Source organism: Saccostrea echinata, unplaced genomic scaffold, assembly GCF_033153115.1.
Source record: "Saccostrea echinata isolate AGI-Se365-2 ecotype Australia unplaced genomic scaffold, CSIRO_AGI_Sech_v1 ptg000002l, whole genome shotgun sequence".
Taxonomy (NCBI): domain Eukaryota; kingdom Metazoa; phylum Mollusca; class Bivalvia; order Ostreida; family Ostreidae; genus Saccostrea; species Saccostrea echinata.
Window position 1 is genome coordinate 10,911,249 of NW_026889751.1, and position 144,179 is coordinate 11,055,427.

Consider the following 144,179-nt stretch of genomic DNA (forward strand, 5'->3'; position numbering starts at 1 on the left):
CGCGTCCGAAATTGTAAATTTCCGTAGACTCCAATCTGGCTAAAACTTTGGAAATGATGAAACTTTAAATGTTGAGTGGTATTTTCTTTCAAAACAAGTCAAGTTTATTTGACATCATTTAAAATGTGGTGGAAGCGCTCACGTCGGACAGACTATTTAACCAATTTTTGTCTTATGACCAATCTGGATGATCGCAAAATACGAGTTTTTTTCAGAAATGGAGACATCTACAAGATCTACATATGCCTTTAAAAGACAGTTCATGCTACAGGGAACTGATGATACCTAAAAGCTGAACACGACTCGTAAATAGGCATACGCCATATTAGTTTTCCTATCTCCGATATCAGCACTGGGGTTTACTCTTCGCATTCACCTGACACTGCTTTCTTGTCACGGGTGCCTGTGTGGAATGGACGACACGTCTTCGTGTTGGTTATCTTATATTACCTTTGTTTACAAATTATTGCAGTTTACGTGTATTTGTGTTTGTTTGTACTGCACTGACATGTGCAACTGATGTAAGTTTTTTTGATAACTTTCTCTTCTGCCGTGGAAGAAGCACACAGTTACTTTTGTCGCTAGCGAGAGTTTTACAACAGCTATGTAGAATACATCCGTTCTTGTATCCGGACACCGTTGAAAACCGAGACCAAGTGAACGGCTTAACTGGGAGCCATACAGCTAACTGAAAATGCAGAGTAATATGGCGGATAAACATAGATCTCTGCCTTTTACGAATCGTGTTCAGCTTTAAGTCAACATTGAAAATAAAAGGATCACAAGAGTTATCTTTCTTGTACTAACTCCATTCATTTTGATGACTTACCTCATGAAAAATAATAATAATGGCATGTGAAGTTACTTGATAATGTGAGAAATCAGATAAATTTTGGTTCTGTGAAAATTTTGCTTATAGAAGGCAAGCTTGATATACAATTAAAAAGAATTTAAAACGAAGTATTTACAGTATAGCATAAACATTTGCCTGTGTAATATTCAAGTCCAAAAAATAACATTTTAAAAAAGGTAAAATACACGTCTATACGTACGTTTATAGGATTTCCATAATCAGAAAATTCTGCCACAGAGGAGCAACATAACAAATCTACATATTTTACGCTTACTTTATTTTCCCTTTTTAAAAAGACCGAACATTTTGACACAGTCTTCGAAATTCAAAAAGATTAATATGTATTCTTTTACGCTGTAAATAAAAGTCACGTGACGCTGACATGGACGATAACAACAATGGGGTAGATAGAAGATATTCAATGTTTTGTAGATGAATATGGAATTTATTTCACGAGTGGGACAGGATTTTTTTGATATTCTCACGAGTGCGAAGCACGAGTGAAAATATCAAAAAATCCTGCCTCACGAGTGAAATAAATTCCATATTCATCTACAAAACATTGAATTTTCTGTTTATTACATTTTCTTTGATTTTCCCTTTGCCTCTGTCTTTTCTTAACACAGTGTCATAGGCTTGACGTCATAGTTGAGCGGTTGAGACATCATAGCTTAGAAGTTGTGTGTCAGACTGAAAACATTACATAGCATGGATTTTAGCAACATATTTAGGAAGAAATTTGCAGTTTTAGCTCTATCAAGATACTTAGTTACTATCTCTATCTTATGACAGGCCAGAAATTATTTTCTACTTACTTCGATATCCTTTCACACTGTGAGCGAATATCATTTTTGGTATTCTTTCACACTGTGAGAGAATATCACTTTTATTCAATAAATAAATCACAGTATTTCACTGTAGAAAATGTAATAAATACCTATATTTTGCCCTTTTTTCTTGCTTTACAAGTGCAGATGAGCTTGTCAAAACTTTGCTATATACTCATTTTTTTTAAATACATGTATATCGATTTATGATGCAAATCTGATAATAAAAGAAATGTAAGATTTTGACTCATTCAGACGCATAGTATCATTTTTGAATTGGGGGGGGGGGGGGGAGCAGCTACAGAAAAAAATTGACAAGTTACCTGATAGAAGTTTTTACAACAAAAAAACCAAAACAAAAAAACAAAACAAAGGAAAATTGTTCATATAATACCACATTACCCCGATTTGATTATACTGCAACAAAAAAGGGGGGCAACCAGCCTTTCCGTTAACATTTTTAACGGAATAAGGTTATGTTTGGAAAAATAAGGGGGAAAGCCCTCGCCCCCTCCGATACTACTTGCCTCTCATTGTGTCCCTTTAAAAGACCTTTTCAATAATATAATATTCATGCAAAGACTTAATGAAGACCAATTAAATGTCTAAATTAGAATTGCCTGCACCTTATGATAATAGGTGTTAAAATTTCAAAGGTTTAATCATATAAATTGAATGTTTAGAAAAATCACCACCCCAAGTTTTAATTCTTTTCTAAATTGAATTTTGTTTGATTACACCATGTTTTACTAAGACATAAAACTGACTGGGTAGCTTAGATAAATCTGGATAAACGTAGCAGAATCCTGCAGTTGATGAGATTATCACCACAGCTCTTGCTGATCAAAACAATGTTTCACTCTATAATTCGATGGATCACACTAACTCTAAAATTTGCCGTTATAATTGATTCCCTGGGACCAGAATTATATCTGCAGTGAAAAGTTTTCTTTCTTTTTGATGTAATAACAGTCTTGCATTTTTAGATTAAATCATAAACAACTTTTTTAAATGGAGAATAGTTAACAAATAGGTACCTTTTCTGTACAAAAATTTTATATACGGGTAGAAAAAAAAAATGATTTCTTATTTAAAAAAAAAAAGCTTAACTACGCACGATTATTACTCGAATTGAATCTCAGGTCCCAGTATATTATCATTAGTCCCCCCCCCCCCCCCTTGTTTATTGTCAAGTAGGGGAAAAAAGCATGACACCGTTCGACAATTAAAAATCAGCATTCTGTGTTAAAATTTAATAAAAATTAGGGGATTAACATAATGTCTGGCCACACAATGAGGGTTGTAGATACATGTATTAACCAAAAAGAATTTAGGGTAAAAACTGCATCGCCCGAAAAAGAGATAATTTAGCATAGGGCCTATAAGTTTTTTAAATAAAAATCCCTAAACAATAAGTTAAATATCAATATAGAAAAGTAATGTGGTCCTGCAGATGGGGCCAGATAAGAAAAGCTTAAAAAGTGCCAAAATAACGGCACATTCCAGAAAGTGAGATTTCCTCTCTCTCCTTTTTAATTATCAAATAGGTAATAGATATGCCTATTTTTGTGTTATGGAAAAGAGACAAGTTGGTTGCCGAGATTTAAAAAGTGTGTTTGTAATTCGACTTCTTAAGAAAAAGACTCTTTTTACAATCATAATGTTGAATCTTAATATCTTTTTTTAAAAACATTCAATTGTGAAACATTATTGACCTTTTAAACATTACAAAGACAAATCAATATAATATTAATCATATTATCATCATGATAAGAAATGAATATCAAAATTGTTGAAATTGTGGTCTCTTCCCTGGTTTATTTTCATTTGATATGTCGGACACCAATGTGACTCAAGCGTATTCGTCCATTGACCTGTGGTAATTTTTTTTTCAAAGATGCTATTCCCCTGATAAATATATTTTTCTTTATTCACAATATAACTCAGTATCCATGTACTTGTAGTTCATTGTATATGTCTTAAATTTTGCCAAAGACATAAATAAAACGTTATTTATGTCTCTGGTTTCGCGAAGATTTTCTTATGTATTTTTTGTTTGTTTATTAATAGCATTCAGTTTTCTTACGAATTCTATACTAAAATGGTTGAATATGAGGAATTATTGCCTTGTTAGCGTCCTGTACGGGGCTAAGTGAATCTCAGGCGGCTATTACTCTCAAGGACCTTGTAATGACAGCCATAAACAACCAAATCTCCTCTTTATATTGAGTGATATTCGTTGTGCTTTGGTGACATCTAATGTTTTGGGACAAGTCTGTGTACAGTAATTTTATTAAATGGTCCACCTTCTTGGGGAGATAAAGTAAGTTTAAGTTGATTATTTACAATGTACGATTATATTTGTATCATTTTTTATAATAATTATACCGCTGAAAAAAAATTGTGCGTGTGGAATTTAACTTTTTTTTTATCGGTAAATAATTACTATTTTTCTTAATTATTAATTAGAAAAAATTCTCAAATAAAACAATCAAAGAAAAAAACTGAAAAGAGCTACATTTAATCAAAACAAATAGGAAAAAATAATATTCAGAATCAATATGTAAATTAATTGTATCTACGATATTTTCTTTAATGCACTTGTACTTACCAATTTCAGCAATTTAATGCATCAGTCTATCATTTTGAGGACAGAAGAAAACCAAATCTCCGTGTCAGAGTGGGAAGGGAGGTGAACATGTATGTTGTAAGTTCAGAAGTTGTGTTTTTGAGAAAAATCGACCTTTTGGTAAATATAAATGGCTGCAAAGGGGAAAAGTTACATGTTTTTATTTGTGAAAAATTAATATTTACTCAAATGTTTTACTTAGATTCTATGCGTATAATTTTTCCTTTTATTGTCTTATCTGAGGTATATATTGTGAATAAATTTAATGCAACAATAAATGAAGATAAGACAAACAACAATAAGTTCTTTGATATTGCGAGTGAATCACTTCTGTGAAACATAAAGAAAATATATACAACAGAATCAACAGAGACAATGTAGTGTATAGGTAAGATTTAAAAGAATAATAAAAAAACCCTAAGAAAACCAACCATTTAATAATGAATTTCAAGTAATTGTGTTTCACCAAATAAAGAAATCTTTATTTAATATTTAATGTATTGAAAGGCAGAGTAGGGACATGAGGAAATGTATTTTTTAAAAATCTTGCTTCTAACTGAAACAAAGTCGAAGCTTTGTTGGGAAAATATCGAAATACTTTTGAAAGTTTCCTACATTGGAAAAAAAAATCGTCATTGAATTATGAAATTTATTTATACAAACCTATATGTTTGGTTTAAAAAAATCAAATGTAATCTGATGTTGAATCAGATAAAAAAAATTTGTACCCTAACTGTGGTTCCAATCAGAATATCATATATTTTTTTTCCTCTTTTAGATCTTTTTCTGAAGCCTTTGGTTTTGTGAGTTAAAAGGTAAGAAATGTAACAGTTGTCTTCGATCGAGTCATACCTGAACTGAAAGTCTTCTGCATCTTCCGTCACGTGACTTTTGATTTAAAATTTATTAGTTCCACAACTTCCGATCCATTATACAACAGTTTTACATCTTATGGATAAATGTTCAACATAACTAATTCTACTTTTTTAGTACTAGTTTCATTAATGAATGCAAACTATACCACTTATGATTCACCTTTTTTATTCCATTATGTTGAGCGTACAGATATTTTTCTGTATCATTAATGGTTGGTTATGTTTTCCATTAATGATGTAATTTTATCAATAGTGGACATTGTTTCACTCATGGTTAACAATTTGTATCTTTTACGTGATTTTGTCATAAGTGGATGAAGATTCATCCACGCATGCAACATTATCAATAGTGGATTTTATATCATAATAATTTTACGGCTTACATGTACTATAATTTAAACCATGATAGAAACATCGAACAGCTTTGTGGTTGGACAACTCCTTGTTCTTCATGTTTACTCCTGTGGAAAAACAATTACAAAAAGCATATTATACAGGAACAATTAATTAAAAATCTATCATATCTGAACATTTTAAATCGACATATCTGTTTTCAACATCTTTCTGTTTTTTTTTTTTTTTTTTTTTGGACGAAACTACCGATGAAACCAAAATTTTACAATATTTCAAAAACATATTTGATAAAGCTCATTTCTTTCATGAAATTCTCAAAAGTTGAACATTTCTATCTACGTTGTAAGTGAACATGGAATGATCGCGAATCACAGCCAGTCAGCTAGAGTGACAGAGTCCCGGCTGGAATTACCAAGAAGTTATTTATTTTTGGCCCCCCCCTTTTAATTTGCAAGCGAACGGACCAGAAAAGAGTTTTTATCGTATTTAAAAGTATAATATGGTAAGAAAACATGCACTTATGCATCCCCAAAAGGATATTTTTCCTAAATCGACAAGCATATTTGTGCCCATTATGTACTAGTACCTCTCTTTTATACTACCGGTAAACGAAGGAAACATCATTTTTGTTTAATGGCTTTAGTGGAAACCACTGATCGCAGTTGTGCTGTGACTATAGAGCAGTTATTATCCAAGTAGCACAGAATGTTTAATTTACAACCTTTGCAGTGCGCTATTAAACGAAAGAAAAAATGTATAGACATTATGCAGGAAGAGTTTCATCATAGATTTTCAGGGAGGGGAAGGGGACTATGTAATAGTTAACAAAAGTTGTAAGTGTGGGGTATTTTATTAACATGTAGTGTAATTTTTTTTTTATGAAATCCACTGGAAATCTACAATAATCACTCCCTATAAACACACACAAAACCTTCCAATAGGAACTACATACTCTTTCAATACACTAGGAACAGCAAAATGTATATTGTTTAGGATCAATTTAATTAAAAACAATTAACCTATTAAAATTAATGTAAAAATATATAAACAATTGTACGTTTTTAAATTAATTTGAGGGAAATTTCTTGAAATTTACGTCTAGGCTGCTTTTCTTACTCTGAAATAATGCAAAATAATGGCATGCTCTGATCTGTGATGTAATATGGGCTACTGCTATGACGGAGTGGCAAAAAATACATGAAAATCGGATGATTTCATAACAGCTTTTTAAATGTCTTTTTTCTTTTTCTTGTTTTTTTTTTTTTTTTTTTTTTTTTTTTTTTTTTTTAATGATAAATATTACGGATAAATAACAAGTATGAGTATCTAATTATACCCTTGAAAATAAAAGCAATTTTGACATTTTTTCACTTTTATTTTTGACCCCCCCCCCTTTTTGTCAAGTTTTTGTTGTGAAATTTTTCATTGTTCAACATGAAAAAAAAACCCTTACGATTGTTATACAATGGATTTTAATGAAAAAAAAAGATTTTCTCCGGCTGGAATAATTGATCTGCATAGAAAAATCGTAAAATCATATGATCATGCATATAGTTTGATGGAAAATGAATAATTTCGAAATTAAAATCATCGCCTTTACTTTCATAGATAATTTGACGATTTACTGTTATTAATTGATTCTACGTGTTTTAATTCGATTCTATTCAAAATACTAAAGTTGCTGATAACTTTATTTCTAATAATTCATGGACATTTTTGGCGCGTGTGTAAGTTGTCGCGCATTATGATATATCAGAGTAACTTCTGACAACACTATAGTTAAGATTCCACAATATAATATATTTACTTGATCCCTAAAATTCCCTTTAAGTAACCTAAAAAGAACCTGTGCAATAGGCCGATCAACGACTTTCTGGAAGGAGCTAGCCCTTCAAATGCTAGCCAGCAGACGACAGTCAGTCGGTGACATTTTGAGTGGAGTCTTGACCCAGAGTAACTTTTATCGGTGTCGTATCATTTCACGAGTAAGCAAGACTCTGGTTTCCTTGATCAGATTATTTAATTCAGAAAAACTCGATCTGTTCTTGAGGAATTAGAATCCTGCATAATATAACTCCCCTCAATAAAAACTAATTGTTACCCTTAATATAGACAAAATTCAAACAATGGAAGAACATGTGCGCATTAAAAAGTCTTGAAATAATGATAGACATTTTCTTGAAATTATGATAGTGCCTTTTAAATTTATAATTTTTCAAAATTAAATTCTATAATATATTTACTCTTTTTTTAATTTCATGTGAATTGTGGACAGAAACTGGGGATGTACTGTTTGCTTTAACTGACTTTGTTCGGAAAATGTGTTGATTTTTGAATTCATCGAACTGGTGTAATTGTAACATTTAAAGAATAAATTAAAAATCTAAACCATATGCTCATTATATGTCATGTTTTATTCTCACTTATTAGTTTACATAGCCCCTTTGTTCCACACAGGGTATATAAATACCTTCCTGAGTATACGTAGACAGTCGAAAATTGTCCAGAGGAAATATTGATATGTACAAGAGATAGGCATTGTCCACATGGAGAAAATATGTGCTTGAAGCTATGGTAATGATTCAGACTCATTTCATATTACGACAGTCCCTTAACCAAAGATAAAATTAACACACTTTCAATGTGTTAAATGATGCAATTTCCTGTATGTGAATAAATTTAAAAAAAATACTCATTTTAAATAAGGTTTTATTCTTAAAACTGTATTATAAATAAATTATGTCTATTTCAAACTTTTGGAAAAGTAATTGGAGCTTGTTATTGATTTTTTTTCTCGATCTTAATTTTTTGCATTCGACAAATAAGGTTTTTTTTCGACCAATTGATAACCTAAGGCGTGTCTTGCGAGTTCAACAAAATTATATCAGGCCTTCAGACATTTTAAATGGGGGGGGGGGGGCTTAGAATTTAATATCCAGTCCTTGTAGAGGTTGTCAATGTCTTGAACACTCTTCTAAATTTAAAATATTTATTTCGACCCCCCCCCCCCAAAAAAAAAAAACCACGTTATAGTATATGTGTCCATAAGACTTTGAGAGGATCTTATTTAAAACTAAACAAAATTAATATATGTCAAAATATAAGGACTATATTACAAAATATATTAATATTAATGTGTAATTTTTCCCATAAATATTGTTCAACTTTCTTCAATGCAGTTTTTAAACCTTTATCTAACTTCAAAGAAATATTCAAGTTAATTGTTATTTATATCCTGGGGCATTAGCTCTGTTTATCTGTACATCAACACATTTGACCGCTCATTCTGTCCGACTGCCATACATTTGTGCCTCATAAAAGATAAAAATCGTCCCGTGTCAACAAGGAAAAATGGTAAGTCAATTTTTTCTTGTTTCTTTGCAGAAAAAAACCCCTCAAAATATATGAATTTTACTGGAATTGGTAGAAGGTCAGCTTTAAAACATGGATTTTAAAGAAGAGTTTACAACACCTATGTTTCCCGGAGATTTTATTCAGAGGTCTCCTAATTTTGTTATTTTATTCAAATACACTATATCAACACGTTATTAATTTAGTCTATAATTAAACTGACTTCGACATTTTTTCTCTTAGGTATCGTGACATATTTTTCCTACCCGAGCAGAAAGTTGGTGCGACTTTCGAAAATGTTTCACGTATTTTGCGTGAGGCTGGTTTGACCGGTCACTTTTTCGGGAAAAATCAGGTTAGTTATATTCTAATGATTTATTACAATGGAAAACTGAATATAAGTATGCCTGGAACATAATATTACATATGTATGTATATTCTGAATCTATCGATGAAAGGTAAATACTATTTACATCCATCCAGATAATTCAGAATTTACAAGGCGATATATGTACATAAGAAAGAAACTTTCGAAGAAAAAAGTTGTTGATCCTCTGGGTTTTTTTTTTTCATTTAAAAATTTAAACATTTTGTCATAGGTAAAATAAACACTGCAAAGAAATGGCAAAATTTTAGCAAGCAGCCCCCTCCATATATAGGCGTAAAAGTCAAAAATAATATCATCATTTGGGGGGGGGGGGGGGTAGGGAAAATTAAACAGTTTTTTTTTAACGCAATGGCTCTGTCCTGTGAAACATATGAATGACCTTCATTCATGATCATAACATATTAACTGAACAGATGCAGGATATTATTTCAGAAAAAAATTTGTACATTTGTGACTTAAAGGTATTGTCCTGCTTAAACTCAAGTCCAATTTCTTAACTGACGTTTGAAATATGGACTTGAATCAAGATTAAGATTCAAAACTTAAGCAATTACAACCTATAGAAGAGGAAAATTGATTTTTGGCTAAAGCATATATAAATTACAAAAACAACCAAAGAAGTTACGAACAGAAGAAGGAAAATTGATACTATATAAATGTTTTTCTACCTTTCGAGGTTAGAGTTTTCAAAAATACTACGGTCCTTAAGTTTACTTCCGTAGTACCACTGAACAAACGTACATTATATGGACCATTATATTTGTTCCAGTTCCTCCCCTTTAACGTAATTATGGGTTATTTACACTATTTTTTTAAAAAATGTGAGTACTATTTCGATCGGTCCTATTTATTAATATATCGTACATGAAATATATTCATACAGATATACATTCCTTACTGGCACAAAGCAGTGCTACAGGAACTGGTGTCTGAAAAAAGAAAAATGATGGACGTCGAACACCAAACGGTGCTATCGGACTCTGAAACAGATCTCGACACCACATACGACGTCCTCGTGGAATCATTGCCCAATGACGTCTCTGTTGGTACGACAACAAAAGCCCCATGTCTCTCAGAAAAACAGATGGTGGAAACAACTGTAGACAGCGAGAATATACAAAACTTAAAGACTGGATCACAGCAGAAAGTGACAGAGTGGATACAGCAAAATAATGAAAATACTACCAAGGTTTGTGAAGATAAATAATAATTCCCAATTTTTAATCTGTTAAGCACAGTGTATTTCACATTCAAATTTAAAGTACCAGCTTGAAAATGTATACTTTCTAATTTCTTACATATGAATTAAATATATATAACATGAATGTTTTTTTTTAGCTGCCGACAGTTAAAGTCAATATTCCAGACGTCTCGGAGGAACATTCATTAGATAAGTGAGTACTAAAGAAGTACTATGTTAAAAACTTCAAAGGGTAACCTAGCCTTATTATTACTCTAAAAGAGAATTGCAGAGGAATGGGGGTGTGATATTTAATATTCTTAATGATCTTGAGGCCATGGTTTCCGCAACACTTCCTGGCCCCCAGCGACTACCCCGGTATCTGTAAAAAAAAAAACACTGAAGTGGAGCATGGTTATCCCAAACTCCATCGGAAAAAGTAATAAAGATGTGTTTCTGATACACAAAACCCTCAGGCGGGGTTCAGTCGTGATGTGAATTAGAGCTATACATGTTCATTTACTGGGTTAAAACCTCGAACCTATTGTGGCGCACACTCAAAACAAAGCATGCGTGTTTGAATTGAATTACCATAAAACTTGTCTGCTGTAATTTACATGTATGACGTCTTTAGAGATGTATATCATCATAATACGTTCATTTTTTCAAGGACAGATGATACAAACAAAAAATGGATGCCTGGATTGGTATATATTTTTGGACCTCTTTTGGTTGTAAATGATGCAAATAATAAATTTCTAAAATCTAAAGAAATTGTAAATTTTGTATTATGTTCAAAATTCTACCTTTCTGCGACCATCCTTATTAATCTATTCAATTTTTGTCACTTTAAATCCCATTATTGTGAAACTTGGAATTAAAAATAAAAAACTAAGTGGTTAAACTTATTTATTTTACTTATATAAACATGACTTAAGTCAAGTGATAAAAAATTGTTTGTATCATCTGTCCTTAAATATGACAATAAATATACTACATGTACATGTATGTATATTTCACGTTTTTGAATAAATGGAACTTTTAATAATTGTATGGAATATTCCGAAAATTACCTCCTATTGCTGTTAATAAAACACATTTGTATCGTTTGTATTCATTTTCTATTTATTTTCTATAATATTCGATTTGTATTCTGTATTTTGATATATTATTTCGAATAATTTTCATTTGTATCGTATAATACATCATCTTTATTCTATAATGGTTCAATTTCTATTGTATGTGAAAAAAAATTGTATATAGATAAAAGAAATTATCTAAAATAGAATTTTGAGAAATATTTATTTTCTTATCGGATAAATCTGATAATTATAGAATACAACAATCGAATACAAATAATTATAGAATTCACATACAATACACACATTAAAAAATTGTAGAATACAAATGGGTATTATACAGCAAAAATTAAAACAAATGAACTATTAAGGAATATAGTAGAAAATCATAGTATACAAGAATTATAGAATACTATTAAAAAATATACAATACAAATGGTAAAATATACGCTACAAATCGAAAATTATAGAAAACGGAAAAGATTTACCGGGGGTACTTTCGGACTAAAAGCTTGTAATTTTGAGAAGTCTCTGGACTGTCTACCTCTAAAGTAATGAGCTATTGCAAGGTTTTAGTTGCATGCCAATATTGTTTCATGAAAAAGAACAAAGAAATGACCAATGTAAGAACTTAAGCGATAATTAACACCTTTTTTTCTATGATTTCAGACGTCTTTGGGATCGTTTTCAAATGATACCCCGCGAGAGAGTTTCTACCAGTGATACATTAAAACCATTTCTGAGAGCATTCAAGGCGATTTGTTATGTACTGCTGTTTTGCATTGTCCTTGGTTCGGCAGTTGCAGCCAAAACATCAGTTCTTATCATGACTTCTAGCATTGTAAAGGTATGTATAAATCCACCAATTAAGGTCGCAAGACACTTGACAAACCTTTTAAGATTAGTGTTGGTAAACGGTCAGGCTGGTTTGTTCATGAGTGCAAAGGATTGTACTATAAATTATGAGCACAGGTAAATTAATTGACTACAATATTTACAAGGAAATGATATGGATAATCGTTTGCAAAAGAATATTTTGTCACACAAACATTGTTAATTCTTATTCACATGTAAATGGATCATCTAACACATCTCCTGTAATGTAATAATGTACTATGAGTCCTCCACCAAATTTTTAAGTTCATAGTTTTAGTCCCAAGTTTGGCTGGGTTGCTTTTAGCCTGAGAAACTCACAATACTGAAGATTTGAACGTCCAAAAAAAATTATAATAAAAAATAAAGGATAAGTTAATAAAGATCTATGAAATCATTTTTGTTTTTCGTGATTTTGAGAGACATCTGTACTTCTTTATTTATTTGGCTTTCTCTAAGAAATGGTTCAGATGTAGATAAATACCTTTCAATAAGCCTATTTTTTAAGGATGAAAATGCCAGGGATGTTAACAGCTCACCAACCAATACGATGTTGATTATCTGCATATGTTTTCCGTATGCTTTGTGGATACTAACGTATACAGCCAGATCTTTATTTGGAAGCAGTGCCTGGCCTTCTTTTAAAACTACAACCGTGGTAAGTTATGCTTTGTTTGTTTTTCCCCTGAAAAAGAAAGCATTGGGCACGATAATATTGTTTTATACAATAAATATAGGCTTTATTTTAAAATCAAAATGAGAACTGCATTCTTTTCTCTTACTTTTGTAGAAACCAAGACGTTTATTTAGTTTTCACTATGATTGACAGGTTTTGTTTATTGAATGTTAAGCAAAATGAAATTGTTCTTTCTGTATTTATACTTTAAGTTCGAACACTGACTGTAGATTACATTCATTGCAATAAAGGAAAAATCCGACTGAAGGAATATTTTGTGTTGCCATCTATGAAAAAGAGTAATATTGAATTATTATTTGATAACCTAAACAGAGACACAATCGTCATACTTCTGTCCAACAATTCTGCCAGTATTTTTTTTTTAAAAATCAAGTACAGTCATAAAGCGCTAGGGAAATATTTTTGTTTGAAAGTTGCAAAGACGATAAATTTCTTTGAAACTCTTTCATGATTTCATTTTTCAGACATTGTTCATTGAACTCCTACACAGCTTTGGATTGTGCTTACTAGTGTTTCACATTCTTCCTAAAATGGACATGGCCAGAAGTCTAATACCCTTAAGTGGAATATTTGTGATTCCAGCACTTCTCAAAACACTATTCGTTATCTCTGACAAATCTCTACCAGGAATAAAGCGACTGACGCTTACAACTGTGCATGGAATAGCCTTCCTTATTCAGTTTTGCAATTTAGGTGCTACATCAATGTTTACTATTCCGCTTACAGATAATGAGAAACAAGACATGGTTAACTCTGTGATTGATAATGATGACGTCATCAATGTCATTGAAAGACCAAAACCTATTCTTACAAATAGAATAATGTGGGAACTTCCGGTTTCTTTGGTATTTATTTCTTTGTCTTATTGGGAAAACTATGCAGACGGAGATATCTACATTTGTTCTTTTAAGATACCCCTTCTTGAATGGAAGAAGAATTTGCTTGTGGTGAAACAAAGATTATACATATTAACTGGTTTATGGAAAATTGGTTGGACCATGATCTTTGCCATCTTGCTGATTCCTGGGTTTAACTTTAGCATCTCGTTTTCTGATTCGGATTCCAGTAATTCGTCCATGAAAGGCATTTCTAACGGCAATGATTTCAAAGTACCCTTTGAAACTACCACGAAATCTTTGTCTTCGATAGGAAATGACGTTACTACTATTGCACCAAATGTCCGAGGAAAGAGATCTCTACTTCAAGTGGAGACTGAAAATCAGAACATTCAAATTTTGGAGAGACCTGGAACAGGCAATAACGATGCACAGATCAATCTGACCAGGGTCATAAAAGACCGTGGAATTGAATCTGTTTTGCACTTAAATGAAAACATGCTTACTCGCAACGTAGTCATCCCTAAAAGAGATATGGATCAAGACACGGGCGTAAAACAAAACTCAACTTTCAATTCTTACATTCCCGAGGTTATACAGTTAAACCTACAAAAATATGGAGTTTTATATTTGCATTTAATTTCAACTACTCTTATGTCGTATTTTGGAGGTCTTGCGTGCAAATTATGCATGCAACTATTTGGGTTCACCTTGCCCATCATCCTGGCAACCCCTATAACATTTGGACTTGTACTTGTGCAACAGTTCACTGAGTACTTACCCTCCTATGTCTATGTTTTGGTTTGCCCTGAATCGGATGGAGATCTACGGAAATTTCATCTTCTTTGGCTTGGAGTTCTTTGGATTTCACAGCTAATCACAACGGCGCATATCTGGTCGCCTCGAAACGGAAGAATGGCTAAAATTGAAAGGTAGGAACAATAGATATCCCTTTTTTTGGTGGATTTGATTTATCCATTTTTATAAATGAATGAATACTTTAAATCTTAACAAAAGATAAAAGTTGTTTTTATGTATTTTTTTTAAATATTGACAAGAATGTACGTTCAGTACATAAGAAATACTCGGTATGTTAAAAAAATTCGAAGAAAAATATTTTTATTTCAAACTCTAAATCATTAGTTCATCAGAGTTATTCAGTGATCAATTGCTATCAGCTCCCTTGTTGTCTTCATGCCTTTTCTCGGAATTTCTGAAATGACTGTACCAGCTTCAACCAATGTTGGAAAATTGCCTGTATTCATGAGAAGGGAAGTGAAAAATTGGAATTTAATGTTCTTCGCACTCATAGAACCTAAAAGGGAAAAGACAATAAAACTTATATAACGAGAAACAGAAAAAGTTTCTGTACTATTGGTATTTGAAGGGTTACCATGAAGGGCACACACTCATTTTTGCAACTGTACCTCACTGCAACTTTGTTAAATTTAGATACTAGTATAGCTTCTTTTTTAAAATTCTTTACGCTGGCTACAATAATCTTCAAATACATGTAGAAATTCAAGTGTTTAACAAAATAGGGTATTTTGTGTAAGACTTCCTTTTTATTCGCAGACTCTTTGTAACACCATTGAGATGTGGAATATTAACGGACACTTCCCTTGCTCTTCGTCGACGACTTAACGACAGAGACACCTCTTTGTTCAATGCTGATGAAGACTGGTCTTTTATTTATGACGACGATGAGATCCACAAAGCAGATGATGTTGTTCCACAGATTTATGCTTGTGCGACAATGTGGCATGAGACTAGGAACGAAATGATTCAACTTCTGAAGTCTCTGTTCCGGTATGTGTAAACTTATCAATTTATTTTTATTATACTTCATCAGATTCAAATCCTGGATAAAATAAATTTGGGATCATTTCCATTTGAAATTACTAGTATATTCGAATAGTTTGTTTCTTTGACAAAAAAAAAATCATTATTTTATAGATGGCTCGTTACTTGTTACTTTTCAGTTATATTTCTTTTAGGTTTATTCAAACATAATATTTTCTATAATAGTTTTATTTTGATAGTGTAAGTGATAAATCCTGGGACTAGTGCAGTCCTTACTCACTTTTCATGAGGAAAGTCTAAATTCACAAAGGTGGATGTTCTCTTTGTCCGAACTCAATTTTGTCCATTCAAAATTCACTTCTTCTCACTTGGAGGCTTAGAATTTTGTAGATTCTTATTAATTATACATTTTTTTGATTAGAGGTGTATAATGATAAACAACAAAATTGATGTAGGTTAGAGATTTTGCTATCAAATCGCGCTGAAGATACATTCTTACACTGACACTTTGAGAAACTTTTATTTCAGAAACGGTTGAAATCCAACCAGATTTTTCTAGTCTCCTTGGCAATAAAATGACAAATTTAACTGTTGATCTTTTTTTCTTAAAATATGGTTCAAAGAATTGCTTAATATAAATTTCAAATAACATTGGAGACAAATTTTATTTTATATTAGAAGTATAAAAAAAATAGAGCCATGCTGGACAAATACCACTCCCGGAGACCGACTTCACCATTATATATTTTAGAAACCTTATGTTTTTGAGATATGCCATGTCAAACTGCTATAATATTTTAATTCAGACCAGTCATCCTCAGTCTCTAATTTTAAAGTTTGAAGACTTGAAAATTTAGGACAAAGGTTATAGAAGACGGTGCTTTTTTTTATATTCAATTATAAAGTATGTTAAACTTCTATATTCTGTACTATTGCAGTATAGATGTTGATCACAGTGGTAGATACCTAGCTCAGAAATTCTATGGCATAAGAGATCCAGACTATTACGAATTCGAAGGTAGGAACAGACACTTTGTTAACGCACTTATTTTAGCGATTGTGCTTCAACGGAGACTGATGGACATGGCAACATAGTAATTTTATTTCTTACAGGGAAAAACTTGTTTTATACCATTTTAAAATAAACTATTTGAAGGAAAGTTTAACAAGAAACGAAAATTTAACAAATGGGAGAATAGAAATAATTCAGGTGTCACATAATGTAGAGTCATTTTTATACGTACACTAGATGTAATGGTGTATTCCGAAAGCATTGAAGACCAAAATCAATTTACATATAAGAACCAGCTTACCCTCTTTGATTTTATGCCATGAGGATCGTGATGAACATGAGGTTTTATCCACATAATTATATATTTTTTTCAGCCCACATTTTCTTTGATGATGCAATGGATTTATCTGAGGGTGACACTTCGATACCAAATGCTTTCGTTGTCGAATTCATGGATTGTATTGACGATGCATTGAGGTACTTTTCTACTTTCTGTAGCTTTATTGAGGAGAAAAAGAAGAAGAAAATAAATCATAATTTTTAGTCATTGCTTCACAAAACGTGAATATATATATATTTTTCTTTTTTATAAGTTTTACACCAATAACTTAAAGATGGCAGAAGGCGGAAACATTTTTGTCCTGCTGGATACATTGCAAAATTGTAGGGCCATATAACACATGATGTAAAATGCGCAATATAATTTCAGTATTTATAATTGTTAGAAGTTGTTAAATACAATTTAATGAACTCCTTATAAGCTCTGTTCATGAGAGGCAGTTACAACTTGGTCCACCCATGCGAACAGCAACGCCATACGGAGCAAGACTAACGTGGCTCTTGCCTGGTGCAACAAAACTTGTGGTTCATTTAAAGGATAGACAACGGGTTCGACACAAGAAACGGTGGTCTCAAGTAAGTTTACACTTCATTTCATGAAGTTATTTAAACTGAATGAATACTGAAATAAAACTGAATAGTTACTGTAATAAAACTGAATGGTGACTGATTGATTGTATGTTGTTTTACGTAAATATGTGCAGATAACGAACAGTATTCGAGCTCAAAAGTCAATTATACATTACAAAATAAGAGCAGAGCAAACACGGACCTCTAAGACATCAGAGGTGGGATCAGGTGCCATGGAGGAGTGAGCATCCCCTGCCGACAGGTCACACCCGCCGGGTGCTCCTTGTCATGATCGGGAAATAACGGAAAAATCCGTCGACGATTCAGTGTGTAAATAATGGCCTAACAATTAGTATGAAAAAAAGTCAGTCAGCATTTGACTTAATGATAGATTGTATTTGCTGACATGGTCATTGTATCGACCATAAAACTTTCGAAATGATGACTTTAAACGAGACTGCTGATATTCTTGTTTCATCAACTTGTTTGTCAGTATATTACCTCGTTTTAGAAATTGTTCATACGCAGAGCATGCTCTTGCGTATCGAATCAACTGAGAGATATAAACCCCGTATGGGGTCTCGTTTGAAATAATGGTGACTGAAATATATATATGTATAAAATGTTACTGAAATAAACTTACCATTGAGCACAATTGAATTCTTAAATGATGATAAACATTGCCTTTAAGTTTTAATGAAATAAATCATGAAATACGCATTTTCCTTTCTTTACACTAGTATTGGCTTTGTTAGACATTTGCTTTGTTACAAAATATACATTGGAATTGATTTTACACTGTAAAATTGTCATCAACTTTCAAACAAAGCTGTTTAAGTCATATAGAAAAAATGAAATAGAGATGCTGATAAATATGGTTATCATCTTTGTTAATTTCAGGTAATGTACATGTACTATCTTCTTGGTTATCGGATCCTTGCGCAGCCTGAAAATTTACTTCATAGAGATTTTTGCGATCGAAGTTTTGGTTCTTCATCTGAGGATGCTAATCAGAGAGTACGGCTTACAAACTCACAACTGCGACATCGAAGACAGGCTTCACATTTCACCAGAAGCGTCATCTTTAACTACACAACAGAGGAAGTTCACACACAGGTAAAAGAAGATTCAACACAACTGATATCTCAAAGTGTTTTAAAGATGGATATACTTTTGATTGAAACCATTTACTGTTTCAAGACTGACCCTGGGTTTTGAATCATGACAAGAACCGATCAACTGTCAGTAATATTTCCAATAAGTCAAACGTTTGCAAAATTTAGGATCATATCCCTGTAATTATTGTTTGACTAAATCCTTTGGTATTTGATGTCACTTTTGCAAGATCTCATAAATGACTCGTAAATGAATAAAGCTCTACATATTTTAGGCTGAGAACACTTTTATATTGACACTTGATGGTGACGTCGACTTTAAACCGGATGCAGTGCGTCTGTTGGTCGATCGCTTAAAAAAGAACAAAAAGGTTGGAGCTGCATGTGGTCGAATTCACCCAGTCGGTTCAGGTAAATTACAGAATAACCACTTAGCTAACCGAAACTTTCTGAATACGCTACCTATACAATAATAAGAATTTGCATCTAATTTTTCTGTTATTTTTCAAATTTCTTGAATTTTAAAGGCCCAATTATCTGGTATCAGGAGTTTGAATATGCCATTGGTCACTGGCTTCAAAAAGCAACAGAGCATGTCTTTGGCTGCGTTCTCTGTGCTCCAGGATGTTTCAGTCTGTTTCGAGGATCGGCACTTATGGACGACAATGTCGCTAGGTGCTATGCTATTAGAGCAAGTGAAGCAGGTCATTATGTTCAATACGACCAAGGTATGTCTTATTCTTTACAAATACTGCTTTTTGTCCTTTAATTCGACCAACTCAACCTACAACGGTTTTGGGTATACACCCACACTTCAGTTTTCGGGTATCTTTTTTAAAATTTTTAGCCTATCACTGATATAACACTGCTAAGACTGCTCTTGTTTGCCAACAACCAATCTTTTTTAAACGATTTGTGAAAAGTATTTTTTTACAAAGCAAATCATGATAATTTTTCTATATTTAAGGAGAAGACAGATGGCTTAGTACACTTCTCCTACAACAAGGATATAGAATCGATTATTGTGCCGCTGCAGATGCCCTAACACACGCACCAGAAACTTTCTCTGAGTTCTTCAATCAGCGCCGAAGATGGGGTCCCTCTACCTTGGCCAATTTAGTCGATCTTTTAGGAGACTGGAAAAACACTGTACGTCTCAATGACAACATAAGTACACCCTATATATTATACCAATTCTTCCTTCTGGTGTCCACAATTTTAGGCCCAGCCACAGTACTCCTTATGATGGCAGGAGCATTCACTGTTGTCTTTAAAACAACGATTATAGAGTCCTATGCTATAGCCCTGACGCCAGCAATTGCTCTCATCATCGTGTGCCTGTATGCAAAACCAAGTACTCAAATTATATTTGCCACGATTGCCAGTGCAAGTTATGCCATAGTGATGACCATCGTTTTAGTAGGTACAGTTGGAACAGCTATAGAGGGAGGACTAACAAGTCCAAATGTTGTTTTTCTATCAATACTTGTCATTATTTATTTTATTGCTGCTTTGCTGCATCCGGAAGAATTTGCCTGTGTAATACCAGGAGCGCTATACTTCATCTGTATTCCTACGGGTTACCTTGTTTTAACCATATATTACCTTTGCAACATGCATGTAGTGTCGTGGGGGACACGTGAAGTTGCTGAACAAAAAAGTGATACGAAGTCATCGGCAAAAAAAGAGGCAGAGGAAGGAAAGAAAAAGCAGAAGAAAGGAATTCTTGGATGGCTTGGTATAACCTCTATCATCAATGAAACAGTTGAACTTTTTCGTCAAGTTCGCACGCTGACTCTTGCCAATACAGAAAGACCTACAAAAACTGATAAACTATTAGAGGAACTGATAATAGAATTAAGGGATAAGCGTGTACCGAAGGAGCTACTGAACGAAGGGGTTATGTCGTCAACAAAGCCAGATATTATGGAATCAAGTACAAAAGCACTGACTATTTCTCATGCATCTGAAGATTATGTGAACAATAAGGGGAAAACGGAACCGAAGAATTACACAAAAATCGATCATCAAGAAAATCTGCAAAACCATATCTTAGGGGATGGTCCTATTAAGAAACTTGATGAAAGGGAGATCTTGTTTTGGAAACAATTGTTGCAAAAATATTTATATCCAATAAAGGAAGACAAGCTTCACCAGGAGAGAGTAGTAAATGCCTTAAAAAACTTGCGCAACAATGTTGTATTTGGATTCTTTATGACCTCTGCTCTGTGGATAGCTCTTACCATGCAGCTCCAACTTTTACAAGATGACTTTAAAGACACAGATCTTTTCATCAAAATTCCTCATTTCGATTCTTCACAAAAAGATCTGACATTTGAACCCCTTGGTATGATCTTTTTAGCATTATTTTCTGCAATATTGCTTTTTCAATTTCTTGGAATGCTTTCACATCGTTGGGGAACAATTCTTCATGTTCTCTCCATCACTGATATATCATGCAGTCAGAAGTTTACCGAAAAGTACAAAATACAGGAAGTCATTGCTAAGGCAATGGAACTGCAGAGAGTAAGTAATATCGAAAACGAACCTGAGCCCGATTATGATGATCCTCTTCCAGACTATGAGGAGGACGATATAGATGACGACGACGAAGCAATATCAACTTTGTACACAAGCTCTTGTTCCTCCATGTCCACAGCATGTGAGAATCTCGGATCTAACTTTCATGACGCTCGTCAGAAGAGAATGTCCCTTCGCCGAAAAAACAGCGCAGTGTTCAATCGACGTGGATTGACAACTGGTAGAACACTGAGGAGAGCATTCGAACGTCGATACAGAAATCAGCTGCGGTGTGATCGTAGTGGGGATCAACATAGTGATTCTGGGTTTAATTTTAAGGATAGTGAAAAGAATGATGGGTTTCTAAGTGTTTAAAAATGCAACAGTAAAAAAGATATCCTTACAAATTGGAATCTTGTTTGAGGTTATTTTAGAGAATATAAGTGAGTTATGTATAAAATGTAAAATTAAACTTAATTCTGTCGCCTTTTAAATGTGTACCTTTTTTTAAAAATAAGTTATTCATAAGTTTTTGGGAGTAGTTGCTAGTACAATGTATATTTTAAATAATATTTACATTTCCAAATAGTTTCCCTTAAGATTCTTTGCAAATTAGAAAAAAGTTCACGTTCTTATGTCAGAAAATAGTGCAAACTTTTTAAAATTTCTTTTTACTAAAGTTACCACAACACATGTATCGGTCGAACACGCGTTTACTCGATGTTTATGTAGATTGTCAATTTGATTGGCTATTATATTTATGAAAACCTTTTCTACAGGTATTCGAATGAACCATTTTCCTTTCAGAAGTTGTACCATAGTTAGGAATGATTTCTTTTGTTAAATGTGGATTATCTAACCATAACTCACACTTTTCTATAAACTCCGCCCATCAAGCCAGGACAAAAGAGCCTTTGAACCAAGCCACATTTTTTAAATCGAACAATCATCCGGACTAGATACACCAAATTCAAGAGCAAAAAAATATAAATCATAGAAAGCATTAGACGATCAGTATCAATTGGAAGCTTGGATTTTAGACTTTGACTTTCATTAAGAAATGAAAAACAAGTCCTGAATCGCTTGATTAATAATTTTTTTTTCGTTTTTTTCTAAAAATATTCTCATGTGAGCGAGTGAGCCATTACCTTAGTATTGGTATTGATATCGATGGTATTTCTTAAATGATTCCAATATCGTTCTATTTATAACCAACCAAGAACATTTGGTACATAAAATTTAAACTTAATTGAATAATTAAGTTTCATTGCATCCATTCTAAATATACAAATTCTTTTACATTTTTAAATGTTTTAAATCATTATAAAAAGATGACCCTATATGCCACCATGCACAAAGAACATAGGTAAAAGTTAACAGAAAAAAAATTCAGTTTTAAAAAGTTAGAATCATTTGATTTTGACATTTTAAACATAAGAGAAAAACAAATCAACATTCCTTATTGAAAACAAGCACATTTTCAATAACACGTCACTTAAAATTCGTACTACATGTAAAAGACTTAGATATGATTAATTTTACAACACTATGTTACAAGTAACTTACCCCATATAATATTGTTAATTATGTGCAGATACCCGATGGCCGTGGTAATAGTGACAACTCGGGAGCTACGCTCCCTCGTGTCCTTATGACCACGCCCATCGGGTATCTACACATAACCAACAATATTGTATGGGGTAACTACTACAAATAGGCGTTGATTATATGGCAATCAACGTTCTAAAGAAAGCTCAAAACGTTCCATTCAAATGGAGAATTTTACCACCTCAATGCGTTTCATTGTAAGTTTATAATTCACCACGTGGTTTATTACCTCAATACACTGTACTAAATAACATCACTTGACTTGTGAGGTAGTATGTTATGTGCAAACTAGGACATTGTGTTTGAACACGTTGAATTGACAGACATTTAAAAAAAATCTTCTGTACTTACATCAATACATGGACGTAACAATATTGGTAATTTCGTTTTGAAACCTTTGTAAACAGTGTACTTGTGCCATATAGAGGCAGATGGGGAAAATTTGATCACGTATTTTATTATATCATATCGTATAGCGAATTTCTTTAGCGGGTGTAAAATTTGGCGTTTTGCTTGCTCAATTATTTTGGCGGAACTTTTTTTGGCGGACACGGAGTTCAATGACGTTGCAGAGAGAGAGGAAGTCCACCTTCCAGACGAGTTTTCAGTGCATTTGTGAGTTCAAATACTGATTAATGGACATTTTCGGTTAGGTGAAAATTTACAAAATAGCGACTATGGATCTTCAGTATGGAGCGCATTTGGCACTAAAAACTAGTGTTGTCAACGAGAAACGCGTTTACTGTCGAACGATTCGAGTATCGGTTAGTAAACCTGCTACCCGGTTGTAGGATATATAGACATTTTACTGATTAAATAAGTAGAAAAGAAATGTAGTTTTGTTTTTAAATGTAAACTTAAAGATGTACAGCACAAATAACCGTACTTATCTCCAACACAGAAGTGTATACGTTGCTATTTTTTCATATTTCTTGTCATCATTTTCATTTACTGTTAGTCTCAATATATTCACAAATACGATCGGTTTGTTTTGATTAGTTTTCACAGTTTATCTAATTAATGATTTTGAATGCCAAGGGCAATAAAAGTTTTGAAGACCTAAATAAATTGTTAATTATTAATAATCTGTTTTAATAAGATGCTGTCCCATACATCGAAATATTTTCAAAGAAATGGTGATTTCAAATCCGTAAAGTGAATTGAATATTGAATATCTATCGCTAGAAAGAATGTTGAGATGTGTAACGAAAAGTCATCCGAGTAACCGGAATAAAGCTTTTTTCACCCTTATCCAAAAATGCATTTCTTTTAAGAGATAAAACAATGATATATCTTAGATTTGAAAATTTTGGAGAGAAGGCAGTGTCCCCCTTAAATCCCCCACTGACAATTATTAATTTTCCTCGAGTGCTTGAGGCATAAATATCGAGGTGACCCAACCATAACACCGTGATTATGAGAGAGCTGGGCACTTGCCTTAATTTGTATGTAGTTGGAGACCTCAAATAATATGTACTTTATTCTTAGAGACTATGTAAAGGACATTCAGTCAAAAATTCAAGCTAAGTGATTGTCATCTTTAAACAATATTGCAATCATTACAAAAATATTCTTAAGCTTCTTTAATTTATAGTATAAGCCAGGTTTTTTTTTTTATTCAAGCCTGAAAAGGGACCTTATTCTAGAAATCCTCGATTCTCGAATTATCAACCGTACAATATTTATTCTTTGCGTGAATAGTGTAATAATGTGCGTGAAAAATGTAATAATGTGGACAACCAGAACAATACACATGTCGCATTTGCCTCCACTGCAAAACAAGTTCCAAAGTTGTGAAGGTATTGGGCGTCATTTCACCAGAAAACCACTGGTACCTGGCGAATGGATAGTGCATCCACCCACTCCCCCGCCCCGCACTTCTGAGAATTTTTATTAGACATATAGCTTACCAAAAATACATGAAACGTGAATTCCTAGCCTATCATATCTTTATTCCAAAAGCTGATATCATTTTCCGTTTTTGTAAAGTTGTTAGAGGTTGCCTTTGTATCATACTGCATATTCAGAAATATACGCGAGGCGAGAAGCACCACTCTCGAAATAAATTTTCTCACTTTCATTTTATTTCGGGGGGGGGGGGGGTGCTGAAATCCATGTAATTATAAAATCTTTTGATCAACCGTCTTCACTCACGAATTATTGTTCTCATAATATGACGTCTAAGAGGCATCTTGCGATCTTGCGATATTAATAAGAACATACAACATATAAAAATACCAAAGGTAAGAAATAAACATGATACCCTGTTTCGAAGAAGATTTTTAACGTTAATCAGCATTTCAAATAGAATTTATGCACGAGGCAGATCAGGGAGATAGTTTTAGAAGCCTCTTCTGTTCACATCCGGTCAAAATGTTTTATTTGTTCTGAACTCGTGTTTATTTACCAGACTTCCTTCCAATGGCAACGAATCAGGAGGGTTATTAATCAGAAATATACTGTAGTTCATATTCAGATCATATCATATCATTTAGTAGGATGAACATGCATTATCATACGGTTTTTGCTAAAATAGGAACATGGTGATACTTTTAGGGAATACGTTTTGTATTGAGCCATTAAAAATGCAGTTCCTAATGTATAATTTTTCTGCCAGAGACCTTGAACTTTCAAAATAGGATTTAGGTCATAGTCACAAACATCTCAAAATCATACGCAATTTTTGAACCAAGAATGAACTTAAATGATTCTCCATTGCTACATGTAGGTTATACAAGAATTTTATACCTTTTCTGTCAATAACCTTGAACTGCTGGAATGACCTTAAATCAAGGTCATGACATATTCTCGGATCATAAACAATCTCTGTATCAAGTATGAACTTCCATTGAAATTCCATTATAAAGTTAAAGCCCTTGCAAAAAATAAAACCTTGAACTTGCCATAATGACATCGAGTCAAGGTCAAGACACACCCTCGGGTAAAGAGCAAATTCTATACCAAACATGAGATTTCAGTGATTCGCCAGTTAAAAAGTTATAGCCCGGATAAAATTGCACAGACAAACGGACAGACATATAAGGTCATTCTTATACACCCCCAACTTCGATTGCGGGGGTATAACAAAGCTCAGCATAAAACACAGATTGACAATACATTATACATGCCGAGCGACTTCTTCGTTAGTTATCTTCTTTTAACCAATACATAAACATTTTCAAATGAAAAATGAAAGAGCTCATCAACAACTTAATAAGACATAAAACATATTGCATAATTTAACAGAATCTCTTCGGAATTTAAAATCATGTATGAAACAAAGGTCCAAGGGCCTTAAAGGTCACCTAAGTACATGTATAATACATCCTGTAAAGTATCCAAAGAAGGTAAATTATTATGAATTAAACAAAGAATGGTAAATAATCATAAATATAACAAGAGAAAAAATTATCAGAGATCAACAAAATATTAGCATTATTAGCTAGTTTGGTATTCAACAGCACCTCAGAAACTTGCTTGTATAAGCTAGTGGTGGCTTAGCATTAAACACAATCAACCAGCGTAATCCACATACCATATTGGCCTCTTTTGGTCTTGAAAGAATATTTGTTATTTCGTCTCATTTCCATTTAATCTATTATTTAAAAGTCAACTTACTAATAAAAACTGTGAATGTACTTTTTAAATTATATATATTACAAATTCTTTTTTATTCTTTTCTTCAAATTATCTATCAATTACATTATTTACACTGATTGATTATTACAAGTGAATAACAAAGGGGAATAATATTATAATAAAAGACAAGCATATGTGACTTCATCATGTTTTGCAATCATTATATAAGATCTCTTGCTTATGTTTCTATGTCACATTGGTCAAAGACGAGCTTCAAATCTTGTCTAGAAGTTATGCAAATTTCTTTGTTTTCTATTAACAGTTCCTCCACTATACGATATGTTGATTTGGACTCTAGGTTTGCAATGAGGAGATCAAGTGCTTCCACTTTCTCATGCAGAGCATTTGTGTGCAAATTATAGCTACTCTGGCAAAGGTTTTTAATTTCCAAGACTACGCCTATTCCAGCAAAGACTCCACCGAAGATTTTAGAAGAACTCGATGTAGCACTGGTTGCAGCATTTTCAATTGCATCGGACATTCTAAACGCATGTAAAGCAACGGAACTTTTAGACATATCAGCAATTTTATATGCTATTCTACCGAGCTTGATTGTAGTGGTTATCCCAAAAAATGCCTCTTCTATGATATCTATGATCACACCCAGAATTGTTTTGAGTTTGATATATAGCTTATCAGCTTCATCACTTTTTTTTCGTATAATAACATGTGCAGCAATGCCATGGCTAACATTTGCAATTCCCGAACTTGCACCAGTTGCTACCCCTGCTATTGACAATGCAAGTGATGCTCCAAATGTAAATGGAGAAAGGGCTACGCCAGCGATTGACAATCCACCTGCAATGATCCCAGTAGCCGAGTAAACTATTTTACCAATGTTATGGCGTCGCTCTTCTTCTTGAATCTCATTTCGTAATTCCTTTAACTTGCTGATTGTCTCTTTTTTAATGGCTTGGAATTCTTTCACTCTTATTCCTATACGTAAGTAAAAATTTTTACTTAAGGAATTTAAGGAACTGGACATATTCGATGCAGTATGGAACTGATTTTACAACGGAATATAACAACTTTCACTTTAATGTCTGGAAAAACAGTTGAGGCGTACAGAGACATGTAGCTGCACGGTTTTTTTATTTGCATTTGCAGTTGAATAAATAGATACCAGAATAAGGTAACACACACAGACGGTATAAATAGAAAAGGGTGTATAAAATAGAACTTTAAATTTTTTGCTAGATATGGAATTTATTTAACGAGTGGGACAGAATTTTTTAAAAATATTCTTACGAATGCAAAGAAGTAAAATTATCGAAAAATCCTGCCTCACGAGTGAAATCAATTCCAATGTCCATTAAAAAAATCATCGAATATTCTTCTTTTTTTTACATTTACATTCGATATCTCTTTTACTTTTTAAAGAGTGTTGAAAGTTTTGGCATCTACATATGCACATAACTCGGACAGGGAGTTTAAAAGGTTAATGTAATGAATTTATTTTGAGGTAAAAAATGAAGCAAATTTCAACCGTATGTTCGCGTGTTATGAAAATTTGTCAGCACAATCCGTTTAATGACACGACGAACGTAAAAAATTTACAATTCAAAGCTTATTGCGTGGACATTGCGGTCCTCGCAGAAAAAATGTATAAGCGAGGTTAAACCAATCGGCAATCCTCGGCTGATTCCGCTTCGTTCCATTCAAACATTCATTGGTTAGTGTGCGAGGTACGAGCCACCCGAGGAGCTCCGAGTGAGATTAAAACAGATGCAATGGTGAAAACTCTGATTGCGCACGCGCTAGAATGCTAGACAGGCCGCCCCTAGGACAACTCGCTTCTAGGAAAATGCACCCCAACAAGAACACTAGGGATAACTCGCCATATTCACAAAGACAACTCACCTTAGCTATTTTACATAATCAAGCGCAAAGTTAACGTCTGAATGATAACGACAATTCTGAATCCCGTAGGTATATATTTATTAGCGTACAAGTAATAGCTTTTCAAAAAATCTTGCCTGACTAAAGCAATCAATATCTATGGAACGTATAACAATGCCATCAATCGCTCTGACTCATATCCAAATGATATGAAAAGGATTTCGTTATCGGAACTTCTGGATACTAGAGTATGCGTTAGAGGAACTTTTTGAATTCGACTCGGAGGTAAGTTGAGCTCTTTTTCTTGTATTTTGACCATTTTTTTTTTTTTTACAAAACAAAGAATGTGATTCGACCCCTTTTTTAAGATATTGCTTCACTGTGAAATGTTGGGGCTGAAATTAGTGTTGAAAAGACGCTAGAACTTTTATTCTGTGAGTTTCGTCACACAAAAAAACGATCGAGTCTAAAATCAACCGAAACAAAGTTGCCAAGCGGTTTTGATGTATTTTAATTGTGTAATTAAGACCCCAAAAGGTTATAAAACTTGTGTTCCAATATACGTTCTTCTATCTTCATTAGATCAATGGCTTGGAATGGAAAACCCCCAATGATATGAGCTATCGGAACCAGATATGTAACTGGAGCATCTAACATACTTCATGTAATGTAATAATGCACGGTGAGTCCTCCACGAAATTGTTAAGTTCATAGTTTTAATCCCTGATTTGACTGGGTTGGTTATAGCCTGAGAAACTCATGATACTTAAGATTTGAACGTCAAAAAATAAAGGAAATGTTAATAAAGATCTATGAAATTATTTTCGTTTTCCGTGAATTTGGGAGACATAGTGCAGACGTACTTCTTTACTTGGCTTTCTCGAAGATATGATTCATACAGATGTAGATAAATACCTTTCAATAAGCCTATTTTTGTAGGATGAAAATGCCAGGGATGTTAACCACTCACCGACCAATACGATGTTGATTATCTGTATATGTTTTCCGTCTGCTTTGTGGATACTTACGTATACAGCCAGATCTTTTTTTGGAAGCAGTGCCTGGCCTTCTTTTAAAACTACAACCGTGGTAAGCTATGTTTTGTTTTTCCCCTGAAAAAGAAGGCATTGGGCTCGATAATATTGTTTTAAACAATTAATAGAAGCTTTATTTTAAAATCAAAATGAAAAATTGCATTCTTTTCTCTTACTTTTGGAGAAACCAAGACGTTTATTTGGTTATATCCATTGTTTATTGAATATTAAGCAAATGAAATTGTTCTTTCTGTATTCACGCTTTAAGTTCGAACACTGACTATAAATTACATTCATTGCCAAATAAAAGAAAATCCGACTGAAGGAATATTTTTTGTTGCCATATATGAAAAAGAGGAATATTTAATCATTATTTGATAACCTAAACTTAGATACAATTGTCATACTTCTGTCAAACAATATGCACTGTATTCTGATTTTTTATCAAGTACAGTCATAAAGTGCGAAAATGTTTTGTTTTAAAGTGAAATATGTGGAGATAACGAACGGTATTCGAGCTCAAAAGTTCATTTAACATTACAAAATAAGAGAAGAGCAAACACGGACCTCTAAGACATCAGAGGTGGGATCAGGTGCCATGGAGAAGTGAGCATCTCCTGCCGACCGGTCACACCCGCCGTGTGATCCTTGTCGTGATCGGGAAATATCGAAAAAATCCGTCGACAATTCAGTGAAGTTGCAAAGATGATAAATTTCTTTGAAACTCTTTCGTGTTTTGATTTTTCAGACATTAAACTCCTACACAGCTTTGGATTGTGCTTACTAGTGTTTCACATTCTTCCTAAAATGGACATGGCCAGAAGTCTAATACCCTTAAGTGGAATATTTGTGATTCCAGCACTTCTCAAAACACTATTTGTTATCTCTGACAAATCTCTACCAGGAATAAAGCGACTGACACTTACAACTGTGCAAGGAATAGCCTTCCTTATTCAGTTTTGCAATTTAGGTGCAACATCAATGTTTAGTATTCCGCTTACAGATAATGAGAAACAAGACATGGTTAACTCTGTTATTGACAATGATGACGTCATCAATGTCATTGAAAGACCAAAACCTATTCTCACAAATAGGATAATGTGGGAACTTCCGGTTTCTTTGGTATTTATTTCTTTGTCCTACTGGGAAAACTATGCAGACGGAGATATCTACATTTGTTCATTTAAGATATCCCTTCTTGAATGGAAGAAGAATTTGCTTGTGGTGAAACAAAGATTATACATATTAACTGGATTATGGAAAATTGGTTGGACCATGATCTTTGCCATCTTGCTGATTCCTGGGTTTAACTTTAGCATCTCATTTTCTGATTCGGATTCCAGTAATTCGTCCATGCAAGGCATTCCTAACGGCAATGATTTCAATGCACCCTTTGAAATTACCACGAAATCTTTGTCTTCGATGGGAAATGACGTTACTACTATTGCACCAAATGTCCGAGGCAAGAGATCTCTACTTCAAGTGGAGACTGAAAATCAGAACATGCAAATTTTGGAGAGACCTGGAACGGGCAATAACGATGCACAGATCAATCTGACCAGGGTAATTAAAGACCGTGGAAATGAATCTGTATTGCACTTAAATGAAAATATGCTTACTCGCAACGTGGTCATCCCTAAAAGAGATATGGAGCAAGACATGAGCGTAAAACAAAACCCAACTTCCAATTCTCTCATTCCCGAGATCATACAGTTTAACCTACAAAAATATGGAGTTTTATATTTGCATTTAATTTCAACTACTCTTATGTCGTATTTTGGAGGTCTTGCGTGCAAATTATGCATGCAACTATTTGGGTTCACCTTACCCATCATCTTGGCAACCCCTATAACATTTGGACTTGTACTTGTGCAACAGTTCACTGAGTACATACCCTCCTATGTCTATGTTTGGGTTTGCCCTGAATCGGATGGAGATCTACGGAAATTTCATCTTCTTTGGCTTGGAGTTCTTTGGATTTCACAGCCGATCACAACCGCGCATATCTGGTCGCCTCGAAACGGAAGAATGGCTAAAATTGAAAGGTAGGAACAATATACTAGTATAATTATCCCTTTTTTGGGTGGATTTGATTTATCCAATTTTATAAATGAATGAATACTTTAAATCTTAACAAAAAATAAAAGTTGTTTTTATGTAATTTTTATTTAGATATTGACAAGAACGTAAGTTCAGTGCATAAGAAATACTCGGTATGTTAAAAACATTCGATGAAAAATATTTTTTATTTCAAACTCTAAATCTTTAGTTCATCAGAGTTAATCAGTGAACAATTGCTATCAGCTCCCTCTTGCCTTCATGCCTCTTCTCGGAATTTCTGAAATGACTGTACCAGCTTCAACCAATGTTGGAAAATTGCATGTATTCATGAAAAGGGAGTGAGAAATTGGAATTTAATGTCCTTTGCACTCATAGAACCCTAATGGGAAAAGACAATAAAACTTATATAACGAGAAACAGAAAAAGTTCCTGACTATTGGTATGTGAAGGGTTACCATGAAGGGCACACACTCATTTTTGCAACTACCTCACTGCAACTTTGTTAAATTTAGATACTAGTATAGCTTCTTTTTCAAAATTCTTTACGCAGGCTGCTATAATCTTCAAATACTGTACGTGTACTTAAAAAAGCGGGCTTCATATTTTAGAGGCTTTCGTACGGACAACGATGCGCTAATTCATGAATACCGCTAAGAAATCATTAAAAATACAATATACGGCGCGTTACTGTGTAGCGCTAATTCATGAATGCGCCAACAACGCAATACTCATTGATTGCGCTAAATTTTAAACACGCCAAATTATGTACACGTACAGTACAATTAGAAATGAAAGTTGTTTACCAAACATCTCGATGGTCGTTTGACTAAGAATTTTTTCTTTTCTGTTTGTAGACTCTTTGTAACACCATTGAGATGTGGAATATTAACGAACACTTCCCTTGCTCTTCGTCGACGACTTCAGATACCTCTTCGTTTAATGCTGATGAGGACTGATCTTTTATTTATGACGACGATGAGATCCACAAAGCAGATGATGTTGTTCCACAAATTTATGCTTGTGCGACAATGTGGCACGAGACTAGGAACGAAATGATTCAACTTCTAAAATCTCTGTTCCGGTACGTGCATAATTATCAAGATTATTATACTATATCAGACTCAAATAATTAATAGCCATTCTCTGTAACCACTTAAACTTTTGTGGCACGCATAGTCACGGATTTTTTTTTTTCAAATTTGGCTGGAATTTACCACCTCATAAACTACTCCAAAAAATAGTGTTAGATCATATGAATGTTAAGTAGCTACCATGGAAACGGTGTCTAAAGTTGATTTTTTCTGAAAAAGTGCAATTTTTTGGGATGTTTTTAATGAAATGCGGCTACTTCAATTCATGTTACTCACAGAAATAAGAAATATGACATCTAATTTAAAAGGCATATAAAAACATTTTTGGTATTCAGTCTATAAATATGAGAAATCTATGATTAAAATAACTGACATTCATTTAAAAATTGAATTATCTCCCTTTGATAATTGTGAGCTCTTTAGTGTGAGAGATAAAAATAATCATTGGACAAAACTGAATGGAAATTGTTTACATTGTCAACATTTTTCAAGTAAAATCAATTTTTTTCTGTTTATTTAATGTGTATATAAATTTTAACCTCTTTGTTTATTTTTCCTGCATGCAAAAGAGTAATTTTGAAGTGTGAATAATGGCGAAATGTACAAGACCACATGGTAGGCCTATACAGGAAATCAGCTCTGCAAGTACACATTCATGATATTGAAGCCAGCTATAATCCTCAAGGTCTTAGGAGTTGGGGATGGGGATGAAAGATAACTTGAGATATTAGAAATTATATTGAATAGGTTATAAGAAGAGGTAAAGTGTCTCAGTCAGAGTGATATATACATGTAATAATGTATACAGCTTTGGAAAGCCAGTGTTTTTTTAAAAACAAAACTGAATTATAATGTGAGAGAATTAAGCTATTGATTTTACCTAGATAATTAAAGTCGAGCTACATTTACATGATTAAAATTGATTGTACAAAACTGGAAGTTGAAAGTTGAATAAAAATAGGCTTGGCAACAACAAAGTACATCATACTACATGTACAGGTGTATCAAGTTTATATTGAATGATGTGATGAAAGTTGATGCCTATCATTAAAGGAACGACCACTTGATACAGGGCGGGGAGGTGACATATTTTAGAAACTAATAATCTTTTCTTGAAAATTAATGTTGAAAAAAAAATAATCTGACCTCGACTGACAGGAAAATTTAATGAATAATCTATCCTTGATTAGTGCTACAACCCCCACCCCCACCCACAATAACTTGTTTCGGTTAAATTTTTTTTTTTATCTCATAGTATAACAAGTATTTTTATCATACTATATTGGCTTTAAAAATCATTACTGAAACATGTGCGTACCCCCCCCCCCCCCACAAATAGAGTTTTGACTTCTCTCTCTCTCTTTGTTGCTCTTCAGACTTTTTTTCAGTGAAGCAGAAAATAAAAAATCTGTCCTGGATTATCTTGGAAATAAATATTCTGTCCTTCACAACTATGAAAATAGATTGTCAAATTTGTATGTACTAATGGCTCAGAAAAGTTCATAATTGATTGGATATTTAATTTTAGGCAAACAACGTTATTGTAGAAAAAAAATCACATCTAAAAACCCTGTTTTAGTGAGGAACGTAACAGAAAACTCAATCTTTTTAATTCTTCCTACTGTTTGCCTTGATCTGTATATTCACAAAAAAGGAGGAAAGTTATGTGTGCATATTTCAGATTTGGACTTTTTATTTAATGATTTTGAAAACATTACAAGGAAATTGATAATGTTGCTGATCCAGGAATTTTTTTGAGGGAAAGGTCTTTATCCCTTTAAAAAAAAAAATTATTTAGGCCAATAATAAAAATGTTTTGTTTGATTCTTGTCAAACAGTCAAAATTATACTTTCAATTTTTTTTTTTTTTTTTTTTGGGGGGGGGGGGCATAGAACTACAAATTGTCTGAATCATATTTAAAGTTAATGGTTTATCATTTCTCTAGACTAAGATACATTTAGATTGAACCTTATAGCAGTAAAATTAATATTAAATCTGTCTAGTTGTATTTTATTAATTATGAAAATATAAATTATAAATTTCTGACAAGCACACACCCTTTTTTCTACCAAAAAAAAAAATCATAAAATTAAACACAAAAAAATCTATACCTCGGGAATGTGGGCAAGGTGGGGTTAATCACTTATATTCACATTTGCTGCGTTTTTCTGCAACTGTGAAATTGATTTGAAAGTCATTTTTGTGTATACTTACGCGTAGAAATTTACACGGTGAAACTCGCGCTAAAGTGACGTCACAATGAGGCTACAGAGACGTGAATAAAAATGTAACGATATAGGGCAGCAAGAAATTCAAATAATGAGTATATTATTGGTGCTTTTAACTTGTAAAATGTAAATATAAGGAATGTTTTTAAGTTTAGTGTGAATTATTGGTGTGTAAATCACACAGACTTGCACGTAGGCATATTTTTCATGAAGCGCTAGCGCGCTTCATGAAATATGCCTACGTGACAAATCTGTGTGATTTACACACCAATAACTCACACAAAACTTAAAACATTCCTTAAATGAATGAACGGTTTTGATTCATATTTATAAATAATGCATCTTAACGTTTTACAAGGGATCCGTGTTTTTCTCATAAATGACTCTTACAAATTTATGTGAGGTAAGTGCTTTTACATGGTTTCTGGAAGGGGTGGAGTAAGCCCTGGTCATTTGTTACTTTATCATATTCATTTTTTTTAAAAAATGAAAACTGTAGGAAGAAGGCAGGGTTAGATAATTTATTAACAACAATTTCAGAGACTTAAGTTGAGAAATTATGTTTACATTACACACCATAAGGTGTACGATTCCATCAAGCTTACCAACCAACTCAAACTTAGCAATCGACACAAATTCAAGAAAGCACAAAAACAGATTTTCCGAACGGGTCCAGCAGCTTTTTAAAACAGATTATTATTGATTAAATTTTGGAAAAGCAGATATATTACGTAAATCCAGGCATATTTGGGTTGAATAATCACCAATGTCTCTAAAATTTTTTAAGAACAATATTGCAAAGTAAAATGGATTTAGGCTTTTTCTGTCAACTTCTTCGTAAAAAGTCACAGGAAAACTGGAAAAGCGCAGAGTGTTGAATAGGGTTTAAAAAATTTAGAAGAAGGACTTCATTAGTCTGCAAAAACAACACTTGCATGTAGCACAAGTAGCACAAGTCACTCAATATGATAAGTGTATAGCCTTTCAATATTTTGACTTGGATACTTTTTTATCAATAAATGACCTTAAAAAACATTCTTATAGCATTTTCACATTATGCATCAAGCACAAAATCCGAGTATAAATGCTATACTAACAAGCTACCAGTAATTCAAAGAATCTTTGCCCCCTGCTTATGAAAAAAGAAGAGCATGTATGGATCTAGAGGGATGGGGGTCAGAGGGTGGTGAAAGTGGGGGGACGGGACACTTTAAGAGGGGCGGGCGGGTCCACAGAGAGTTATGATATAAAATTTCATTGCAAAAGCTTAAAACCTTCTTGAGATGTCGCTCAAAAAGCAAACAGAATGTATAAATTTTTCACTTTGACCTTTCGACCTCGAAATCAATAGGGGTCTGCCTTAGGCCATATGGAGTTTCATTGCAAAAGCTTGAAGGTTTCGTGAGAAATCGCGCGGAAATAAAGTGTTAAAACAGACAGAATTTATGAATTCATGACCTTGACCTTTGACTTTAAAATCAATGGAGGTCTTTGTTAGGCCACAGGGAGTTGTTATGTAAAATTTCATTGGAAAGGCTTAAAGTCTTCTCGAGACATCGCACCGAAAGAAAGTGTTATAGAAAGTTATAGAAAGAAAGACTGACGGAAGGACGGATGGATGGACAGACAGATCCAAATTAATATCCCCACTTTCACTGAAAGGCAAATTTTATATACTATTGTGACCTTGAACTTTGACCTTCTGTCTGTATTTACCAATTCATGTGATGCTAGTCATTGTCCACCAGAATTGTAATTTGTTTCTTCATCAATTATGTTGTATAAAACACAAGTATTAGTTATGACAAATTTGACCTTGACCTTTGACCTTTTGTCATGAAAATTGATCTTTTTTTCTTTGTTTTTTGCTATTGCGTACCACATATCTAAATTTGGTTTTAATCCATTATAAAATACTCAGGTATTTATATGGAAACTGGTGGTAGATACCCATTGCCCTTGTCTGGAATTCTTAAAAAAAGCATAAGTTTGTAACCTTGGTAACATGAAAACAAAGTATGAATACCAAGTGTGTCTTTGCAGTTTCTATTAGAACTATATATGGACTTTCAGACCAATGTATTCATTTTTTCCCAAATACTCTTCTCCTACAACAAGGATATAGAATCGATTATTGTGCCGCTGCAGATGCCCTTACACATGCACCTGAAACTTTCTCCGAGTTTTTCAATCAGCGCCGAAGATGGGGTCCTTCTACCCTTGCCAATTTAGTTGATCTTTTGGGAGACTGGAAGAATACTGTACGTCTCAATGACAACATAAATACATCCTATATATTATACCAATTCTTCCTTCTGGTATCCACAATATTAGGCCCAGCCACAGTGCTCCTTATGTTGGCAGGAACATTTACGGTTGTCTTTAAAACAACAATTATAGAGTCCTATAGCAATTGCTCTCATCATTGTGTGCATGTATGCAAAACCAAGTACACAAATTATATTTGCCACGATTGCTAGTGCAAGTTATGCAATAGTGATGGCCATCGTTTTAGTGGGTACGGTTGGAACTGCTATAGAGGGAGGACTTACAAGTCCAAATGTTGTTTTTCTATCAATACTTGTCATTATTTATTTCATTGCTGCTTTGCTGCATCCGGAGGAATTCACCTGTGTAATACCTGGAGCACTATACTTTATCTGTATTCCTACGGGTTACCTTGTTCTAACCATATATTACCTTTGCAACATGCATGTAGTGTCGTGGGGGACACGTGAAGTTGCTGTCATCGGCTAAAAATGAAGCAGTGGAAGAGAAGAACAAGAAGAAGAAGAAAGGAATTCTTGGATGGCTTGGTATAACCTCTATCATCAATGAAACAGTGGAACTTTTTCGTCAAGTTCGCACGCTAACTCTTGCCAATACGGAAAGACCTACAAAAACTGACAAACTATTAGAGGAACTGATAATAGAATTAAGGGATAAGCGTGTACCGAAGGAGCTACCGAACGAAGGGGTTGTATCGTCAACAAAGCCAGATATCATGGAATCAAGTACAAAATCACTGACTGTCCCCCCAGGCATCTGAAGATTATGTGAACAATAAGGGGAAAACTGAACCGAAGAATTACACAAAAACAGATCATCAAGAAAGTCTACAAAACGATATCTTAGGGGATGGTCCAATTAAGAAACTTGATGAAAGGGAGATCTTGTTTTGGAAGCAATTGTTGCAAAAGTATTTACATGTATATCCAATAAAGGAAGACAAGTTTCACCAGGAAAGGGTAGTAAATGCTTTAAAAAACCTGCGCAGCAATGTTGTTTTTGGATTCTTTATGATTTCTGCTCTGTGGATAGCTCTTACCATGCAGCTCCAACTTTTACAAGAGGACTTTAAAGATACAGATCTTTTCATCAAAATTCCTCATTTCGATTCTTCACAAAAAGATCTGACATTTGAACCCCTCGGTATGATCTTTTTAGCATTATTTTCTGCAATATTGCTTTTTCAATTCCTCGGAATGCTTTCACATCGTTGGGGAACAATTCTTCATGTTCTCTCCATCACTGATATATGATGCAGTCAGAAGTTTACCGAAAAGTACAAAATACAGGAAGTCATTGCTAAAGCCATGGAACTGCAGAGAGTAAGTAATATCGAAAACGAACCTGAGCCTGATTATGATGACCCTCTGCCAGACTATGAGGAGGACGATATAGATGACGACGACGAAGCAATATCAACTTTATACACAAGCTCTTGTTCCTCCATGTCCACTGCTTGTGAGAATCTCGGATCTAACTTTCACGACGCTCGTCAGAAGAGAATGTCCCTTCGCCGAAAAAACAGCGCAGTGTTCAATCGACGTGGATTGACAACTGGTAGAACACTGAGGAGAGCATTCGAACGTCGATACAGAAATCAGCTGCGGTGTGATCGTAGTGGGGATCAGCATAGTGATTCTGGGTTTAATTTTAAAGATAGTGAAAAGAATGATGGATTTCTAAGTGTGTAAAATGCAACAGCAAAAATATGTCATACTTATACTTTTGTGTTTATTTTGTAGAACTTTGTGAGCTATCTGTAAGATGTAAATTTAACTAAATGCTGTCGCATTTTAAATTTGATTTTTAAAAATCCAGTTGTCCATAAGTTTATTTTGTGAATAGTAGCTAGTACAATGTAAATTTTCTTTAAAATGATGAATTTTGATGAAACAATTTAGACCTTGTTCCCTTTTGTAAGAAGATGGAATGGTTTTATGTTCTGCCTCCAACACCCGACTTCCCTATTTTACCTGTTATGTGTTTTAATATATCGGCTATGTTGGACCTGAGGAAAACTAAATAAAAAACTCAAAACCTTGTGCAATAGTCACAAGTTTTATGCTTATTCCTCGATACCCAACTAATATGAAGGTTTCGATGATAAACCAGATTGAATTTAAATTACCATTTTGTCGTTTACTGATTTTTTATTTTTATTTTTTTTATTTTTTTTATTTTTATTTTTTTTTTTGAAAAATAAAAGTACACGACTAAATTTAATTTTTCAAATAAAAATGTAGTAAATGACAATACATATACTGGATTCCAAAAATTAATGAAAATCCTTCCAAAGATTTATAGCGAGATTTAGTAAATGCTCCACCAAGCCCCTTTCTTTAGCCGTCACGAAAACTTTTAACAGCAGTGAATTTAGGAGAAACTTCAGTAGTACTGTGCAACAGCATATTTAAGGAATGGTGTTATTAAATGTGGATGCTAAAATAACTCCAAAGAATTTTAGAAAAATGGCTGTAAGCAAATGTCATATTTTCAACAAAATGACTGATTAGAAACAAAAAGATTTATTTAATTGTGGAATTGGCAAACGTCAATATGATCGAGCATTCATTCCTAGGGAAAATTTGTAACATAGCTTTTTTTTCCCATAGGGACAAGATTTGCTAACCTGAAGTCATATGCATCCGGTTCGTTTGAAAGGCAGTATTCCAACCTTATTACGTCGGTAAAATGTGAGCCTACTCTTTCGGAAACCAGAGAAATCATTTTTTTTGCGTGCAAAAGGAGTTGTAATTCTTTAAATGGGTCTACGTTTTTAACTGCCCATCCGACAGAATAGATATAGTTGGAAAACCCGCTCTTCAAGGACCTCATAGATATGGTCAACTACGAACTCCAGCATCTTTTAATATCAACTTCAGGGGATTTGTGAAAAAGGTGAAGATAATGGACAATGATCGATCTCATGAATCCTTAAAACAATACAAATTCTGAACAAGGTAAAAAACACGGACCCTGGAAACACCAGAGGTGAGATGTGTCGATGTAAGAAGTATCAGAATGATTTTAACCATTCAAATTTGTTGATGACCAATCACATGATATGAAAATTTCAGTTTTATTTTTGGATAAAACTTTTTTCAAGTGTTAAAAACTTAAAAAGTCATATATTTTGATTTCGATTAACAAAATTTTATGGAGCTTTTAACTAATCTAAAAATTCTTTGGAATGTTTGAGAATATTCACACCTGACTTAAACCACTTAAACACGTTGTAGTAAAATTAGGTCTTAACTTTCTCCTTCACAGCAATTAATATTTTGTGAAGAGTTAAGCTATGGTTTTGGTAGAATGCTATGGAGGAGTAACCATCCCCTGTCGACCGGCCACACCCGCAGTGTGCTCCTTGTCATGATCGAGCAAACGGGAAAAATCCGTAGACAATTCAGTGTGTAAATGAAAAACGTCAGTCAGCATTCGACTTAATGAAGACTGTTTCCTGAGGTCATTGTATCGACCATAAAACTTGCAAAATGTGACTTCAAACGAGGCTATTGATATCCTTGTCTCATCAACTTGTTTGTCAATAGCTTGTCTCGTTTTAGAAATTGTTCGTGCATAGAGCATGCTTTTGCGTATCTAATGAACTTGAAGACATGAACTCCATATGCAGGTGATCCTTTGAAAGGGAAATGCAAGTAAAAACATAGCTAACAGATGTGGCATTAAAGCCTTTTAATTTTTTTAATAATCATAATTTAGAACATTCTTGACTGCAGTAATAATGAGCCTTAAAGTTTCAAAGACTGTGTTGTTGCAAGTTATATGGATTCCGAAACTTCATAAAAATCCTTACAAACATAGCGGGTTCCAGCAAATGTTCTACCAAGCCTCTTTCTTTACTCCTCACTAAGATATTAACAGGAGTGAAGGAGAAACTTCAAGAGTACTGTGTAACAATATATTCGAGAAGTGGTGTAAATCAGATGTGGATACTAAAAAATTCCGAGGAACTTTTGGAACATTTGAAATCACAAAATTTTACCAAAATCAACAACATAAAAACTTTTGACTTTTCAACTTTATATACAACAATTCTCCCAAAGTCGGGGCTTCTTGATATCATTGACAGCTGCTTTTTCAATAAGAACGGAACTCGTAAATTCACTCAGCTTGTCATTGGTCATTTGCAAAATATTTTGTTAAAAAACATTCTGAATGTACACACAAGTACTCTGAAGTTGATATTAAAAAGATGCTTGAGTTTCTGATTGACATGTCTATGTGGTTTTTGGAGACCAGGTCTTCCAACAATCTATTTGAATTCATATGGGTACCAATTGCGCCCCGTTATTAGCAGACATATTTTTGTATTCATATGAAGCAGAATTTGTTCAAAATCTTATACGCGAAAAGAAGAAAACGCTGTGGCCTTCAACTCGACAATTAGATATATCGACGACGTATTGTCAATTAACAATGGTTATTTCCATTCTTATGTCGATATATCCCGGTGAGCTTGAAACAAAAGATACCACAGAGTCTGACACATCTGTTTTATATTTGGATATTTTACTAGAAAAGGACGTTGATGGTAATCTAACAACCAAGCTTTATGATAAATGTGATGATTTTCAACTTTTCAATCGTCAACTTCCCTTACATATGCAGCAATATACCTTCATCACCTGCATACGGGGTTTATATCTCTCAGTTAATTCGATATGCTAGAGCATGCTCTACGTATGAACAATTTCTATAACGAGGTAATATATTGACAAACAAGTTGATGAAGCAAGAATATCAGCAGTCTTGTTTAAAGTCCTTATTTTGTAAGTTCTATGGTCGATACAATTACCTTGTCAGCAAATACAATCTACCATTGAGTTCAAATGCTGACTGGCGTTTTTCATACTAATTGTTAGACCACTATTTACACACTGAATTGTTGGCGGATTTTTCCCAATCATGACAAGGAGCACACGGCGGGTGTGACCGGTCGGCAGGGGATGCTCACTCCTCCATGGCACCTGTGTTTAGAGGTCTGTGTTTGCTCTACTCCTATTTTGTAATGTTTAATGGACTTTTGAGCTCGAATACTGTTCATTATCTCCGCATATTTCATGCTCAATATCTAAGCTCTAGTTTTTTTTTTACTTTTATCAAAAAACCACCTGTATGAGAAATTTCTTACGAAGTGTCAAAGTTGGATTCATGGCTTTTCTATCATTATAATGTATGGGTCATGATTCAGTATTTTATTACTTTTTCCCTCTTTCTATGAATAGTTTTTAGACAATATATACAGTAAAAGTGTCTTTCTTTCTTTGTTTATATGGGACTGAATCATAGTAAAAAAAATCTGCAAGGTCACAACCAACAAAACAAAGAACTTAATTTTTTAAAGCATGCTTATCTTTTAGTGTAACTGATGAGCTTTTCTGATCTACAGGTATACAGCATCCTTCCGTCTGTAAACTTTCACATTTTCAACTTCTTCAGAACCATTGGGCCAATTTCAGTAAAATTTCCCACAAAGCATCCTTGTTGAAGAGGGATTTAAGATTTTTTTCGAATGAAAAGCAACACTCTTTTCCAAGAGGAGATAAATAATATTGAAAATCTGGGGTCATTTAAAAATCTACTCAAGAAACACTGGGCATCCTCAGACAGAGCAGATTTAAGTTCCTTCAAATCATGGCTCCAGGGGGTAGGAGAAGAAACTGAGCAAGTGAAAATTTAAGAATGAAAAGCAGATAGTAACAGGTCAACCACCCAAGAGACTTGGGTTAACAAATAAAAAACAAGAAAACTTTTGTTGCACCAGACGTTCATTTTTAAATAGTCAACAACATTTTCCAGTTCAGTGTCAGCATTTTCCAGTTCAATGTCTACTTGAAAATTTTGCCTTGGTTAAATTTTTTCCCATCAAAATCACCCTCCCAGGCAAAATACTCCTTCACAAGCTTCTTTGTTTTCTCATCATCAGGATTTAACTTAGTCCAGTTGTAACTTTCATAGTCTATTTGCCAGTCTGGTGAAAGCTGCAGAGAAATTGGAACAAAATCATGAATTAGAGATCATGCAACTTAGCTATTTCATACTTAAGTTTGCAAATGGGATCAGTCATGAAGAAATCAAAAAAGACATAAGGTCAAAAAAAAAATTTCTGTCAGTCTTTCAGTCCTATACAATTTTAACCCTACATGTATATGTGACAACTTTCCTTTTGCAGAAACACAGCATTAAAATGTTTTAAATACCCATTTCATAAAATTTGTCACAAGTATGCATGTATGTATGTAGATGATACTCAATTTTTAAATTGAAGAAGTCTCCAAAAAAAAAAAAAAATAAATAAATAAAAATAAATAAATAAATAAAAATAAATAAATGATAATAATCCAAGTGTGTAATGATTTTCTAAATGTGACTAACTTTACCACATCCTGGAGCCAAAACTCAGAGATGAATAAAGAAAATTTACAAAGACCTAACTAATTTTCAAGATATATCATCTTAACCTCTCCTTGGAGCCTAAAAAAGATCCAAGCAGACATGAATTTTACAATTCTAAATGTATGCATGATTTTGTTTTTAAAATTCACTCTATTTATACCGTAAAATACTGTGAAATTACTAATTTTCATGTGGGTTTCTTATTGTTTTCATGGTACGAAGAGACTCAGGACTTCATGTCCTCCACAAAATGACAAAATTTCAAACTTTTGTACAAAGTGCGTTTACTAATCATGAAAATAAAAATCCCAACAAACCAATATTTTCCCCTCAAAACTGAAAATATCTGACCCAGGAAAATAAGCCATTTAACAGTCAATAATGAAAGATTTCATTTACTATGAGCTTAACCTTACACTTGGGCCTGATTTTTATTTTAAAGGCACAGTGTATTTTTTTTTCAATATTACTGTAAACATACTTTTTTTCCACTGTTCTGCACATATATACAAAGTCAACTTAACATGGAAAACCTTAGTATCTTAGATAACCATTAGGGTTTGTTGGTAATTGAAAACAATCTATTTTTAGTTGTTTCTATTACCTCAAAGGCAAGGTCATGTCCTCTCCAAACCCATATTCCAGATATAGAATTGTTGTTATCTTCACCAAACACACACACACTTGCAAATGCATTTTTCCTTAGTTTTTCCAATCGTTGAAACATTCCTATGAAGAGAGCAATGCTTACATATGAAGACATACATGTAACTTGAACTTATAAGTCATAGATATAGAAATATTTTAGCTTCATAGCAACCTCAGAAAACGGAACGAGAAAAAGTCAAGCAGTCTGTTAAGCATTGTTAAATGCAGAATTTTAAGTACCGGTATCCTTTCCACAGCTGGAGATATTGTTATTTGCTAGTGTCTTCTAGTTATTCTCTCAAGAGAATGGGACTTTTACCATTCCACTTCTCTTAAGAGAATATCCTGAGGGCAACTCTGAGCAAAGACAGCATGGATTCTCTAATTTTCATTAAAAGAATTTTATAATTTGAACCAATAAATTAATAAATCAATTATTTATAAATCAACAAGTTTATAAACATTAATTTGGCATATGTACGAGGGTTGTTAGAAAAGTTCGCAGACAAGTTTTATTGTGAGTGCGCTATTTGCATGAAATCAGTAAAACTCTGCAGGTAAAAACTATACGCATTTTCCTATTAATATGCAAAAATTTGGTGTTTTCCAATGATCTTTAAAAAATATACAGCGAAATTATTTAGATAAGACATGCTTCACGGAGCATGTTACTTTTTCACACTTTTACATTTCAGTGACATAATTTTGAAATTAAAAATTGCACTGTTGTAGCGCATAAAGATTTATGATATTTAACCTCTCGCTTAGATATTCATGAAACATCATTTGGCGAAATTTTGAATTAAATTGGAAGATATGATTGTTTTATCACTAATTATAGATGATCAGTGCGTAAATACAAAGCCAAAAAATGGTAACGTCATTGAACGTCTTGGAGCACTGAGCTATTAAAAAATTATGTGTGCAGACAGGAAAATGCCCGAAAGAGACTAAAATGTTTTTAGATGCTGCTGGGGATGGCTTACACATATCTAGTACCAAAGTGTTCAAGTGGTAACAACTTAGTAAGAATGGAAGGATGGACATTTTCGATTATCAACTCCTGTGATGCCCCAATATCCTGCTCATCGCATGGACGCTGCACCTATGGATTTTGCATTGTTTCTCATATCTGATCACTGAACTGCGTAGACACTGTTTAAAAGATCTCACTAATATCCGATACGCCACAAAAGACATTAAACAAGAGGCCCATAGGCCACATCGCTCACCTGAGTAACTTTGGCCATGCTGTTCATTACCAGACTTCCCCCCTTGTAATACCTATTGTGGCCCTGCCCTACCCCCGGGGGCCATGATTTGAACAATTTAGAATCTATACTACCCCACGATGCTTCCACATAAGTTTCAGCTTTTCTGGCCCAGTGGTTCTTGAGAAGAAGATTTTTCCTATATATTTCAATGTAAAACTTGGATTCCCTATTGTTGCCCTGCCCTACCCCCAGGGGTCATGATTTTAACAATTTAGAATCTACACTATCCCAAGATGCTTCCACATAAGTTTCAACTTTTCTGGCCCAGTGGTTCTTGAGAAGAAGATTTTTTAATGACCCCACCCTATTTTGTCTTTTCTTGATTATCTCCCCTTGTAAGGGGACTTGGCCCTTTATTTTAACAATTTAAACTCCCCTTCAACCAAGGGTACTTTGTACCAAGTTTGGTTAAAATTGGCCCAGTGGTTCTTGAGAAGAAGTTGAAAATGTGAAAAGTTTACAGACGGACGGATGGACGGACAGACGGACGGACGACGGACAACAGGTGATCAGAAAAGCTCACTTGAGCTTTCAGCTCAGGTGAGCTAAAAATATATAACATGTCTCGATATACTTATTCAAACGTTAAGTCAGAAAAAGACATGAAAAGAAATGAAAGATATTTAGAACTGTGAAAAAGCTTCACAGGTCTGGAATCATGTTGTCGCATCACCTAACGTCATAAAATGTCAAGTGATTGCGCTGTGAATCCTATGACCGCACAGTAAAAATCAACGTATATTTCAACATTTTAATAAATGGACCTGATCTTTTACATACTTATAAACAAAAGATAAGAATTTAATTAGACTTATGTCATTCTTCAAAGTTTACAATATATTTTCCATAAATCAACATGTCTGCGAACTTTTCTAACAACCCTGGTACATGTATTTATATTTTAAGTTGAAATTGATGAACTGCAAGTATTAATTTCAAAGCACATTTGATTTGATATAAAATATATTGTTGATTTATAGTCAAGAAGACAAAACACAAAATTAATTTTATTATTATTTTTTAGCTATTACAATATCAAGATACATGTATCGTATTGTATTGTATGTATCGAGATGTTTGAGATACCTTTCGCAAGGTTTGTGTATCCTTCCACCCAAACTAAAAGAATTTTGTTTTCAGCAAAAATTAACAAGACATGTTTGTTCCATGTGCATTTATTTAGTTTTCCAAGTTATCCATGGGAGGTCCCTTTTTTCCATCACCAAATATTTAAATGTGATTGAAAATGTCAGGATACTTCTCATTTTACACATATCTCTGTAAATCTTAGACAGGCCAAGCACCAAGATTTTGAATGAAATCTTCATTAACAAATCCATATGAATTTCAAATAAGAAACTTTTCATGGCATTTTTTATCAAAATTAATTTTAAAACTGTAGCTTCCTTTTGGTAATTTGAAGCTTGTATAGATTGAAGTCACATCCAAGTAAACCTACCTCCAACAAGATTTGCTGTCATGAAGATTCTGCTCAACTCATTATTATACTTATATTCACTAAACCAAATAGAAAAGTTTTCCTTGTCAAAGTTCTTCCAGAAGTATGGCAATGCCTCTGTCAATGTATCCTTGTTAGAATACTCCCTTTTGAATTCATCCATATTAAATGTTCTGGAAATAAAAAAATAACATTTCATGAAATTATGAACATATCTATATCTATCTATCTATCTATATATATATATATATATATATCCATATATATATATATATATGTATGTATGTATATATATAGAGGGTATACATCAGTGCATCGGACACCCTTGCACTTCAACAAGTTCTAGCGATATTCCTACCGACCGAATATTATCAAAATGGAACTTATCATGTAGTATGTGGTTAAAATATAAATTTTTGACACAATTGTGCCCTATTTATTGAGAAAATATCATTAAAAAACAATTTTTTCAAAATAAGTCAGAATTCACCATGGATCGGACAATATTCACCAAGCATCGGACATACGATATTAAACCAGAAAATATCATACCTAGATCTCAGTGCTTTAAAATTAGTGATATTGAAACATTTTTATCTTTTATTTAATAATTAACCTTGTAATTAAATTTGAATGACTATTTCGATCCACAAATATGAAGAGATTTTACGCTAGTTGCATCACATCGCCTTAAAAAGGCTTTACAATGCTAGAAATATGGCAACTTGCACCTTTGTCTCGTGGGTTATCATCATCTAGTTTAAAGAAATAAATTGAGTTCACTTCTAGTCGTCATATATCGATAATTTGTATTTTCACTGAAAATTTAGAGTTTCTATTTCCGTTAAAAAACTAGAAATATGTCCATAGGACATGAATGCCCCGCCGAGGGTATATTAGTAATGCAACATTTTAACACAAATTGAGAAAAGTGAGGTCAAGGTCAAAGGAAAGGTAAAGGTCAAAAAACATTGATGCAGTTGAATAGCTCTCATCGGTATGTATCAGCATATGAAGTTTGACACTAATTTAAGAAAAGTGAGGTCAAGGTCAGAGGAAAGGTCAAGGTCAAAAAATGTTGATGCAGTTGAAAAGGTTACATCAGTATGTATCAGGATATGAAGTTTGTTAAAAATATCTTGAATGGTTTCATTAAAACTGAGCTTAACACTAATTTAAGGAAAGTAAGGTCAAGGTCAAAAGAAAGGTCAAGGTCAAAAAAATGTTGATGCAATTGAATAGCATACATCAGTATGTATCAACATATGAAGTTTGATTACATTATCTTGAATGGTATCTTTAAAACTGAGCTAAACACCAATTTAAGAAAAGTGAGGTCAAGGTCAAAAGTAAGGTCAAGGTCAAAAAACGTTGATGCAGTTGAATAGCTTACATCAGTATGTATCAACATATGAAGTTTGATTACACTTTCTTGAATGGTATCTTTAAAACTGAGCTAAACACTAATTTAAGAAAAGTGAGGTCAAGGTCAAAAGAAAGGTCAAGGTCAAAAAATGTTGATGCAGTTGAATAGCTTACGTCAGTAGGTATCAACATATGAAGTTTCATTACACTATCTTGAATGGTATCTTTAAAACTGAGCTAAACACTAATTTAAGAAAAGTGAGGTCAAGGTCAAAGGAAAGGTCAAGGTAAAAAATGTTGATGCAGTTGCATAGCCCTCATCAATATCTATCAGCATATGAAGTTTGATAAAAATATCTTGGATAGTTTCTTTGAAACTGAGCTTTGAACAGAGCTAAACGCAAAGTGTGACGGAAGGACGGAAGGACAGAAGGACGGAAGACGGACATGACAAACACTATATGCCCCGGCCATATTCATGGCGGGGCATAAAAACAGCTGTCATTTGGGTTTTACATGAAAATGGAAGTGATTATCCATGCATCGGAAAGTGTCCGATGCATGGTTAATTTCTGTCCGATGTACGGTGAAATAAACATACTAGTTAAAAAACAACTCTAAAAAATATTATACAAACACTGAAGTAAAATTTTTTGAAAATTTTCTGTAAAATTATCAATCATAGACAAATTTTACCTACGTCCGACCCGTTCCGTTGACGTCTATTTTAAAGAGCGACAACTAAAAATTGCAAAATTGTAAAATTCTGGTTACTCCCCTTTGATGATGCAAAATATGACGTAATTTCAAGGCCATTCTTGTGGTATTTTATCATAACATGAAAATAAAAATCGGCATCATTAGAAAGTTCGATTCTTCACCTTTAAGACAGAAACAAGTAAATCACGGGGAGACTCAGATTCAATGAAAGTTTATTGCTTAAAGTTGTCTGAAGCAAGGTATGTGTCCGATGCATGGTTAACTCACCCTATATATCCTTCGTTATCTTGTCAATACATGCACCATATTTAGCGAAACAGTTTTGTTCAACTTGGCACAAGCAATGTTCAAAACTTAGTCACTACCTAAAATTAGATTTGAGCAAATAGAATGTAGGTCTAGAACTAGCCCAAATTCTAGTAGGAATTTGAATGCATTTAACATTTAAATATATATTTTTATATATATTTAAATTTGACCTTGTCAAAATTGCTCTGGTGTTCAGTGTGAGGACAAACCCTGGATAAAAAAGCATTCTTTGTCAAACTAAAAATTATGGAGGTTTTTCTATTTCAAAGCATGGCTAAAACAATGTAAGAGGGTCCACAGAATCTCTGATCACAAGCTACCTTTCTATCATGAACAAGCTTCTAAAATTTCTTGGCTTTAAGTTATATTCAGACAAGATGTCTACTTTTTTCGTCACAGAAGTTATACACAATGAACACAAAGAAACTTTAAAATAGCCAGATCTTTTCTAGCATTTTGACAAATCAATTTGAAAATATGAGGTGCATGTTTCAAGGCACATATACAGTAAAAACTATCTTATCCGACACCGCTGCAATCCATTTCACTGTCAATTCCAACATAAATTTGTGACTCATAGTATTCTGAATAAACCAGTTTTCCTGTATTTGTTATTTTACAAAGTTTGAAAAAAAAATTAGGAAATAAATGTACAGGTAAATATGTGTACTTGTTTGCAGGGGTTTAGCCTTGATGTACCAAATAAAGTGTTTGAAAATGTGCATACACACCAATCACCGTCAACTTAATAAGTACTCTTAAGCCACTGATTCAAGTGCACTATAAAAATTTTAATTGTACACTTCTTTTAAATATTATCATTCTGAACATAAAAATAACTTGTCTGCAAGAAGTATTGACTACTTACCCCTTGGGATATGAGGCAAATGGATCCTTTGATTCCTTTGGTTTGGGCTCATCTTCTTCTTCTGGTTCAGGTTCTTTTTCTTTCTTCTGGAAAAATAACAGGACTGAGTGATCAGGAAAACCAACAGGACTGTGTTCTTAGGAAAACTAAAAAGACTGTGTTCTCTGAAAGATCACAGGACTGTGAGCTCAGAAGTAATTCTGGAGGTTTGTTTCCCCAGATGCGCTAACCCTGCAAGTTTGGTATAGGTAGGAGCTTATAAATTTAAAAAAAAACAAGTCTGCTCCTTAAACTTTAGTCTGGAATGCTAATGACATGGGAGAGCAAAAGCTACTGAACTTGTCAGAGTGACTGTTATTCAAAATTTCTTCTCAATTAAATTACATTCTTAAGATTTATACTAAATAAATGTATAGAAGAATGCCCAAATTACATACAGGTAAATTGTCACATTTTCAAGCATTATTTATCTTCACAAAATTCTTAAATAACATGCAAGAAGTAATTTTTGCTCCTAAATTAATGTTTGAGCAGTAAAAAAATGATAAATGTTCATAATCCCATAAAGAAACATTTGTGTCTATAAAAATTATAAAATAAAGCACAGTTAATTCACCTTTTATTTAACAGAATGCATTAGAGACAATTTAGGTTCTAAGCTCAACAATTCAATCCTAGTGAAAAAATATTCCTATTTCTAAGAGATAGGAATCTTTCTAACATGCATGGTTTCTTAAAATAAATTCTTGACAAACCCATGTCTTTTTTGTTAATTTACCATAAATCATAGATGCAGAGCAGCATTCCTAAAGTCACATGAGAATGCCAGACTTTTTACTCTCCAACAATTGTAGCCATATTCTGTGTTTGCATTGCAGGGGTCCATTTTAGAAAAGAACTTATGACTAGGACCAAAAACTTTAGTTGATTGTAAAATTTGGCAGAATTAATGTTTCTGTTTAAAACTGCCATCATAACAATATCTTTCTACATTCCTTTTTAAAAAAATTAAAACCATTTTAAATTTAATGTAAATTAGAAAGTTAAAAGCAGAATTAAATTTTGGTCTTAGTCGTAAGTGTAAAACGGGCCACAGAATCATGGGGCTTAATTCCAATTTGCTCATTTAAAAATAAATAATTTGTATAAATTCTGTTTCTTTAGTCTTGAACTTATTTAAAAAAGCTTACTGTAGCTTCATACTAAAATAAATCTATCCAAAAATAAAGAGACCAAGACTTACCTTAGGTGCCTGCTTTTCCTGTTTAGGTTGTTTTTCCTTTTTTTCTTTCTTTCCACCACCTCCCTGCTGGCCATGCAGTTCAGCATACTTTTTAGCTAATAAAAAATATACAATTGCTCATTAATCAAAGTTCACAAAGCCAATTTCTTAGCTGCTCACAAGTTGTGTCACATACTTCACAGTTTAACAAAACACTTGCAGCTCAGTTTGCTTACTAAATGTCCAAGAATGAACAAATTTTTTTAAGGCAAATTGTGTAATAAACTTCCTAAATTTAATCAACATCCACCTGAAATCTAGGGGCAAGAGTTTTACAATTTTGTTCATGGGTTAACTTCTAATTATAATCATGCAATCAGCCTGCAAGCTGTTCATGTGTAATAAGGATGTTACAAATTTTCTAAGTTTGTCTAAATATCAAAAATGTTCAATACAAAATGCTCAATTCTGATTTTTCATGGTTTTTAGCTGTAGATTCTAAATTGTTCAAATCATGACCCCTGGGGGTAGGGTGGGGCCACAATAAAGAATCAAAGTTTTACATTGAAATATACGAGAAAAATTTTCGAACATCTTCTTCTCAAGAACAACTGGGCCAGAAAAGCTGAAACTCCTGTGGAAGCATCCTAGGGTAGTGTAGATTTTAAATTGTTCAAATCATGACCCCTGGGAATAGGGTGGGGCCACAATAGGAAAAATCTTTAAAATTCTTTTTCTCAAGAACCAATGGCCAGAAAAGCTGAAACTTATGTGGAAGCTTCCTGAGGTAGTGTAGATTATAATTTGTTTAAATCATGACACCCTGGGATAGGGTGGGGCCACAGTAAGTATTACAAGGGGGGAAATCTGGTGAAGAACAGCAGGGTCTTAGTTACTCAGGTGAGCCTTATGGCCCATGAGCATCTAGTTTTTTTTTGTTTTTTTTTACCTCCTATTGTAGCCCCTTCCCAAATCTGGAGACAATAACTTCAGCCTGATGTTTTATATTAATATGACTTATTGTTTCACTGTTGTAATTGAGAAGCTTTTTTCAATGAAAAAATCCTTTTTTTCATAGTTTGGTAATTATGTCCCTTAGACAATGTCTGTGGCAATTTCACATGGAAAATCTTCAATCCTCTACACTAAACCTAATGCAGTGGTGCCTGAAAATCAAAATTTAATTTTTCTTTGGCCTTAAAGAATTCAGATTACAATTATTTATACTTACAATCAAATTCAGCCATTTTTGTACACATCTGGAAAGGTCCTATCACAGCAGAAAACTGGGGCTGGTTGATGAGAGTGGTGAACCATCTATTGGTATGGACAAAGGAGGACCGGAAAGATGGATCCAACACCTGTAAAGTTAACATGAGGCCCATGTGCTCAGTAGGTCACTGAATGTCACTATGTAAAATTTTTCATGTGCTTAGTAGGCTATCTGAGTGTTACTATGTATTAATCCCCCCCCCCCCCCCCCCGAGTTAAATTTTCTTGTAACAAGTTCTGTATCCCATACTTTTACTATACATTGCTATGTAGAACTCTGGACCTCTTTGAGGCTTCATCTCTGGTCCCGAGGGACACCACTGAAATACACTTGAATGTACATTACACGAAGAATGTCCATGAAGAAATTTGCACAAACATGATAATTTGCAGCTTTGTATTCATTGAGAAGATTTCTCCTCCAAAATTAATTTGCAAAACACTGGAACCCCTGTCCTATTGGCCATGGTTTGAACATATTAGAACCTTTAATATATATAATGATGCTTCCATCATTTACCATTTCAGACCTTTCTGATTCTTGAGAAGATTTTAAAATGACCTAATCAAATTTTTAATTATTCACTCTTTGAAATGATGTGACTCTTCATTTGAATGAATTTAAATTTCAACCACCAAATTATGCTTTTTTAATAGCAAGTTTGGTTACGTGGCACAGTGGTTCTGAAGAAGTCAAAAATGTGGAAAGTTCACACCGAGTAACTGACTTAAAAAGAAATTAGAGCAGTACACCTCAGGTTTCCTTAGTAATATAGACCCAAGGGTGACAGGGACCATGAAGATCATTAATTTGTCTCCTTCATTGAAGATACTTAGTATAAACTTTGGTTATAATTGGGTCAGTACTTTTCTTGAATAAATTAAAAACATTGGAAAGTTTACTCATGCTGAGCATCATACAATGAGAGATTTAAATAGCAACAGGTCACCCGAGTAACTCAGGTGACCCCAAAACAAACAGGAATTGTTGATGAAAAAACAGATAAACGTGTCAGAACTATTGATTGGTTTTGTTTTGCAATCTGACTTAAAGCCGATATAAATTTGACACTTCTAATTTGAAGACGATTACTTACATGCTTGTAAAGAAGAAGCAGATCACAAACAACGGCAATGTCAGCAAGTGAAATCCTCTCCCCCACTAAGAAAGTACGTTTTGATAAATATCCATTTAATAATCCAAGTGCCTTTTTAATCTGTTCTTTAGCTTTCTCTGTTTCCTTCAATATAATTGGTAATTATAAGTACACTTCTATGAAATGCATCAATGTCCAAAAACATTGTACTCTAATACATGTATAATTTGCCTGTTTTTGAAAGTGAAACTATAAGGCAATATTTTGATTATATTCAAGACATGTAAACATTTTGCCTCCTTAAAAAAAACAGTATAGTTAAAGGAATTGGGCCTGAACCCTTCATCAGATGATAATGAATTTCACAAGGGCTCCTTCCTCATTATAATCTTTCAAACATTTTGTGTGTTAGATAATTAGAAAAAAAAGAAAAAAGTTTGAATGCAGCAATTTTAGAAAAGGGGCTGAAAATGTTCAGTGGAAGTGTTTTCCCTTTATTTCAAAGTAAAGGGTTAGAGATCAATTTAACAGGCTTTGGGTTGAAGTTTATGACAAATCTCTGTGGACCTTACAACAATTAAATTTTGAATTCTTTTTAATTTCAAAGCGGCATTTTTATTAATTGAAGCGGTCAATTTGGCCGGTAGCCAGTTCTTAGGGAAAACACTGTCAAAAGCATGGCATAGGATGCACCATATTGGACAGTGAAAGCAGGCTATATAGTGACTGGCTACATAGAAAGCCTCCATCATGTTTATGGTACCTGTTTGTTGTATTGTATGATTCCAAGACATGGATAAACCCATGTGCATAATGCTGGCAGAATTTCGTTCTCGGCAAAATGAATCCACTGTTGCACAAAGGCTGCATCTCTGGCATTGGCTCCTATCAGCTGTGCATTGGATACTAAAAGAAAAATTGGAAATTATAGTGAGAAAATACTTCTGTGGTTTGACTATCAATAATCTTGGAGAAGAGGTGAACCTGGATTTCTTGAAGTTTTCCTCTGAAAAGCAACATTTTAAAACTTCTTTCCCCTTTGAATCAGATCAAAAAGGACAGTGTATTTTCTGACAAATATGGGTGCTTTGAGTTTTTGACAAGAATTACTCAAACCATACACCTGGCAAAGCTTTAAAGTTTAATAACATGTGAATCTATTCGACTCGAGAAGCAGGGCTTCAATGTTTTGCATGTCAGAGGATTCGGAACGGAAACTAAGTTACTTGTTTTAGGCAGAAAAATTTGATACAAAACCAAATGCCATCACAGAGAATTTCTGTTTTTCTTAAAAACACTTTCGATATATAGAGAGAAAAAGCATTTATGTGGCAATTACATTACCATATTGTGCAATGGCATCACTTTCAAACAGGCAATCTCCAGATGCTGATTCAAAAGCTGGAACCTGAAAGAGAGGAAAAGATCAAATATATCATGGTACTAATTCTTCTGAAGAAGAAAAAGGATTTTTTTTAACATTCTGAAGATTTTTTACATAATTGTTCCTCAGACTTAGTTTAAGAATGGAATTCATTCCATGTGTTGGCAAAGTAGCAAAGTAAACAAGGGCAGACAATTCTAATCTAAACATATATATGATGTACAATTCAGTGTTCAGAAGCTGTATTTGAAACCATTAAAAAACTTGAGAAAATGTGTTGAATTTTTCCAAAAGGTTTGTTATGATTAATTTGGTGGTTACTTTCTATGCACAGCTGATTTTAATCAGATTGCTTTCAATGCAACTTCAATTGCTTTGAATTTCTCCAAAATCATGCCAGAACAGATCTGATCCATTTTGCCATAAGTCAACTTAACGAAATAATATATACTACCTGTTTTCTGTCAACTACTAGTTAGCACTAAGGATGTAGGCATTTACAGAATTGTTTGTGATACTGATAAACTGATCTGTCAGCTGATAGATAAAATTAGTCAAAAAATACGAATTTAAAAACAAATTCAGTTACTTAAAAACAGCAGATTTAATTAAAAGTATACACAAGGGCAAAGTATGTCATACTTATTTCAGCAGGTACCTAGTCAACTCCTAACCTGACCAACTTGTAACCAATTCAACTCAACTAAACATGTCAATGTGTAACCAACAGCAAAATCAACTCACAACCAAGGTCCTGGTTATGAGTTTCATTCTTGGTTTTAAGGGGAGAAGTCAAGTTGTACCCTAGGCAATATTTGAATCGTACTCTGCTTCACATATAAAGACAGAAGATTTTCTATGTAATTTTCTATGTAATTGCAATCAAATACGTTTTTGCAGTTTTCATGCATAAAACACAGGTCATGAATGTAATGGCCATATAATGGCCAAGTGGGTGGGCACTATTTTTTTAAAAGAAATTTTTACTATTATTTCCTATAGAAATGAACCATAGTACGGAGTATTTGAAGCAGACTATTGCTGTAACTCTTCAGCATTATAGGTTTGAACGAATATGTCAGTGCTATGAAAAAAACAACAACTTGATTCTGGTTGGATTAAAACTTTTAAAAGGTAAGAAACAAAAATTTTATAGTGATAAGGAGTTAAAAGGATGTCCAAAGCAAAAGGTTGAAGTGGGCAGGGAATTCATTTCAGCCCACATTGATCGAAACAAGGGGTCGAAGTCAGGGCAAGATTTCCCTAGTCACTTTGTCTGGCACTGCTCTGAGATTCGGAAGAGACATCTGTCCAAAATTTTAATCTCGACAAATCTCGCTGAGATTAGGGACAAGTCAAGTCGTATGATATATGAAGGAGTCAATTCATAACAAGCCTTGGTTGAGTTGACTTCAGCCTTTTGGTTATGTGTTAACATATGGATTTCGAGATGATACAGCTACTACTCGGTCAGGTTACGAGTGCACAATCTGGCAACAAGTATTTCCACTTATGTAGAAAAATATATATGTCAAAATGAAACAAACTTAATTTTTTTCGTTATAATGTGGCAATAAAAGGGGGGGGGGGGGATTGTATTCTCTGACTGTAATGTTCTCGACATAGTAAAACTGTATCCAACCAGATGAAAAGGACCGAGGAAATTCGTGTTGTTCAATCATCTACTTGTCTTCGGGAGTAGAGTCTTATCCATGTCCACTTTTCGCACTTCGTGTAAAGTTTCAAAAATGATAACCCTCTATAAACGTGTACCTTTCCCAGTGGGAACTTTTCCAAAAAGCTTTTGGACTTGTTGGTTTCCCCGAATTTGAAGCCGGGTGAGACTTTCACGTCTGCTCCGCTATATTTGGCAGCAATTAGAGCCTTAAAGGCTCTGAAGTTGTCGGGATATGTAAACAGGGTCTAAAAAGAAAAACACATAGTCCGTATTTTTGACGATTTAATTCATTTTACTTATAATTTGCTAGATATTAGTTGGATTGCAATCGTCCCACGTATTCCACCTTACCCCAGACGCCATTGCACATAGGAAAAGGAAATGCAAAGTGAAAATACGCGCATGCCCAGTAGCGAAATAACAAATATTGATTGACGATTGTTGAGGAATATTGTCACCGAGTGAAAAATACTACGTAAAAATGGTAATACCTCAAATTTATTATATTTTCTTAAAGTTTAATGAAGATATTTTATCATACTGACATCTGAGTCCGTGTAATGAAGTCGGTGATTTTGATTTTCTGCTCTCTTAAACGGATTCAGCTGCTGCACTGCTGGCTACATGTGTACAAAGTGTGTTGTAACTGCATCTTTTCACAATTAGATCATATTTCTAAGTCAGAGGCTTTTATACGACATATTTACAGTAGTATTGATAATAGTGTCTGTGTGTCAGTCCTTTATACATACACATTGTATGCACTTTTCATCTGTATATTTTGCAGCAAGGCAAAGTAAATAATAATTGTATCACACGAATATTGCAATGCTTGCAACTCCCCTCCATGTTGGAATGAGGCAAACCATTGGCTGTTTTATTTTCTAAAGTGTGTCGCATGGCTTAATGTTTACATCTGTTCCTGATTAGTTTATATTGTGATCTTAGTTACTGTTTTTGTTGGTGTAGATTTTGTGAAGACTAAAACTATGCATTGATAACAAAAATTAAAAGGTTAATTAATCAGGTCTATAGTCAACAGTAGGCAAAATATTGGAGACCTCTCTCTGTTCACCTGTTGCCTGAAGGATAAATAACACACAAAAAAAATTGATGCATGGGTTTTATATACAGTTGAACTTAGGTATCTCAAACACTGATATCTTGAATACCTTGGATATGTCTAAGTGGTTTGGAGGTCCAGCATTTTTTCCCCTATATTATAACTGGTACCAATAAACGGTACCATTCCCAAAAGATCCCAACCCCTTATTCTTTAAGTATTTTATCCTGGATATCTTGAATCCTCAGATAACTCAAGTTTTTTCTCAGTCCCATTGAGTTCGAGATAACGAGGTTTGACTGTATTTTTTGACTGATTTTGATTAGAAATGACACAAAATAATAAATCCCTAAAATATAAAGAAATCATAAGAATTCTTTGGTGTAGAAATCTGTTCAAATTTTTGCACACATTTTACAAAATCTTACAAAATTTCTACATTTTATACTTTGGTATTAAACATTATTCAAATTAACCAATGAACATATCTATTAGACTTATTACTGATTTCTTAAAAAAAAAGTTTGTGTTAATTATCCTTTATTTTGAAACTCATTCATTCTCTTTGAAATTATAATATCTTACAGTTTATAAGACTTTAAAAGGTTTTATTTCTAGTATGTCTTTGATAATTTTAAAGAGATAAATATATTTTTATTTTCAGGGAAATGAAAACTCTCTTCCGATGGAGCTATGCTCAAATTGTAAGTATTATGTTGCCTTTAAGTGCATGAAAAGATTTCAATTTCAGTTTGTTGACTTAGTACCATTTTTATAACACACAACCTATAGCTGTCAAGTTTAGAGGCACAGTGAACATGGTGAAGCAAAGGTGTAACAATGTAGTGTAAAAAGTACATTGTAATGCATTGAAGTACAATGCTGCCAATCACAACTGGGAATTAAAGTTATCTAAAATTAGCATAATTTGCCATGTATGTTCCAACAATCAACATTCTCATGAAAAACAAGACACAGTCACACTCCATGGTAGGAAGAACATCGTCATTCCTGTACCAGTATTATTAAACACAGATAGTATTCACTTTCATTTGTTTTCAAAGAAAATCCAGAGTTTGCTTGTGCTTAGCATAGGGCTGAACAATTCATCGAAATATCGATACCGTTCAATACGATTGCTCGGTTCAATGTTTGATTCACTATCAAGATTTTCGGCTCGATACGTTTTTTTTAAATTGGGTTTGGTTACTCCATGAAATAGGTCGAGTTCGACCTCATATTTAGTTTGACACACAGTGATGTCTCATATGAGTGAATCTTGCAAGCGGTGTATACACTGCAAACAATAGCTGAACTATCACCAATCTTAACAATGCAATAGGCTATGCGATAATAAGGTCTCTGTCATCTGTCTGTCTGTAAACAATTTTTCAAAACGCTACTCCTACAGTTTTGGTTGGATTTCAATATTACTTTGCACACAAGTAGACTACACTAAGATACATAATTCTGTGTATCTGTTTTTGATTTCGTTAAATGGCATTGCCATGGTTAATAAAAATAGAAAATTCTGTGAAATACTTTCAAAATACTACTCCTCCTACAGTTATGGTCTGATTTTAAAATATTTTTGCACACAAGTGGACTACACTAGGATATTGGTTTTTGATTTCGATGAACGGTGCTGCTTTGGTTACTAAAAATAGAAATTTCTGTGAAATACTTTCAAAACGCTACTCCTCCTACAGTTTCGGTAATTGTCTTTATCGTTTTTTTTTTATTCTGATGCATGATGTTGCCATGGTAACTAAAATAGAAATTTCTGTAAATTTTTTTTAAAGGCCACTCCTCCTACAGTTTTAGTCTGATTGCAAACTTGCCACAAAAAGAGACTCAATTAAGTTCATTATTTTCTTTATTGCTATTGCAAAGTTTCAAGTCCAAGTGCTACTTTTCTCTTCCTTTGTTATAAGTACAAACCAGTAGGGCTACAGTCTTGACAGAGACTTCTGGTTTTGTATTATACATTAAAAATTCTCATATCATTCTTTTATTCAACTGATCAAACAAATTTATTATTAACAGTGACAAATTATTAATATAGATGAATAATCAAAGGGGAATAATTTCTCTCAGAGTAAAAAATTTCCCTGATTGATCAACAGAGCCCCGTCCTAGCACCAGATCTCCTGACCCAATAGTCATGAATTTCACAAATCTGGTACATTTAAGCTATGTTCTTGGTTTGCCAGCTAGATGCCTAAGAGCGGAAAAAAGATTTTCCAAAAATTAATGCATTTTTGCTATATGATCATTAAAACCCTGCCCTAACACTATAGAATCCCTGACTGAACTAGGGGGCATTGAATTTCACAATTTGCACCTAATTTGTCTGATAAAAGTACAGAACTCCTGACCCTGGGGCCATGAATTTCACGATTTTGGTAGAGGGCTCAATAGAGGGGCCCATAGATGCTCTATACCAAAATTGCTAAAAATGTTTTAAAGTTTATTGATGATGACAAACAAAAACAGATAGCAATAGGTCACCTGATAACTTGTGTGACCTAAAATGTAACTGAGTTGAGTAGTGTATCCTATTGACTTCGTCTATTTCAGTTGATGCAGATGAAATCAAAAGACTGGGAAAGAGATTTAAAAAGTTGGATTTGGATAACTCTGGCTCTTTAAGTGTAGATGAGTTTATGACTTTACCAGAACTTCAGCAAAATCCATTGGTGCAACGAGTCATAGATATATTTGATACTGATGGAAATGGAGAGGTGGACTTTAAAGGTAGAAATGTCAAATATAGAAAGTGTTCCTTGATTGTATTGTTACTTGCCAAGTTACTCTATTCAATGTTTCTGGATTCAAGTGTCATGTTTACTGTAAAATTGATATTAATTAATTTTAGCATGTACATGCAAAGTTTGGTGCTAATTAGAATAAACAGCTGGCTTTATTTGTTTACAGTAGTTCTCAACCCCTAAAAGAGGGATATTGCTAAAATGCAGAAAGGAAAACAGCAGTTCAAGATTGCAATAGATTTTCTTTGATATAAATAGCTAAATCTTATGTCCAAAATATGTATACATGCAAATCCCCTGTGCTGAATAGTTTTCCTTGATAAACTTTTCCAATGTGTGGTGCAAGCAACATTACAGCACCTTTTGGTCCAATAAAATATGTTGCTCCCTCGCATTGTCAATAAGTGATATGTTTTGATACCACTTGTCAGAGGTGTATTTCATTCATTTTCAGAGTTCATTGAAGGTGTGTCGCAATTTAGTGTCCGAGGAGACAAACTGTCTAAACTGCGATGTAAGTATATGAAAGGCAGTATCATTATTAAGACAAATAGGGTCTTATACCGTAATTAAACATTTTAATTTCTTTGCCTTACAGGGAATATTTCCAAGCTGATTAAAATATAGCACTTCTATAGGTTGTGTTTACTGATTAGTTCAATTAAGCCAAAGGTTCAAATGACATTTCCTGATCAAAAAGTGTTCTGTATCTGTCTGTTGCAAGTCATTTGTCATCTGTTTCTACAGAATCACTTTGCTCAAAGCATCCTTGGGTGAAAAGTGAGTTTCTTCAAATGAAGGACCATACCCCCTTTTCAAGGGGAAATAATGAAAAAGTAAATGAAAATCTTCCTTTCAAGAACCACTGGGCCAAAAAAACAAAACTAGTAGATTCAAGTTTGTTGAAATCCCGGTCCCATGGCTAGGATATATGGCCATAATAGAAAGTCTCGGTTTAACATAAGAAATGTACAGGGAAAAATCTTTAAAGTCTTTTCTTGAAGAATAGATGGGTTGCAGTGTCATAAGTATGTTTTATCATCATTAGTAATGTAGACTGAAGTTCATTCAAATCTTAGCTCCAGGGACGGGTCACCTTATGTGGAGAAAAATTTACATACATTTAGGTCTTGTAAACCAAATATTAATAACAACAGTAACAATTTGTGCTATAATTAGCAGAATTTACAAATATATAAACTTGAAATAATAGCTACCTTTTTACAGTCCATGATTGATTTGTTGATTATTTTCAGTTGCATTCAAGATCTATGATATGGACAAGGATGGCTATATATCAAATGGAGAGCTTTTCCAAGTATTAAAAATGATGGTTGGGAATAATTTGAAGGATACTCAATTACAACAGATAGTTGATAAAACCATCACACATGCTGACACAGATGGGGATGGAAAAATCTCTTTTGAGGAATTTTGTGCTGTAAGTGGATAATTGATTTTTGTAAATCATCTGAATTTTAAGGAAAAACTCAAGTTTAATTAAGTATGACTAAACTATGGAGAAACTAGAAACATGTTCATAGGACATGAATGCCCTGCCTATAGTTTACTAGTAATGCAACATGAAAATTTTTATTAGTGTGTGAAGTTTGATGAGAAAATCTTAAATAGTTTCTTTAAAACTGAGATTGAAATTTAAAAAAATAAATATAGACGATAAATTCTCACCAAATTGTGTATAAGTGCATATTAAAGCTTACATAAAAATATCTTAAATGGTTTCTTTAAACTAAGCAAAATGCAAATTTAAGAAAAGAGAGGTCAAGGTCACAGGAAAGTTCAAGATCAAAAAATGTTGATGCAGTTGAAAAACTCTCACTAAAACCTATCAGCATATTAAGTTTGATAAAAATATCATGAATGGTTTCTTTAAAACTGAGCTAAACACAAATTTTAAAAAAGTGAGATCAAGGTCAAAGGAAAAGTCAAGGTCAAAAATGTGTTGATGGAGTTGAATAACTTACATCAGTAGGTATCAGCATATGAAGTTTGTTAAAAATATCTTGAATTGTTTCTTTAAAACTGAGCTAAACACTAATTTAAGAAAGGTGAGGTCAAAGGAAAGGTCAAGGTAAAAAAAAATGTTGATGCAGTTGAATAGCTTACTTCAGTATGTATCAGCATATGAAGTTTGATTACACTATTTTGAATGATTTCTTTAAAACTGAGCTAAACACTAATTTAAGAAAGGTGAGGTCAAAGGAAAGGTCAAAGTAAAAAAAAAAACGTTGATGCAGTTGAATAGCTTACTTCAGTATGTATCAGCATATGAAGTTTGATTACACTATTTTGAATGATTTCTTTAAAACTGAGCTAAAAACTAATTTAAGAAAGGTGAGGTCAAAGGAAAGATCAAAGTAAAAAAAAAACGTTGATGCAGTTGAATAGCTTTCATCAATATGTATCAGCATATGAAGTTTGATAAAAATATCTTGAATTTTGAAACTGAGCTTTGAACTAAGCTGAACGTGAAACGCAACAGAAGGACGGAAGATGGAATGAAAAACTCTATATGCCACAGCCATATTCATGATGGGGCATAAAAAAACCAAATATAGTTACTGTAAATTTGGAAATCCAGGAAGTGAATTTTAAACAAATAATCAAAAGTGTGCTCTAAAGATGTATTTATTTACTGATCTATAAAATATGTCTTCAATCACATCTAACAAACACAGAGACTAATAGACATAGCCATTAGTAAGATATTTTAATATTACATGAACAAATCTGTGCAAATTAGAGAAGTTCTGATTTTTTAAGCACCAATTTGATTGGTCAATCACATTTGTAAATATTCATAAGGGTAAACAAAAGTATTGGCAATAAAGATTGATATTGGTTTAAAATTTTCATTTTTTTTTCAGGTTGTTGGAAACATGGATGTTCATAAAAAGATGGTCGTAGATGTTTAACATGGATTTTTATTTCAATTTTTTATTTATGAATCAATTATGTAATTTATTCCCATGACAATTGTTTCAAATTGTTGATTTAGATGACTTTGTATATTTTAAGTTTGTATATACTTAAAGCATTTATACTTATCACATTAAAAGATTCTCTTCTCAGTTTCTCTTAATTGAGAGTTTTTACTTATATACAAGTAGATTAATATCATTAGATGAATTTACAGTGTCAGTGAAAAATTATCATTTCCAGTAGTTTTTCCCCGTGTTAATTGATTTCAGAGTCATTAATTTTTATAACATACCACATGTTGTAAAATGTTGAGTGAAAATTGTTTGAAAAAATATGAAATTGAAATGTTTTGACATCAAAACTGTGAAAATATGCACTTTAAACCATTACAAATGTAAAATAAGCAAGATGATATTTTGGGCATTTCCCTTTTGAGTGATATTTGAGTTTTTTCCCCCCTCGAGTGATATGGTCTGTAATACAGATAAATACATGCAAAACTAGTCTTTAATTAAGCACTCCACATACACTTCTAGTCAACGACTGCAAATTTTTGTAGGGGGTGGGGGTATATAATTATTTTTTTACAATACATCATTAAAATATGCAAAATTACACACCATGTCACTTTACCTTGAAATAGCTTCAGAATCTCAGAATTAGACTTCAAACATGTGCATTTCCATGAAGGGTAATTGATTTCATATTTAAAAAAATCTGATCTCACAAGAATGTTGTTTTTGAGGAAAAGCGATGATACATCTCATTATGTAAACATAAAAGGTAACTTGCCTCTGCAAGGATGAATTTACCATAAATACAATTTAGATCATTTTTCTGCAAGCACTGCATTGTTTGATAACGTGTATTATGAATTTATATATCTGATACTTTATAAGTGCATGTCTTTGATAAAACCATGCAATTCTGTAAAATATGTCCAGAAGTAAAATTTTGAAATTGATGTTTTGTGATATCTTTTCAAAAGTTTGATACATGGAGAGTAGTAGATCAGAAACCCTTGGCTAGAGAAGATGTATAGAAATGAATACATTGTACAACTGGTGATGGAAATCTTATTTTCAAACAGCAAAAATTGAAATACATTGTATAATCTCACGAATTTCAAGTACACATAATTTTTTCTTAAATTGTTAACATCAGTTTTTTTCTTGTTAAAAGAGAAAAAGAATTAATGGTGAGATGAAACAAGAGACCCAAGGGTTTTAATGGTCACCTGAGTATAAAACAACAACTTGGAGGATCCTTAGAGTATAAAATAAACTGATAGATGAAGTTTCGTTGCCCAAAAGCAAGAGAAATACGAAGATCAGGATCAACAAAATAATTATTCTAGCATTCAGTAACAACTCATAAATTAAGTTCTAATCTGTCCCCCATTTATCACTATCACCATGCAGACTATTAACAATTTTTCAGGGAGAGGTGATACATGTATGGGTTGAAAATAGTACAGTCAAGTGCAATGGCCTCTCTTGGTCTTTGAAGAACAATTAATAAGTTATTTTTGTCTCATTTTTATTTATCTATTATTTACAAGTCTACCTGATCATTAACACTAATAAAGTACTTTTTGTATTATACAATAAAAATTCTTGCATAATTCATTTTTTTCAGCCTCATGTTTAACTAACCATTCTATACTTGTACTAGATTTTTATTTGAGTTAAAAGATTTTTAAATATTACATTCATTAGCTCATCTGAGCTGAAGGCTCAAGTGAGCTTTCTTGATCACTTTTTGTCCAGCGTCCGTCTTTCTATCTGTCTGTCTGTAAACTTTACACATTTTCAACTTCTTCTCAAGAACCACTGGGCCAGGAAAGATGAAACTTATGTGGAAACATCCTCAGTTAGTGTAGATTAAAGTTTGTCCAAATCATGACCCCCGGTGGTAGAGTGGGGCCACAATGGGCGATTAAAGTTTTACATAGGAATACATAGGAAAACTCTTAAAAACTCTTCTTCTCAAGAACAGCAAAGCCATGATTGGTCATATTTATATGGAAGCATCCTCAGGTAGTGTAGATTCATGTTAGTTCAAATCATGACCCCTGGGGGTAGGGTGTCGCCACAATGGGTGATCAAAGTTTTCCATATGAGTATATAGGAAAAAACTTTGAAACTCTTCTGAAGAAGAATGGCAAAACCATGATTGGTCATATTTACAAGGAAGCATCCTCAGGTAGTGTAGATTCAAGTTTGTTCAAATCATGACCCCCCAGTGTAGGGTGGAGCCACAATGAGGGATCAAAGTTTTAGATAGGAATATATAGGGAAAAATCTTTTTCTCAAGAACAGAAAAGCCATGATTGGTCATATTGATATGGAAGCATCCTCAGGTAGTGTAGATTCAAATTTGTTCAAATGAGGGCCCCGGGGGGTAGGGTGGGGCCACAATGGGGGATCACATTTTTACAAATGAATATATTGGAAAAAAAATCTTCTGCTCAAGAACAGCAAAGCCATTTGTTATATTGGTAATGGAAGCATTATCAGGTAGTTTAAAATTCAAGTCCCCCCCCCCCCCCCCATGTAAACTTTTCAATACTGAAATGATTTTTGCTTTTTTCCTAGCCAATGTGCTCAGGTGAGCAATGTGGCCCATGGGCCTCTTGTTTTAATTGTTTTGGTCACATCCTTCAGACCCTAGAGGATTGGAGGGCATACAATTTTCAAATTAAGTTCCTCTTTGTACTGATGACCTGGATGAAACTACTACATATAGTACCATTCCAGAGAAGCTGGAGATTTCCACGAGTTTTCCACCAATGTTGTATAATGACTAGACAAATTGAGTAGCTTTAGTTTTATCCTGAATACCACTCAAAGTGTAACTGAAACATTTGTTTTCAACTGTGTTGAACTACAGGCATGTAACGGATTAGTTGGATAGATTTTCACTGGCAGGTCCCAAATCATAGTCTCCACATTTAAATTAGAGGGTCCAGACCACACTGCACTCATGTCCGGCCTTTCAGGTCTTTCAAGTTCCGGAATTGGGTCACATGATGTCACAAACTCAAAATGCAGTCGCCACCTCAGACAAACTACAATTATATATTTAGATATTTGGTGAATGCCTGTAAAATATTTTCATATTCAGAAACATACAGTCATGAATGCAATTTATTTTTTTTTAAAATGATGTATTTTTATTTGAAATATATTTTACAAATAGAGATGTTGCTTTGAGTAACTCCCATGTCTAGTTATGAAACATTTTAATTCCTGCAACCTAAAGGTAATCAATATCTTTTGGAATACAGTAAAACATGGTGGTTTACACACGTAAAATGAATTCACTGGTTTTCATCCCCCATGGTTTTCAAACTCATTGTGAATAAAATGGAAATAATTAATATAACATTTATAAGAAATAACAATTGCTCATCCCTGACACTTCACTATAAGTGTGTTTTACTGTATATGCAAAAAGACATATTAATACAATGTAATTTCAAGTGAGTGCATTTCATCTACTCACAAAGAATCAGCTTTCCAATACAACAAAATGGACAATTACCTATGTCTGTCATAAATCCCGGAGTTGCGGAGAGTGGGATGGGGATATTAATGTGAGTCTTTTGAGTGTGTAGACACATATCTTGATGTTTAACATATGAGGTATAAGATGAGCCATGGCCAACTTTACGGCGACATTCTTCGGCAATCTGCTCCTCACTTTGTAATGTCACAGAAAACTGACATGCAAAATAAAAGATGGAGAAATATCAATGAATTTTCATGAGTGGCATGTTCCTGTGGATGACAAGAAGACCATTTAATAACCTTGAAATGCTTTCCTGATTTTTTTGTGGAAAAGACAAAAGAAATCAAATTATGTACATGTTTAAAGTGCATCAACATCTAGTAAACCTTAGTTTCATCCCACTTTTCAAGTGGGACATAAACAAGTACCAGGTATTAATAAAACCTAATTAAAAATCCACCACTTTTTCATATTTTGACAAATCAATCTGAAAACATCAGGGGCACATTCTTAAATGGTTTTTATTATTTCTACAAAGTTTGAAAATTAATTAGTAGTTTCATAGATTACGTCTTGACAGAAAAAAAATGCTTATTTAAACTTCATTTGTAAAGGGTACATTTAACAGAGCTGTTTGCCTTAATCATGTTGCCAATACATGTACTATATTGAGAAGTGGGTGCTTGTTTGTCACATTTCATACAATAAACTGTATTTTGAAAAGTGATGAAATAAATGTAAACATGTAGATACCTGAACACAGGGAACGGTGCCTTCTGAGAAATCAAACACACCAATTATATCCTCTCCCAGTTTATATGCTTGCTTAAACAATATGAACTTTGCCACTTTTCCTTTGGCATTTGTAATGTTGTAGAAGTCTGAAATAAATAATCATAATAAATATGCTTAAAGAAAACTGACTACCATATTTTGAGGTATAGTACATTTAGTAACAATGAGCCCAAAGGTATCTTAAAAAATTTTCTCAAAAACTTGCAGGTATGGTGCATAACTATTTCAAAACAAGATGTGTTTGTGAAACACTATGCCATTGATAATAACACAATTCTGGAGTGGGACGTAGACTACAGTGCAATAGTTATGGCCAATGTAAAAGTTTTTCAAATGTAGGTCACAGTTGAGGTCACATGATCAAAAATTTCTGTACCAATGGAAAGGTTTTGTCATAATGAACACTCATGTCAAATATTAAAGCCTTACCCTTGACGGCTCAATAGTTATGGGCTAGGTTTAAGTTGACAACAGATAGACAAACAAACAGACACACAGGACAAAACCGGGATCTTTCGATCCTGGGGCATAAAAAAGAATCAAAGTCAATCCAAAATAAAGCTAATGTACGTAAAAATAATCATCAACAGATAATCAACAGGTCATCTAAGAGACTTAAGGAAAGCAATAAGAAAAAGAGAACTTTTTTATGCCCCCGGATCGAAAGATCCCGGGGGTATATTGTTTTTGTCCTGTCTGTCTGTCTGTCTGTTGTCAGCTTTAACCCTGCCCATATAAACTTTTGGCTGGTTGGAGCACTTTCATATTTCACATGTGTATTCCTTGTGACAAGACCTTTCTTTGGGTACCATCATATTTGACCTTTTGACCTTGGAGTTTGACCCACTTCTCCAAAATTTTATGAGACTTTAACCTTGGCCATAACTTCTGAACAGTTGGTGCTTGGGGTTTCAAACTTCACATGTGTATTCTTTGTGACAAGGCCTTCCTTTGGATACCAACAACTTTGACCTTTTGACCTTGACCTTGGATTTTGACCTACTTTTGAAAAACTTTAATTTGGCCATAACTTTTGAACAGTTGGTGCTTGGGGTTTCAAACTTCACATGTGTATTCCTTGTGACTATACCTTCCTCTGGATATCAACCTCTCTGACCCTTTGACCTTGATGTAGGAGTTTGACCTACTTTTGAAAAACTTTAACCTTGACCATAACTTTTGAATGGTTGGAGCTAGGGCTTTCAGACTTCACATATGTAAGCCTTGTGACAAGACCTTCCTTTGGATACCAACCACTTTGACCTTGACGTTCTACTTACTTTTAAAAAACTTTAACCTTCGCCATAACTTTTGAACAGATGCAGCTAGGGCTTTCAAATTTCACAGGTATATTCCTCAATACAAGACCTTTCTTTGGGTATCAACATTTTTTATCTTATGGCCTGGAATTTTACTTGCATTTGAGAAACTTTAACCTATGCCATAAGCTGCCATACGGGGGCATCAGTGTTTCACAAACACATCTTGTTTGTCTTATGAAATGCTGTAAACCAACTTTTATTGGTATGCAAGAAACATCACAACTTTCTTTTACTTGCCGCAAATCATGATTTTTTAAATTGTGTATTTCTATACATGTAGAGTGTTTCTTCTGTGTTTAAAATTAATGGGAGCAGATAGATTTTGGATTAATGAATTACAAATGAAAGTTGACATGAATAATAGTTTCATGTTTATGGTATTGATTGCGTATCAATTTTCCAATGTTGCTGAACATGAGAAATAAGACTAACGAGGTGCTTTCCTGGCAGTGATGGTGGCTAGAACCTGCATGGCTATGTCTAACAGGTTGTTCTCGCTCTGCTCCTGTTTTAGAAATGGATTACTGGGCTGTACTTCCTCCCCGTCTGTGTATACACTGATGTCGTTCATTCCTGAAAACAAATTCCACATTACTTCTCAATATTGACTTGTTGTAAGTTGAGATCTTATAAACCAATGAATATAGAGAGGTTACGCACATGACCATTTTAACTTCTCCCCTTGGTTAATCTCTGAAACTTTCTAAGAGAAAATAAACATAACTATTTGAATAATTTCTGATAATGTTATGTTGATATGTGGACTAAAATAACTTACATGTCTATTTCCAAATAGAATGTACTTAACAGTAATATCAAATGAAATCGTGCCTTGTTTTAAAAAATACAACATTCCATTAATATGAAACTTTCAAATTCTTCTTACACTTACATACAACTTGTAAATCAGTAATGAAAGGTCACTATTCTATCTTATAAAGTTCAGGGATTAACAAAAGAGGGAAGTTAGACTGGTCATGTGCCTAACCTCTCTTATTTTCATTGGTTAATAAGACCTGTAAAAGATATTCAAGGAAAATGATCCTGTTCTTATACAGAAAGATACTTAAAACTTTACTTCTTAGTTGCTGGAGAACAGTCACACAAATTTTGCTCATTTGCATACATCAAAGCATCAGTAAAATGATTGTTTACCATGTAGAACAAGGACTCTGAATGGCAACCTTAGTAATTTAGTGGGATGATCTAACTTCTGAGCTCCAATGATCAGTTTATATGAATACTTTATAGCCTGTCCTTTGTATGAGGGTGGAGCATCTGCAGGAATAACGTCTTCAAATGCGACTGAAATAGAATATACAATGTAAGTTTTCACTGATTTGTTAAACTTGGAGCCTTCCTAGACTTAATTTTACTGGAAAAAATTGACACACATTTACAATACAAGTTAAAACATTCAGTGGATTGTCATCTTAAAATATATTATAAAAAATATTTATGTGTACGGATTTTGATAAAAGAAGATGTTAAGAATTTTATTATCGTAAAAAATAAAACATGGTACAGTTACAGTTCCTGAAATGTTCTACTGCGCAGTAATCTATACTGGGACCTTGAGATTTACAATTTTTGCTATATAGATAATACTGTGTACATTGGTTCAGCCAATTCTGAGAAGACTCTGAAAATGTTTGAAAGTTCACAAATGACACAAGACACACAAACCACAACTATGGACAGGAAGCCATAGGAATAGTTCAACTGATTTACCCAATAAAGGTATTATCTATAAAAAGTTACATGTAGTTGTATGAAAATAGACCTGCATGCTCAAAACACTTCAACCTGTTCAAAGCAAGTCTGGTCATGTGCATTCCTACATGTATCATCCATGCAAGTTTGGTTAAGGTAGGCCAACTTACAGTTATTTCAGAAGGAACTGCTAAAAAATCCCTATAACTGTTCACTCATCCAGAAAATATCAGATACAGCATCTGAAGCACATCTTGTAGTGCGGATTCTTTGACACCAAATTTGGTCCAGGTATTTTGGTCTGTTATTTGAGAATGAATCTGCTCAAAAACTTAGATGGTCACTCATCCTGTTCCAGAAAATATTGGTAGGATGCAACATCCAAGCAAGTTTTGTAGTTTGGATCACTTGATACATCATCTATGCAAGTTAAGTCCATGTTACAATTATAGTTACTCTAGGTAAATAGACCTGCTCCTACAAATTTAACCTTGGACACCAGCTATCTGGGTATAGCATGAGCTCATCTAGACTTTGTCAAGGTACATGTAAGCTATAAAATATAGAAAGAGAGACAACAAAATGAAAGTAACAACCAGAAAAACAAACAATAAGTGCAGTTATTTATACTGCATTTGTTGCTCACATGATTTGCTGTCTCCTGGCCTTAGCTTTAAATCACAAAACAAAATCCTGGGTTTTGTAGACAGTACAGTCATTCCTTGCTCTCCTAAAAAAATGTACATTTTCATAACTTACATTTTCTATTCATAAAAGGGAATATTTACATGCTATCCAGTCAGATGTAGTTCCATAGTACATAGTGGCTAAGATAAAACATTGAATAAAACAAGATACATATAGATTGAATAATATGCCTCTAATAATAAACTATTTCCATTCACCTGAATACAGCAAATAATATGGTGAATATAAAACATCTAATTCTAGATGTATAATTCATAAGATACATGTTAAAATGTTACATTATGCACTTCTTAAGCTAAATTGAGAAAGCAGCGGTTACTGTTCAACATGAGTGTGAATTTTGATTTTTGTTTCTGACATTGCATACGGCCTTCAGTGTTTGTTTGCGATTTCAAAATAAATCATTACTTTGATCTTTAACCTCCCTGTACAATTGTTATGGTGTTGAATGCTGAACCTTTCAACAGACTTTATAGATAGAATGTTCTAATCGTTAAAATGATAATGTCCTAGGGAATGTGGTGAGGATCTGTCCCAAGACACAGTTGGATTATTCTACAGACTTTATAATGAAAATACATTTGTAATAATGTACTATTATTCATGTACCTTTGTTGGGAACAAATGATGTGTCTGATGAGGATGGCGATATTTCATCTGATGACAGTTTCCTAGTGCAGGGTAGATTTATTCTTGTGTCACTTACTGAGCACTGACAAATTATCTGTACACTGGCCCATGCTAGGCAATCTATATTGTTCCTTAAAAAGATTATTTTAACATAATTTAATATCACATATTTCTAACAGTAAATTGGTATTGCATAAAATTGAATAAGGAATTGAATGTTCACATACTGTGTTTGTTTTGAGAGGTTTGTAATGGTTACAATGCACTTCACTGTCTCTCCTGCCAAATAGACATTTCCTCTTGGAAGAAATCCTGACACCTCTATCATTTTGAGTTGATTGTATCTATAAAATTAAGTTTCTGTAGCTGATATATACAGACCTTTTTTTGTATTCATAATGAAGCAGAATTTGTCCAAAATCTTATACGTGAAAAGAAGAAAACACTTGCTGTGGCCTTCAACTCGACATTTATATCGACAATGTATTGTCAATTAACAATGTTTATTTCCATTCTTATGTCGATACAATATATCACGGTGAACTTGAGATAAAAGATACTACAGAGTCTGACACATCTGTTTCATATTCGGATATTTTACTTGAAAAAGACATTAATGGTAATCTATCAACCAAGCTTTATGATAAACATGATGACTTTAACTTTTCAATCGTCAACTTCCCTTACTTATGCAGCAATATACCCTTATCACCTGCATACAGGGTTTTATATCTCTCAGTTGATTCATTACACAAGAGCATGCTCTACATATGAACAATTTCTAAAATGAGGTAAATTATTGACAAACAAGGTGAAGAAACAAGAATATCAGCAGTCTTGTTTAAAGTCATCATTTTGTAAGTTCTGTGGTTGATACAATGACCTTGTCAGCAAATACAATTTATCATTGAGTCAAATGCTGACTGACGTTTTTCATTCTAATTGTCAGGCCATTATCTACACACTGAATTGTCAATGGATTTTTCAGAAATTTCCCGATCATGACAAGGAGCACATGTCGGGTGTGACTGGTCGGCAGGGGATGCTCACTCCTCCATGGCACCTGATCCCACCTCTGATGTTTTGGAGGTCTGTGTTTGCTCTGCACCTATTTTGTAATGTTTAATGGACTTTTGAGCTTGAATACTGTTCGTTATCTCCATATATTTCATCTAAAGAGAATACATTCCAGTGTTTACACATGCACGACATACCATATGGGTTGTACTGCAGGTTTGCTTGGGACTGAACTTGCATGGATCTAACGTTAAATGATGTAGCAAATTTCCATCAAGTCCTACTTGTTGTAAATTTGTGTACAATAACAAAATTTGCATATAGAAGTAAATAGGCCTATGTCTTTAAAGAGACATAAATGAATGTTATCACCAAAGCCAAAGGACCAAAACTACAAAAGCATAACCGTTAGGCTAAATCATGCAAGTTCGGCCCATGCCATGCTATACTTACGTCAGATATTACTCTAAATGTAAATAGCCTATTCACCAACTTTACTTTCAATGTATAAGCCTAACGATTAAAAGGAAAAATCTAGACTAATGATTATGAATTTAACATTACCTCTCTCTCAACTCGACTTACTCGTCTCTGTTTTTATTTACATCCGAATGTCGGGAGGTGGTAAAACTAGAAAGCATTGGAAACCGAAACCCGCAAGTCCCATATTTCGCTTTCAAGAAGGAATGCTATATCAACATTTTAATTGATAGATCTTTAAGAGTAGAAATCCCTTTTAAACTAAGATTTCAGCATTGAAAGACCGATATTAGCTTTTTATTATTTTAAAATTAAGAATTTATTTATGAAAAAAAAATGCATTATTTGGTCCAAGAATATTTTTAAACCAATGGAGACAATCCTTACTTGAGAAACAAGTCACAACAAAGAATTTTTTTTAGACAATCATATTTTAAAAAGAAATTGAATTTTATGGAAATAAATTATTCTAAATTTTGGACCAATCCCGAAAGTAATTAAACCGATTCCAATTAGAAGTATCGATGACTTGTCTTGACTTATTTTACTAGATATCCTTATTATGCATATATTAACAGCATGCAGATTTTAAGCTCTATTTAGCATTTTGTTTTGCAAATAAAACATTTTTACATATAAATTATTTTATATTAAATAATTCAGAATTAATATCGGCTTCTAAATGCAGAAAAGATATTTTAACGTGGATATCTTACACATTCATTAAATAAAAACTGGTGCAGCATTCATCCTTAAAAACATTTCTCTCTATAATTATACTGTTCAACCATAATATTTCCCGATGATGACATTTTGTTTTCTTTAGATGAAATAAAATCTATAATTATTAGAATTCATTGAGTTAAATGATGTGTAAAATACCAAAGTAGAGATTTTTTTCTGTCCAAATGATGTGAATCAGTGATGTTTTAGACCTAGGTTGTTCTTCTTCTTATTTTTTTTTCAATCTACCAGAAACAAATCTGTCAATATTGAAAGACGAAAGACCAAAAGTTGTCTTTCAGTAAATTTAAAGAGCAATGGAGTTGTGGAGTTGTCGCTTGAAATCATTTCTATTGGTACATGCATAAAAATAAATTGATTCAATTTCAATATTAATTATTATACTTATTAGATATTTTAATTGCCTATATATACGAGTAGATCTACTTAATATTTGACATTGCTTTTTATTTGTTTGGTTTTTGTTTTCTTTTGTGTATGCCCGTTTCTCTTTCTCTGTATTTTTTTTATGTACCGAAAGGAGAGTGTCACCCAAGAAGAACAGTAAGGAAATGGCAAATGCTGTCTTGCTACCGAAACAACTTTTTATCATATACATGTTCATATATACTGAGTAAAAAAAGAATTAGCATCATTATAGAAATATGTAAAAATAACATTTCAGTAATGTTTGATAAACAATTTATATATTGTGGACGGTACTCAGCTGATTCAGTTTCCCAACGGTAACTATACAATCGGTAGAGAGGGTTTTTTGACATTAAATTGACTTTCAACAAAAAAATTTTCACGCCAGAATACACTATTCAAAGAGATTTTTGGCGGTCATTTTGGAGGAGACCTCTTAGAGTACCCATTTAAGGTCTGACGACACGTTCCTCAAATATCTGTTTGTTTCTCCTTGTAAAATATAAGAAATATTAATTTAAACAATATTTTATCATGTATAATCATAAAAGGATTGGACAGCAGGCACTGCCTATATAAGTTCTCTCCACAAGAATCATTTTGATTATACACACAAGTATTTCGAAGTTGATATGAAAAGATGCTGGTGTTCCTCATTGACAAAAACTCTGTACTCTGTCAACAAACTGTTGGAATTCCGATGGTCACTAACTGTGCTCCCTTAAAGCCAACCTGTTTTTATTCTATGAAGCAGAATTTATTCGAAAATTTCTACGTAAGAAGAAGAAAAGTTCTCTTGCTGTTGCTTTCAAATTGCTACAATATATCGACGATGTTATCAATTTACAAAGGTTATTTTCATTTATATATCAACTCAATATATCACAGTTAACTCTATATAAAAGACACACAGAATCTGCCACATGTGTTTCATTTTTGAATGATTTACAGACTTCAGACGTTTATGGCCAACTAACAACTAAATACGACAAACAGACAAACGGAATGACTTCATCTTTTCTAATGTCAACTTTCCCTATTAAGGTAATTATATTCCACTATCATATGGTGTTTGATTTGAAGCATGTTCTAAATACGATCAATATCAGATCGATGCAAGCTACTGATAAGTAAGTTAATGTTACAGGGTTTCGACTATCTCCTTACAAGTCAGTATTTCACAAATTATATGGTAGTTGTAATTGCCTTGTTTGCAAATACAACCGTTGGGTCATATGCCTGACGCTTCCCATCACTTATTAGGCCATTGTTTTTACACCAATTTGACTACAGATTACCCCCATTTACCCTATCAATACAGAGGGCTCAAAGCGGGTGTGAAGGGTCGACAGAGAATACTTACTCTTCCAAGGTACTTTTTGCCTTTCACGATTCGTATTCTTTACTAGATATATGAGATTGATCACTGTTCGTTATCTTCACCTTTTACATTTTGCATGATGCAAAAATGCAGACTTGAATTTAACTATCACTAAAACGTGAATGTTATCCCCAGATAAAACTGTCATCTTCGAATACTGAACCAATTTTACATTAACTTAATTAATGGTCAATATAATTAATTAATCGAAGAAATCATTAATTCAATTATCGCTCGCAATAATTGAATTGTTGCGCGCACCAAAACACGATCACTTGAATGGATGAGGGTCGCAATCAATTCATTCGAAATTCAAATCATTTTAGATCATCTTGTACGGGAGAATTTATTTGTTTGAAGAACGAATGATCTCAATAATTTTTTTAAAGATGGAAATAGTCCCATCAAAGAGATCATTATTTAAAACATAGATATTTTGAATTGAAGATATAAATAATAAGAATATCTGCTCTATCTAATAAAATTGTTCTGCGTGATAAGGGAATTGATTATATCACCATTGAGGACAGACGATACAAACAACCTTTTTTTCCTCAAAAATGAGGAAAATAATGAAATCTTAGTTTATATGAGTAAAATGAATAAGTTTAGCCGCATAGATTTTAATTGAAGTTTCTCAACAATGGCCAATAAAGTGATTTACGGAAGCCCATTTAGGACCTATCAAAAATATTTTTGAATTCGGTATAACGAATTGTCGAATTTGTTATAACGAATTTAATTCGTTATAACAATTTCTTTGAATTCGTTATAACAAATTCAATCTGTTGTAACAAATTTGTTGAATTCGTTATAACGAATAAAAAAATTTGTTGTAACGAATTCTGCTTCATATGAATACAAAAATAGGTCTGCTAATAAGGGGGCGCAATTGGTACCCATCGAAATTCCAACAGATTGTTGGAAGACCTGATCTCCAAAAACTACATAGATATTGTCAATCAGAAACTGAAGCATCATTTTAATATCAACTCAGAGTACTTGTGTGTACAATCAGAGTGCTTTTTAACAAAATAATTTTGTAAATGACCAATGACATGGTAAGTATATTTACGAATTCCATTTTTTTGAAAAAACAGCTGTCTATGATGTCAAAAAGCCTGGACTTCAATTTATCGTGGGGTATGGTTATATCTAAGGAATAGCTGTCTAATTTTTTGGTTTCATGATGTGATCAAGCGATTGGCTTGCGTGATAATTTGCATTTGCGAAGGCGTTTATGCATAAAATTATCACGCAGGCCAATCGCTTGATCATAGTCATGAAACCAAAAAATCTGACAGTTATTCCTTATATTTACATGCTATTGATTCTGTAAATTCAAGTGCTACAAGCCCCGCTTACTTTTGTCTCTCTGTCCCGCCCCGCACGTGATTTTTTTTAACCACGCCTATCGATGAACCAGTAGCTTTATGTAGAAATGAATGATTTTTATTATTGGTAGTTTTATCTCGGACAAAGAATTTTAAACTGTAAAAATAAAGTGTTGACAAATCGTACTTTTTGATGCTATTGATTTTAGTAAAATTTTGTGTTTTCAAATTTTCCAAAAGTTTTTTTTTTTTTTTAATAGAATTTTTAAGTATCCACATTTGATTAACACCACTTCTCGAATATACTGTTGAATAGTACTCCTGAAATTTCTCTTTCATTACAGTAAATATTTTAGTGAGGAGTAAAGAAAGAGGCTTGGAAGAACATTTACTGGAACCCTCTATGTATCTTTGTTTGTAAGAATTTTTATGAAGTTTTGGAATCCAGTAAAGGTATGGTAATTCAAATTCATTTTGATTGTTGGGAATATTAAAATTATCCAAAACGGACATATGATTTTGAAGAATTTCCCCCTTAGAAAGGGAGAATTCAATAAATTTGTTATATCAGTTTAAATTCGTTATAACAAATTCAAAGCAGTTGTTATAACGAATTAAATTCATTATAACAAATTCGGCAATTCGTTATATCGAATTCAAAAATATTTTTGATAGGTCATAAATGGGCTTCCGTAGTGATGAAAGGTTGCATAGATTTATAAGAGTTATGGCTAAAAAGGTAGAATTTGGAACGAAATCTACAATTTCTTGATACGTGTATTTTTAGAGATTTGATATATGCATTATTAACAACCAAAATAGGCCCAAAATTATATGCATATTTTAGTTTGTAACATTTGTCCTTAAACATAACAAAAAATTCAATGAATGTTTTGATGATATTATTAATAAATTCAACTGATTCAAATACCCGTAACTTATTGTATTTTATCTCTCTTCAATTCAATTCAATTATTGCGCGCATCAATTCAAATGTTTATAACATTAATTAAATTGAAGAGAGCAACAATTCAAATATTGCGTACATCAATCAGCAAATAAATTTATGCTGTCAACAACAAATTAATAATTTTCAGAGATGAAGTTATCTTAAGTTATTTTATGAGATCTTCATCAACTGAATTGTTTTGCGCATCAAACGAATTGATGATATCATCTTCTATTCCTCAAATTTATCTTCAATTAGTCAATTACTAATATATGAGACAGAGTTTAGAATGCTAAATTTATGCGCTCCATAACCTACTGGAAATAGGAAAAGTATGGCATTCAAACGTTGCAATATTCGTTCCTGTCCATTTGTATTCAATATTTTTTCATTTGTTTTGAACATATATCACAATTCATATGTATTATTTTTTTTATCTGTATTGTAAAATTCTTCATTTGTTTTCTTTATTATTTTCTTTTAATTTGTATTGTGTGTTTTCCATTTGCATTGTATATTTTTCTATTTGTATTCTATAATTCCTATCTGTATTCTACAATTCGTTATCTATATTGTATAACTTCCATTTGTATTGTAATATACATCATTTGTATTGTAGAATGTTCCAATTTTTATTGTATGTGCAATCCATTTGAGTTTGTTAATGAATTTTACATGTATTTATAAATTTTGTTATCGAATACAAAATGGAATTCACATACAATACAAATCGAAACATTGTAAGATCAAATGATGTATCATACAATACAAATAGAAAATATACAATACAAATGAAAAAAAGAATAAGAATACAAATAGAAAATTATAAAAAAAAAAAAAAATACAATAGAAAAGTAAAGAATACTAATGTAAAATAAAAGAATACAAATTTTAGAAAATGTACAATTCAAATGAAAACATTCATTACAATTAAAAAACATAGAATACAAATAAGAAATTATACGATATAAATTAAAAATACAGACTACAAATGAAAAAAGAATACAATAAAAATGGAAAATTATTCAATATAAAAGAAAAATACTAGTAATAGAATACAAATGATAAATTAAAGGATATAAATGGAAATTATAGAAGACAAATGGAAAATTCTACAATACAAATAAAAAAAATTACCTAATACAAAAGGAAAAGCTCGAATATAACGACGTTTGACATGCCATACAAAGTAAACACATTTTATTATACCCACACTTTCTAAAGAAAGAATCGTGACATTATCCCGATCCGTCCGTTACACTTTCTTCTCTTTTAAACTCTATTACATTTTACGCAGTTGCCAATTCATCTTTTAGAATATGATTCGTGGTGCTTAGGTACATTGTATACAAAGTTTTCTGAATTTCCTTTTTCATCCGGGGGATAATAAGGGATCGTTTTTCTTAAAAAAAAAAAAAAAAACTCTTACATTTTACGCAGAAGCCGTATCATCTTTGGAATGTGATTGGTGGTGTCCTGTCAATGTGCAGTCAATAAGGATTCAGAATTTTCATTCTGGGGACCAACTGGAGGCCGAAAAAACATTTATTTGCAAATACAATGTTTGCAGCTCTAAATTTTTTTTATACAGTAGCCATATCATGTTTTGGAATATTCTTGGGTGTGACCTTGTAAATGTTCAATAAGGTTTTGGAATTTTCATTATCACCCTGGGTATTAAGTAGAAAAACTACCCAGGTTAGATGGAACTTGTACTTTTAAATTAAATTTTTTTTAATTATTATTAATATTACATGTATTATTTAATTTTTTCAAATGGATACATGGGTGCTTTAAGGGGTCAGTGATTATGAAAGTCACTTCAAATGTTTATCTCCCAGAGATTTTTTGTTTTAAAAACCCTATTTTCTTGTGCATAACAAACTTCCAAAGGATTCCAAGAAACATATAACCATTAATTTCTATATGAAAGTTATTCCAACAAAAAATGACTGGTATCAGAAAAATCCCGTCTACTTTATTTCATGGAAGGTTGGTACTTTTTTTTCTGAAACTGGCGAAGTCTCTGTTTTCTTACATAGCATTGCCAATTTCAGTGGGAACTAAAAGTGGAAACACAGTAGCTTAATTGAACAAACCTGAATTCTGTCTAATTTTAAACTGTACAAGGTTTAAGCATCAAGATTATTCGTCTTATTCGTCACTGGGCCCTGATGACCGAAGAGTGTTCACTTTTTTGATTTGTTCACATATCAGGTAATTTATGGTATTTTGATAATAGTCAAGTATTTTAATTTTCATCAATATCTGGTATGTTTCACTGTATCGTTATAAACTGTAGGTACGGCTGAATCCCAAATAATGCTGTAATGGTACTAGTATTTAGAATTTGACGGCTGAAAGATATTGCATTACAAGTATTAGCTTTCCTAAAAAGCTTGTCTGACTTGAGCAAATTTATTTTTACGTGAAGAATCAAGAAATGTTAAATACAGTATAATCAACATGAGTCTTAGTCATGAAATGAATTCTTTTGCTAAGAAACAAGAAAATTTCAATTCAGTGGCATCAACATAAAATAAAACTTGACATGAATTTATTCGGTGTACATTATATTACTTGTAATTTCTTTTTTCTTAGATGTAGGAACCGGGGGGGGGGGTCCCCCAATAATTTTGTCGATTTATATACATAGCTATTTTATGATTGTGTCACCTAAATCATATAATATTAACTTCTGATAACTTTTGTATGCTCTATAAGGAATTTTTCCTTGATAGTGTCCACCCTAAACTGCAAATATCTGAAATTTTCTTTTTGAAAGAAAAAGTTGCAACATATAAAAATCTAAACATCAATTGGTGAACAATTTTGATAGTTAAGAAATGTCTTGTTTAAAAAAATGAACGTAGCTAACATCTTTGCATTTAAGGACAAATGATACAAACAAAAAATGGATGTCTGGATGTCTGGATAGGTGTATATTTTTGGACTTATTTTGATTGCAAATGATGCAAATAATAAATTTCTAAATTATTAAGAAATTGTAAACTTTCTATGGTGTTCAAAATTCTACCTGTCTTCAACCATCCTTATTAATCCTTATTAATCTATACAATTTTTGTCACTTTAAATCTTATTAATGTGAAATTTCGAATGAAAAATTAAAAACTATGCGGTTAAATTTATTCATTTTACTTATATAAACATGGCTTTAGTTGTTATTTTCAAGATATTCAATAAAAGTTTGTATCATCTATCCTTAAGCAAAAGAATATTCAACATCCATCCTTCACTTTGATAATTTTTGAACTATGTTATAGTTACATTATAGATATTAACTGGTTATTGGTAAATACACTCACAATTTTTAATTCACGAGGGGCTTTAATTCACGAGGGGCTGAAATCAAACATCTGCAAGTTATGAATACGTGTAGATTTATAAAAATTCTAAAGGTAGAGAGTCTTAGTATGTATTGAAAATAAACATCCATTGGTTAATCTGATAAAGATAATCGACAAGTGTTGACCTGATCAGCTTCATTCCTGCTGTTTTGCTGGACAAAAATGATATGCATTCGAGAATGGCCAAATGTTATGTAACCTGTAATGTATAATGTGATAATAAATAGGTCCAGTACTCTGGCTTGTTTGGGTGTTTAGCATGATTGTTTTCTGTACTCCCCATGCTCTCCAACTGATTATGAAGTTTCCAAGATCAAGTTATCACAAGAATTCTATTGAACGACTTGACCAACAAGCCTTGGCTAAATCTAATACTGTCTGACGCCATGACGTCAGACAATAAGGGTTAGGATATGGAACAGAACAATCTTCTTCATTGGGGTACCAGAGAGAGAGAGAGAGAGAGAGAGCATCTTGCATTTTTCCTTTTTGTACAAAATGCCATTTGTAACCAGACTACTAGTATGTACAAATGGACTTAAACAATATAACTCGCCCCCAAAATCTGATTCTTTTTATTGATTTCATAAGCATAAGTCATCAAATAAGAGGAAAAAAAAAACAAACAAACAAATAAATTGTAAAAATACATAAATAAAAAATAAAGAAGACTGAAAATTGTAGGGTAAAAACATCAACACGAACAAAACATTTAGCACTTCCGTTTGTGGCATAAAACAGCTGTAAATATGCAAATGAATGACGAGAGAAATCACTGCTAATTTGAGGTTGGGACCGGAGAAAATGCGGAGAAGTTGTTGGCTAGAGACTCCCCACACTGTAACATATTTGAGTGTGACACAGGATAGGGCCATTCTGAAGCAGCCATTGTCTCAGAGGAGGGCGACTGTATGATTTGGTTTCTTTGAGATGCTTCGCGGTCCCGCCTTTCTCTCGCTCTTCTGTTCTGGAACCATATTTTAACCTTAAAAAGAAGGCTAAATTTCAAAGAGTAACCAATAATATGCATAATTTAAAACAAGCATGAAAGTTGTTGGTATCAAGTAAGTCGTCTAGATTTACCTCTTCTGTATAGAACAATTTAGTCTCTATTTTATAAGGATACAGTGTTTTTGTTAGAGTAATTTTCTAATTATAGTGGAAAAGTGTCAACAATGTGTTAGATAAATAAATTGCAAAATTAAAGCCAAATCAGGTGTTGAAATGCTATCCGGGCTTCTCTTCCAGTGTGCTAATTCAATAGACAGATATCCGTAAATGAGGCTTTATTGAACACCTTCTGCAGCAGCCCCTATTATTACTTTCCACCTTCTTTACCACCTCGGAGGTTGAAATAGGAAAAGGGTGAGACAACAAGCCTATGTGACGTTTTTCTGACAGTTTACATATTAACTTGTTAAATGCTAATCATACATAACTTGTGTAGTGTAGGAGATTAGTTGTATAATTTATTATTATTATTATTATTATTATTTTTTTTTTTTTTTTTTTTTTTTTTTTGCATTACCAAACTATATACTGAGTAGTGGTATATATTTCTGACCCCTACGTGCAAGATAAATTATGTCGAAATACGAAAAAGACGTATCAACATGCGGGGAAATTATGTATACATGCATGATCATAAGTTGCCAAGCAAGTAACCGATCTTTTTTAGAGAATCTGATTTTGAAATGGTTTAATTTACTTACTAATGCCAGAATCTGACTTAAAAACATGTAAAATGCAAGATATTTATGTGAAATGCGAATTATTTGTGGCAACTTTCGAGATAATTATGTCGACATGCAATATAGTTATATCGACTTGACATTTATCTCGACATACGAGCTTATTATGTTGATAGGCAACCAACATAATTATTTCAATTATGCAAAATAATTATGTTGTCAATATAATCATTTCGCATGCCGGCAAAAATAAATCACATGATGACATAATTATGTTGCATGGCGACATAAATAAGTGGCATGTAATAAATTTAATATATACATATAATTTAAATTCCATGTAGGGGGTAGTAATATGTCACCATACCAAACAATTCTACCTAGGGTATCATGCAAAGTTTCGAAATTTTACTCTCATCTTCCCTCAACTAAAACTCACCCAACACCTTATAATATATAGAAATATCATGTTGCAAATTTTGAATTTATTTCGTGAAGGTAAATAAATAATTTACAATTTCTTGTTTCTAATATACAATATTTATCTAACAGCCTTGTTTTTAAAACTTAAAATGGTCTGGTCCTGTACAAAGGATAAGGATAGGATAGGAAAGGATAGTGCTCTTGAAATTGCATATCATTCATTAATTTTGGGCTTATTCATAAATTCAAAATGTTTTAAATACTCAGTCTGACAATATATTTTAAGAATAAATTTTAGAATTTTTATGTTGATATTGAGTTTGCATATGGTATATTTGTTCTACAATACAGCATGTATGCTATATTGACATTGATTTTGTTTAACATTTTTGGTTTATCATTTAATGGTTAAAAGAACTTTGTCTGCACCTTGTTTAGATAAAGATGGCTCAATTATATAGTGGATATTTAAGAAAAAGACCACCTATGGTGTTGATCATGACCCAAACTACCGCCATTCACTTCGACATTTGTGGGAGAATGCTTGTTGAAGACGGAACCATTATATTACAGGAATAACAGGGTTTGGACTTATCATTAAAAGTATTTACTGACATTTAAATCGTTTAATATTCTGGTTTAGTAACATTAATGAATAAGCGGGACTCGCGCTGCAATAAAATTTAAAGGAGGAAATGTCTTACAGAAGGTGAAATTTTTTTAACAAAAGTCACAGAATTAAAGATTAGTAGACAGTAATGATTGTCTTTTGGAGAGATTCCAGACTGGATGTACGTTTGCATTTTTATTGATAAAGCTGACATTTTTAGTATAAACAAATATGTTTCTCTTTCCGAGACACTGACTAACGTAGATACGTTCCCCTGTACCCATGCAGTTATTATATTTGGGGAGAGGACTATCAACGTTTTTGGAACTTATGTCCAATCCCTTTAACATATTGTCCATAAAATAAACAATTCCTATAATACAGATGGAAGTGTTCACAGAGGACAGGATTATGACATATATGTAGACAGCCTGACTTTATAGAAGTTGAATTCGATCCAGTCAACGGTGACTATAACCTGATCATGAATAGAAGACTATTTGTAAGATAAATGTAATAACATTTCATTGCCCTTTCAAATAGGATGCATAACATCTGAGATGCACTTGATAAACATCAGTGCTCCTTTAAATGTCATTTATGGAACGCCAAATTAACATTTAATAGTATATTCATATAATTGTACCTATCCTCAAATATGTGTACTTATCTTCAAATCAATTTTACAGTTGATTTGAAGAGAGGTATAAAGGACTGAAGATAGGTACAAATACCAAGAATTAAAGAAAGATATAATTGATTTAAAGATGAGTGCAACTGAATCGAACCTAGGGAAAATTGATTTGTACCTTTTTTCAAATCTTCTGTGGAAATGCTGCCTATCTTTAAATATAACGGTACCTATTTTCAAATGATTCAAAGATAGATTTTGAACTTATCCATAGGGCCTAACTGAATAGAAGCTATCTCTGTAATGGAATTAAAGATAGGTGTAAATCATTTGAACATGGGTTCAAATATTTAAGGATAGTTGTATTTATTTAGACCTATCTTTAATTCATTTAGACCTATCTTTAATTCATTTAGACCTATCTTCAATTCATTTGAAGATGGTTACAAATATTTAAATATAGATGCAAATATTCGAATAAAACTTAATTTGGCGTTCCATAAGTTTAAGTGAAATTCGAATTTATTTTGTTTTCGAGATTTATAAAAATGCATGATTTTAGAAAGACGAACAGACATCTTTGGAACAATGTATATTGAGAAAGAGTTCAAGTAGAATTAGCTTGCTGCCCAACATCTTGCATGCATTGTTCTATCTATATATGGAACATAATATGGTTTAAATTTAAAAATTGCTTCCTATTCGTGATAAAGCTTTCTCGTGATTCTGTGATGTACCATTTTTATATATGTGGTACAATTAATTTCGTTATAGTATTGCCTCTGAAATACTGATAGTAAAGCGTATCACTATTATGACTAAAACAACAAGGCAATATATAATAGGGTTTGATATCCTTGCATTTCTGACAAAATACGATACACAGCAATTAAAGACAGAATCAAGGCGTTATATGATTTTTTTTTTCCGACACGTTCACCAAACAGTAACCTTATCATATTTGCAATTTAACGAAGAAATAGTAAACCTGATGAACGATGTTTATATCCTTTTTATGACATATCGTAAATGAGATTCAATGAAAGATTTTCAATTTTCTTTTGAATATCAGACATATCTTTCAAAGTGAGCTTTCGTTGCTCTATCGGTTTATGTCTAGTCTGTTCCAAACAAGGAGTCTTTCCCGCGATTTTTCTTGTATATTTTCTATTAAATTTCACAATTTTTCATTGGGATGGGGGAGAGATAAAAAAATTTAAAGAACTCCTCAAAGTATGAATGAATTTTAAAAAGTGTGATACTACTACTCTCTGTGTCTGTAAAGTCTGTTTAAAGATTAAAGTCGCCCGCGTGACGCAGTGGTTAGAGCGTCTGCTCTAGAGTCGCGAAGTAAGGAGTTGATCCTTACGTCGCGGGTTCGAATCCCACTGTGGGACGTGGAGACCGGTCCTTCGGATGAGACCGTATAAAGCGAGGTCCCGTGTCGCACTAGGTGCTGGCATGATAAAGATCCCTCACTGCTCAATGGCCGTAAGTGCCGAGCATAGGACAAAACTTGCAGCTCTCCACTGGCAAATGGTGGCGTCTCCATATGAGTGAAAAATTCTCGAGAGGGACGTTAAACAACATACAAACAAACAAACAATAAAAATTAAAAAATACAATAAGCCCAGTCTTGCTTTTTATATGTTAAATCATAGAATTCAATGTAGTAAGCATTAATAGAAGGCTGTTCATGCCATTTAAACAACCATTTTGTCGAGCAAATAGCAAGGCTAGAAGTTTATATAGAGAAAGGTTGCTTCAAAAGCAACGAAAATTTTTGTCAAATTGAGAGAGAGAGAGAAAGCATCAATAATGGTTGCTCCACTGATTAAATTGCTAATTAACGATCAATTTAGAAAGCTTTTTCTTGAAAAAGGAATCTTAATAAGAAACATAATATGAGATTTTGCTTGTTTAACGTTGCCATAAATATTAAAATTTATAATAAAACTGTCTGTGTTTTTGTTTCAAGAGTTAGTAACGCATAGCCGAGTTGTCGTCAACTTACCAATTTTCTACCATGCTGATATAAATATGAAGCTATTAGTTTACTTGTAAGACATATAGATTAACGGACAAAGCTTTCGTTCTAATTTATTTCTCTAATAATGCAAGAAGCTTTCAACAAACGTGCTTTCGCTACTGTATTACCAATAATCATGTTGTTTGATGCCAACATCAGAATGAATAGAGCCAAACAAGTGGGGTTTTTTTTTTAAAAAGAAAAGGTGTAACATTCGGTAAAACTGAGTTGTATGTTTACTGGATCCTTCCCAATCTCTTTAAAGTCAATAGAGAAACGAACGGAAATGTTTAAAATAGTCAAAACCCTCATCAGCAAATAAACGAATTATTTTATGTTATAACACAAGTGAACAATTAACTTTTCTCCAAATTGTTGTCTCAGAAGTGAATCAAATTATAACACTCCCCAGTATTTCGCAGGGGTCTACATACTTAAGTTAGGATGAGGGTCCCTGATTGCGCACTATAAGAAAAAGTATTTTTTATACACCATTTTACAACATTTATGTTTGTATCTTAGAGTACCTGAGATAAAAGAAATATTTTTGATGATTCGTTACAAAATACAAAAACCTTGCAGGAAGCAAAGTAGTCTGTGGCGTAATGTGCGCGCAGATGGTTATATTAGCCGGGTGACCGGGATTAAATCAACTTTGCAGCCGATCAGAAAAAATTTAATTGTTCATTGGCAGCTAAACTAGATATACGACCTATTCAACGCCTCTTCTCCTTCAGTAGCACCTTGTATTTTTTAAATAACACAATTTTTAATATTCATTACATGTATTCAGTTAATCTCGAGTTGGCAACAACTATAACGAATTTCGTTTCGTTGCTTGAAAGTCAAGATAACTGAATACCTATATTGACAACAAATCTTGTCTAGAAGCAATTCTCATTTTAAAAATGAAATATTTATTTTGAAACCAAGTAAATACAGTATTCATTACCTAAGTGTGCTTAAAGTGTAATCACACCGAATATAATAATCATTTTCCACTTCTACTTTTATTAGTTATTGGAAATTAAAGATGGTCACCATACTTAAGATGGTCACATGACAAAATGAAGGAGCATTTTGTAGAATTACACGAGGTCTTCTGTTTATTATAAACAGGTTTTATATTTTTTTTATTTTTCCATCAGAAAAATTGAAAATTAAAATTACTAGTACCTAAATCTAAGATAATAGTAATTAAAAACAAATTCCATAATCCATCAATATAACCATTTTTTAAGTACATGTATTCAGATGTTCAGTTTTGTTAATTTTACATCATTTAAAGTCAAACAATTATGTTATTCAAAGGAATCGAGAATCTGGCAACCCTAAAATTCTATAATTTGAAATATAAGCATCTTATATCAAAATCATTGTACTCTAATTGTAAAAAAATATTTATATACGTGAATTTCCATTTAATGAAGTTCAACTGAATGAATGAATGTAATTAAAAAATGTTTGTTAAAAAATAAAATTTTAACCTTTTTCATTTCAAAGAAATATTTGAGGTTGTCTAAGAAAACTTCTTTTTTACTTAAAGGCAACAGCCTCTTTCTAATTACATTATAAATAACATGACGACGAGTCGAAGAATATTTGTACAACAAAACAAAAAAAACTGTATTTGGTTCAGTTTTTTAAAACTTACTTTCCACATTAATATCATAATAATGAATAATACACATCTGTATTTTAGGAAACACGTCTTTTTGTTATGGCAGAAATAAATACTAGAACTTCAGGATTGAGTGAATTATATACCCTCTCTCAATATTTTGTTGAAAAATGAAATCCTTGCCCTTTGCTCGTTTTTATTTTCCATCATTTATTGACATTCAAAAATTAAAACTAACCCTCAAAACAAAATCTAAGGTATAAATGATGAATTAATAATAGATTTTTATTATAGGCGTAAAAACATATACAAACTTTTGATTTCTTTTTTTCGTTTAGATATATATACATACATACACGGAACTTTTGTTAATAAATGGACAATCATTCTTATTGACAATGATGAATGAAATATTTAATAGACAAAATGATACTGCTGCCTGCATCAATATTTTTTAATAAAAAAATGAAAATAAAAAATATTCACTTATCCCCTGAAAAAGTTAACCTTCATCTCTCTGAGAGGTTTTATTCTGACGCTCTCTTGATACACTAGTAAAAGAACTCTATTGTGTCAAAACACAGTATAATGCATTTTGTTTCACAATTAGATTTTTAAAAATCCAATTCACGCATTTTCTTAGACACATAAAAGAAATATAGTCATATAAATACTAGTATATTAACAGGAAAGGATCAGGCTACCGTATGAATTACATAAAATATTCACATTTGAGTGATGTAAAGGCTTATGAGAATATATTTAATAGGATAATAAATTTTGTTTGTACTCTCGACAGCAGAACAAATTTATATACAAAAGCTTATATCAATAATGCCTTTTAAAACGTAAAATGTAACGGGCGTTTCATAAAAAACATTGAAATGCGTTTCAAAGAAATCTTATACTCCTTGAGACACATTTATACCTATTTTATGTTTGTAAGTACCAATTTCTACCTAAAATAAAATATAACATTGTTGACAAAATGAATTAGTTTTTTTCTTTTTTGTTTTTTTAAATAATTTAGGTATATCTTTTCTTTTAACAAACTTGTCTCAAACATTGAAGAATAATTTATATTGCAATAAACTTTTTATGACATACTTTGCTCAAACCACTGTTAATTAGATCAAGGAAAAAAAACCATCTAAAACACTAGTGTACTATAATATCTTCCTGCTTCAAAATATATCTTAACATTGTATTTGCTTCATCGCACTTTTCTATAATATGTAATAAATCAATATTACTTAAAAGTAAGTACAATCATAACCATATAAAATTCAATGATCTTGCTGAATATCAGATTCAACAGCAATAAAGTAAAATCATTTATTTACTGCATTTTTACCAAAAAACAAACAAACACGAGTGTTCTGCAATAAAATTTACCTTAACAAATGTTAAGAGACTTACCTTACTGGAAATAGGCAGACAGTGTGTTAACGCACTTTGAATAAAATCACGCACTTTGAAAAAAAATTTCAAAGTGCGTTAAAATTGGGACAAAATCAACGCACTCTGAAAAAAATTTTTAAAGTGCGTTAAAATTGGGACAAAATAAACTCTTTTTTTTTTTACCATGGAGACACTTAACGCACTTTGAAAAATATGCTTAAAACAAAAATATTGGACTTACATTTTTAGCAAAAGACAGCATTATTTTGTCATATTTCTTTCGAAAAGATGGATAAATTGATCTTCCCTCATCAAGAACTAGGAGAAAACAGGTAGAACTTCCCTCAGCCCAACTCATGGTAAGACATGCTATTTGACATGTCTGTCCTTTTTATGATATCAAATTAACGATTTAGAAGTAATCTTACTGCATAACTTTTGTTTCTAAGATTTTTTTTTTGAGAATAAGTTATCAGTGAACGAGGTAAAAATATTTCAGTCGAGTGAGTAATGTGGCTGACGTTGATTTTTTTTTATCAAATAAATGAGTCAACCATTGGTTCATATTTGTTCATATTTTATTGGTATTGAAAAATCGTTTTAAAAAACGTAAAATTTATTTTCAAAATTAAAAAAAAGAAAAAAAGAAACGAAATTGTACTATTAAACAACCATTCCTCCATTATTTCTGAAAGACCCATTTCCCTTTTATAACATTTATGGAAACCTTTTGGAAGAAGACAACCCCTAAAAATCTTTCAAAAAGTCTATTATTTCAGATCCTGAAGTGACATCATCACCGAATTAAAACTTATCCAACAAGGTTCAAACAATTATTTATTAACCCTAAATTTGCAAGAATATTGACCAAGCCGTGAACATTTTTGTTTCAAGTGCGTTAGTATGGTGGAAGTTTAACGCACTTTGAAATTTTTTTTAAAGTGCGTAATTTTTTCAAAGTTTGTTGTAACAAGGCAGGTTTCCACTTAAAAAAAAGAAAGAAACCCGCCCAACTTTTAAAATATTTATCTGTGCTTGTATTTTATCTTTAAAAAAAAAAAAAAAAAGACATGTATCCGAGTCACAGTGATTATGCTTCCAGTTGTATTTTCCTTCGATAAAATCCTTTCGATTTTTTTTTCTTATTATGCTTTCTTTAAATCATATCCTCCTCCCAAGAAATAGGATTGAAAGGTTTTGATCATGCTCCTTGATAAATTATAACTTAGCCATTATTTAGTATCTAAATTTTCAAATACAGGATCAATACGTTTTCGAATAAGATTTTTTTTTTTTGGATATGCTTTTTAACATCTTTTACATGCTATCTAATTATATTTTGAGAGTCGTAAAAACTGGGAAGCCCCTTAAGATCAAGGCAGCATGATACTAGAATTATTTTGAGAAGCTGAAAAAGTGTCATGATGCCTGTTGTGATATAATTTTGGGCCTATCTCCATTTTTTTAAGGAATGGTTTTTGTACATTTGACTGTTACTGTTCTCAAGTAAATATGGGAAGTTTAAAATTGACATGTGAAAAAAATACACGGTTCGTTCCGCCATGTGTGCGCATAAATGGTTACAATTGCCAGATGGTCGAATGGAGTAAACTGTGATCGAGCGCAGCCAATCACAAGAGGTTTGACGGTATATAATATTATTACAAATTATTTAAAGCAAATAAAAATTTATATATATATATATATATATATATATATATATATATATATATATATATATATATATATATATATATATATATATATATATATATATATATATATATTATTCTTTACTGTGTAGGACTTTTTGAATAAAGTGACTTCTTTCTATGCAGGATTCATTACAAATTACCTCTCTATGAATTATTTCATGTTTTAAATGTGTTCAGCTTTGCAATGCAATTGCAACAAGTCTTGTTTAGAGGTATAAAGTAAACTTAACATAACTAAAATGAGATGATGACTTTCAACTTAGATCTATTTTGGATACCATATAATTAATAACCAAGTGGATTCAACTTGTACAATACACTTGTGTATATTAAATTTATTTAGCGTAAAATGAGTATTTTATGTTGAAAGTGGTTATTTTGTCGTGTGGAATGGTTAACTTACTCTGTTTTCTGTGAGACTAAGTACAGATGATAGCTCGGCCACATCCATACTACTTAGATAGTGGGTCCTCCGGAATTTATGCTCCAAAACTGCCACTTGGTGTTGGGTAAATGGCACACGAGGATTTCTTCCTAATTTTCTCTTTTTTACGCCATCTTTCTTTTTCAGACCTACGTACGTATTAAATCTTTTTACATTAGCTAAACAATATGTAAGAACTTAATTTAGACAACAAAAGCAATATGTAAGAGCTAAATTTGGACAACAAAAATAAGAATGAACATCTAAATAAAATTGCTTTTCTTTCAATGAATAATGTAACAAACATATTGCATTGATGTGTAATGTGAAGAAAGAAAACTGAACTCCTCTAATAAAGAGGTCTTGTTGCTGTTTTTATATTGATTCATCCGGTTTTCCTCATCAGTTTGCAACTCCGCGTTTACTGTGACATGATTAGGTATTTGGCATCAACCGAAGCAAAAGCACTTTTTCACACCCTCCCATCTGTCATATTTAAGTTAATTTTCAGGTATGGCAAAGATTTGTACAGACTCATCTGATATACCTCCTTAAGATATTTCTGGTGTAATTTGTTGCTGATAAAGGACACAATAGATTCACGGGAAGTTTAATGGCTATGATGATACGGTGGGATACGAGATCTCTTTATCTAATTAGTTAGTGATTTGCCTCGGGAAATTAATATTCCAGGTAGATCCCTCAAGGAACATCATTTACCGGAGACAGAAAAATTAAAACATAAAAGAAGGAGAAATAATATTGTATTAACTGCGCGTAAAGACACAAATTAAAACATAACAGTTATTCATTAAATGTTTCATATAAAACAATTTATGACTTAATTTCCTCTGAAGGTAATACGAATTGAGCACAAAACGGAAGTCTGAGAGATATTAAAAGTCTTCAGCATTTTTTACTTGCCTATGATCAGCTCACACATGTTTATATACTACGTTTTACCGTACATATCCTAATTGTGGACAGGATTTGTTGGGGGAGGAGGAGGTTTGACCATCAGAATTGATAACTGTGATACCAAAACTTGATTGTCGAGATATAATAAATCAAGCAAAAAAAAAAAAAATATAATAATAATAATAATAATAACAAAAAATCGTATTAAGCTTACATATCTACATGACATCAGACACTAATCATGATTCTAAGTAAATGTTGTCCTTTTGTTCCTAAGGAACTTTGCCTTAATTAAAAAAAACTCTATCTTGCACGCCTTCCTATAGCACAGGGGTATTGTATGAATCGATTAAACAAAATTGGAATGTTCGACAAATTTGTTTATGAATAGAAATTCTCAGTCCTGTCGTGAAATTTAACCATTCAATGATTTTATGGCATCTTTGCTTTTTTCGCAGATTATTCACACTAAATAAACTTATATGTAATGTTTGAGTCTCATATGTTCTGTTTTCATCTGTGTAAATTATATATATCAAAACTGTTTTTAATTATCTTGTTACACAAGAAATATATTGCTACTAAATAAAGACGCAGACAAAAAGATATGTTAAAACTTGTGGTAACGATTGATAGTTTTCTTTCTGATATTTAAAGTTGCTCCCCTTTTTCACAAATAACAGTCTTAACCTTCCAAATATCTTTTTTAGTGGTTTGAATGTTTGAGCAAAGGTTTTCTTTATTTGACCCCAAAATTTTAGATTCAGTTTTAATTTGGACTGCTTCCTGGACATGAAAGTGTTGAAACTGTATTTTGAAATAACTCTCTTGTGCTCAGAAGGAGATACAATGTACTTTATAACGTTGATACCAGAGGAAATTTTAGTTATTTATATATAGCACCATGCCATAGCTAAAAAAAATAGTTTCTCAAACGCAATGCAGTTTCACACCTCCTTGGATGGGAAGCCGTCTTGATTTAAACACAAATGAAAACATTTGGGGTCGAATTAAGAAGACTGACCAATGCTAAAACACCCAAATATCAAATGAGATACGTGAAAGGCACTCTGACGAGAATGGTTCTTAATCCCATAAAGGTTTTGTAAAAACTTTATTTACAGCATGCTTGGTTGCATGAAGATTGTCCTTCGTACAAAATGGAAAGCGTCCCAGTACATTTACTGAAAAAGTTTAATATCAATCATGAGTCTTAATACTATAATAAAACTGTAAAAATCATCATATCTTTTGTTTTAGAAGTAAAAAATTATTTTCAAATTCTGCATCAAGTTTGTCTATGAAAACATATGAGGTTTAAATGTTTTTGAGTTGTACATATTTCCTGGATTTATAAGAGATAAATTAAAAATTTGAATGTCTGCAAATATTTTGCAATTTTTTTTTTTTTTTTTTTTTTGGTACAAAATAAAAATAAAAAAACAAAACAAAAAAACAAACCCTTCATAGCGGGAAAGAGAGTTTTGCTGGGAATAACATTTTTCCATAGTGAAATAACACACGTGAAATTTCAGTTTTATTCAATTGATGATTAACAGTACTTTACTCTTGAAAATACAATAAACTAGCATATCTGAAAACATTCATTGATTCGGCAGATATAAAAAAACATGGCAATTGTATGACTTGGTACTTTTCCTTGTAAAATATAGCATGTAAAATTTCCATCGTTCTAGAAAGTAATTAAATTATCAAAACAACAGCTGAATATGCAGTAGAAGATAATTTTGAATAGTATTTGAGGCTGCAAATGGTTAAACAAACAAGTATTTTTTCTTGTATCCCCTTAAAGTTTCTAAACATTATATTTAACGAGTTTAACAGGCTTCGCCCTTCGCTCCAACTGAATCATTTTTACTGCGCAATGATCATTTAATTTATTTATTGGGAAACTTTCATTGATGCTACAATTATTTGTCGCTTGACAGGTATAGAGGAAAAAAAAATTTGTTATTGCTTTGAGGCTTTCTAAACTGATTATTGAAATTTTAGTTCATTGGTACCTTTATATAAAATGCATCATGATCTTGACTTAATGTCGTGCCATAACTCAAAGGTCACGTCAATGTACTATAAAATTTTGGAATCTTACTGAATGAACTCCAATTTGAATGTGCTTTGTCTTTGGCCTCGAAATATATCATTGGGCACTTAAATATTAAAATTGTTTCTGAGTGTTAATTTTGGGACTCTTCAACGGATTAATTCAAACTTTTGTGTATTGTTGCATTTCATTTAAAGGTTAAAAATATCTTGACTCAATATCACAAATCAATGTTACTGCGAAATGAATGCAGAAATTGTGATACGGATACTAACAAAATATGTCAAAAAATTTGTAAAAACCATTTGTGCAAGCTTTATTTTTGTTAAAACACATATTTTCACAAAGTTTTCCTTTAACACCACCCTTATTCTATATATACGAATATATAGAAAATACACCTGAAACATCATATGAATTGAGACTTCTTCTTTGAATACACTAGATTTCCAGTTACTGAATATGATCATACAAAAATGTAAATCAATCACACATGAAATACATCATGTATCCAGGAAATCTTTAGGGATATTTTCTAAAAAATTTAATTTATTATTATTATTATTATTTTGCATTCAATTTCAATGTAGAAATCAAAATATAATTTTTGAGGAAAATACAAGCATAAGGAAGTATTCGCGATGAATATGTGTTTTAGCAATCCTTAAACCTGTACAAGCCGTTTCTCAAATTTCTTTAACATATTTTTTAGTATTCTATGTCTTTAGAAAAATGGCTTTGATATTTTTTTTTTATTTTAGCATTGAATCTCAGAATAGAAATGAAAGTACAAATAATGGGGATAATGCAAGAAAATTGATGCTTTAAAGGAAGATTTCATAATGAATATGTGTTTAGCAATCCTAAAACCTGTACAATTTGTTATACAAATTGTAACTTTTTAAAGCATGCGATGTCTGTGAGGAAACCGTTAAAGTACTGCTTTCTAAATAATACAAGGATATCAACAGTTTCGTTTAAAGTCAACATTTCGCAAATTCTATGGTCGATACAATGACCTTGTTAGCAAATTCAGTCTCATCGTTAAGTCGAATGTTGACTGACGTTTTTCATTCAAATTGATAGGAAATTATTTTCACACCAATTTTTCTACCATTTTTCCCGTTTACCCGATCATGACAAGGAGCAAACAGCGGATGTGACCGCGGTCGACAGGAGATGTTTACTCCCCTATAGCACCTGATCCCACCTCTGATATTTTAGAGGTCCGTGTTTTGCTCTGTTCCGATTTTTTTTTATTGTTCCAATAGACTTTAAAGGTTGATTACTGTTCGTTATCTTCATATTTCAAGAATGCTTTGCGCAATATATACGTGTAAACAAAATAAAGAGATAGACATTTTAGGTATCAAATAAAGAAATTTTAGAGATCAAAATAGAGATATATTATAGAAAAGAATTAAGATCAATTATTGAAAAAGTGGGTCATGTTTTAACTGCTAGTACTTTTTATATTGAAATCTGTCTTATGAAAATTAAAGAAAAAAAACAGATTACGATTCGTTTTTCTAAGTGAAGTATTCTCCGATAATTAATAATACACCATTACATTGATAAGTTTTTTTTTTCTTTTCTAATTAAAGCAAAAGACAATTCTTAAAAAATGGAGATTTAGAAATAAATATAACAGTCATTTGTTCATGTTAAAATGAAAGCGCTTATGTTTACACAATACGTTTGTCTTCAATATATTAACTTTATCTATTTTTACCAGACATTGAAAAAAAAAGTATATCATTATATATCATTATATTTTGAATACATGTACTATGTCATCTTTGCAAACAGAAATCTTCTTTTTAAAAACATTTTATGATAATGATTATTTTTAAATGTTTGTTCCGGTTAACTCTCTTCTCATTATGGTATCATAGTAAGATTAAACATCAAGTTAAATCTGACTGAATCCCATTTAATTTTAGATGGGGAAAAAATGAAATTAATTAAATGGAATTCTGTCAAATTATTGAAAAAGTCATGATTATAGGCATAAACTGCGGTTATTAAAGATTCATGACCTTTGTTTTTAAATTATCAATATAAAAATTGAAGGAAGCCATTTTCATATTACTTTCTTTCATATACCGTGCAACTGAAATTTTTGCCAACTAACATATAACACTCATTCAGAATTTTTACAGAATTAATTTTCAGAGCAAATAATTTTTCAAAAAAAAAAAAAAAAAAAGAATCCAATATCAAACAAACAAATAAACAATCTGTTAAATAATTATGAATATTCAACATGTCATGAACATATATGAAAGTTTAAACATCAAAGCGACAAAGAGCCAAGAACAATAATAAATAAATAACCAAACTCACGCGGTAACTTGGGTGGTTTATATCTAGTACACTGCAGCCAGGAAAATTGTCGGCCTGCTACAACCTCCTTTGTACTCTTGTTTTCTGGAGGTATCTCAGATACGTCCGAAATGTCTTCATTGCGACTTGCAGATGACTTGTCCTTTAAGATATTTTCAATAGAAAACTTAACAGTTTCTCTTTTTGTTTGATCCTGTTTACATTCGGTTGGCTTTTCTACTTGTGTCTGGTTCAATTGTCTTTCATTTGTAGAGGAAAATGGATGAAGAAATGCAGCTAACTGGGTGGAATGGTGATGAGTAGCAGGAAACCACATACCAAAATGACGCGGGTTGTTAGCATAAAGTGCATAATTGGATGCAAAAAAGGACGCTAGCATATCCATATAAGCTACTGTATACTTTACAATAGATAACACGACAATATGATTCTCAAGCGACGACAGCTAACTAACATTAACAGGGTACATTTATAGCCAAAGAAGGCGTTCCTTCCACAGCATTGAAAAAGATGATTACCGGCGACTAGGCATGCGCGTCACGCGTGGTATAGTATCACCTCTAATTTAACGAAGATTAATAAACAATGCAATGACATTAAGAACAAACAAGGAACACCTGAGCCAGCGTCATTTTACGATTTTCTCGTACAATATTCAACCATTTAAGAGAAACGGAGCTTTAAAACTACAAAACCATATGCTTTATCTTTCTTGCATTTTTTTTTCTTCTTGTCCAATTTATTTCCTGGTAATGCGCCTAGAAAGGATTCTTTGTCAATATCCAAAGTGGTTAAATAAGTAACTGCTTCTAGTCATTAATTGAATGAAAGCATGAAACGAAAATGATCTTAGATGTTTTCGAAATGCGTTTCAAGATGCACTTTGTCTATGCATGCTTTGAATTTTCACTGCCACATGCATATTTAGAAATGAATCCTTCATGAATATACTTTAAGAAACCCAATAAAATTGTAGATTATTTATTAAATCTATTGGTATATTGACAATAAATGGCGTCGCATTGTGTTATTGAAGGAGACAATGCGATGAGTTTATTATCAACGGGGAAATAAAAAAAATATCTGAAAACTCGATTTATATGATAGTTAACGTTAGAAAAAATTCAAAAATTGATTTTCCCCCCAAATATTTTATTAAGAATGGATTATTGCCATACTCAGGTCAAGAGTCTTGTTTACTAAGATCCTCCAGTTCACACATCAAATATATGGTTTCTGGTGAAACTTGAAAATTAAAAAATACATCTATATATGCTCAGTACATATATCTCATCGGCCTTGACTGTTTCTCAAGGTCACTCCAAAATCACTTTATTTTATGCGATGTTGTGACATGATAGATGCAATTTGCTTTTCTCACACACATACATCCTCACCCACACACTATATAAATTATATACATACCCATTCCTCTTCAATGGAGAGACTCTTCAAAGGCATATTTATTTTATTGTTTATAAAATAAATGATTTCTACAAAGAAAGAAATAAAATTATTTATAGAATTATCTAAATTATCGTAATTAATTTTCTTTCTTTTTTAACGAAATCGGACAAAATTTCCATACTACTTTAACTGTATTACTAAATATGTCATATTTCTAGTTTTTTACTTTACTTTCCTATATTAATATAAGTTATGGAGCATTTTAAGAAACGTACTCAAAAAAATGTATAAAATATAAAAAAAATTTCCACTATGAAAGAATGAATAAAAAGGCCAACAGGAGAAAATTCTATATAATAGGTGATGATATAATTTCATTTGTTAAAAGTCAGTGCCCTATAACGTAATCCTTTTATTTTCATCTTATCACTTAACTGAAGTGATAAAGAACATAAAAATTAAACACGTTACGTTACTATTTACTACTGTGTGAACACTGAAATATGAACAGGCTATTTAACTAAACTAAATACTTAACATCCTTTTCTTTATTTGTTTCGAATCCGAGGTAATATTAAGTTATCTTACTGTATACTAGTGTGTGAACACTGAAATATGAACAGGCTATTTAACTAAACTAAATAATTAACATCCTTTTCTTTATTTGTTTCGAATTCGAGGTAATATTAAGTTATCTTACTGTATACTAGTGTGTGAACACTGAAATATGAACAGGCTATTTAACTAAATAATTAACATCCTTTTCTTTATTTGTTTCGAATTCGAGGTAATATTAAGTTATCTTACTGTATACTAGTGTGTGAACACTGAAATATGAACAGGCTATTTAACTAAACTAAATAATTAACATCCTTTTCTTCATTTGTTTCGAATTCGAGGTAATATTAAGTTATCTTAAACTATAAAAAGAAGTGTTTCAAAACTATCAAAAATACCACCTGTTTTTTTGTTTTTTGTTTTGTTTTGTTTTTTTGTTTGTTTGTTTGTTTGTTTTTGTTTTTGTTTTTTTTTTTGTTGGTTTTTTGGGGTTTTTTTGTTTTGTTTTTTTGGGGGGGTGGGGTGTTTTGGTTTTTTGTTTTGTTTTGTTTGTCAAAACAACCAAGGTTTTAAGCTTTATACAGTACAGCCTAATCCGTCCCGAAGCAAAGTTAATTAAGTTTAATAAAAAAAAAGACGAAGATAACAAGACTTTAACACATCCTCATATCCAATTTCTGTTTTTGGAATATACATTTATTTGCAACAGGTTAATTCTATTAATCGATACAAAGTTGACTGATTAATCGAATAATTGTCGATTAAACCCAACCAACAATTCATGAATTATGCTCGTTTTGACAAATGGTAGACTGTGTATATTTTCAGTGTATTTTGAGCAGTAGCTAATCGATTGGTGCAAAACAAAAACCATATTCCTAGAACTCTTATAACATTTTAAGCATGCAGTAGCCAAATGATATTTTGGAATAGGATTGATGGTGTAATGTAGATGTGCAACAAGATTTTGGACTTTCATCTTCATCCTAAGATTCAATTAGGGGTCAAAAACCGAAGTTTTTTACCACTACATTTTCATGGGCTGGTTCGGTCCCTTGAGTGTAATGCAAGCCTGCTAAAATTGATGCATGTATATTTATATAAATTATAAAGAAAACTATTGTGGCTTCTTTGTTAGGTACCGAAGGCGAGTACATTTAGAGGCAAACACTTCGCGTGTTGATATTTTTGTCTTATTATGACATCTTGTTAGCTTGTTGATAGTGTATATCAGAAGATAAGTATATTTTGCATATTTTTCTGTTTTCTTTTCAAATTAACAAAAATGTGGTCATGGGGCAAACCCCCCATTACTTCAAAATTTTTTAACCAGTTTTTCTCGAGGAATTTCTTGTTTAAAAAAATCTTTTTTTTCTCTAGGGGAATCGGAAAACATTTTTCTACAAAACCAAACTCCTCTTACATATTACGCTGTAGCCAATAAATGTTCAATAAGGTTTCGGAAATTTTATTACATCTTGGAGGCCAACTGTGGGCCGAGAAACAGCTTTTTTCTACAAAAACAGTGTTCCCAGAACTTCCTAAACTTTAAGAAGTATATCATGAAATCATCTTTTGGATATGATTGGTGGTGTCCTATAGATAAACAATTAGGTTTTCGGAATTTTCCACCCTACCAATACTGGATTTCTAAACTTCATAAAAACCCTTACAAAGATACATTGCCATGTCCAGCAAATGCTCTTTCAAGCCCCTATCTTTAACTCTCACAAAATTATTAACTGCTATTAAAATGGAAATCTCAGACGTACTTTGCTACAGCATATTCGAAAAGTGGTGTAAATCAGATGTAGTTTCTCAAAATCCACAAAGAACTTTAAGAAAATTTAAAATCACAATTTTTTTCTCATTTTAGACAATTGTTCCCCACAATAAATTAAAAAAACTAAGCTTTTTGATGTTATAGACAACTTCTTTTTCAATAAAAATCGAACTCAGAAATTTTCATACCTGGTGATTTGTAATCAACAGAATTACTTTTTTAAAAAATCACTCTACACACGAGTACTCTGAAGCTGATATCAAAAGGATGCTGGAGTTCCTCTTTAACAATATCTATAAAGACTTTGTAGATCAGGTCTTCCAACAAACTGTTGGCATTTCGATGGGCAATAATTGTGCTCCTTTATAACCTGACCTAATTTTGTGTTCCTATGAATTCACTCAAAAACTTCTTACATAAGAAGAAGAAAACACTTGCTATGGCCTTCAACTCCACATTATGATATATCGACGACGTTTTATCAATTAACAAATTACTTCAATTTATGATCGACTCGATATATCCCAGTGACCTCGATATTAAAGACAATCGGAGTCTGCCACACTTTTTTCATATTTGAATATTTTTCTGACTATAGACGATAAGGGTCAACTAACAACTAAACTGTATGACAAACGAGATGAATTCAGCTTTAATTTCCATAAGCTTTAATTTCAGCTTTAATTTTCCTTATTTATGTAGTAATATTCCGCTATCACCTGTGTATGGTATTTATGTCTGCTGTGAGTACGATCAATTTTTAAACCGAGACAGGCTACTGACAGATACGTTGATGTTACATGGATTTCAACAACTTCGTTTCATTTTGTAAATTCTATGGTCGTTATAATGATCTTTTAAACAAATACATCCTATCATTGGAACGATTATTGACTGACATACGAGTATTTCATATCATATTTTATATCAATTGCTAGGCCTTTGTTTTTATACTAATTTGACTACGGAATGTTCCATAGCGCTCACAGCGGAGTGACTTGTCGATAGGGGGTTGCTTACTCCTCCTAGGCACCTGATCCCATTCCTTAGATTCCAATGTAAAACTTCTACTCCTTATTGTGTGTCACTCCTAGCAAACAGGGGTGTGTTTAAATAAATTGATTCCACTTCACATAAATGTGTTATTATTATCATATGACCAGTTTTGGTCTTCCGGTCCGTTCTTGATGATAAAGAATTTAAAAGGTCTTCATATATATGATATAACTTTGTCTGGAGTTGTAATTTGAATGAATCTACATAACGTGAAAGTGTTTGCATATCAGTAGAACTTGTCCCTTATTGCAATCTTTTTGGACAAAGGTGATTCTACACAAAGTGGAGATACTTGTATATTAATATAACTTATTAAAAATTGGTGCACTATCGTACCTAGGAAAGTTTATTTAAAAAGTTCTGTCGTCTATATATTAGTAGAAAATGTGGTTCTCGATTGGTCTCACCCAAGGCCGCGCCCAAGGGTCATGATATGAACAGACTTGACTCAAAACCACACAAGGGTGCTTGATCATTCTGACTATGACAACTTGTGGTCTTTTTGTTCTAGAGAAGATATTTTCTATAGATTCCAAGTAAAATCTACAGTATTTCATAAGACGCTTACATTTCAACATACTTATTTTTAGATATGGGTGAATTCAAATAAATTGACCGGAAAATTGATTTTTTTTAAAAAATTCAAATAACCATAGTATATTTTTCAATTATAACATAATATTGTATAAACATTCTAGTTAAAATTTCTGAAGTGACAATAGAACAGATAAATGCTTTAAAAAAATTCCTAACTTCTAATTTATTAGTAGAACTTTATTTTTAAAAGAAAATATTACCAAATCCTAAAAGACTTCCTGAAAATACATAATCTAAAGAAATTAAACAGGTAGTTTTTTTATTCTTTAGAATTGTGTCTGACAGGGATATGACAGGGATATGATCAGATCTAAACCTTGACTGAGTTTCTGCTATTGTATATGTGAAAAAATTACTTTTTGATTGTTATTTTACATAAATTGTCTTAATTCTGGTTTGAAAAGTTTTAATATGAAAGAAATATGATTCCCCAAAAATTACTCTTTTGTCTATTTAGTCAATTTTTCAAATGTTAGCCAAAAGAGAAGGATGATATATAACTTTTCTTACAAAAACACTAGATTTTGAAGTGATCCTCTTTTACCTTATTTTGTTGCACTCCTGACATCCGATATGTTTTTGATTTATTTGATTTGTTTTGAAAATTATAACATGCAATAGTTCAACCAAAGTTTGTAAATCAGTTCGTCGTTTTGATATTTTTTATCATTTATGGCAAGTTTTTCATATTTTCTTGACTTCAAAATATGATTACTGTATATGCTTATGAAATATATATTTTTAAAAATGTGTTCAGTAATGAAAACTCTTCTGTTGTAAAATGTCCGAAAATGTCTGTAACTTGATGATAGACTTTATGATTTCAACTACAAATAGTATCAAACATTTTCTGCAATTTATTTTTCTCAATAAAGATAGATGAAGTTCATTGATAATTACAAAACAGTTTTGTGGCACTCCTGCCAGCAGTAACGTTTTATAAGATTAAAACCAAAGAAGCCCAAAATTCATCAAGTTATGGAAACATCAAGATGTAGCAAATTTGTGCAATATATATAGTCACAATACGTCATGGTTAAGATATATAAAATTGTTTAAACTTGGTTTTATCTTGAATTATTCCTATTAATGTCGCAAAACTAGCTATAAAATATATTTAGGAGATAAATGTATATTTTATGGGAAATTTTATTTCATGTGACAAACACTGTTAGCAATTGGGATGATGGGATCAACCAGATTTTCCAAAATCGAAAGCAAAGAATCATATACTAGTACTGATAAAAGTTTCTTTCCGTGTTGGGAGCAAAACATTAAATATGTTGCACTCCTGACATAAAGGATACTTGACTCTCATTAATGTTTTGAATCCTGTGATTCATACAACATTTCAAACTTTGAAATGGTACGTCACTTTTTGTTTTACATTTGAAAAACCTTTTTTTTTTTTTTTGACTTGTCATACAGATTTTTAAAATCAATGTTTTTGAGCAACAACACAATTTTGCTGTTGCACTCCTGAAATGGTATAACATTTTTTTCAGCATCAGCCATGACCATGTCTTGGTCAAACATAATTTACTACAGTCTAAATTTCGCAGATCTTCAACAAATATTAAATTTTCAAAATGTCACAAAAAGGGCTTGCACTCCTGACATTTTTAGCATCATTTGGGGCATAACTTTTTTGTGACTTAAGATATCAATGAGACGTTTGGCAGGCATTTAGCCAGTATCAAAAGACATATGCTGAGCTATATAAATTTATTCACATCGCCTATATTTTTAGTGCAGGTTAATAAATATGTTTCCAATCATTTATTTTATTCACCCTATATGACTGAATGTAGTCCTGGTGTTATAGAGAGAATACTAAGTATTTTAAAGATCTCTCTCTCTCTCTCTTTCTCTGTCTCTCTCCTGTATATATAAATTAATCTTTTTATTAAACAACAACAGAATCATCAGATATGTCATCAGATATGAGTTATCCCTCTTTGTATGATGCGCAATCTCGACCAATCAATCAGTTTGAATTAAAATTTGACATGAAATTTTTCCTCATTTATGTAATAGCTCAAGACTCCATAATACACCTTTGTGAAGATTGAGACTGTTTTTACTATTTCTTCTTTGAGGACGTCGGTGGGTTGGTATCTCCTTTTGGTTACTTAATAATAAAATTTAAGAAAGTGCATTTGTTTACACACGTGCGTGAAGGTGGGGGTGTGTGTATGGGTGTGTTATGTGTGAAAATGGCTTATCTTATTACTATCCTGATGGAGACACCCCCCCCCTTTAAAAAAAAAATAGATAAATAGAATTTAAAAAAAAGAGAATTTTTAAATATGTAACTTGACTAACATTTTACATAAATTATCTGGAAGTCTGAACTCTGATTCACTTATTTTTGTCCAATCTATTTTAATTTAAGGTCAAGATATAGTAAATGAGTTAAGATTGTCTTTTTGATGTTAGATCCATTATGAAAATGAAGAATTTTCATGGAATTCAATTTGAAATCATGTCAAAAGTAACCCCGATACCTATATTCAATTTAATATCATTTTAAAGAAGAGGTCAAGAAGATATGAAAAACTGTTTTCTGAGAGACTGTAGGCAATATTGTTACCTTTCTTTTCTCTGAGATGGAAAAAAACTCCCATATTTATACCTGACTTCTTCATTTTTCATTGAAAATTACAGTTTAAAATATCTTTTTGCGTTGAGTTTACTTAAAAATTAAGTGCCGATACACCTAATTTCACCAAGCTATATTTGTAAAGGATCATTGAAAGAACTTGTTTCTCAAATTTGAGAAATCTGAAGGCACCTTACATTTACTAGATCTTGACCTTAAGTTTAACTTCAAGGCGTGTCAAAGAAGAATTGAAAAGGTAACATCTATTTTTTAAAAGTTTAAATTAGTTGGAACTTTGATGCACTTCATTTCTTACGGAGTTTTATATACCTTCATTATAAATAATTGGAATGAGTACTTATTTATTCACATTACTTTTATTTTGAATTTATTTTAATATATTAATTGACAAAGCCTTCATGTATTTGGTGCGCAAACTGGAAAAGACCCCTATTACTTTTGATGTTAAAAGTTAGAGGTCAAAGTCAGAATCAATCTCTTTTGCAGAGTTGTCTTTTGTTTCTTTCTTAGTGAATGTATGAGCCCATGGCAGAGAGCGCACTAAGATATGACCTTTATTAATTTTGAGGTGAATGTGTCAATGGTCAAGGTCATCCTTCAAAATATCTTATTATTCTTCTATTATATAGACGAATTTTGATAACAAATGATTCTGAAAATTGCTGATAAAGTTCAAAATATTGTATTATTCTTCTATAATATTATTCTAGTGATTTTCTCCTTTTATTTTTGGTTTAGCTTTTTTTTTTTTAATGATTTCAAATTAAAAAAAAACAATAAAAAAAACTTGGGCATGTTAGATATACATTGGTAATTCTAATATAATATAATTCATATTCAAAATAAAAGGTTCCCATGGACCTGGACGTGATGAATTCATTTAAATTATTGACTTTGCCTATTTGATATTCACTACATGATTCGATGATCTAGTGAAATATTTTCAATCGGGCGTGGAATTCAATTTATTCGAATCTGAATGGTAAGCGCGCTGGATGAAAACGGCACTGAGCACTAAAATATTCGGGGTCTTCTCCTCAAATGGTACGGTAAATGTACACGTAAATAATAATTAATAATCTTACATATATTCCCTTTATTTCCATGGCGATATTATTCTTTTCAAATGTAAGGACTCATTTTCCCCGTCGCTAGATAGATTGTTCTTAATTTCGTTAAAAAGACATTGTCCCAGGTTGGGACCACTCGCCCAAATGGGATATAATAGACCATCTGGGGTATAATATCCCAAATGGGATATAAATTTACAGTGCAATAAAATAAAAATTTTATTTTGGCTATAAATATCATAAATCCGCATCAAAATACTTTAAAAGGAATAGCTTTTGGTTAACAAGTTTTTCTGTATGCCCACTGTTTAGGAGATTGATCCCTCAGAAGTTCCTAAACTTCTTGGGGATCAATCTAACAAAATGTAGGGTTGCAGAAAAACTTGCTTGCCAAAAGTTATTCCTTTTAAAGTATTTTGATGCGGATTTATGATATTTGTAGCCAAAATAAAATTTTAAATTTTTTGCACTGTAAATTTATATCCCATTTGGGATATTATACCCCAAATGGTCTATTATATCCCATTTGGGCGAGTGGTTCCAACCTGTTGTCCTGTTGTCCTGCGGACCCGGTGGTGAGGGCTTGTTCTGAGACACAGATTATTCTATCTACTCCATAGTCAACTATTTACTGTAAATTCAATGAGAACAGGGGAAGGGCTGACCACACCTGTACGCTGATCTATACACTACACAAAAAACTTAAGAGCACAGGGGCTTGCTCCCGGCGTGTAATAATTATTTATTTAAATATAATATACGGTAATACTAAAACAACAAAAGGGAGGACGCCGATTTGGACATCCTCCTCACTTCAACCTCTGTTTTCGTTATATTTTCCTGTATTTTAATCATTCACAACCTCGGGTCTGTCAAGTAATGATTCTTATAACTTTTAAGACATAATGCTTGAATTTTCCCCTGGAGCCTCTACAATACACATTTTAGAAAAACATAAGAAAACCCTGAGAAACAGCTATAAAAATAAAAATCTACAGTGTATTACTCATTTAGAAATTCCCAACATTTCCTAAAAAAATGACTCGAACTCTTTGTTTGCATACATTTTCCCCATGTAAGGAAGCAAAAATGATTTCTGTTCATCAATAATCTTGAATCATAACCACTAACTCATATATAAAATGGCATCTTTAATAAGACTTTTACAGCAAAGTTCTATGTGATAGGGCTAGAGTGTTTAAAGTGTTACTTGTACATTTTCATCTTAAGAAACACCCTCTTTAACTTTGTAAGGAATGATTAACAGCCGACATCCTGGAGATTGAGGATATGATATCAGCCTGTGAAACACAGGAATTTGTACCATTTGGAAGAACGTATATTGAGAAACATCCAGGAATATTTGAACTACAAGTACAGAACCATGTATGCACAGAACAAGGAGTGCCCCTGGTCAAGTCATTCAGAGATATTTCCATCACTGATTCTAAAAAGGTTAGTTTGTTGTCTTTAAGTATTTAGATATATTTGTGACATAATGTTAATGCCTCTTCATAGCACATATATTGTGACATACGTAGTGCATATTATGATATCAAAATTTATCCTCTTCATCCAAAGCTTTGGTAGTGATTTTTACCATGGTCAAAGATTCCTTTATCCTAGTAAATACATCTCCCAAGAGTCCTTGGTTATTGGTGGCACGCACAAATTGGTATCCTTTACCAGACTCAAATTGCAACCAGTTTTAACTTTCCCAGTTGTCCTAGCGACACTTTATGTTTGGGTAAGCTGGACCACATGATTCATATCAGGAACCTTCCTTGATTTTGGTGCACTTAATGGAAGAACATCTTTGTTAGTGCATCAATTCTTAATTTAAGAGCAGATGAAACACTGACGACTCTCATTTGAGGGGTGCATATACCACATTGTGTCAGTAAATTGGTCAGGGATGGAATTTTTATCATACATCATATCCACTACCAATATTAATCCAAAGTTACTCATGAAATTTACAACAGGAATCCTTTTATTTGCTTCATTTTTGCCACCCAGTATTGGTTTTTAGACCTGCTAAACTTTCCAAAGGAAAATACGTACATTAAGACATTTCTTGATTTCTTTATGAAATTTCCCAGGCTTCAATGTGGAAGATATCTTTGCAACTTTATAAACAGTGGAAAAATTTTGATTCTGAGTCCATAATATTTTTCTTATGCTGTGGAATTATTTTAATTCGTGGGCGTCAGTGTTCATGGGCAAGCAAAATTTTACTGGTTCATGGGGACGTAATTTTATGGGTAACTCTTATGAACAGGGGATTCAGTGAATTGATCTATTGACAAAGGGATGTAAATTTATGGGTAAGAGTGGCCAACAAAATCCATGAACATTGGTCCACCATGAACAATGATGATTCCACAGTAGTACTATGCAGATGAATTTAAATTGTCAATGTGTGTGATTTTGAATAATCATTAGTACAGAATAATTAATAATCACATCTATTATTCAATTTCATGTGTTTGTACCTCATTTACGGTTCTTGGTTGTTTGTTGTTGTGTTGCCCTGGAGTGAGTTTTCCTATTATTACTTTTACTAGTAGTAAATGTCTTAAAATATGGTTGTTGTGCAGAGATTGTGCGAAAATTGATACTCAGATGATCAATAAGCCTGTTATGCTCTGAAAATTGAATTATCCTTTTTGGAGTTAAATAAGTTGTCAGTTATAGTAAGAAATATATGAAGCAGGACAATTTTGCCTTTGACTTCAGCATAATGTGCTCATATTTTGGACCAATCAATAAATATAAATGCAATGTTGATTAAATGTTTTTCATTGGTAGAGTAATTTTTGATATTTTTTACTTTATAAAGTTTAGGGTACATATCTTTGTTATTTTGCAGCCCAAAGAACAGTGGTCCTTCAAAAGGCAGCATAAACTTTGTCCATCGGACAGTGAAACTTGTGATGAAGAGCTATATGTGAGTGGAAACACAGTCATTTGGAGCCATGGGGGACATGGGGGAGTGCAGCATATCCTCAAATCCTTCACCATGGACACACCTGTTCTACAGGTAAGGAACAGGGACTCGCTATATACAAAACAAAATATTCTTAATTTTTTAGATGATAACTATAAAAACAAAAACAGTAAAGTTGAGCTTTCTTGTTTTTAACAAATTGGTGCTTACAAATCTTAGTTCTGCTGGCCCATGAGAGCTTTAAGCATTGATAAAGTATCCTTAATCCATCAAAATTACTATTACTAACTGTATCAATAGTAAAGACTTTTGGGATGTACCTGGCTGTTCAAGTACATGCATGTAATGCATTATTTAGGTGCAGAAGGCTTTACAGGTTATAGAGATTAGGCAAAAAGTTCAATGAGAAAATGGATAGAAGTTATCAGAATGATTTCCATACTATGTTAAATAAATATTTCAACAATCATAAATTTTAATGACACATTTTGCAATAAGTATATTCTTTTCTAACCATTAAAATATGGATACATACAAGAAATGCTGCATTAATTTTTTTGATTGGAGAAACATTGATGTATTGTACAGTTTTTACTAACATGTTATGAAATGTAATATTTTTCCTCTTCGGATATTGCAAATTACAGATGTGTTATTACTGAGTTTCAGCGTATTGGTTTTTGTTTTTACTATAGTTTATAAGTATGGAATACTGTGTTAAATTCTTTCAAAATGCAAATCCTATTACTCTTTTGGCCTTGCTTGAATCAAACTTTAAATTTAGAAAAAAAGTCAAAATTCGTATTTTTGTTATTAAATGTAAAAACCAAAATTGAATGGTGCAACTGTAAGACTTTATTAATTAAACCAACAGAGCTACAGTTTTATCTGAGACTTACGGTTTTTATTGATACTTTCATCAAATATTGTCTATCATTTCAGGCACTTTGGTTTGATTTCATTTTACCAAATACAGAGACAATTCCAGACCCTCCTCATTCCTTGGATATTGAGGGTAAGAATTATAAATACTGCTGCATAAGGGTGAGATATGAGTGTTTACAGTAACTTTGAAAACCAGGGGTTGTTATGACCCTTTGAAAAAAATGCATTCTGGTTTTCTTTCTTGGTAGCTAAATTTCCTTGGATCATTATTTGATGTTAAAAAAATTAAAAAAAAAAAAAGAACTGTGCTGAGTTATTTACACATTTTACTAATTCTGCCCTCTTGCAATCATAGGAGGATGGAGCAGACCTCTAGTAGTTCTTTGAAGTGTTTACAAAATTGTTATTTAATGTAACAATTTTTTTTTATTACCATCACCAGTCTTTTTGGCAAAGCCAAACTGAAGTAAAGATGCTGACATGCTTTTTATTTGGACATCCCATTTTTGTTTAGAATTAGATATGTCATTCAAAAATTTTATGTAAAATTTTTTTTGGATAGTCTTTTTGATGCAGTGATATTTTTTTGTAAATTTTATGCACATTAATTTATGCTTCATTGTTAACACAGTATGAATGCTTTTTTTGAGTTGCTCAATGGACCTGTTACCATGAGATTTGTTTCTTGACTCGTTTGCATGTTTAAACAACTTTAAATATTTTCACAGTTTCTCTTTAATTACTAATGCTGAACCAGTGATTAACAATTTTGGAACTTAGCATCCATGTAGAAAATGGGGGGGGGGGGGGGATTCTAAAGTAAATAATTCATGTTTTCATCCCAGTGATGTTTGAGGAGTTGAGGTCTTTTTTATTGAAATGCAATCAAATTAAGGATTTATTTTACAACATGCATGATTCCTTGAAGCACATTTTATGCAAACAAGATTTTGTTTCTAGGGGAGCTGCAGTCAGGTATCTGTGTGGTTGAGATGGGCTGTGTAAGTTGTTTCTGTGAAACAGGAGAAGAATACTCCATGGCATTGCCATTTCAGGTGAGGAAACCTGTTTGAGAAAAAAAAATAGTTTGGTGAATTGTCAGACTACAATAAAATGTAGCAATTTATTAATCCAGACACTGGTGTTTTTGAGGGAAATTTGATGCTTTTTTAGCTCACCTGAGCCATGCATGTACATGTAGGTTCAAGCTTTGATCAGTGTTTGATTTCAGTATTTCTATGGTTACCATGAATTGAGAACCTGTAAAATTCCTTTATGACATGGTACTCCTCCAACAGTTTTGATTTTTGAATTTTAATAAATTTCTTAAGTAAATAAACCAAGGAACATAATTCTGTCTTTCAGTAACTATGTTCCCATAGTATCTAAACAAATTAACTGTAAAATTCTCTTTAATTTAAAAATTTGCATTTTTTTTTTTTTTTAAATCCCACTACCAATGTAGAAAAAATCTCGATATACAAGTAGACTACCTCAAAATACATAATTCTGTGTAATGGTTTATGATGTAAATGATCAGCATTGCCATGGTTATTATCATGATTTAGATTGCAAATGCTTGGAAGATGAAGAATGGCCTCCTCTTTGAAAGAACAGTGTCAGTAGCAGAGTCAAGTAACAGTAAAAGGTAAACAGCATTGTAATACTGATTATACAGGGAAAAATCTTGCTCGTTTATGAAGGTTCCAATTTCTTTGTTTAAAAATAAAATTTTCCAGTCATTTAGATGAAGACAGGGTTGAATATAATTGCTTGCTGTATTAAAAGTTTTTAGTCACAGAGTTGCTTGGAATACCTTTTTACTATCCATACTTTGTAACTGGCAAACTATGTTTTCTTTGGCACACCTCAATGAATTTCAAGTGATTTTGGTATATATATTATTTATAGGGATGGCAACAAATATTTGAACATTCGAATATTCATTCGATGAGTCGATATTTGAATATGAATTTAAGATTCGAATATTCGGTATTTTTCAGATTTCATAAAAAGAAGTACTGTGATTAATAAATTTCGCTAAGAACAGAGCTGGAATTATCTCTGTTTAATTTACTAGGGATCAATTTCGATCGCCTGATTTCTTTCACTGCTTTCTTATCTTACAGATTTACTAAATTATATGTATTTTGTTTTGAATAGGGTGTTAAAGAATTGTACAATAATGCTCTATGTATTGAAATCTGAACAATATACCGTTACGACTATCTTGCCTTTGGTAAGACAACTGGTTCCTCAGTTGGAGCTACTATAAATACACATGTTTCATTTGTTAAAATTATACTTTTCTATATTTAAATCAATTATTTATTTCAAACATTGACAAATATCAAATGGAATTTCTTATTGTACAACTACAAAAGTCTTCATACAATTTTACTTCCAATATAAGTATACTACGCTAAACCTGTCATGAGTAGGATGATGCATATTTAAAAGAAAACTGATTTTATTTATTTTATCGAATATTCGAATATATTCGAATACTTTCATTGAATATTCGAATATGAATTATTGACAAAATTGACATCCCTAATTATTTAAGATTTGAGGAAAACATAAATTATGAATTTCTTGGTAACTATTCCAAAGCCCCTAGTGACCAAAGCTATGGAAAAATCATTAAATCTTCACAAGTCTTTTTCTTTACCCTTGGACATTTAGAAGTCTATTTATAGGAGTTGGCAAGCCCTTTACTTCAATGTAATATAAATTTGAATTGTTTCAGTCTTTTACTTTTCATTGATGTTTAAAATAAGGGGTGTCATTTATCGACATACATGTACATGTATTTATTTGTGACTCGGGAAAGCATTTTGGCTCATGGGCATATTTTTCATCTTCTCAAAGAATACATTATTTGTGTAATCGTTTTACTGCAAATGCTTTGAACATTTTGCAGTAATGCAGGTCCAATTATACTCTATGCTATGAAGGAAAGTGGAGCAAAAGTGTGATTATAGAAACTCTAATTATTAATATTTGTAGAAATTTCCCAAATCAGACCACAGTGTTCAGTATGTTACATTGCTTGGATGAAGTTTCACCTGTCATAATGAGAACAAGTGAGTACTTTTCTGTATGTATTTCAGTGTGGCATTATTAGGTTATCTGAGCTGAAAGGGACAAGTGACTTTGGGCTAGGATATGGCTATGATAGGGAGACAAAATTTTAGATGGGATTATGTAGGAAAGAGGTGAAAAATGCCCACTATTAGTCATGTTAATATTCAAGCATCATCATTCAGTGTCCTATCATGTTTATTGAAATCATGGCTTGGGTGGGGCCACAGTAGGGGGTCAGAGTGTTATATAGGATCATATAGAGAAAAATCTATTTTAAAAATGCTCCTGAAGTACAGAAAGACCATGGCTGTATTTATCCATTACTATTACTGATATGCATCCCCAGATGCAATATCTGTAGAAGTTTGGTCAATGTTTGATTTCATGAAATGTTTCAGTTATTGCAGCATCTAAACAAAGTATTTTTTCCCTTATTTATGTCATCTATGCAAATATTGGTCAATAAACATGATAATTACTATGACGATTATTAAACCTTACCTTATGTGGGTATTTAAATGACTGATTTGATGAAATTTTAGCAAAACAAAAATAAAAATCCTTTGAAAATACATGCATACCTTTGTCATGAATTGGTTTTTTTATGCATTATGATTACAGCTGATTATGAATTATTAGAAAGTTGCAGGTCATGCTTGCGTTTGTTTACACAGATACCAGCAGTGGGTTGAAGGTATCCTACATGACAGACACTTCTCAGCACATTGTATTTACCAGTGTAGAACCATCTTTAGCACTGATGTATGACACACAGTTAGGAGTTCATTCAGCCTGGAAAATTCAGAGGGCTAAATTTGAAGTAAGTACAAGTAGATTTAACACAAATATACATGCTATATTTTTGACAATTTTGTTTTCAGAAAGTCTGGAAGAAGATAGAATATTCCTAATTACAAGTCGTTTTAGTTGAATAAAACCAGAATCAATCATTTTGTAAATTTTCCAATCTTGTAGGACTGTAACTTAGTATGTGGTTCACTGGACAATAGCCTGTATCATCCTGTTCCCGGGACCCCACTAAACAATCAGTCCAGCTGCAGTTCACGTTACTTTGGAAACATTTCCTCCCAGTCACCCAGTGTGTCCCCAATGAGAAGTTTTTCAGGGAGGATTAGTTCACCTGGGTGCCTCCATCTTCCTCAACCTATCAGTCCAATGATTTCTAGGTATGTTAAGTGTTTTGATTTGCCAAGGAATCAATAGTTTTCAAGAATTCTTAGTCTGATGACAATATATTCTGAAAATTTCTGCATTTATTATCGACGCAGAGTGATTATGTGTCAGTGACTTCATGTGATGGAACAATGCATAAATTGTCAATATGTGCTGGAGAATTTCAAATTCATGATTATGCAATACAGCTGTTTTCAATTATCGAAAAATATTGGAAATGGCGTAAGATTATCAAACAGATTTAATAATTATCATTGAAGTGATTTCTTTATCATTCTATGCAAGGTTTAGGACGATGCTTTGTACACAGTAAGGTGACTTTGTGATGATACATGTATAACTATTATTAGCCTACTTCTGAGGTACAGCTCGGTAATCCCCCCTTCCCCAAGTCTTGCCTTTAGAGCTCTAATTAGTCCAACATTCTTTTAAGAGACACAATTAAATAATCAACATTTATATCTTAGAGACACAATCTTCAACACATCATCAAGTTTTAAATCATTTAAAATGCATGCAAATCAACATTGTGTGTTTTCAATGAATTACTACATGTACCATTATGAGTGGGAGTCACCAGTTGCAATCCTTGATTTTATTATTATTATTTTTTTTGTATATCATATTAGATCTCAATCACCAGCTATAACAAGTGGCTCTCTTCATCGATTTCACACACCATCTCCAAGCATAGGCAGACATTCAGGAAATTACTTCCGAACACCACCTGTTTGCTCAAATAATGTTTCCCTCATCAATGAAAGCTTTACAGAATGGGTAGAACCTCTGAGACCAGAAGTCTGTTTGGAACACATCTGGACAGAGCCTGCACCAGCAATTAGGTAAGTTCATTTGAAATTATCATTTACATGTATATTTAACTTAATGCTTGCAAATATTTTAAAACTGGGTAGGCTCACATACTGATCTCTACACTTCAGATGCTGCTTCAGAATTTTATACATATGCCATTCATGTTTTTTTAAGGTAAAATACTCCCTAAATCATTCATTAAAACTTGCCTTGATTTTTAAATATTTCTCACACTTTTTGGTGTAGAATCCTCAAACCTTTTCAATTGATCCACATTAGGGCATGGTGCATCAGAAAGTCATTTTGGACAGTTTTCCAAATGCACATCATACCCTTGCATTTCACATTTTTTAGGCATTTCTGAACTATTCCAAGAGGCAGTATATGTAAAATCTTCTAAAAGCCATTCAATGGATGCAACATAATATGATATTTTATCTGAATAAAAAATTCATGTTGTTATTTAGTTGAACAATTATCTGTTTTAGAGATGGATCCTTGGGAAAGTCTAGCAAAGTTTTCCAGATGAAAGACCTCTGTGGACAGCAATACTTGTGTTACCTCGTGTCATACAGACAACAATTACGGTAAGTCAAATGATGTCTGTGTTACCTTGTGTCGTACAGACAACAATTACGGTAAGTCAAATGATGTCTGTGTTACCTTGTGTCATACAGACAACAATTACGGTAAGTCAAATCATGTCTGTGTTACCTTGTGTCATACAGACAACAAGTTCGGTAAGTCAAATCAAATGATGTCTGTGTTACCTTGTGTCATACAGACAACAATTACGGTAAGTCAAATGATGTCTGTGTTACTTTGTGTCATACAGAAAACAATTACGGTAAGTGAAATGATCTCTGTGTTACCTTGTGTCATACAGACAACAATTACGGTAAGTCAAATGATGTCTATGTTACCTTGTGTCATACAGACAAAAATTACGGTAAGTCAAATGATGTCTGTGTTACCTTGTGTCATACAGACAACAATTACGGTAAGTCAAATGATGTCTATTTTACCTTGTGTCATACAGACAACAATTACGGTAAGTCAAATCATGTCTGTGTTACCTTGTGTCATACAGACAACAATTACAGTAAGTCAAATCATGTCTGTGTTACCTTGTGTCATACAGACAACAATTACAGTAAGTCAAATCATGTCTGTGTTACCTTGTGTCATACAGACAACAATTACAGTAAGTCAAATCATGTCTGTGTTATCTTATGTCATACAGACAACAATTATGGTAAGTTACGACATGTCTGTGTTACCTTATGTCATACAGACAATAATTATGGTAGGTCAAGTCATGTCTGTGTTTCCTTGTGTCATACAGACAACAATTATGGTAAGTCAAGTCATGTCTGTGTTTCCTTGTGTCATACAGACAACAATTACGGTAAGTTAAGACATGTCTGTGTTACCTTGTGTCATACAGACAACAATTACAGTAAGTCAAAATCATGTTTGTGTTACTTTGTGTCATATAGACAACAATTAGGCCAAATAAAAAAATATGTGTGGTTTCGGTTACCCGACCGTCCCTTTTTTATACCCCCGACCCTAAACTTTTTTGCGGCAATTTTCATTTTTTTTCCGGAATTTTCCCAGATTTCTATCAATGGCTCCGGTTGAAGTTTTAGTTTCAGCAATGACGGCCTCTTTGCAAAACATCGTGCAAGTGTTTAATAGTGTTAAAACCAAAGCAAGCTAGCATGTAGGTGTCCCCTACCAATATTGACTAGTATATTATCACACCACATCTAAATGCCACTTGCAAAGGAGTGATAGGTATTATTTAGAAAAATTAAGAAAATCATTTTGTTAATAAAAAAAAAAGACCCTACCTACCTACCCTAATTTTTTTGGAGGTGTAACCAGAACCACACATATTTTTTTGTTTGGCCTTACAGTAAGTCAAATCATGTCTGTGTTTCCTTGTGTCATATAGACAACAATTACGGTAAGTCAAATTACATCTGTGTTACCTTGTGTCATACAGACAACAATTACAGTAAGTCAAATCACGTCTGTGTTACTTTGTGTCATGTAGACAACAATTACGGTAAGTCAAATCATGTTTGTGTTACCTTGTGTCATACAGACAACAATTACAGTGAGTCAAATCACATCTGTCTTACCTTTTGTCCTATAGACAACAAATCATGTAAAAATGTTTTGAAGAGTTACATGTAGTAGAAAGATATGAAACTTCACTGGAAATGCTAGTCAGAGAGTTACTATTAGTACTTTACACAATTTCATCTCCAATAAGTATTTTTTAATAAGAGAGTTTAATATCAATCTGATGGCTTATATTATTTACTTATGTATATATCAAAAGGTTGTTGAAATATCTGAATACTGATATTATAAAAAGATAGCTAATTTGGATAAAAGTTGCAATTCAAAGCAAGTGAATTCTGGAAACAAGAATAGTTTTGACTGTATTGAAATAAATTTTCTTTCTTAAGGTGTTTGGTTATATTTAATCTAATCAGCTATTACAATATTTTGTAGATGTGTTAAGTTTGAGGAGAGCAACGATTTGAGTCAATTGATATTTGGGTCTGTTTCTATTATCCCTGCTAAAGATGCCCTTCCAATTGAGGTAAACAAAATTAACATGCATGTTAAGGTTTTGCCAAATGTCAACATGTCCAGAAATTTATTTTTACAATAGCTCCAAAACTATGTGGTTTATAAAGTAAAAACTTTTACAGTTTATAAATATATCATTGATTAACAGATAGAAATTATCACTTGATAACAAATACTTTTAAAAAAATATTTATCGAGAAAAATTCTTTTTTAAAAAATGCATATATTTTTTAAAAAGTACACCTAATTAATTCCGTACTTTTAGTGAAAGCTATCATTGCAGAAACAATATATGTTTATCAATGAAGGGCAAGTTGGACTTTGATAGCCTCTGGAAAGTTGTTTTCCCTGTTTATTATGTCCACATGTTAAGATTTGAAACCGAAAGTACATTGCAAATGGCGGATTTTATAGGGGTCTTCTCTTTAAACATGTCATGCTTTCAATAACAGCCTTTCAGAGACCATTCATGTCCAACTTGCCCTCCATTGATAAACGTATATTATTTTTGCAATGATGGTTTTCACTAAAAGTACAGAATTAAGCAGGTGCATTTTTTAAAAAATATGCAAATTTTTTGAAATTTTTTTTCTCAAAAAATATATTTTTTTAAATATTTGTTTTAAAGTGATACTTTCTATCTGTTAATCAATGATATATTTATAAACTGTAAAAGTTTTAACCTTATATCTCACATAGTTTTGGAGCTATTGTAAAAATAAATTTTTGGACATCTTGACCTTAGACAAAACCTTAATTTATGTATTTATTTTAAATGTACGAGGGGTGATCAAAAAGTTCGCGAACTAATTGAATTACTTCTTTAAAAGAAATAAAATGAAGTTTCAGTGTTTATTATTTTTTAAAGTAGTCCTCTCCGATTTTAATGCATATCTGCCATTGTTCTGCCCGTGCGCGAATCACGTGATCCAGGCAGTCACGTGACATGCTCCGAAGCAGTCTGTTCAGAGAAGCTAAAAGATTTTTCCGAGTCTTATATTTCTTACCATGCAAGTTATTTTCTATAACAAAAACAGTCCATCTGTCAGAAATGGCCAAATCTCGGCAATAGGATGGGTGGATAAGGATATCCCTTCCCACAATTAGTATGATGACCCATCACAACCCGAGTCCTCTGTCTCGGGAGAGTCGTTTATCCAATGTGGATAAAGTATGGGCGCCTTCTTTTTATCATAGCTCATATGTTTAAAGTCTAAAGTACACGATATTTTAGAGATTTAATAATTATATTATTGTTAAGATATACAACCATTTTTCTAACTGTTACTTGACGATGTTTCATAACAAATTGCTCAACTAAGGACACATCTTTTCCCCGGCTTGCTTTCGCTGGGCAACAGAACAAACATCATTTTTAACCGTCTCCCTGCCTTTACTTAAACAATCAATCCAATTATTGATTGAACTTCTGGTAAGTCTTTTGTCTTCATAAACCTTGTACAAATTATCATATTCTACTGCAAAGGAATTTCCAAGATATACGTTAAACTTTACAGCCGTTCGTTGCTCGAGTACGACTGAGTCAACCATTTTTTGTCGCAAGTGACCTACATATTGACGTCATTTTCACATTGTGACGTCACAAACACGGAGCAAAACATTATTTAACATATGTTATTTGTAGAACATGTGTGTGACTATATGCTTGTCAAATTTCATTCTGATCTGATTTGAGGTTTTGTAAATATAGAGATAGTTCGTGAACTTTTTGATCACCCCTCGTATGTACATGTATTTATGATCATAGGTTATGGGTATTTTTACAATGTATGAAATAGATTAAATAAATGTGTTAATTATTACATTGTATTATTACTATTTTATGATAGTAACTTTTTGTTGTAGAGTTTAAATCTGTTGGTGATACTTGATCCAAATGGAGTATTATTTATCTACAGTGGTGTTACCAAGGTATGATAAATAAAGTAGTGTATCCATTCTAGGTTTCAGATTCAACACCAGCCATTTGCTGATTTTTAAAAAAACTAAAAACTCTTTGTAGATGTAATTTTTATTTATTTGCCAGAAAGACCATTTATAGACACTGATAGGAAAATTTACACCCATTATTAGTTATCTGATGCATTTATGATAAAATAGTTTCTTGGCTTTGAAAATTAGTTCTGATGAACCTATTTTGAGTTGATTTTTTTTTCACACTAATAAAAAGACAGATGGGTCTTTTTTTTTTGTTGATCATTGTGGTTATACAAAAAAAGACACCCCCCCCCCCCAACACACACACTTTATGTCCATTGCAGTCAAATAAGCAAAGATTTTTTCCTTAGATAATTTACCAATGCTTCTTTTGCATTTAGGAAAGTGATTTTAAAGCATTTTAGTTCTTTTTAAAATCTGCATCTATATCAAACTTTTAAACTTTATTTAGTCAGTTTTCATTTTATTTTCAATCAAAATGTATTTCTGTTCTCTAAACCTTTGATTTTTAACAATTTTTAAATGAATTTCTGACATATCGTGAACACTGTAACTATAAATTATTCAGATAAATCGGCTTCATGTTTCAACACTGCCTCTTGGATCAGGCTCTATAAATATGCTGAAACCTGTCACCCCCATCAATAGCCCACAGAGGGGAGGAATATTTACCTCCAGCAGACCCCCTAGTGCTATGGATCAAGCAGGATTTGATGAAGAGGTAAGATTTCAAAATATTGTATAATGTATATTTCATGCATGACTTTTTCAACTTAGCTTTTCCAAAGTGGGCTTTTGTTGTGAGCATCAGTGGGGTGTGCTGTGCATGGGATGGAACCAAATTTATTGCAACATTTAATTGTTCAAGGGTTATAATCATTTCTCTCCAATAAATTTCAAGACTTCAAGACTATAATTTTCAAATTAACACACAAGCAACTTTATATATAGTCATTCATGTTCAGTGTATTGTTTTATTGCAGAGCTACTTGTGTAGATCAAAGTTACTTCCGACATATGCATTGATTTAACAGTTGCTCTGAATGGTCTAAGGTCCTTTCATAGTAATTAATCATTTTATTTTAGTTCCTTTCATCAAAGACCTTGTAAAATATTGATTTGATAGTTGGGAGTGACCAAAAGGTGTTATTTTACATATTCATATGGCAAAGGGCAATGTGATTTGTGATTGCCTTCTTCTTTGGAAATGTTGAAAAAAGTTTCAAGTGTTTTAGGGTGAACATTAATAAGGTATTTCAATTAAGCTTGAAAATATCTGTGTCAGGTAAGCAGCATTGTATTCCATGAACCTTTTGTTTTTGTAGATAACTAGACTTTCACCAGTACAAACAGATTTGGAGGATTCCTCACACTTTGATGAATTTCCAACACATTCTAGTTATATACAAGGCTTGAGAGATAATGTGGGGGCCAGGTTCACTATCGTAAGTCATCCTTACGAAATCAAAACAGTTGAACTTCAGTATTTCCAACACTGATATCTTGAGTGAGTTAAAAATCCAACCCCAACCCCCCCAACCCCCCCAACCCCCTTTTCTTTTTAATGTATTTTAACCACAATAAATCGAATCCTTGAATATTCTGAAGTTTTTTTCTCACTCAAATCAAATTTAAGATAACAAGGTTTGACTAAAATATTATTGAGAAACTTTTAATCTCAAGATTCTTGTGATCCTGTAAACTACATGCTTTTATGATTCACATATATATATAAAATCTTCTTGTTTATTTCTTCATTGAAGGAATTAATTAATGGCAGTATGTGTAGAGCAGTGATGCCAAAATCCTCAGCCTCACCTGGGAGTAAGAATCATACATGATGTTTTTGTATACTGTATATACTCACATATAAGTCAGTCTGCCTATAAGTCGGTTGTATTTTTTATAAAGCTTATATTAGAGGACTTGACCCTCTAAAGAGTTTTGGACCAAAGTTTAGCTCCAAAAAAAAAACAACTTATAGGCGAGTATATACAGTACTGTAAACGTAATTTTTTCATTGGGGTCATAATTCTGCAGAATTCCAATTTCTAATTAGGTAAGGTAAATGATACCTAATATTGAGATGTTATGCATTGGCCATATTGCCCAATATAAATTTTCACATGCCCTCAGTATTGCATCATGTTTAAACCAATAAAAATTGAAATTTCTTTGATTAAGGATACAGTAGATGTATATTTTTCATGTGAGATTAATTTACACCATCTATGTTATCACAATTTTCTGCAGAAATTTGTCAAAGTGTACTTAAAGTGCGTTTAAGATATACAATGACAATCAAAGAAATCCAGATAATTTCTACCGACAGGTTGATAAGAACAATATGGCCAATGCATAACATCTCAATATTAGGTATCATTTATTGCAGTGTATACATATATGTCTCTTAAAGTATGGTCCTTGAGAAAAAAAATTATTTATCAGGTTTGTTTCTGTCCATCGACAGAAATACATACATGTACATCAGGTTGGTCAGTTTGAAAGATGGCTAGGTGAAGCCTCATTGTCTATGAGATTAATTACGGTAACCAGTTATATTTATATAGACGGTCGGTAACAAACTTTACTACATGTAATTAATTAAGTAATTTTATCCCTATTAACCTATATATTTTAGGCCATTGATGGTCAATACTAGAACATTCTTATTGCATATTTTTTTGTTTGTTTGTTGAACCATGCTTTTGACTTTAATTTGAAATTTAATTTCAGTCGAGAAAAGTTTACTGTCACTTAGACACATGCTGCCACGAGATGTTGCCATCACTATCCTTGGTAAATGGTACACAGCCAGAAATACTCCAGGAGGGTTAGTGAACCAGTCAGAGTGGGCCCTTTTTACCAAAACTTTGTTTGGACTCATGGGATATGACACATCCAGATTAGCTTTGACTCGTCAGGTATGGTTTTAAGTTTATTTGTATCCCCAGAAAGGAGTTCGTAATGTCTGAATCCTGCAGAATTTTTACCGAAATTATAAAAAAAAGTCGTATCTATATCATAAATCACAAAAATTAATTTATCCCAAAGAAATGCACAGAAAACATTTTTTACATTCATAGTGAAAGTGTTACATTGACTACTGGTAGGATACTCACTCTTATAGCTTTTTTCTTCGTTGATTTGAAATGCCTCTTTGCAGGAAGATGCAGACATATCAGCTTCACCATTAATGCTGGCCAAAAAACCAAGACAATCAGATCAGGGCTCAGAGGATGTAAGCACACATCTTTCAATTCAAATCTTAAAAATCAGACTGTATTATTCAGATTCAAACAAAGCTTCTTTTCTTTTTTTAAGGATTGGGATACAATGATAAGTTCTGACCACCACAAGTTAGTGAAGTCTGTGTTTGAGAACAGTTTGGGATTCCAGTCACCCATTGACTTGTTACAGACCTCGAAACACTCCTTCCCGTCTTCAATAAACACTTCTGCTGTGTTGTTTGTGCAGATACCAGCTGTGTTTATAGCATTACATCTTACTTTTGAGGTACGTCATATTTCGTTTTTTGTGTGTCTTATATGAGAAAAATGTACTTCATTGGACTAATGCTTAGTTTACCAAAGGTAGAGGCAAAAGTGAGCTTTCCTAATAATGGTTTTAGTATTGCTTGTAGTTGTAACTTTTCAAATTGAAATTTTTGGCTTCGTCTCAAAAGCTATTGCACAGAACCAAACTTTTCATGAAAACTTGATTTTGGGAATTATTAAAGATAAAGGAAATCTGATAGGGCCCGAAATACTTGTATTTTACAACTTAAATGTATCAATTATTGTCAACAGATGGTATGCTGGAACTCTAGGTCTGTAGGTTTGATACTGAGTTACTCTTGACTCCTCCCATGAGAATTTGAAGTGATAGTAATCTAGAAGTACTGAAAATAATCATAATCTAGAACCAGAAGGTTAAAGCTTCATGTTAGGATTATTTTTTTCCTCTTGTTTTCAAGGAATTACAGTTAAATACAACTCTAGTTGAAGAGGTAGAAAATTTGGTGCCAATTTTATACCAACTTTCAAGGTTAGTACCAAATAAGCTTGAGTTTTAATAATTTGGTATTGAGATTATCATATACACCTCTTGTTGTTAAAATTTGACATCTTAAATGAAGCACAAAGGTAAAATGACTTTGCATATCCTATGAGTTAAAAAATGTAAGGCTGCTTTCTTAATAATTTTGGGGTGTTAAATTATTCTTTTCCCTTGTTCCAATCTCTCTCTACCTTAAATTGTCTTATGGTTAAGAGGGTGTGAAGACCTTAAAAGATTCTACCTGAAGAGTACTAATGAGACACCTAAGCAATCCATTAAAGCAGTCCCCAGGATCTGCCTCAGAGAGTAAACCCAGCAGACACAGGGTTTTCTGGGACTGATTTGTACATTGATGCATGAAGCAAACACAGGAGAGTCAGTCTGGCTCACTTTCTCACTGACTTGCTGACCTGGCTGCATACTTGGATTGATCTTTCTGCTAGGAATTCTCCAACTGCTTTCCAAGTCCACTTTCTGGGACTGCTCTGAGACCACTCTGCGATTGAATGATTATGTCTTGTTGATAATGTAATTGACTGCCTTTGTGGGATGTACACTTTAATCATGTTTACAGATATGTATCATTTTAGCATACAAATTATAAAATGATTCTTACTAATTTTTTTTTTCCAGCGACCTAAGAAGATCGAACTATGCAGATTATTACTGTAGGAAGTTCCCATCTTTGTTTGACAGTTGTAGTGATGAAGAAAGCCAAATTACAGAGGGTAGATGGACATGTATTTATACAAATGTCAAAGCTCAAAGCTACATAATTTACATGTAATTTGAAATACAAGTTGTCTGGTAGAATGACAGCTAAGCTTTGATATCCTCTCTCTTTTTCAGATCATCTTTCGAGACTGCAGTATCCCAATGTAGATTTTGACTTTGTGTTTTCTGTTGATCAGTGGGTTAGTCTTGCCTTAAGACAAGTGGACTGTAGACCCTTTCCATATATACCTGGTGTTTCTAATCTTACAAAAAGCATAATCTCGGTAAGCTTTTAATGAAAATTCAAAAAACTGGATTTGGCATGAGTTAAAATTGTAATGAAAATGCGACGTAAAATTTATTTGTTAGTTGATTGAATAATGATTATTGATATTGATGTCAGTGCTAATACACTGTAGCTTAAAGTTCCATTTCTTGTGAGAGTGACATGTACATGTAGTTACATTTTTTTTTCAACTCAAGTTCCTAATCTTTTGAATTGTCAAAAGATACTTAGCTTTTAAGCATGTATTTGGATAAGCAAAGAATTAAGAAATATAAGGGTTGGAGAAAAACTGGTACTGTGGAATCATTAAAATTCATGGGGGCCAATTTTTGTGGATTCCCTAATTTTACAGGTTCAAGGGGACATAACTTCGGGTATTCACTCATATCTACAAAAGCAAAGATGAAGCTTAAAACCCCAGATATTTATTTGTTGAGGATGTGAATTTGTTGGTGCTGGGTACCCATGAATTCCATGAATAGTGAGCTACCAGGCTATCTGGACTGTAAACAGATTTCAGAAAATTGATTGATCTAGATCCTTGCTTAATTCCTATGACAGAGGATGGCATACACAGATTGTATAAAGTATATACAGAAAGGCTCAAATTTTTGGAGCAAAGTTTGTCACCTGTCTGTCTGTTGTCTCTAGTTGCTTCTGTTGTTAGTTAACTTTTCAACTTTCAACTTCTCCAAGTGCAGTCTAACTCTTGATAACAATCTTATAGTTGAATGATTACTAAGACAAAATACATTGTTAATTTATGTTGGATAGGTAGTTATATATGACTTACTTTAATGTATTTGGTGTATTTCTATATATTAGGATTGTTTTTATGTTGAATCTTTCTTTTCAGTTGTATGCAGTCTTGGTCAAACAGAACATGACAACAGAACAAGCAGTGGATCGTTGTCTGAGGAGGCTTGCCCCTTCAGGTCTTATTATTATTACTTTATATATATCTGACTCTGATTTAGTTATATAAAGCTTTCAGACCAAATCATGTGAAAGCAGAAATTGATGTTAACAGAAAAAAAGATATTTGTGAATGAGTGGTTAAACTTAAAAAAAAAAAAATTGAGCAGAAATATCAAATGTGTGGCTTTCAATACTTTATTTCCCCTTTGATGTGAACAATTAGGCCTACCATGTCTGTTGGCAATTCCAGACATCTGATCTTCATTCCATTTTGGTTCCCATGCCAGAACCTCAGGAGATTGTTATTGTATATGTTTATATTGCATTTTGATTTGATGATCTATTTCAGGTCACAGGGGACCCATATCAGATCTGTCTCTCTCTAGGAGTTTTTCTGTGACAGTGCCAACAAACAGTGTACAGGAAAGGACAGTGTTGTACATGACCGACTTAGGTAGGGACTATGTAGAAATGTAGCTATGTAAACCAAGGGAAAAGAATTTCAGAGTTAAATGGTGAGGGGTTCAAAATATAGCTGTAAAATTTATGATTACTCTCTCCCTCCTCCTCCTACCTTTCAATATTCTATTTTATTGATAGGAGGGTCCAGATATAGCACCAAAATATTAAATGCCTAAAATTGAGATTTCATGACCTATATAATGTTTTTCTTGCAGGCATGACCCTAGATGACTTGGAATATTTACCCATAGGTTTATCCTTGCCTTTAAGAGAAGCAATATTTCACTGCAGATATAACCCTCCATCTGACTGGCCAGAAGAACCATATATTCTCATAGGTAAATATTACATTTCAATTAATTTTTTCTTCAACCATGAAAGCATTGAATTATTAAGCATTGTATTCAATATGGTTAGGAGTATTATGTATTTGTATTTGAGGTGATAAGTATGCATTATGCACTCTGTGATTTGTATATTTGTACATGTATTACCGGTACTATCCAAATCTTCTTTTACTTAACCAGGGCGCCAGGATTTATCACAGCTTTTGTCTCTTGGCAAGAAAAAAAAAGTGTGTTCACCAGGAATGTATTCCTATAAGCCTTATCCAGATGTAGAAGGGACACAGTATGAAGAAGATGGCATGGAACATTTAGACCAAGAGGTGAAGAGAGATTTAACATATTTTAAAATATTTATATATATGTTTGCCTTGCTATGTATTAGGGCTGGCACAGTAGTTCCATACTTAAATGTATGTTGATTTATGATGTGCATTTTTGCAACCCTTCATATGAAGTTAGCTTTATAGAAGGTTATCACCTGAGGCCTGTTCAACAGATTGAATGTTCAGCGAGCACTCGCCAAAATTCCATATCTTTCCAAAAGAAATGTTCACGTTCACTCGCGAACGTTCACTCTGTTGAACAGGCCTCTGTTGAAATTAGGTTTTTTGGCATTGACAGGTGTGTCTTTCTCATAAATTGATATACATTCTATGCCGTGTACAAGAACCAGTAAACTCAGAAACAGATACGGGATACTCATACACATAACTAGTATACATATATGTCTATATTCAGCTTTTGAGGTTAAGATTCTCTGAAGATTTACGAGTATCAGAAGCCAGACGACTACTTCAGTCCTCACGTCCAGCAAGAATTTCTTTAACCCAGAGACCGGAGGTCAGGTAAGTTGAAAATTGAGTTGAAATAACTATTGCATACTGTAAATGAAGATATTTACATGTGTTGTTAATCACAAATAAGAAGGAAAAAATATACATGTGGGGGTTATTTCTGCAATACAAGGAATGAATTGTGAATGCTGAATATATTCAATGGCAGTGGTACCCAGGACATATTTACATGCATTTGAAAAATATCATATTGCATGTTTTAACATGAATTAACCATCACGTTCAAATTTATAAAAAGGAAGCTTTGTGACCTTGAATTAAAGGAAATGTGAAAGTCTTTCTGACAAAACATGTATACTTGATTTATGGAGCAAAAAATAAAATAGAAAATAGTAGATGCAAGTTTGAGACATTTCTGTTCATGTATATGTCTTTCACATTTGCTTTTTATGTGTTAAGATTTCTAATCTGACCAAACCTCTTGCACTATTGGACAAAAACTACATTTGGAACTTACGTGTAGCATGATGATACTTTCAAGCTTGTATTAAAATTATAGAAATCAACACTCATGTAGTATACCCTTCTATCTTCTTTCAGTGATCATGATTTTATTGAGGAGCAAGAGCGACATTTATACAATATTTGCATAAGAACCATGGCACTTCCAATTGGGCGGTAAGTCCTTTTATATTTTAAAGAATTATTGAAATAGCTAATTGGCAAAATGGCAAAGTCTGGTAAAGGGGATGCTGTTGTTTTATTTTTGTAGTGGGATGTTCACACTCTGCACATATCATCCTCTTCCAACTGAACCTTTGCCAATTCCCAAGCTCTGTCTACAGGGGAGAGCTCCTCCAAGGTAAAAGACATGAGAAGCTGGTATAATCATGTGTAGGTCACCTATGCCAAAAGTTCATCTGATTAAAAAAAAACACACACTCACAATTCTCCAATAACTTGATGTGCCTTTATAGCACTAGTGGTTGAGGCTTGTGCATTGGTAAGATGTCCATTGTCCATCAAAATCAAAAAAATGTCTACATCACTTAAGAATCATTACTCATTAATATCAATATTAATAACTCATTAATATCATTTTTACAGAAATGCCACTGTAGACTTAACACACATAGATACCCCTGCCAACATGAGCACATGGCCACAGTTTCATAATGGAGTGGCTGCTGGATTAAGAATGGCAGATTTTTCACAGGTTTGTATACCTTATGTGTACTTCTTAGCTTTTTCAAGCTATATAATTTATGTGATGACTAGATGTATTTTTGTGATTTCTTCTTTCTCTTTTGTCATAGGTTGACTCTACTTGGATTTTGTACAACAAACCTAAAGGCAATGAATTAACCAATGAATATGCTGGCTTTTTGATGGCACTTGGTTTGAATGAGCATCTCATTCATCTTCACTCCTTAAATGTCCATGACTATCTCAGCAAAGTAAGTGCCAAACAGAATTTACTGTTACCTTCTCTCTCTAAAAGCGGGGGTTATTACTTTGGGCCATATGTTAAATTCATTGGGGTATATACTAAAAGGTTAAGCATCTCTATGTTGTTTAGGTTAAGGTTGCTGAAGTCTTGGCCTTTGAGCAAGAGTGAAAAATAAAGAGAAATGTATCTGGGGGCCTTTTGTTTTAATGCCCTTAGATTTATGTGGTTTAAGCTGACTCAGTTCTGTGATATGTTTAAGGCAAAATAATTTGATATGTTACTTTTATTTCTAACTCCTGTGGATTTTAAGTCAGTGTGTAATTACTTTTACACAGGGGAGTGAAATGACAACAGTTGGACTCCTTCTTGGTTTGGCAGCAGCAAAGTAAGTCTGTGTACAGTTATGTCTCTGTAAGAAAAATCCACATTCATTGTTGTATCTAGTGAAATTGTACATAGCATAAAGTTGGAAATTATCTGAAGGTATTGTAAATTAATACTTTAATACATGTAATGGTTAAATCTTTAGTGTACAATTTCAAATGATTCCGATTCCTGTTTTTGTCCACAGGAGAGGGACCATGGAGTTTGCCACCACTAGGATTTTGAGTATTCATGTGGCAGCATTCCTTCCTCCAACCTCAACAGAACTGAATGTCCCTCACAATGTCCAAGTAGCAGCAATATTAGGTGTTGGTCTTGTGTACCAGGGCACTGCCCATAGACACACATCTGAAGTACTGCTGTCAGAGATAGGTAATTTAGCTAAGCACACTGATATAAGCTTCATAGCAAGTCCTGTAATGTATTCACTGAAGACTGGCATTTTATAAAATGCCTATTTCATTGGTTTCCTAGGGATACTGTAGAATGGGAAATGAAGACAATGGTTTTAAATTCACTATGTTCATGATTTATTATTTTTCTGCTAAATTAAACCTATAGTGAATAGAGTAATCAGGTCACACAATAAGGTATCTGTCACAAGGCACACACCCATAACTTGAAATTAAAAGCATGCAATTGGTACCTTGTAACAAACCGTGAAATTTTCAAACCTTAGAATTAAAATGAATTACAGTAAAAAAAAATATATAAAGATATGTATTTTTTTATTGCTGTAAATGCAAGGCTAGTGACAAACAATGATATTTTACAGGGCGGCCTCCAGGACCTGAGTTAGACAACTGTACAGATAGGGAATCTTACTCCCTGGCTGCTGGGCTGGCATTGGGGCTCATCATGTTTGGGGTAAGACAAACAGTATTGGAGGGGCATTTTAAAAGCCCACAATATTATTTAATTAAATGAGATTTTTTTGTTAAATCTTTAAATGAGAAGGAAAGCTTGTGTGATAGATGTGTGATGATTTATTTTTCAGAAAGGCAATGAGGTCATTGGTACGTCTGACCTTGGAATGGCAGACACACTCTGTCATTTTATGACAGGAGGACACAAGCGCCCCCTGGTAAGGATTGTGATGTACAGTGTATAGGTCAAAATAATTTAAATATTTCATTAAGATTTCAAATATTCATTCATTTAATCACTTTGAATAAATAATCATTTAGAGCAGAGGTCTACTAAATTGATATAGATATTCAATATACTGAATTTTAATTGTATTTAATATATTGATTATATATTTTATTGTTTCTTTTGATAAATGTCACAATGGAAAAAAGTTTTTGGGTTATGGATATGCATCTGTGTACAGGATTGTATTACTTGACTATCTTTGTAATACAGGTAATTATTTGTCATAATTCTGTAATCTGCAGATAGGGAACAACAAGGAAAGATACAAGGCCCCCAGCTATCAGATTAAGGTAAGATCTAAACCTTATTGTTTATCTTCCTGAACATATATAATTTAATTCTTCTGTTCTTGAGCAAATCAGTTTAAATAAAAATGTTTAATAATTATATTTTTTTTAAAGACTTTTCCAACAAATGTACAGTATACCCTATGGGCTTTGCAGGATTTGTTCAGATTACCAACCAAGTTCAATTCCCAGTGACTTTTTTAGCTTTCTTATTTTTTTTTCTAATTGACTCATTCACAAAACTTCACCCAGTTAAATGTTGGTAAGATCATTGTAAATGTACCATATTGGACAGTGGTAGAAATTTAACAATGGAAGGTTATTGTAAATAATATTTGTCTTTATAGGAAGGTGACAACATCAATGTGGATGTGACTTCTCCAGGAGCCACCCTTGCTCTCGGCATGCTTTACTTTAGAACAAACAACAGGTAGGGTTGTTACCATCAGAAAAATTATTTTATTTTTAAAATTGGTAAAAGTCTTTTTTAACTAGAGAACCCAGCATGGAAACTTAAACAAAAAAAAAATACTTAAAATGAGGAATCTTACAAGATACTGTAGATCACTTAATTGAAGCAACACCTTATTTTCTTGAGATTGTTACCGTATAATCAGAAATTTTAGGAGGATTTAATTTTGGCATTATTAGCGAGGGTTCTGAGGTTGCTAAAATTGAATATCACTAACATTTTATTATTTTATTCTATATCAGATGTTATAGTTATCTCTCTTGACATTATAAAATTGCTAAAATTACTTCTTGCTAAAAATATATACAGACTATTTTGGGATAAATTGCTGAATTTGCATCTTGCTAAAATTTCCACTTATACGGTATTTGGTATTTTTAATAAGACAAATTTTTCATGAATTTGGGTCATTGCTCTGTATAATCTTTAATAATACTAATGTATGCAATTATGAATTTTGCGAGCAGACAGTCTCCAGGGTTTGACATTAAGGCACGTCCAACCGACCAAGTCTAGTAAATAAGTGGTCTGGTCCTGTAAAACATATGTGAACTAGACCGATTGGTTGGGTTAATAAAATAACTACATGTATTAAATTCCATTTCAGTCTTTCAAATAGATATTCAAAAGTATTAAAGAAATTATCTTACTTGTACAATTGTAAACACAGCCATCGCTCTGTAATGAAAAAAAATCCCCGCATAATACAATTGCTATTTTTAGTCACGGTTGTAATAGACAAGTTGCAGTGGAAACTAGCATTCTTCAGTATCAATATGGTATAAATAGTTGCCTAATAATATTTTCTTTATCTAATTATTAATATTTAGGATAATAAGTTTAGTAAAGTTCATTAAATGTCTTTAAGGCTTATAATATTCGCATGTCCCGATGAACCAGACTCAAATTGGCTAGTCTGTCAAAATTTTGACAGGCACAAGAGACGGCTGCAAAACTTACCACATTGAAATTAGCAATTATAAGAAGTTTGGACAGGGCTAGTGATTTTATGGTTGGGGCTAGTATATGGAATTAGTCCGACATGTCTAGTATTCGTTAAAGTTAATGTCAAACCCTAATAAAAAAGTGATTTACAGTGCATTTAACAGCAAAAAAATCATCAGGGACTTTTTTTTCCAACTTGCAGTACAGGACATGTTTGATACCAAAAATCTGGCTTCTGTAGTCAAGCAGTTTTTGTCAAATTTTGCAATTTTGCCAAAATGACAAAAAAGATATACATGTAAAAGCAAAATATTAAAACTTGTTATTTCAGTGCAGTAATTGACTGGCTAAGGGTTCCAGATACACAGTTCATGTTAGACCAAGTCCGTCCTGATTTTCTAATGCTAAGGGTATGAAAATTTTTAAAAACATCATAAGTATTGAAAGTAAGTGGAAGCAGTTTTGACCTGATAAAATTTTTATTCATTGCATACCTAACCTTATAGATTTTCCTTTACAGACCATATCTCGAGGACTTGTCATGTGGGACTACGTCGTCCCAAGTTTTGACTGGATCAAGTCAATGATTCCACCTGTAAGGAAATGCTATAATGCTGCTTTTGGCTTTTGAGTGAACTTATGAATTAAAGCTTACATGTTATGACTAAAATTTTATTGAGAGAGAGTGACGATGAAGATAATATTTGTAACACCAGCGTATATTAGCTTTACATTAAGAATTTGCCTTGCAATGAGAAAACCAACAAAACTATAAGAGGTCATGTTTTCACATTTATATTTCTACTTTTTAGCTCACCTGAGCTGAAAGCTCAAGTGAGCTTTTCTGATCACCCGTTGTCCGTCGTCCGTCCGTCTGTCCGTCCGTCTGTAAACTTTTCACATTTTCAACTTCTTCTCAAGAACCACTTGGCCAATTTTAACCAAACTTGGTACAAAGTATCCTTGGTTGAAGGGGAGTGTAAATTGTTAAAATAAAGGGCCAAGTCTCCTTACAAGGGGAGATTATCAAGAAAGGACAAAAATAGGGTGGGGTCATTAAAAAATCTTCTTCTCAAGAACCACTGGGCCAGAAAAGCTGAAACTTATGTGGAAGCATCCTGGGATAGTGTAGATTCTAAATTGTTAAAATCATGACCCCTGGGGGTAGGGCGGGGCCACAATAGAGAATCCAAGTTTTACATTGAAATACATAAGAAAAATCTTTAAAAATCTTCTTTTCAAGAACCACTGGGCCAGAAAAGCTGAAACTTATATGGAAGCATCCTGGGGTAGTTTAAATTCTAAATTGTTCAAATCATGACCCCTGGGGGTAGGGCAAGGCCACAATAGGGAATCCAAGTATTACATTGAAATATATAAGAAAAATCTTTAAAAATCTTCTTCTCAAGAACCACTGGGCCAGAAAAGCTGAAACTTATATGGAAGCATCTTGGGGTAGTGTAGAATCTAAATTGTTCAAATCATGACCCCCAGGGGTAGGGCGGGGCCACAATAGGGAATCCAAGTTTTACATTGAAATATATAGGAAAAATCTTTAAAAATCTTCTTCTCAAGAACCACTGGGCCAGAAAAGCTGAAACTTATATGGAAGCATCCTGGGGTAGTGTAAATTCTAAATTGTTCAAATCATGACCCTCGGGGGTAGGGCGGGGCCATAATAGGGAATCCAAGTTTTACATTGAAATACATAAGAAAAATCTTTAAAAATCTTCTTCTCAAGAACCACTGGGCCAGAAAAGCTGAAACTTATATGGAAGCATCCTGGGGTAGTGTAAATTCTAAATTGACCAAATCATGACCCCCGGGGGTAAGGCGGGGCCGCAATAGGGAATCCAAGTTTTACATTGAAATATATAGGAAAAATCTTAAAAAATCTTCTTCTCAAGAACCACTGGGCCAGAAAAGCTGAAACTTATATGGAAGCATCCTTGGGTAGTGTTAATTCTAAATTGTTCAAATCATGATCCCGGGGGAAGGGCGGGGCCATAATAGGGAATCCAAGTTTTACATTGAAATACATAAGAAAAATCTTTAAAAATCTTCTTCTCAAGAACCACTGGGCCAGAAAAGCTGAAACTTATATGGAAGCATCCTGGGGTAGTGTACATTATGAATTGTTCAAATCATGACCCCCCGGGGTAGGGCAAGGCCACAATAGGGAATCCAAGTTTTACATTGAAATATATAAGAAAAATCTTTAAAAATCTTCTTCTCAAGAACCACTGGGCCAGAAAAGCTGAAACTTATATGGAAGCGTCCTGGGGTAGTGTAAATTCTAAATTGTTCAAATCATGACCCCCGGGGGTAGGGCGGGGCCATAATAGGGAATCCAAGTTTTACATTGAAATACATAAGAAAAATCTTTAAAAATCTTCTTCTCAAGAACCACTGGGCCAGAAAAGCTGAAACTTATATGGAAGCATCCTGGGGTAGTGTAAATTCTAAATTGATCAAATCATGACCCCCAGGGGTAAGGCGGGTCCACAATAGGGAATCCAAGTTTTACATTGAAATATATAGGAAAAATCTTAAAAAATCTTCTTCTCAAGAACCACTGGGCCAGAAAAGCTGAAACTTATATGGAAGCATCCTGGGGTAGTGTTAATTCTAAATTGTTCAAATCATGACCCCCGGGGGTAGGGCAAGGCCACAATAGAGAATCCAAGTTTTACATTGAAATACATAAGAAAAATCTTTAAAAATCTTCTTTTCAAGAACCACTGGGCCAGAAAAGCTGAAACTTATATGGAAGCGTCCTGGGGTAGTGTAGATTCTAAATTGTTCAAATCATGACCCCCGGGGGTAGGGCGGGGCCATAATAGGGAATCCAAGTTTTACATTGAAATATATAAGAAAAATCTTTAAAAATCTTCTTCTCAAGAACCACTGGGCCAGAAAAGCTGAAACTTATATGGAAGCATCTTGGGGTAGTGTAGAATCTAAATTGTTCAAATCATGACCCCCAGGGGTAGGGCGGGGCCACAATAGGGAATCCAAGTTTTACATTGAAATACATAAGAAAAATCTTTAAAAATCTTCTTCTCAAGAACCACTGGGCCAGAAAAGCTGAAACTTATATGGAAGCATCCTTGGGTAGTGTAAATTCTAAATTGATCAAATCATGACCCCCGGGGGTAAGGCGGGGCCGCAATAGGGAATCCAAGTTTTACATTGAAATATATAGGAAAAATCTTCTTCTCAAGAACCACTGGGCCAGAAAAGCTGAAACTTATATGGAAGCATCCTGGGGTAGTGTTAATTCTAAATTGTTCAAATCATGATCCCGGGGGAAGGGCGGGGCCATAATAGGGAATCCAAGTTTTACATTGAAATACATAAGAAAAATCTTTAAAAATCTTCTTCTCAAGAACCACTGGGCCAGAAAAGCTGAAACTTATATGGAAGCATCCTGGGGTAGTGTACATTATGAATTGTTCAAATCATGACCCCCGGGGGTAGGGCAAGGCCACAATAGGGAATCCAAGTTTTACATTGAAATATATAAGAAAAATCTTTAAAAATCTTCTTCTCAAGAACCACTGGGCCAGAAAAGCTGAAACTTATATGGAAGCGTCCTGGGGTAGTGTAGATTCTAAATTGTTCAAATCATGACCCCCGGGGGTAGGGCGGGGCCATAATAGGGAATCCAAGTTTTACATTGAAATATATAAGAAAAATCTTTAAAAATCTTCTTCTCAAGAACCACTGGGCCAGAAAAGCTGAAACTTATATGGAAGCATCTTGGGGTAGTGTAGAATCTAAATTGTTCAAATCATGACCCCCGGGGGTAGGGCGGGGCCACAATAGGGAATCCAAGTTTTACATTGAAATACATAAGAAAAATCTTTAAAAATCTTCTTCTCAAGAACCACTGGGCCAGAAAAGCTGAAACTTATATGGAAGCATCCTGGGGTAGTGTAAATTCTAAATTGATCAAATCATGACCCCCGGGGGTAAGGCGGGGCCGCAATAGGGAATCCAAGTTTTACATTGAAATATATAGGAAAAATCTTCTTCTCAAGAACCACTGGGCCAGAAAAGCTGAAACTTATATGGAAGCATCCTGGGGTAGTGTTAATTCTAAATTGTTCAAATCATGATCCCGGGGGAAGGGCGGGGCCATAATAGGGAATCCAAGTTTTACATTGAAATACATAAGAAAAATCTTTAAAAATCTTCTTCTCAAGAACCACTGGGCCAGAAAAGCTGAAACTTATATGGAAGCATCCTGGGGTAGTGTACATTATAAATTGTTCAAATCATGACCCCCGGGGGTAGGGCGGGTCCACAATAGGGAATCCAAGTTTTACATTGAAATATATAAAAAAAATCTTTAAAAATCTTCTTCTCAAGAACCACTGGACCAATAAAGCTGAAACTTATTTGGAAACATCCTGAGGTAGTGTAGATTCTAAATTGTTCAAATCATGACCCCCAGGGGTAGGGCGGGGCCACAATAGGTATATTAAAAGGGGGAAATCTGGTAAAGAACAGCATGGCCAAAGTTACTCAGGTGAGCGATGTGGCCCATGGGCCTCTTGTTATTACATTATTTTTCACAATATGCATTTAAAATGAAAAAATATTGATTTTATTCTAAAATTGTTTGAATAAAAAAAAACAACTTTATTTTATTGTGTTTCATTTTTTAATGTTTTTTCTCCAGATATTGCAAGAAAAAGCCTTTGAAAGAAAGCAAGGAGAGGGTGAAGATGTAATGATTGATTATGAAACAATGAGGTTTGTAACCCTAAACATAATATGTAAAACAATATTATCTATGATATTTTTAAAAACAATTTTATCATTCATGAGTCATTCAAGGCTTTGATACAAGTATGGAGTAGGAGACTATGTAGAAATTAGCTCCCTCTCATTTTAAAGCTGTTTTATTTTTTCACCAGCCAGAGTTACTGTAATGTTGTGGCAGGAGGCTGTATGGTGATTGGTCTGAAGTTCGCAGGAACAGCCAATCAAATGGCATTTGGAACACTGGTAATGAATGCTGCTGACTTGCACCAAGAACTTTATTTTAATTCATAAAGCTGTGTTTACAGTCAAATTAATTAACAGTTTAAGATCATTATCTCTAATCCAATGTGACAGAGAAAAAAAAACCCAGAGTGTTATCCAAGGATTCGAGATATTGAGGTTTTGAACAATTCAAAAATGCTGAATTTGAGCATATTGAAGTGGTTTAATACATGTAGTTAGGTTTTATTGCTGTGGTTGACAGATGAAGAGCATTAAGCTGGCTCTGACCATAATGTCCAGTCAGTCCCATGTAGAACAGACGGGGAGAGGTGTGCTGGAGAATTGTATGGTCACCATTCTTCTCTCCTTAGCCATGGTATGTACATCAAAATTCACAGTAAAATATAATGGAATACAAGGAATTTATCATTAAGTTTCATGCTTCTTCGGTTTCTGATTTATAATATTACTGATGATGATGGTGTTTGAGCAGGTGATGGCAGGCTCAGGTAATCTTGAGGTCCTCAGACTTTGCCGTATGCTGCGTTCTCGGATTGGACCACCACATAATATTTTTGTGACCTATGGATCTCACATGGCAATCAGTATGGCTGTTGGTCTACTGTTTCTGGGAGGCGGCAGGTAAATTGTAAAGAATTTAATGGTGGTTAAACAACAAGAATAAATGGGCAATAACACACAGTCCTTTTTTATGCAAAAGAATATTTTCTTCATGATTTAAGAGCTAAATTGTGTGATTTGTGAAAATGTTTGACTTTCAAATTGAGGTAAATAATAATTTGATGGGAAGGATTATATCTAGATAGTTTGAATGTATGTTATTTGAATTAACAGATACTCCTTGAGTACTACTCCAGAGGCAATAGGTATTATGCTGTGTGCATTTTTTCCCAAGTTTCCATTTCACAGCAATGATAACAGGTAGGATCAAAAGTTTATTATGTACAGATAAAAGTGAATTTTAAGATGTTCTACTATATGTTTAATGTTCTGTTTATATGTCTTGTTTTGGGATTGTAGGTACCATTTACAGGCTTTCTGTCATCTGTATTATGTTCTGTTTATATGTCTTGTTTTGGGATTGTAGGTACCATTTACAGGCTTTCTGTCATCTGTATTATGTTCTGTTTATATGTCTTGTTTTGGGACTGTAGGTACCATTTACAGGCTTTCTGACATCTGTATGTTCTGTTTATATGTCTTGTTTTGGGATTGTAGGTACCATTTACAGGCTTTCCGCCATCTGTATGTTCTGTTTACATGTCTTGTTTTGGGATTGTAGGTACCATTTACAGGCTTTCTGTCATCTGTATTATGTTCTGTTTATATGTCTTGTTTTGGGATTGTAGTTACCATTTACAGGCTTTCTGTCATCTGTATTATGTTCTGTTTATATGTCTTGTTTTGGGACTGTAGGTACCATTTACAGGCTTTCTGTCATCTGTATTATGTTCTGTTTACACGTCTTGTTTTGGGATTGTAGGTACCATTTACAGGCTTTCTGACATCTGTATGTTCTGTTTACATGGCTGGTTTTGGGATTGTAGGTACCATTTACAGGCTTTTGGTCATTTGTATGTTCTGTTTACATGTCTTGTTTTGGGATTGTAGGTACTATTTACAGGCTTTCCGCCATCTGTACGTTCTGTTTACGTCTTGTTTTGGGATTGTAGGTACTATTTACAGGCTTTCCGCCATCTTCATGTTCTGTTTACGTCTTGTTTTGGGATTGTAGGTACCATTTACAGGCTTTCCGCCATCTTCATGTTCTGTTTACGTCTTGTTTTGGGATTGTAGGTACCATTTACAGGCTTTCCGCCATCTGTATGTTCTGTTTACGTCTTGTTTTGGGATTGTAGGTACCATTTACAGGCTTTCCGTCATTTGTATGTTCTGGCCACAGAAGCCAGAGTTGTCCTTCCTAGAGATGTGGATTCAGGGGAACCTTGTTATGTACCTCTGGAAATCAAATTCAAGGTATCATGTTATCACAATATTAATATTAAGGTAAAAACTTCATATTTTAATGAAAAATAGACCAGTCAGACCGTGGTAGTTGCTGACATGTCTACAAGCTTTGGCATAAATTTCTGGTTGCCCTGACCTAAACAATAATCTGAAGACCAACAAAGAAGTTGAATGGTGTTATTCTGGGATCACCATGTCCATACATACATGTGCATATCTGTCTATAAACTTATTTTATCAGATGTGAACTTCTAATATAAGAAGACTATGAGACTCTAGTAAGCTTAATTTGGCACTTTACCAGTAGGTTGTGACATCTCAAAATGGCTGGAAAATTCTCACTTGAATGTTAAATTTCATACAATATATCATTGAATTCAATTATCTAGTTGTGATTCTGGCTAAAGGATACTGAGGACTATTTATCCAGCTGTTATGTACTATAGTTACTTTATGATTCTGACTATAGGATACTGAGGATTATTCTGGAGAATGTTTTAGGACATCTGCACCTACACTTCTTCCTCAGCTGGATAAAATTAAAGAGGTGAGAAAACTTACAAGTTCCTTATCTACATGTATATTTAGAGCTCCACTCATTGGGCACATTGAATTATCTAAAAATTGCAGCAAAAATAAAGCTACACAAATATGCAGAGCTCTCACATTGTTAATAGGTTGTAATTTAGCTGTTCAGTGTGCTTTTAAGCTGTGTGCATTATTTCACGATATCTTAAATGGATAAAAAAATTTTTTTAAAGTTTTAAAACGCAAAAAATGTGACAAATATTTCATTACATCTGGAGCTTGAAAATATCTCTGTAGTGTTTGTTTTCATAGGAAAGTCTTTTCTTTTTTTAGGTTAAAATACTTGGACCCAGATACTGGCCAATAACATTTCAAATTGACAAAAACTGGAGTACTTTGCAGTAAGTTATACATACATGTACAAAACACAAAACCCCCGATTTCAGAAACAGAGAGTCAATTTTAATCAAACTTCTCTACATCATTGGGTAAGGAAGATTCAATTAAATGCAAAATTAAGGGCCACATATAACCAAGCAATATTGGAAATAGATGGAGTTATGTTTATTCTTAATCTTGTTATCATTGAGGTTACAAAATATACAAGTATATGGAGGATTCCTTATAAAATGAAGGTTTGTTCATTTCATGAATTATTGGAAGGGGGTGGGGGAAAGGAAACAGAAAAGGATCAAAGTTGCCAAGGTATGCATAAGATTGTAAAATATATCTTGAAAATACTTCTTGAGAATTCTATCAAACTACAAGGCTACAAATTGTCAAATCAATATACAAACATTCCCATATAGTATATGAGGGTCATAATGAAAAAGGAGGTAAAAGTTTTATGAAGGAAAACATAGGTATAATCCTGGTATAAATGTGGTTTGTAACTTTTCAGATTGCTTCTAAAGAAAAATGGTGTTCTGTTTGTAAAGCAGAGGGCTGGCTATTTATCTTATGTTCTGGACCCAAAGGTATTTTCAACTTTTATTTTGTAAAAGATATTCCAAAAGAAATTAAATGGATTATGACATGATTGTGATGTTTTAAACACACAAATGAGAAATTGAATATATTGGAAATTGGATAAGAATTGCATCGGATAGTTTAAAACATACATGTATGAGAAATCTTTCTCTTATAAAAAGATGCCTATTAATTTTGTGGTCATATTGTTTTGTCTTGTACAAGTATGCCAAAATCTTTAAATACTAGCAATTCTAACACATACATGTATGTGCTATATTTTATTTTAAACATCAACTATAGCTGTCACTTTGCAATAACAGCCCACAGCAGGGTTCTCTGACTGCAATCGGTTTTCAAGTTAAGTTTCAAAAACATTTCTTCTTTGCAGGGATACAGAAGTATGCTGGCAAAATCTTTAACCAGTGATCACTCAAGTCATACCTCAGTGCAGGTACATGTATTACGTATGTGTATTTGTATTTTAACAGCTATAATGTTTATTCCTGGAACTGCAAAAGCATATACATATACTCTCACATAAATTGCTATTGAACAGAGGATGTCGAAATTTTCAACAGTAACATTTCAATGAAGTCAAAGCCATGTTAAATGTGATTTAATTTTCTTCAAAATCTTGTTAAAACTTTGATTGGGAATTTACCCTGCACTGAATGATTTGTACAGGAAATTGTTCCCTGAAGGACAGGAGGACAATATTTTAGTTTTTGTCACACTAAATTTTTTTTTCCAGCCTGATGTTATTAAAGCATTTACATCTGACCCCGTTATATCATCAATGGCTGACTATTTCTTGAAGGGAAAAGAGAATTGTCAGGTACAAGTTGTGTCAATTCCATTCCTTATTGTGTGTGTATTGGTAAGACCCCCCCCCCCCCCCCCAAAAAAAAAAAAAAAATACTTCCTGTTTTGATATCACAAGTCATCCCAAATAAATTCCACATTTTTATGACAGGCTAATGTTATAAAACTTTTGAAGAAGGGGAGAGAAAAAAAAAATCAACAAAATTTCAAACAGCATACCAATTAGAGGATTTCAACTAGTTTTGGCATGTAGAATCTATGGATGATGGGAAAGAAAGACTTGTGTATGTATTTTGAAGTGAGTAAATTCATTCTTATTTTTTGGTTTTATCAGAGAAGCAGAACTCTTCAGAAGTTGTCGTCCATATTGTACTCGAGTGTGACCCGAGAAAAACCTGAAGTTATCTCAACTCACATGAGACTTGATCAGGTAAAACTGAAATTTAAAAATAAAAATATCCAGTTTTAATAAATTTCAGAGATGTTGATTAACCGTATATTTGTGAGTACCATATCATTTAAGTATATACACTGTAAATTAAGTTTTTACTGCTAAGGTTACTATTTCAGGTCTTGAACCAGTCCAGTTTCTCTTTGTCCCATCTTGGAATTAGACAACTGAAGAATATTTTTGCTTACTACTACAGTTCCTTCAGCTTTAGGAAATCTGGAAGTATTTCCACTGCTCAGCTGCTTCAAATGGAATTTCTGTTGGCATTAAAATCACATCTGGAGGAAAAGCTTGATAAATGGCAAGCAGGTAATTTTTGAGGAAAATTTCAATGTCTGTCATCCTTGCTTCCATGAGCAGGAGTAATGAATATTTGTATGAAACATGAACTATTGGTGTTTGTTGTAAAGTAGATTTAGCATTTGTAAAGGGTTTTTTTGGGGGGGGGGGGAGGGGGGGTTCAAGTATGTAAAGTTTCAATGAAGAAGTATGAAAACCGTATACACAAAACAAAGGTTGCTTATATTCCTTAAAAATGTCATCAAAACTTCATGAACTTTTTCTTGGAAAATGAGAAAGGTATCCAGGCATCCTCACAACATCAGGGGTCCTGAGTCAACCTGTTGCCATTGGACTTCTGTCAAATTTCATTCAATATTCTATGGGCTGACTGCAGCGACTTCTTTTTGGGAAATTACAAATCTTGATTGTTTTTCCCATCAACCTGTAACATTTGCAATGAGGTGTCAACTGCTTACTTTCTGTTTATGTTATATATCAACTTATGAAAGCCACAATCTGATTGGTGCTTCTCAATGAGAGAAGCAAGCCTGTAGAATCAAAGCCACAATCTGATTGGTGCCTCTCAATGAGAGAATTGTCAGTTTCAACAGCAACTACTTGAATCAGGACCCTTGTTGTGAGGATTTGAGAAAGGATACTAGCCACTTTATATGAATGATTAGAAATTCTGTACTCCAGGTTTTCTGATGTTATTGTTCAGTATTGTATCATTTTTTATCCTCTGTTCCTTTCCTTGATTGGAATAATGAAAGTAATGGGGCCAAACAGTACTGTGTATGGGAACAAACAATGAGAACTCGCATGTAGATTCCTATTTGACTACAGTAGAAACGGGGGTAAATTTGTTTTCTCACATACCATGATACATGTATGTAAACACATTTTTTTTCTGGCAGCCAACATGGAAGTTATTGTGAAATATCTACAAACCAACACTGTCAAAGGCTGCAACATGTCCCTCTTATCAGCCTATGTCACGTGGTATGATATTTCAACGCCAGATGAGATATCAAAAATTGTTGTGGAAGGTTGGTTCAATTTGAAATACTAGTATGATAATTCTGAAATATTCCAATGACAAGGGATTGATATGAATCCCAGAGCTTATTGTTTACATGTACTTTAATAATCTATCTTTGAGAATGATCTGATTTGATTATTGACTTCCATGAGGTCAATGCAGTCATTTAACAATATTTCACAATGTTCACCAAATACAAAGGATGAGGAGAATATTGTTCCTTGTATTTTTGAACATTTTCACTCTATATTTGAACAATGATAAGGGGAGCATGTCTATATATTTTGAGCTCATTTATTCAAAGGGTTAATGGTTTATTTTCAAATGACCATGCTTTCATGTGGTACAAAAGTATATTAGAATGTATACAGTGTATGTATTTTAACATTCAAACTCCATCTTAACTCTTAGAT

The 144,179-nt window shown here is 32.8% G+C and overlaps 7 protein-coding genes and 1 pseudogene across 7 annotated transcripts in view; 4 read left to right on the plus strand and 4 right to left on the minus strand.

Annotated features, from left to right (window-relative positions):
* Positions 1 to 12,225: 12,225 nt before the first annotated feature.
* On the plus strand, positions 12,226 to 21,692 carry LOC133200281 (chitin synthase chs-2-like). The gene is made up of 13 exons (XM_061336103.1): positions 12,226 to 12,383; positions 12,918 to 13,067; positions 13,571 to 14,311; positions 14,378 to 14,874; positions 15,518 to 15,751; positions 16,684 to 16,763; positions 17,132 to 17,234; positions 17,519 to 17,672; positions 18,567 to 18,782; positions 19,057 to 19,192; positions 19,309 to 19,509; positions 19,749 to 20,269; positions 21,248 to 21,692. Exons 1-13 carry the CDS (start codon positions 12,228 to 12,230, stop codon positions 21,674 to 21,676), a joined length of 3,618 nt encoding a protein of 1,205 aa, XP_061192087.1. The 5' UTR covers positions 12,226 to 12,227; the 3' UTR covers positions 21,677 to 21,692.
* A 5,034-nt stretch (positions 21,693 to 26,726) lies between these two features.
* Positions 26,727 to 27,533, minus strand: LOC133204300 (apolipoprotein L3-like). The gene has a single exon (XM_061340033.1). The coding sequence runs from the start codon at positions 27,531 to 27,533 to the stop codon at positions 26,727 to 26,729; it is 807 nt and encodes a 268-aa protein (XP_061196017.1).
* A 777-nt stretch (positions 27,534 to 28,310) lies between these two features.
* Positions 28,311 to 38,782, plus strand: LOC133204311 (chitin synthase chs-2-like; annotated as a pseudogene).
* A 4,083-nt stretch (positions 38,783 to 42,865) lies between these two features.
* Positions 42,866 to 57,202, minus strand: LOC133172383 (elongation factor 1-gamma-like). Its single transcript, XM_061307260.1, has 11 exons — positions 57,159 to 57,202; positions 56,903 to 57,052; positions 55,090 to 55,153; positions 54,509 to 54,651; positions 53,746 to 53,889; positions 52,608 to 52,737; positions 51,398 to 51,492; positions 50,155 to 50,240; positions 46,893 to 47,065; positions 44,116 to 44,240; positions 42,866 to 43,096 (listed from the first exon to the last, which is right to left on the minus strand). The coding sequence occupies exons 1-11, from the start codon at positions 57,168 to 57,170 to the stop codon at positions 42,944 to 42,946; spliced, it is 1,275 nt and encodes a 424-aa protein (XP_061163244.1). The 5' UTR covers positions 57,171 to 57,202; the 3' UTR covers positions 42,866 to 42,943.
* Positions 57,203 to 57,225: 23 nt separating this feature from the next.
* Positions 57,226 to 64,548, plus strand: LOC133172400 (calcineurin subunit B type 1). The gene is made up of 6 exons (XM_061307281.1): positions 57,226 to 57,291; positions 58,535 to 58,574; positions 60,451 to 60,627; positions 61,096 to 61,155; positions 61,898 to 62,082; positions 63,530 to 64,548. The coding sequence occupies exons 1-6, from the start codon at positions 57,289 to 57,291 to the stop codon at positions 63,575 to 63,577; spliced, it is 513 nt and encodes a 170-aa protein (XP_061163265.1). The 5' UTR covers positions 57,226 to 57,288; the 3' UTR covers positions 63,578 to 64,548.
* Positions 64,549 to 66,153: 1,605 nt separating this feature from the next.
* Positions 66,154 to 72,608, minus strand: LOC133172389 (RAB6A-GEF complex partner protein 2-like). The gene is made up of 8 exons (XM_061307271.1): positions 72,493 to 72,608; positions 72,245 to 72,396; positions 71,574 to 71,657; positions 70,370 to 70,519; positions 69,647 to 69,787; positions 67,851 to 67,978; positions 67,131 to 67,308; positions 66,154 to 66,654 (listed from the first exon to the last, which is right to left on the minus strand). Exons 1-8 carry the CDS (start codon positions 72,591 to 72,593, stop codon positions 66,431 to 66,433), a joined length of 1,158 nt encoding a protein of 385 aa, XP_061163255.1. The 5' UTR covers positions 72,594 to 72,608; the 3' UTR covers positions 66,154 to 66,430.
* A 10,016-nt stretch (positions 72,609 to 82,624) lies between these two features.
* On the minus strand, positions 82,625 to 98,136 carry LOC133202998 (homeobox protein MSH-C-like). The gene is made up of 3 exons (XM_061338853.1): positions 97,821 to 98,136; positions 92,471 to 92,640; positions 82,625 to 82,931 (listed from the first exon to the last, which is right to left on the minus strand). The coding sequence occupies exons 1-3, from the start codon at positions 98,134 to 98,136 to the stop codon at positions 82,725 to 82,727; spliced, it is 693 nt and encodes a 230-aa protein (XP_061194837.1). The 3' UTR covers positions 82,625 to 82,724.
* A 10,043-nt stretch (positions 98,137 to 108,179) lies between these two features.
* LOC133172411 (anaphase-promoting complex subunit 1-like) overlaps positions 108,180 to 144,179 on the plus strand; it is a 36,575-nt gene continuing 575 nt past the window's right edge. The window contains exons 1-52 of the mRNA XM_061307293.1: positions 108,180 to 108,369; positions 109,787 to 109,957; positions 110,807 to 110,879; positions 111,710 to 111,804; positions 112,318 to 112,397; positions 113,759 to 113,835; positions 114,511 to 114,656; positions 114,812 to 115,023; positions 115,660 to 115,872; positions 116,332 to 116,430; positions 118,373 to 118,463; positions 120,320 to 120,385; positions 120,981 to 121,133; positions 121,738 to 121,857; positions 122,176 to 122,236; positions 123,149 to 123,336; positions 123,579 to 123,653; positions 123,737 to 123,928; positions 124,389 to 124,459; positions 125,105 to 125,199; positions 125,321 to 125,469; positions 126,328 to 126,406; positions 126,739 to 126,843; positions 127,067 to 127,189; positions 127,379 to 127,518; positions 127,937 to 128,043; positions 128,593 to 128,670; positions 128,765 to 128,854; positions 129,100 to 129,208; positions 129,309 to 129,449; positions 129,778 to 129,827; positions 130,014 to 130,198; positions 130,602 to 130,693; positions 130,824 to 130,910; positions 131,224 to 131,271; positions 131,616 to 131,698; positions 133,017 to 133,095; positions 133,206 to 133,280; positions 137,373 to 137,446; positions 137,611 to 137,701; positions 137,943 to 138,056; positions 138,174 to 138,322; positions 138,536 to 138,622; positions 139,561 to 139,678; positions 140,139 to 140,216; positions 140,531 to 140,598; positions 141,099 to 141,174; positions 141,558 to 141,620; positions 141,921 to 142,004; positions 142,326 to 142,421; positions 142,562 to 142,751; positions 143,642 to 143,773. Of these exons, the coding sequence (XP_061163277.1) occupies positions 108,205 to 108,369; positions 109,787 to 109,957; positions 110,807 to 110,879; positions 111,710 to 111,804; positions 112,318 to 112,397; positions 113,759 to 113,835; positions 114,511 to 114,656; positions 114,812 to 115,023; positions 115,660 to 115,872; positions 116,332 to 116,430; positions 118,373 to 118,463; positions 120,320 to 120,385; positions 120,981 to 121,133; positions 121,738 to 121,857; positions 122,176 to 122,236; positions 123,149 to 123,336; positions 123,579 to 123,653; positions 123,737 to 123,928; positions 124,389 to 124,459; positions 125,105 to 125,199; positions 125,321 to 125,469; positions 126,328 to 126,406; positions 126,739 to 126,843; positions 127,067 to 127,189; positions 127,379 to 127,518; positions 127,937 to 128,043; positions 128,593 to 128,670; positions 128,765 to 128,854; positions 129,100 to 129,208; positions 129,309 to 129,449; positions 129,778 to 129,827; positions 130,014 to 130,198; positions 130,602 to 130,693; positions 130,824 to 130,910; positions 131,224 to 131,271; positions 131,616 to 131,698; positions 133,017 to 133,095; positions 133,206 to 133,280; positions 137,373 to 137,446; positions 137,611 to 137,701; positions 137,943 to 138,056; positions 138,174 to 138,322; positions 138,536 to 138,622; positions 139,561 to 139,678; positions 140,139 to 140,216; positions 140,531 to 140,598; positions 141,099 to 141,174; positions 141,558 to 141,620; positions 141,921 to 142,004; positions 142,326 to 142,421; positions 142,562 to 142,751; positions 143,642 to 143,773 (5,683 nt within the window). The 5' untranslated portion in view covers positions 108,180 to 108,204. The remainder of the gene's footprint in view (positions 108,370 to 109,786; positions 109,958 to 110,806; positions 110,880 to 111,709; positions 111,805 to 112,317; positions 112,398 to 113,758; positions 113,836 to 114,510; positions 114,657 to 114,811; positions 115,024 to 115,659; positions 115,873 to 116,331; positions 116,431 to 118,372; positions 118,464 to 120,319; positions 120,386 to 120,980; positions 121,134 to 121,737; positions 121,858 to 122,175; positions 122,237 to 123,148; positions 123,337 to 123,578; positions 123,654 to 123,736; positions 123,929 to 124,388; positions 124,460 to 125,104; positions 125,200 to 125,320; positions 125,470 to 126,327; positions 126,407 to 126,738; positions 126,844 to 127,066; positions 127,190 to 127,378; positions 127,519 to 127,936; positions 128,044 to 128,592; positions 128,671 to 128,764; positions 128,855 to 129,099; positions 129,209 to 129,308; positions 129,450 to 129,777; positions 129,828 to 130,013; positions 130,199 to 130,601; positions 130,694 to 130,823; positions 130,911 to 131,223; positions 131,272 to 131,615; positions 131,699 to 133,016; positions 133,096 to 133,205; positions 133,281 to 137,372; positions 137,447 to 137,610; positions 137,702 to 137,942; positions 138,057 to 138,173; positions 138,323 to 138,535; positions 138,623 to 139,560; positions 139,679 to 140,138; positions 140,217 to 140,530; positions 140,599 to 141,098; positions 141,175 to 141,557; positions 141,621 to 141,920; positions 142,005 to 142,325; positions 142,422 to 142,561; positions 142,752 to 143,641; positions 143,774 to 144,179) is intronic.

Bases quoted from the DNA above. Each gene is read 5' to 3' on its own strand.
- LOC133202998 (XM_061338853.1), bottom strand. From the start codon at position 98,136: ATGTGGTTTCCTGCTACTCATCACCATTCCACCCAGTTAGCTGCATTT. The intron at 92,641-97,820 runs GTGAGTTTGGTT...ATACGTACGTAG, and splicing joins TAAACCACCCAAGTTACCGC to GTCTGAAAAAGAAAGATGGC. The intron at 82,932-92,470 runs GTAAGTTAACCA...CTTCTTTTTAAG, and splicing joins TTAGTCTCACAGAAAACAGA to GTTAAAATATGGTTCCAGAA.
- LOC133200281 (XM_061336103.1), top strand. From the start codon at position 12,228: ATGATACCCCGCGAGAGAGTTTCTACCAGTGATACATTAAAACCATTT. The intron at 14,312-14,377 runs GTGGAGACTGAA...AACGATGCACAG, and splicing joins GAAAGAGATCTCTACTTCAA to ATCAATCTGACCAGGGTCAT. The intron at 14,875-15,517 runs GTAGGAACAATA...TTTTATTCGCAG, and splicing joins AGAATGGCTAAAATTGAAAG to ACTCTTTGTAACACCATTGA.
- LOC133172383 (XM_061307260.1), bottom strand. The intron at 55,154-56,902 runs GTACACGTTTAT...CCTCTCTTTCAG, and splicing joins AAAAGTTCCCACTGGGAAAG to GTTCCAGCTTTTGAATCAGC. The intron at 43,097-44,115 runs GTAATAGAAACA...ATTTCTCTGCAG, and splicing joins GACATGACCTTGCCTTTGAG to CTTTCACCAGACTGGCAAAT.
- LOC133204300 (XM_061340033.1), bottom strand. From the start codon at position 27,533: ATGTCCAGTTCCTTAAATTCCTTAAGTAAAAATTTTTACTTACGTATA.
- LOC133172400 (XM_061307281.1), top strand. The intron at 60,628-61,095 runs GTAGAAATGTCA...ATTCATTTTCAG, and splicing joins TGGAGAGGTGGACTTTAAAG to AGTTCATTGAAGGTGTGTCG. The intron at 62,083-63,529 runs GTAAGTGGATAA...TTTTTTTTTCAG, and splicing joins CTTTTGAGGAATTTTGTGCT to GTTGTTGGAAACATGGATGT.
- LOC133172389 (XM_061307271.1), bottom strand. From the start codon at position 72,593: ATGATAGAGGTGTCAGGATTTCTTCCAAGAGGAAATGTCTATTTGGCA. The intron at 71,658-72,244 runs GTACATGAATAA...ACATTTTTTTAG, and splicing joins ATCATTTGTTCCCAACAAAG to GAGAGCAAGGAATGACTGTA. The intron at 66,655-67,130 runs GTAATTGTCCAT...ATATAATTGTAG, and splicing joins GGGATTTATGACAGACATAG to TTTGTCTGAGGTGGCGACTG.